This window comes from Nothobranchius furzeri, chromosome 2, assembly GCF_043380555.1.
Source record: "Nothobranchius furzeri strain GRZ-AD chromosome 2, NfurGRZ-RIMD1, whole genome shotgun sequence".
Lineage (NCBI taxonomy): Eukaryota > Metazoa > Chordata > Actinopteri > Cyprinodontiformes > Nothobranchiidae > Nothobranchius > Nothobranchius furzeri.
In genome coordinates this window covers 89,710,067-89,831,962 of record NC_091742.1, presented here as the reverse complement: position 1 = coordinate 89,831,962, position 121,896 = coordinate 89,710,067, and the positions used below count along the sequence as shown (strand labels likewise).

The 121,896-nt window shown below is 42.0% G+C and overlaps 4 protein-coding genes across 14 annotated transcripts in view; 2 read left to right on the top strand and 2 right to left on the bottom strand.

Moving 5' to 3' along the window:
• Positions 1 to 325: 325 nt before the first annotated feature.
• Positions 326 to 70,194, bottom strand: LOC107372775 (zinc finger protein 585A-like). The gene is made up of 13 exons (XM_070548750.1): positions 69,042 to 70,194; positions 68,808 to 68,910; positions 52,871 to 52,973; positions 36,546 to 36,648; positions 30,678 to 31,971; positions 30,371 to 30,492; positions 30,141 to 30,210; positions 22,830 to 22,860; positions 22,518 to 22,593; positions 21,294 to 21,383; positions 20,577 to 20,636; positions 565 to 19,182; positions 326 to 433 (listed from the first exon to the last, which is right to left on the bottom strand). Exons 4-12 carry the CDS (start codon positions 36,553 to 36,555, stop codon positions 17,924 to 17,926), a joined length of 3,012 nt encoding a protein of 1,003 aa, XP_070404851.1. The 5' UTR covers positions 36,556 to 36,648; positions 52,871 to 52,973; positions 68,808 to 68,910; positions 69,042 to 70,194; the 3' UTR covers positions 326 to 433; positions 565 to 17,923.
• Positions 70,195 to 74,707: 4,513 nt separating this feature from the next.
• On the top strand, positions 74,708 to 113,943 carry LOC107376849 (endophilin-A1). 2 transcript variants are annotated; one of them, XM_015946165.3, is made up of 9 exons: positions 74,708 to 74,986; positions 100,032 to 100,100; positions 100,818 to 100,890; positions 100,963 to 101,106; positions 101,296 to 101,429; positions 101,511 to 101,669; positions 105,082 to 105,185; positions 105,263 to 105,393; positions 106,638 to 113,943. In XM_015946165.3, exons 1-9 carry the CDS (start codon positions 74,942 to 74,944, stop codon positions 106,832 to 106,834), a joined length of 1,056 nt encoding a protein of 351 aa, XP_015801651.3. In that variant the 5' UTR covers positions 74,708 to 74,941; the 3' UTR covers positions 106,835 to 113,943. The 2 variants fall into 2 exon arrangements, with proteins under 2 accessions (XP_015801651.3, XP_015801652.3); XM_015946166.3 differs by lacking the exon at positions 74,708 to 74,986 and adding an exon at positions 100,612 to 100,743.
• Positions 113,944 to 118,964: 5,021 nt separating this feature from the next.
• The window catches only part of LOC107376860 (acidic leucine-rich nuclear phosphoprotein 32 family member D), a 4,730-nt gene continuing 1,798 nt past the window's right edge, over positions 118,965 to 121,896 (top strand). Inside the window, exons 1-5 of the mRNA XM_015946180.3 lie at positions 118,965 to 119,118; positions 120,609 to 120,758; positions 120,845 to 120,967; positions 121,053 to 121,239; positions 121,312 to 121,370. Of these exons, the coding sequence (XP_015801666.3) occupies positions 119,065 to 119,118; positions 120,609 to 120,758; positions 120,845 to 120,967; positions 121,053 to 121,239; positions 121,312 to 121,370 (573 nt within the window). The 5' untranslated portion in view covers positions 118,965 to 119,064. The remainder of the gene's footprint in view (positions 119,119 to 120,608; positions 120,759 to 120,844; positions 120,968 to 121,052; positions 121,240 to 121,311; positions 121,371 to 121,896) is intronic.
• LOC107376773 (coronin-2A) overlaps positions 121,418 to 121,896 on the bottom strand; it is a 29,641-nt gene continuing 29,162 nt past the window's right edge. For all 10 annotated transcript variants that reach the window (XM_070548241.1, XM_070548240.1, XM_070548238.1 and 7 more), the window contains one exon: positions 121,418 to 121,896. This exon is cut by the window's right edge and continues 3,092 nt beyond it. The gene's annotated coding sequence lies outside the window, so the exon portion shown is untranslated.

Genomic DNA, 121,896 nt, shown 5'->3' with positions numbered 1-121,896 from the left:
AAAGTGTCCACTGACTGGTCTATACATTAGTTTTCTGTATGATGTCATCATGTTTATGGTCAAAATCACAGAATTTATGTTTCCTGAAAAATTCATCTGTCCGGTTAAAATAAAAACATGTTAGCTTAGGTAAGTGGTCATGACTGAAGGAATGAGGTAACTGGTAGAACGCTGACAGAAAGAAGAGATGGAGCTGATTTCTGGTTTCAGGAGCCGATGTTGATGTTTTCTTGTGTTTGTGCATCACTGAAGTTTGTCTGCAGAGACCATCTGTACAGAGATGCTGGATTATGGATGTGGGAGTGCTGATGGTTTGGTGTGCACCAGTACCTGTGTCCATGCTGTCCAGGTCCAGGTGGTGAAGAACACACGATGAATCAGTCCCAGATCCTGAAGTGGTAGCAGGTTTTCTTTAGCCGTGTTTAGCTAACAGCTGCAATAGAAACAAAGCAGGAGAGCTGATTAAGATGCTGCTTCAGAACAACGCAGGAGATTAAAGATCCAACGCTTTGGTTCTGATCAGCTGAGGACAGATCCAGTCTGGAAAAGAGGACCTTTGCTCACCAGAGTTCACGGAGTAGAGCTAACCGCTTTTTCCTCCAGAGTCACATTCAGATTCGGGGCGTTTCCGTCGGAGAGTGTGAGCAGGATGGATCAGAGAGCGAGCAGCGATCCTGCATCATGACCAACTCAGATGAGCGAGTCTGATAGAGGGAACCTCTTCAATCTGATGAAAGCAGCAAAACGAGCGCGTTTCTCAGAGAGGCCAAAGGAACAGCAGCAGATCCAGAGGGCAGGAAGTCTAGAGAAAAGCTTTTCTCACCCACAACCTGATTCTGGAGCTCCGATTGTCACGAAGACCGCAGAATATCTTCTCCGGTTCTGGAAAGAACTCCACCAAGTTGTTGAGGAGGAGAAGAAAGTTTCCACAGCCTGGTGAGAAGATTTCTGCAGCAGCAGCAGTTAGTCGCTTTAGCTGATCAACTCTCCCAGAGACTGAAGTGAAGACATTTTTACTGCAGAGCCTCAAATATTCTCCTCACACACCAGAACAACAACAAGCTAGCTCTGCTGGCAGCTTCCGGTTTCTGCTTTTTCCGGTGGTCGGTGACCAGCGTAAAGGTGCAGTAGCGCCACCTGCTGGAGCAGAATAACACACACCTGTGTGTTCAGAATGGGACTAATAAAACACACATTTTTATTATTTTTTTAACAATTTTTTCAAAAGCCCTGACAAACGTAAGAGTAAATAAATGTTGTATTTGTGATGTTCTATCAACTCATTGTGACCAATTTTATTTTTCTCTTGATTTCTTGACGTATAAACAAACCGAGAAGTATTTGCAGAAAAATATTTTCTGTAAAGAATGTGGGAGAAACCTTTGATGTTTGGTTTGTTTTTCTGAAGCAGCTCTGAGAAGAAAACAAAAAGTGTTGTGAAGGTGCTGATTTAGAAATTGTCTCATGTAATGCTTGGTGCGGCCACCAGACGCTCTTGTTTTCTTCACTCAATGAGGTCTGATGGGCAAAAATACAGTTTACTAAATGTAATATTCTATGTATAATAGACATATATATACACTCACCTACAGGACTATTAGGAACACCATACTAATACGGTGTTTGAGCCCCTTTTACCTTCAGAACTGCCTTAAATCTACGTGGCATTGATTCAACAAGGTGCTGAAAGCATTCTTCAGAAATGTTGCCTCACATTGATAGGATAGCTTCTTGTAGTTGGAGATTTGTGGGATGGAGCCATGTGTGGTGTTGTGGGATTTGATCAGAGACTTAAAGAGAAAACACTTCTGCATTCAGCCAGCAAAGTTTAAGTTTTATTACAAGAAGAAGAAACAAATAATGAAGCATAAACATCATTGCTAAGATCTAGAACAACACTTAGTAGCAAAGTCAACTGTAATCTATGTGAAACAAACACATCTCATTAAAAAAAGGATAGAAAATAAAAATAGGTAAAATCAACGATTAAAAGAAATCTCCACCATCCTGTAACTGCTGCTTTACCCAGAAGGACAACAGAACACACTCATAGCACCTGAATGATGGAGGACACTAACAGGTCTGCAGAGAACATTTAATGTTCAAATGGTTCAAAAATAAAACCATCATAACAGCCCTAGACAGATGAAGACACGAGACATTCTGTATGAAAGACCATCATGTCTCCTGTCAAGTGTTGATGATCCAACAGCGGACTGAACCAGAACCGCTCTGAACTCTAGACTAGAACGTGTGTGTGTGCGTGTGTGTGTGTGTGTGTGTGTGTGTGTGTGTGTGTGTGAAGAAGCAGGGAAACGAGATGTGTCAGTTTATGTGAAACATCTTAAACTAATAAACAGCTTTTATACCATCCAGTAGCACGTGTTCACATAGACCAGTTACATGTATCACTGATCAGACACTATTAGTCTTAACAAGAGTGAATTATACACGGTGCAGTCAGCATGAAGCAACACTCAAACATATAAAACACAATGGAACTTCCTGCTTGACTCATAAAAGTACACAGGACAATAATAAAAGTTAGTCTGTCGTATTTCAGCAGGTTGCAGCGTAGGAGCACAGCTAGCGCTCCAGCGATGATGCCTTCAAGGATGCTCGGAAACAGCAGTTTACATTAAAGCTTTCAGACAGAATCGATTCAGAATCTTTCTAAATAAAAACTGAGATTCGTTTTTTTCACGCACCTCTAGAAATTCTTTGTTAGTTGAGGTGAAGCTAAACAGATTTCAGTCAGTAAATGTCCCTAAACTCCATTAAAGCTAAAAAGCATTAAAAACAGTCTTCACACATAAGAGTTCTCCAGGAACTGAAAAGGAAAAACTCAATACCTGGAGTCCTTAAATGATGTTATGGACGTAGCTTCTCCCTTAACCTAAGCCAAGGTGCTCCTGTGGACTATGGAGATGTCCCCAATGATCCGAAAACCTTCAAAATAAAAGTCATGTGCAGCTAAACGTATGTCATTTCCCCCATAGCCAATGTAAACAGAACAGAAAAAAACAGACCTGTTTGGACACATGCAGCTTTCCCACAGGGGACAACAAAGATGTATCCATCTGTCTGTCTACCCTGATCTGAACCTGACCATCTTGTAAAGCTAATGATGTGTCTGTTGCTGCTGCTTTTGGCCAAGATCATCATTGTACATGAGAATGGATTCTCAATCGACTCATCAGTTTAAATAAAGGTCAAATAAAGAAATAAAAAGAAATCTTTCTGGGAAGCTTGTGTCCTCTAAGCAGACAATCTTCACATATTGCAAACACTTCACCTCCATAGAGGGGCAAGTGACTCCAGGCTGTTGGTAAGTAGCCTTAAAGCAGAGGAAGTGTCAGAATTATATTAGCAGCCAAGTTACAGCCAAGTATCACCGGGACTAATGTAAAAATGATGACGTAAGCTTCAAGTGGAACTACCAAATTGTTGGTTTGGACCTTTACCGTTGTAAGAGGGTATAATATGTTGCTTTTAAGCTTAATATATTACCTTTACTTATGTTTTGTTGACAATATGTTATCCTGTGCAAACCTGCAGAGGCCTGGACTTCAGCTGATGGAATAGCAGAATCCAGCAGATTAAAGGCACTAGATGTAGACTTGTGTCTCCCTATGACCGGATACTGAAGTGGTCAAACTGTACATGAAAAACTGACCATTTCTGGATGCTACACCGTTCAGAAACGGAATAACAAACACTATTACTAAAATAATAACACACATATTAACTAATAAAAAACACAGCTTATAAAAAGACTTTTCACCTGAAAAACCAGCATGGTAACCTTTTCCGGCTTCAACAAAGGACGTTGAGGACCGACTGCTGAAAACCTGTTTCAATGAGCTTGTGGCACAGACACACGGTTACTTTGGGGCTAGTGGCGACATCTAGGGAAGTCTGGCTGCATATTTTCCACCAAAAAAGTGCGTTGTCGTCAGTTTTAATACCAAGGCTGCTACTTCTGCCCCAGCTCGCTCCTCTGCGGTGCAAACGGGGCGTGCATCTTTTGAGATTTTTTTGTTTGCGTCATTGTTAACTGGTTCCCATTTTAGGTTTGCTTTGAACCACAATTGGTCTCAAACTGAAGAAGTTGTGTTAATTTTTGGACATCATGTTCATAAACATTTCAGAACATCTCTAAAATTTGGACAAAAACATTTGAACTAGGGATGAGCCGGATACTGGTTTCAAACGAGTATCTGGTACAGATAAAGCATTTTTGACGAATACGAGCATGAAACGAGTAAAACTCGTAAATATCTGTAATCGTGCTGAAGGAAGATCCTCATTGGATAACTGACTGTCTTCACACGCTGTGATTGGCCAGTCACATAGAGCGCCCGCCCCTCCCTACACATAAAACTCTGCAGCCGTAAGCTCAGTTCGCGTCCGGCCCATGCATCCGCGCGCACACACACAGACAGTAACGGATCTCTGTGCTTGCTTCACTGTTGATCACGTTTCTTCAGTACTCCCTAGGTTTTCTTCAGCTCGCCTCTTTTTTAAGTTACCTTAAAGTTATTTAAAGTTACTTTTTTCATAACGTAGGTGGTGCATTTGACAAGACGGAGCCATCGCTTATTGGATTAATCCCACCCCCCTTAACCAATCATTGAAGAGCTTTTATGTACGCCAGTGTTTCCCTTACATAGGCGTAGCCATGGAGGCCCGCCACGGCTGAAATCCCAGCGCCACGCCTACAAGATCCCAAGTTTTGTTGATTTTTTAAAAAATTTTTTAATTTTTTGATTTTTTTTGCGCTGTTTCCCGAAGAAGCAGCAGGAACTACTCTTATGTTGCTTGTGATCACAGCCGGCAGACAGCAAGGAGGAAGAGGCAGGGCAGGGTGGTTACTGCTAGGGATGAGCCGGATACTCGTTTCAGACTAGTATCCGGTACGGATAAAGCATTTTTGACGAATAAAAGCGTGAAACGAGAAAAACTCGTAAATATCTGTAATCGTGCTGAAGGAAAATCCTCAGTGGGTAACTGTCTTCACGGCAGCACCTTACTCTGACAAGAGGGGAAGGAGAACCCCACTAGAAAAATGGTTCAGGACCTGAAAGAGTCTGTGATACTCTTTGAGGTAGAACACTGGGTTTGGGTCAGAGAACAGCTGTACACCCATCATTCCATTTCCTGAGACAAGATGGCAAGACAGCGAGAGGAGTTACAGTAGATCACTAATTCCTTCTTCTTTTTTATATAGCGCCAAATCACGACAAGAGTCGTCTCAAGGCACTTCACATAATAAACATTCCAATTCACAGTTCATTAAGCCAATCAGAAATAATGTTTCCTATATAAGGAACCCAGCAAATTGCATCAAGTCACTGACTAGTGTCAGTGACTATACAGCAATCCTCATACTAAGCAAGCATGCAGCGACAGTGGAGAGGAAAACTCCCTTTTAACGGGAAGAAACCACCAGAGAATCCTGGCTCAGTATAAGCAGCTATCCTCCACGACTCACTGGGGATGGAGAACACAGAACACACACACACACACACACACGCACACACGCACGCACACACACACACACACACACACACACACACACACACACACACACACACACACACACACACACACACACACACACACACACACACACACACACACACACACACACACACACACACACACACACACACACACACACACACACACACAAAGACAAGTAATGTGTCTATAGTTATATTGTGATGTCTTAGTAAATATTGTATTTGGTGAAAGATAAACTTTATTGTATTTATCCTAGTGGATCTATAATTAAACGGATAAACTAGTATTAGCACATCAAAAGTCAATGAAAACAAAAAGTTATTATCAGGAGAGAGAGAATGTATTAGTGGTTAGCAGCAGTGTGCTAGTCGATGGCCCCCTCCATGAGGCCACCACAGCTCAGCAGAACGTCATTGTAGCTTCTTCTGGGGAGAAAAACACTTACAGAGAAAATAAAGTTAACAGCTGAAATTGCACAAAATAGTACACTTAAAGAGCAGACTGTAGAATAAAGCAGTAGAGTGTGAAAAGTGGTCAGTGTGTCCTCCAGCAGTCTAAGCCTATAGCAGCATAACTACAGAGTTAATCCTGGATAATCTATCCTATTTAGATGTAGGCATGTTGGAGGCAGGGCAAGGGAGAGCCGTCTTTACCGACTGTACACTCCACCTCCCTGTAATCCCCCACTTGTCCAGATTTAGGCTAACATCAGATTTTAACTATAGGCCCTATCAAATAAAAATGTTTTAAGCCTATTCTTAAAAGTAGACAAGGTGTCTGCCTCACGGACTAAAGCTGGGAGCTGGTTCCACAGGAGAGGAGCCTGATAACTAAAATATCTGCCTCCCATCCTAAGTTTAGATATTCTTGGAACCACCAGTAGACCTGCAGTCTGAGAGCGAAGTGCTCGGTTAGGAACATATGGAACAATCAGATTACTGATGTATGATGGACCTTGATTATTAAGAGCTTTATATGTGAGAAGAAGGATCTTAAAATCTATTCTGAATTTAACAGGTAGCCAATGTAGGGAAGCTAAGACAGGAGAGATATGATCTCTCTTTTTAATTCTCATCAGAACTCTAGCTGCAGCATTTTGGACAAGCTGAAGACTTTTAACTACATTCTGTGGACTTCCTGAGAGTAATGAATTACAGTAATCCAGTCTTGATGTAATAAATGCATGAACTAGTTTTTCAGCATCACTCCTGGAAAGTATGCTTCTAATCTTAGCAATATTCCGAAGGTGGAAAAAGGAAATCCGACAAACTTGTGAAACCTGGGATTTGAATGACATGTCCTGGTCAAAGATAACACCAAGGTTCCTTGCTTTGTTCTCGGAGATCAATGCAATGCCATTAAGGTCAGGCGATTGGCCAAGCAATTTCCTTTTCTGGATTTCTGGTCCAAAGATGAGAACTTCCGTCTTGTCTTGATTTAAAAGCAAGAAGTTAAGAGTCATCCAATTTTTTATGTCCTCAAGACAAGCCTGTAATCTACCCAACCGATTAGGTTCATCAGGGTTAATGGATAAATATAACTGAGTATCGTCAGCATAACAGTGGAAGTTTATCCCATGCTGTCTAATGATTTTACCAATTGGGAGCATATATATAGTAAAAAGAATTGGTCCAAGCACTGAACCCTGTGGTACTCCGCAAGTAACCCTGGAGTATGAAGAAGATTTGTCATGTACAATTACAAAATGAAATCTGTCAGACAGGTAGGATTTAAACCAGCCTAACGCTGTTCCTTTGATCCCTACAACATGTTCAAATCTTTCTAAAAGAACATTGTGATCAACTGTGTCAAAGGCAGCACTGAGATCTAACAAGACTAGAACAGACACAAGATTCTTATCTGAGGCCATGAGAATATCATTTGTAACTCTCACTAATGCAGTTTCAGTGCTGTGATACTCTCTAAAACCAGACTGAAATTCCTCAAACAGAGCATTAGTGTTTAAAAGCTGACATACTTGGATGGCCACTATTTTCTCCAGGACTTTGGATAATTCTCTCAAATGACGTCAAATCCAGCAACAATTTGGTTTTGAGGAACAAAACCTTTATTGGAACCTGGTCCAAAGGTTCAAAGAAAGCCTAGGACAGCCTGCACAGAACCACAGCCAGATCTCAGTGCAGAGTCACACATTCGTGTGTCAGCATCTGTACGAAAGACAGAATGCTGGCTAATGTGCAGGAGAGGAGATCAAGTACACTCCTCACAAAAGCGCAGAAACGCAGCCCATTTAGCAGAATATGAGACCACTGTGGATGACGCGCGAGCATTCTGAATGGTCTGGATCATGTTGGACGATAGACCAAGAGACACTGTAACCATTTAGCAATCAAACCCACAAATGTAGATTCAGGATTCGTGGGTGTCTGACGGCTCCGCCTGCTTGCAGGAGCGCATCCCTCCTCCAAACCAGGCGCCACAGGTGCGCTGTCACCAACAGCTGCAGTTCTGAAGACCAAGGAGCTGCGCTGCGTTGAGGGCTACCAGAACAATTGATAGCTGTACCTGCCTAATTCATACCAAGAGGCTGGGAATTAGCGGAACGGGGGGAAAATGTAAAGTAGGAGCCTGAGCCATGATTAGAAGGCTAAAAATTCCATACCAAATGGGAGACAATCTTGTGAGCTTAAAGAGAACCACAGTCTGCAGAGTGTGTTCTCGCAAGACCAAGCAGATTCACAGCCGCATCCCCGAAACTCTCCCAAAATGAGACACAAGATTGGGGTGGTGACGCCACCCCAAATGATGTGGGCCACATCTGGACACGATGTCTGCTTTAACATTCAAAATGCCCAGGCTGCAGACCGCTTTTATTGACAGGTGTGTCTGAGCCCAGCACAGAAGCGTTCTGGCTACCCACAGAAGGATGGGAGAGTGAACCCCGCCTTAGCGGTTCACAATTGCGACTTGGTTGTTCGAGTGACCAACAACATTGTGGATTGGAGCAGAGATGCAAAGAGGAGAATCGCATTGTGGATCATCAGGACTTCTAACACATTTAGGCACACATGAATTAATGGAGGCCAGCTGTCGCCCACTGAATGGGACAAACGTGTAGTCCCACCCATCCTGACACAATGAGACTGTAAATATTGAGACATGGGAGGCCACGCAGCCAGGCGGGACTCCTCTTCTCAGGGTCTGGGAACTACCTGATGTTGCAAATCCCTCCTCACCGAGGAAGGAGCGGACAAGATGTAATGCTTGTGGTGGATCTGAGCCAACGTTGAATGCGTCTCATCATGTTCATCAATTTAAGACTGTCAGTGAAGTCACAGAGTGACGTGTGCGCATGTGCCTGAGCATCGCAGTTAAGTCCATAATCCCGGACTGTGACAAGTGCTCTTCCATGATCCCGGAGTTCAGTTCCACTCCCAAGAATCACCTGAGGAGGAGTCATCAAACTCTCCTGGAAAACCCGAACTTGAAGTTCTGCCAACGCGAGTCTACATTAGACTTGGAGCAGATCAGAAGCAGGAGATCATCTAGAAAGACGATTTTCATGCCCTTGGTGCATATTGGTTGGAGCGCCACCTTGAGGCACCCGGTGCAAGGGAGTACCCGAGAGGAAGTATGTTGCACTGAAACTGAGCTCCAATGAGGGAAAAGCACAGGAATTTCCTGTGCTTTGGGATCACCGGAATGTGAAAATCGGCATCTCTCAGGTTGATGCAGGTGAACTGATCGCCTGGATACACATAACTCAGAACCTGTCAGATGGTCAACAGGCATAAGTGTCTTACTGCCTCGAAGCGGAAAGATCGAGAATAGGCTTGATTCCTCCCGGCTTTCCCAGTAGTTCTGAACTGAGAGTGAGACTGAGCTGATGTCAGTTTGGTCACCACTGTCCCAGCAAATGGAGAAGGGCAATACCGATACTGGAGCCTGACCATGTAGATATTGTGTATCCATGCGCCCATGCCTGGGCATGATGAGAGAGGAGCCGCTTGGGCAGAGGCTGGGTTACAGCACCTGGTATTCCCAAGCGGACCAAGCCCTACCCTGGATTGCTACAAATATCAGACGAGATTTGTTTTTTCAGAATGGTAAGGCTGTAAGCTCTGACGCACGCACACGAGACATCATCAGCCCTTACTGTAGACTGCCACCTCAACAGAAGGGAGGGGCGACCCAAGGGGTTGTCCGTGGAGGGCGGGATGCCCATGTCATCTGCAAAAATGGATGGGCCATAAGCTCGGGTGGCTGATTGGCGCGCTCGGCTGTAGTGCGTGAGCGCAAGAATCAGCGATGCAGGAAGGAACATAGCAGCCTTCTTAGTGAGTGTAGGAGCATGAGAGGTCGCCTCTCTGACGAATGATCACTGCCTCATCAGCAGACCACATTGCTTGCTACCGAGCTCTTGTTTAATATCATGTTCACACATAAGATTTGTGTGTGGAGGGTTTGACAGCTAAGCGAAGAAAGTGTGTTCCTTGTTAGCGTGTCGTCCCTCAGCCTTAAAGCAGTTAGCAGATGTAGCTAACCCATGGTGAACCTCAGCTGAATGGTCACCAGAAGTGGGTTCTTTAGGCATGGGAGACGTGTGGGAGACCCCTACAGAGTGCTCAAAAGAACCATCTGATGAAAACACTGTTTCAAAATCCTGTACTTATGATTTGAACATGAAGATAACCACTCACACCTCCCCAACGATTCATGTTGCTGGGCAGGGAGTGCGAGACAGCACAACCATACAGGCTGTAGCACATTCCTCAGAGAAAAATCTTGTTGGGGAGCAGAGCACGCGCATGAGCGATGGGGTGTGCAGCCGTGACCCGAAAGCTCAAAAATGGCCGCGAAGTGAAATGAGCATTCCCTCTGCGCATCTCAACCATGGGGTGGGGGCGAGGTAGGCAGAGCCGCAGCTAGCGGGTAACTGGGCTGTGGCAGGCAGAGACCCAAGCAAACCCATAATCATGCAGGCTCACACCACATCCCGTCGGGAAAAAAACTCCGTCAGGAGCAGAGCCCGAAGGACCAAAACGGTGGCGCTGTGAGGAGAGATGGTTGGGCTTGGTGAGGGAAAACATGTGTAAGAGGACAGCAGAAGGATCGTACGAACCATCTGTAGCTGTGGACCGTAACAGTAATTTGTGGTCAGGGAACGTTTTTTTTAAATAACATTCATGAGCAGTCATAGTCACACACATTTCCTGCATCAAGTCACCAAGCTTGAGCTGGAAGAATGGAGACAGCAGTCGAGTGCTGGTTCTGAGCAGAACTTGGGCCAGCTAGACACCTGAATGCTGGATAGCCCTGCCGGTTACTGTGGTCTCAATAGCGCTGCAATACTGCAGTTCACACAGCACGTCCGAGCTGACTGAACCAGTGTCTGCTAGCCGGGGTCCGGGAAGCATAGACAAAGCAGCAGAGCACAGATTTGAGTCACATGCTTCAGCAGTCCTGCTGTCAGCGGAGACAGCTGCAGAACATGGGCACAGCAAAGAGCTGCGTCACCATCCGTGTTTGGAGGTGGAAGTAGCACACCAAACAACCAGCTTCAGAAAAAGGCTAAGTTAAGTAAGGCTCCTAATGTTGTTCCAGTAAGCCAGAGCTGCTGGGAGCCGAGTAATAACTGGATAGGAGCAGCGAAACTGGACAGCGCCGTGTTGGCCAATAAGACATTCGACTTATGCAGCATGGGCGCGGGAACAGAAAGCCTAGCAACTAGCTAACAAAGTAGCGCTCTTATGGCCGGAATGGCGTAGAAGAGCGTGAGAGTCCAGGCCTTGGTCCTGCCAGGGAGCGTGGAGGCCTGCTTCCACAATTAAGTAAATAAACAGTACCTGTCCGGTGGAGAAGATGAACGACACCGCTGGACATGACACTTTTCAGTAGGTTGTTCTTGTCGTGTAAATCCTGGGGAGCACAAACTGACCGAATTGTCGGACATGTGCTTGAAGAACAGGATAGTTTAAGCTCATTCAAATGATTTAGTTGTTTGAAGATGACAAAGGAGACGAGCTATGCTCGCTGGGCCCTTTTATGGGGCCAGGACCCGCCTAGGAGGCGGGTACATAAAAGCTCTTCAATGATTGGTTAAGGGGGATGGGATTAATCCAATAGGCGATGGCTTAAAGAGCGGAGTTATACGAAATAGAATGGCTCGTGCTGTCGGTCACTGCCTCCGCTCTGTTCGGGTCTATTTATTTCCTCTTTCTCTCCTCTTCCTCAGGATCCACTGATTTCCCTCTTTCCTATTCACTCTCTCATTCTTTACATTTTTTACTCACAATTGTCTATTTTTTTTGCTCATTTTAAATATTTTAATCATTTTCTAAATTCTTTTCTTGTATTTTTAAATTTTTTGTTTTTGTGAAGCGCCTCGTGATTGTTATCTTAAGAGGGGCTATAGAAAAGAGCTTCTCTCTCTCTCTCTCTCTCTCTCTCTCTCTCTCTCTCTCTCTCTCTCTCTCTCCCTCTCTCTGATCGAGCGAGCGGAGCGCGCCGCACGACAACCCGCTCAATTAACTTAATTCACGGCCCAAATCCAACAGAACCGGTCGGGCTGATTCGGTTCCGGTTCAGTCTCAGGTTACAACTCTAGGCTCAGCCCTGCAGTACCACATTAAGGCGGAACCACTTGGTAAATGTGGAGAACGCTCACTCTGACAGATTTGGATGCAGCGCTGGTACTGCCGTTAAAAAAACAAAACTACATTCCACTATAATCGATTATGGCATACTCTTCTACGACGCAGAATCGTTTATGTCCGCATCCCGATGCATCGATTATTTGATTATTTTCCTCAGCTCTATCTGACATGTGGGGTGCCTCAGGGCTCCATTTTGGGTCCAGCACTTTTTTCTTTGTATATGCTCCCCTTAGGCTCTATTTTTGAGAAGTACAAAATTACTTTTCACTGTTTCGCTGATGATCTTCAGATCTATTTGCCACTTAGTGATGCCAGGTCAATTGGCTCATTACTGGAATGCTTAAAAAGCGTCAAACAATGGATGTCCATGAATTTTCTTAAGCTCAACAATCAAAAAACTGAAATTTTACTATTTGGCAGTTCTAATCTTTTAAACAACACTGTTAGTCCTCTTGGTCCTTGTTCTGGTTTTCTAAATCCATGTTAAAAACCTTGGTGTGTTTTTAGACGGTTCTTTTAATCTTCACAGACAGGTGAGTGCAGTGGTCCAATCAGGTTTTTATCATTTAAGGCAAAGGTGAAAGCCATACCTTCCTGCTAATTTCCTCGAACATGTCCTCCATCTGTTTGTGTCCGGCTGATTGGACTACTGCAACTCCCTGTATTCTGGCCTGGACCAGTCCTCCCCACACCGACTTCAGCTGGTCCAAAATGCAGCGGCCCGCTTGCGGACTGGAACCAGCAAGCGGGTTCACATAACCCCGGTTCTGAACCCCTCTCCATTGGCTTCCTGTCTCTTACAGGATCCATTTTAAAATTTTACTTTTTGTTTTTTAATCCCTTCATGGCCTGGACCCATTTTATATCTCTGAGCTGCTGTCCGCTTATGTCCCTGCCAGAACTATGAAGTCCAGCTCCCAAGCTCTTTTAACAGTGCCAAAAACCCGCCACAGGACTCGCAGCGACAGAGCTTTCTCTGTGGTTGGTCCCAAACTGTGGAACAAGCTACCTCTCAACATCAGGACCACACAGAATCTAGAACATTTTAAATCCCTTCTTAAGACACATTTTTTTGATTTGGCTTTTAATGCAGGCTGACTTGAGCATCTTAATAGTTTTTAACAGTTTTTATTACAGATTGTGACTTGTGTGCTCATCTTATTTTAGGTTTTTATTGTTGATCTGTTGTATCTTGTTTTGTTTTATCTTGTACAGCGCTTTGGTGTAGCTTTGCTGCTGTAAATGCGCTCTATAAATAAAATTGTCCTTGACCTTGATCTGTAAACAACAGGAAACCATCTAAATTTGCAGAATGTGTTAAAAGTAATGGAAATGTTGGACTGTCATCTGATCACACTGGGCCCAATCCTGGAACCACTGGATGAACACCTAAAGAGATCTGTAGATTAGGGCTGCACGATATTAGGAAAACCTGCGATATTCGATAACAGTGCTTAATATTGCGCTATCGATATTAAAGTCAAAGTCGTCTTTATTGTTATTTCTACCACATGTGCAGGACATACAGAGAAACGAAATTGAGTTTCAGTAAGCTGCAACTAACGATTATTTTCATAATAGATTAATCTGTCGATTATTTTTTCAATTAATCGATTAACCGGTGTGTTATTGTTTATCTATTTAACCTATACAAGTGATGAATAAATTTCAGTTAAGAAAAAGAAAAACATAGGAGAATTGTGCAGTTGACTGCAATCTATTTTATTGCACATGAACACAGTCAGCGGTGTAAAATGAGCTACACAGTCCAGAATAATTTTTTGGCATCAAAATATAAGAGGTAAATTCCATGAAAAATGATGTAGAATCTAGAATAGAGTTTGTAAGTGGTATGCATTGCTGGGGGGTGAGTGCCTTGTTCCCCATGTAGTTGTCCATCGTTGCTTGTTTTTTTCTGCATAAGAAACACAAATTGACTGACATAAGTACACATATAAAATAAAGCAGCACACACACTACAACACTAAATCAATATTATATTATTTGAATTAATTAACAATATACAGTGATCATTTATTTTGATAAAAATGCGTTGTGATGCGTTTTACAGATAGTAAAAAAGCCTTTTAATAGTAAAAAATGACGTCTTCTGAATTTCTCCTGTATTCAAAAATTGAAAGCGTACAACTATGCCGCGTTATATTCACCTGGACACAGCTCGTCTGTATATTTTTCTCCGCGGAGTTGTCCTTTTTTGAATGAGGAACATAACATTCTTATAAACAGACGTGCTAAATTTGGCAAGCGCATGATTCACAACACGGAGATTCGCGATTGCATCTAGTCAATCAGAAGTAGAACACCGTAGACTGACGTGGCAAAAAAAAACATGTTTAACATTCACTATAACGAACTCAGCTAAAACATTAAGTCCCAAATTTGATCTGCGTGTAGTGATGGACCACTATATGTAGCTTATTTTCTGTTACTTACCGGGCTGGCGCTTCCTCTGCTGCATTTGCCCCCACGTTTTCGTCTCAAATGTTCACTTAGGGACGTCGTGCTTCCGTGCCACGCTAGATGGTTTTTGCATATTTTGCAGGTCACCCGTCTTTTCATGACATCTAGGGTGAAGTGCCCCCATACTCGTGAGGTTTTTGTCCGGGGTTTCTCTTCAGTTTTGTTGCTTCTATTTTTCTTCCGTATTTCTTCTTGTTCCGCCATCTCTCACAGCAAGATGAGCGTCAGTAACGTGATACGTCATGAAAACCGAGGGCACTTATTGGCTTGTTTCTTCTTCTACGGCTCCACTGGTAGATCAGTGGCTCATTACTGCCACACACTGGTGGCAAATTTAACAGATTGTAACCAATGTCAGATTGTGGTAAAAATAGACTTTATGCGGTAAAATGTGATTATTAAACAACTAATCGATGACTAAAAAAGTTGTTAACTATTTTAATAATCGATTGTAATCGATTAAATCGATTAGTTGTTTCAGCTGTAGTTTCAGTGCACACAATTCAGAGATCAGACATACATGGGTAAGACAAGAGACAAGAATTGGTGACTGCGGTCATTCGCAACATGAGTTGCGCTACCTTAATAGATAGATGAAAAGGGTGTTACATGAGGATAATTGGGGGTATGGTAAAAAAAAGACATAGCAGAGTTAGACCCAGCGGGGAGTAACTCTATTATACAAAAAAAACTCCTTGACATAGAAGCACAAACAGCACACACACAAACATCAGAGTCCAATGGGGAGGCAGGGATGGGCGGGGATCCTGAAGCCTCCAATGGGAGCTGCCGGTACGGCGCATCAACCAGCTGCAGACCAACAGGTGGGAGGGAGAGAAAAGGAACAGAGAGCACATTGAGTTTCCCGCAGACATCTCAATCTGAAGGAAGAGGGTGAAGGTCGGGACACAGCATCTGTCGGCATTCCTCCTTTCGTGGGGGTGTGTTGAAGCAGCCTTGAGAGGCTGCTATGGCGTCAGATAAGGATAAACATGACTTTGTTTGGGGCAGGCAGAGATAATTTTCCTCTCTTCCTTGGAGTCTATTAAGTGGTCATTCATGTCCAACGTGAAGCCAATTGTATGTGTTCTAAACATCTCCACATCGTCCGGTGACCCTCTCCGAGATGACATCCATCTTGCGTACTAAAACAGGCAATGCCGCGAGGAAATGATCCAGCTTACGGTTCACCTCGAGTAACGTCCCAATCTGTGAGGTCACCGCCCGAGCCGCACATTCCATGGGCACGGGTCGCACTCCAATCGCTCCCATCTTCCCAAATTTCCAGAAAACCAGATATCCTCCCACTCCAATCAGAAGAAATACAGTGACCATCAGGCCGAACATCCACAAATCTTCCACGTCCTCGATGGACAACTGAGAGAGGCACACGATCCGCCAGACCTCCCAAGAATCGAGTGCATATCCCGCTGCGAATGTCCCCTTGGGACAGGTGGGAGCCCCCTTCTCCGTTCTCATCGTAGAAAAAATTTTGTCAATCGCGTTGAATGACCAGTTAATTAGGTCCATATTTCCAAAAGAGTAGTGGTTTCCGGAGAAATGCAGAGAAGTGCTCTGTAGGCAGACGGGACAAGAGCCTTGGGGAAGCCGATAAGGGAACTGAGAAAAAAGCGTCTGTACTCTCTGAAGGCTGAGAATACAGAATAAATGAACAAATACTAAAGTATGCAGTGTTGATGTCGTCTGGCGTGTGACGTCTGCTCTGGGTTCAAAGCAAACAAAAACTAATGCATGAATTCCATTACAACATAAATTTTTATTGCAAAAACATGCAGCTGCACCTGCTACTGTATTAGCAGCAAAACAACAAACTGCATGCATGCAGTTTCTCAGTGACTTTAAAACATCACCTCCACCATAAAACTTTTTCTGTGCTCCAAATACAGAAAAACATCCCTTACCAGGGTTTTTTGAATAAAAAAATACATAAGTTTAAATGTTAAATAATAGTTAACATCACTTAAATGCAACAGCAAATTCTCTCATTGCTACTGAACATTTTCTCCACTTATGTGGTTATGATATAAGGCTGTTGCTGTAATTGGGAAGTGAACTGTGCTGGGCCAAACTAGGAGAATATTAAGATTTTCTGAGGGAAAGAGAAAAACAATTGTCTACCTTTCAGAAGAGGAACTGGCAAAAAACTACATGGAAAATATGTGAAAATGTTTGTTTTTAACCCCAAATTGAACAAGTTTACCTAGATCTTAAAAAGCAGCTCAAATGATGAAACTGCAACTATGACTCTGATAACAAGCTAACAAATTGAACTAGCTCCTCTTAAGATAACCGGCTAGCAGAGCTTCTGACTGACAGGTTATGTGCAGCAGCAAATCAACTATCCTGAATAACAAGGTTATAAAAGCTCATAAATGAAAATCACTTTGATGTGTGGGGGAACTTTTCCAGGCCCTCTTTAGCAGGGTGGGACTGGGAGGAGAGTGCTGTAGCCTTTTAGCTGGAAGCTAACCGGAGCCTGGGGCTAACGGTTGGTTGGTTCACCGGCACGTGTCGAAGTCAGCCCGGTAATTATCAGCTGCTTAACGACAACGAGCGGACTCACGTTCACATTTGAAAGCAGCGCTGATTCCAGAAACCTTAGCACAAAGTGCGTTTGTTGCTCTGAGCCAGCATGACGAACAAGGGAAGCGAGCGGCAGCGGAAAGCGGGGGCGGAGCGGAGATAGTGAAATTTTGGGGTAAGGGTCTACGTAGGGGGCGGGCGTATTACGTGAACGGACCCATCTGATTGGCCGCATATCAGAAGGGCTACATTTGATTGGTCAAATAATACTTCAGCGTAAAAAACAGAGCTGGTTTACAAAAAGTTGATGTATGACACGGATGGAAATGTTTGAACCAAACATTTATCGCCGTTTTTGACGTGCTTTGCGATGGGCCTATCTCACGTCCTGTTATCCCGATGACGAAAAATTTTCGATATATTGTGCAGCCCTACTGTAGTGATATTTATGCAACTCACAAAGTACAAACCACTGGTAAAAGACATTTGTACACTACAATAACGATTTAAAAGCAGAGTAGACACGCCATGCTACTCTCTCTACTGCAACGCTCCAAAACTCTGATCTAGCTGCTCATCATTGTGTAACGATACTGTGCTACATCACAGTGAAAACAGAGATTTAGTGAAATAAAAACAGCTTAGTGACCACAAAATGTGGCTTGCAGGACAGGGAGATGTGGCTCATGGGCTGGAAACAACTCTGATCCAGGACAACAACCAGGGGTGCAACACATGGAACTAGGATGTACAAACTACAATAATTTTTGGACTTGTGTTATTACATTAGTTCCTCGTGACCTTGTGTGGTCTCCCATGTGTCTGGTTAAACTTGTCTTTTGGGAAAACATTTGGTCACAGAGCTCACAGACAAAAGGCTTCTGTCCTGTGTGGACTCTCATGTGATTATTTAAATTTGTCTGTTGGCTAAATCTTTTTCCACAGAGCTCACATGGAAATGGCTTCTCTCCTGTGTGGACTCTCATGTGTCTGTCTAAAGTTGACTTACGGCTAAATCTTTTTCCACAAAGCTCACAGACAAAAGGTTTTTGTTCTGTGTGGTCTCTCATGTGTGTGGTTAAATTTGACTTCAGGCTAAATCTTTTTCCACAGACTTCACAGACAAAATGTTTCTGTCCTGTGTGAACTCTTATGTGTTTGTTTAAATCTCCCTTCAATCTAAAGCTTTTTCCACAAAGCTCACAGACAAAAGGCTTCTGTCCTGTGTGGCGTTTCAAGTGAAGGTTCAATCTTGACTTCAGGCTAAATCTTTGTGGACAGAGCTCACAAGCAAAAGGCTTCTGTCCTGTGTGGACTGTCATGTGACTGTTTAAATTTGACTTCAGGCCAAATCTTTTTCCACAGAGCTCACAGACAAAAGGTTTCTGTCCTGTGTGGACTCTTATGTGTTTGTTTAAATCTCCCTTCAATCTAAAGCTTTTTCCACAGAGCTCACAGACAAAAGGTTTCTGTCCTGTGTGGACTCTTATGTGTTTGGTTAAATCTCCCTTCAATCTAAAGCTTTTTCCACAGAGCTCACAGACAAAAGATTTCTGTCCTGTGTGGACTCTCATGTGATCGCTTAAATTTCCCTTCCATCTAAAGCTTTGTCCACAGAGCTCACAGGAGAAAGGTTTCTGTCCTGTGTGCACTCTCATGTGTTTGTTTAATTGGAATTTTACATTAAATATTTTTCCACAGTCGTCACATCTAAATGATTTTAGAGATTTCTGAACTTTTCCAATTTCAGACCCAGAGTTTGGCAGTTCAGAGTCTAGATTCACATCATCATCATCATCATTATCATCATCATCTCCACTAACTTCAGTCTCTGAAGAATCAGATGTTTGTTCTTGAGGGTTCAGATCTGGGTTCCTGCTAGTTTCTGCTCCTCCACCAGTTTCTGCTTTAATCTGGTCAGCTGAGCGGCTGGATGGAACATCTCTGTCTTCTATTTGCTGCTGATGAAGTTGTGAGAACAGAGGCTTCTCTTCATCTTCACTTTTTATAGGAACTGCAGTGAAAATAATAGAAGTATATAAAATAAAACAGACAGTAAAGAACAGTGTAACGTACAAAAAGGTCTATTTTTCACCATCTAATTGACACAACATAACCTTTCATGCACCTTTCATGGCAACACCATCTGGAGTCCCAAAACAACCCTTTGCTCACTTATTGTTCCTCAAAGCAGACATAAACACTCTCACCCAAAGTCTGATGCAGGAGCCTGGCTGCTGCATTCCTCACACTAAATAAAAAGTGAACCTTATTATTATTATTAATAATAATAATATGCTTTTTTTTTTGCACTTCCTTCCAAGACCTCTTGGCCATGTCATGTTTGTAAATGAGAACATGTTCTTAAACATTTTACCTGGTAAAATAAAGGTTGGAAAAAAAAAGGTGGGGGAGGCACTGCCTCATTTGTCATCATGACAAGTAATATACTAATAATGACTAATATCAAGTAAAAGTGTCCACTGACTGGTCTATACATTAGTTTTCTGTATGATGTCATCATGTTTATGGTCAAAATCACAGAATTTACATGTTTCCTGAAAAATTAATCTGCCCTCTTCCCAAAAAGAAATAAATAATCCAAATTGACCTTTTATTAAATATCTTGTTTTTCATGATACTGTTGAACAGAAGAGAATCGACCATTTTAAGCGTTACAATCAAAGGTTCTAATTAATGTTTAAATAAAAATGCTAGCTCTCGTCTGGGCTAATATATTTGTACATATGAGACGTGCAGGTGCCTCCCCAGTCATGAGCCTGACCGCACATCACTGAGGAGGAACTAGTTTGTTGTGAAGGCTGCTCATCATGCAGCCGTCTCTTCCAGCATTCTGAATGCCCAGTTTGCACACATTACAAGTGTCTGTTATCACTGTCCGGTTAAAATAAAACATAAAAACATGTTAGCTTTCCTGTGGAGACACGTTAGCCTCCTAGCTAACAGCTGCTGATCAACCTTCTGATTAAGGGACAGACACCTAACTCCTCCGCCACCATAACCCTAGTGATTTATACTGGAACTGTAGATAAATGTCGTAGTGAATCACCGCTGTAGACCTCTGTGTCTATTAGAAATGCTCTTAGTGGTTTATTAGAGTCCAGTAGTCACTGAGCAGAAAAACAACCATCTCTGTGAAAACAAATGGAAGCAAGCAGAGAGAAAAGCAGGAAGTGGTTTAACTGGTAAAGTGGTCATGACTGAAGGAATGAGGTAACTGGTAGAACGCTGACAGAAAGAAGAGATGGAGCCGATTTCTGGTTTCAGGAGCCGATGTTGATGTTTTCTTGTGTTTGTGCATCACTGAAGTCTGTCTGCAGAGACCATCTGTACAGAGATGCTGGATTATGGATGTGGGAGTGCTGATGGTTTGGTGTGCACCAGTACCTGTGTCCATGCTGTCCAGGTCCAGGTGGTGAAGAACACACGATGAATCAGTCCCAGATCCTGAAGTGGTAGCAGGTTTTCTTTAGCCGTGTTTAGCTAACAGCTGCAATAGAAACAAAGCAGGAGAGCTGATTAAGATGCTGCTTCAGAACAACGCAGGAGATTAAAGATCCAACGCTTTGGTTCTGATCAGCTGAGGACAGATCCAGTCTGGAAAAGAGGACCTTTGCTCACCAGAGTTCACGGAGTAGAGCTAACCGCTTTTTCCTCCAGAGTCACATTCAGATTCGGGGCTTTTCCGTCGGAGAGTGTGAGCAGGATGGACCAGAGAGCGAGCAGCGATCCTGCATCATGACCAACTCAGATGAGCGAGTCTGATAGAGGGAACCTCTTCAATCTGATGAAAGCAGCAAAACGAGCGCGTTTCTCAGAGAGGCCAAAGGAACAGCAGCAGATCCAGAGGGCAGGAAGTCTAGAGAAAAGCTTTTCTCACCCACAACCTGATTCTGGAGCTCCGATTGTCACGAAGACCGCAGAATATCTTCTCCGGTTCTGGAAAGAACTCCACCAAGTTGTTGAGGAGGAGAAGAAAGTTTCCACAGCCTGGTGAGAAGATTTCTGCAGCAGCAGCAGTTAGTCGCTTTAGCTGATCAACTCTCCCAGAGACTGAAGTGAAGACATTTTTACTGCAGAGCCTCAAATATTCTCCTCACACACCAGAACAACAACAAGCTAGCTCTGCTAGCAGCTTCCGGTTTCTGGTTTCTCGGGCGGTCGGTGACCAGCGTAAAGGTGCACTAGCGCCACCTGCTGGAGCAGAATAAAACACACATTTTTATTATTTTTTTTAAGTTTCTTCAAAAGCCCTGACAAACGTAAGAGTAAATAAATGTATTTGTGATGTTCTATCAACTCATTTTGACCTATTTTATTTTTCTCTTGATTTCTTGACCTATAAACAAACAGAGAAGTGATAGGTAATTTAATGCTATCCCATATTACCTTAAAGGACGACACACCCAGAGAGAGAGAGAGAGAGAGAGAGAGAGAGAGAGAGAGAGAGAGAGAGAGAGAGAGAGAGAGAGAGAGAGAGAGAGAGTAAAATCATTTGTAATGTCCATGTGTGTGGCTCAACCAGCCCCCACTCTGCTCCAGCCTCAAAGCTTTCTCCTCACCTGCTCTGTATACCTGCATTCTCCAATTATCTGGTAGATAATATTTAACCTCCATAACCCTGGAACCTGAAATAAACACACATGACAACAAGGAAGACATTTTACACTGAATTAGCCAAATGAGGGGGAGATCACCGACATGGCACATAACTCTCTCCAGAGCTATGGTGCCAGGCGACTCCCCCAGTCCTCAGAGTCTTCAGTGGTTTTATTCAAGCAAAGGGTGGGGGGAGAAGGCGGGCCTTCTCAAGTTACAGAGGTACAGAGTTTTCTCAATTAACATCCTTGCTCAACCTTTTTATGAACAGCCAACACAGAGATTCATGATGTGTAATGGGCATCTTTTAGGTCTCAAAAAGGTACATTTATAAAAATACCCAACAAGAAGTATTTTCAGAAAAATAATTTCTGTAAAGAATGTGGGAGAAAACTTTGATGTTTGTTTTGTTTTTTTCTGAAGCCGCTCTGAGAAGAAAACAAAAAGTGTTGTGAAGGTGCTGATTTAGAAATTGTCTCATGTAATGCTTGGTGCGGCCACCAGACGCTCTTGTTTTCTTCACTCAATGAGGTCTGATGGGCAAAAATACAGTTTACTAAATGTAATATTCTATGTATAATAGACATATATATACACTCACCTACAGGACTATTAGGAACACCATACTAATACAGTGTTTGAGCCCCTTTTACCTTCAGAACTGCCTTAAATCTACGTGGCATTGATTCAACAAGGTGCTGAAAGCATTCTTCAGAAATGTTGCCTCACATTGATAGGATAGCTTCTTGTAGTTGGAGATTTGTGGGATGGAGCCATGTGTGGTGTTGTGGGATTTGATCAGAGACTTAAAGAGAAAACACTTCTGGATTCAGCCAGCAAAGTTTAAGTTTTATTACAAGAAGAAGAAACAAATAATGAAGCATAACCATCATTGCTAAGATCTAGAACAACACTTAGTAGCAAAGTCAACTGTAATCTATGTGAAACAAACACATCTCATTAAAATAAAGGATAGAAAATAAAAATAGGTAAAATCAACGATTAAAAGAAATCTCCACCATCCTGTAACTGCTGCTTTACCCAGAAGGACAACAGAACACACTCATAGCACCTGAATGATGGAGGACACTAACAGGTCTGCAGAGAACATTTAATGTTCAAATGGTTCAAAAATAAAACCATCATAACAGCCCTAGACAGATGAAGACACGAGACATTCTGTATGAAAGACCATCATGTCTCCTGTCAAGTGTTGATGATCCAACAGCGGACTGAACCAGAACCGCTCTGAACTCTGTCATTTACCATCTAAACACACTTCCATCTCTTCCACTTTCACAGACACTTTTTAGAGATGTGAATCTTACAACAACTCACAATTCAATTCTGAATCGATTCTCCAAGTGTCAGTGTAGACTAGAACGTGTGTGTGTGTGCGTGTGTGTGTGTGTGTGTGTGTGTGTGTGTGTGTGTGTGTGTGTGTGTGTGGTGGATTAGAGCCCTGCACGGGCCTGAAATCTGAGCCCGTGTCCGGCCCGGCCCGAGGGGGTGGAGCCCCAGCCTGACCCGGCCCGAAAAGGTTTTCAGGATTTTCTGGCCCGACCCAAGCCCGAGCCCGACTTTTTTTTAACCAACTAAATGAAAACAAAGTGCGTCAATCCTGACCAATGTGTTAAAAGACGTGCAGGATCCGATCAATTTGTTTTTCCCTCATTTACCGTCACGGAGATGACGGCGCACTGGCTCTGGTGGTAATCAAGTTAAATTTGATCTCTTTCCAACAATTTTCACAAGAAAACAGAACAGTTGAAAGCAGGGCTTGTGTTGTGTTGACCGTATAGTTCCCGTATTTGACCGTTTATTTTGACAGAGAAAGAATAGAAAGAATTACCCCGACGCATGCAGACGAACTGACATTTTATTCGTTATGTAAATCGCCGATGTAGCTAAATCACCCAAGAAAAGATTCCCATCTGAACATCTGAGCTGCTCAGCGCAGCTCGCTGTCAGCGCATATGTACACAGGGAGCTGAAGTTGTGGAGATTGGCTTGGAGCGTGTCGCAGAACCAGAGCGCGTGCGGGAAGATTCCTCCCACTGAAGCGAGTGTTTTCCAAACCCGGTCTCTCAGAGAGACTTGTCACTTAGAAAATGTTTCCTGATTATTAAACTTTGGCTGAATAGTGCTTGTTCCAGTCTCCAATGTGGCGACACATCCAGGAGCTTTCTGAGGAGAATCCCAGAATCTCACATCCTCTTCAGCTCAGAAAGTGCATATGATTACGCACAAGCGTGACGCGTCAACCCGGTCTCACAGTCAGACCGGGTTGGACCTGTTCAGGTTTACGCAGACAATCTTTACATAGAATTGACTTACAGATATAAAATTAATTCAGTAAAATATAAAGCATTTTATTTAAATATCCATTCATTATTTTACCAGCACAGAGAGCCGCATCAGATGGATGGAAGTGCCATGTTTTCTCCAGGACCAGAGAGGACGCAAACTCAATACATCTCTTTTATTGTGAGGTAATAATTTCTCCGAGTTTTGCGGTTGCGGGCGGGAGTAGACATGCACGCTGCAGGTGCGGGCGCGAGTGTAACACACATGTTGCGGTTGCGGGCGGTAATGGTCAGAAATTCAGCGGGAGCGGGCAGGAGCGGGATGAAGAAAACAGTCCCGCGCAGGGCTCTACTGCTGCGTTTGTGTTTCAATTTTTTTTAATGAATTCAATTAAAAATAAAGGCGCCCGGCCCATGTCAGAGGTAATTACACAGTCGTTAGCCCGAAGCCCGGCCCGAGGGCCGTCGGGCCGGGCCGACCCGAGGGCCTAGGGCTTCAGTGCAGGGCTCTAGTGGGGGTGGGTGGGGTCATTTTGCCTTGGCCCCCAAAATGTCTTGAAACGGCCCTGGGTGTGTGACTGAGTTTTGAAGGTGATCTGAATTGTATCAGATGTATAAATATGTGTATAACTTATTGTTTTATACAGGTAAAAACGTGTAGTGGAGATAAATCTACCTACATTTTACTTTTCATAACTTTGTTTTGTTTTCTTGTTTTTATTGAACTATTTTCCTGTCCTGTCTGTCTCTCATCTTCCTGCATCTCCTCTAAACTCTCCAGAAAACCTGTTGCCTGGATTCATACTTTTTCACCTCAGCAGTTACTTCTGAGCAGATCAAAGGGATCTCCTGACCGCAAAGCGGAGAGCGCGTTTCAATGCTGCGTCAGTGAGGTGAAATCACCACAGCACAGGTGATGAGCTCCGCAGTATGACACGTCTCTAAATAAAGTAAAATTTTCTAGTGCAGAGAGGAGACAGCCCATAGAAGCACTGATTTGATCTCATTTCAGACAAAAATAGAACAGGTTAGATGCACCTAATAAATAAAATTACTAACAAGCTCAGGAATCTGTTTCTTTGCTTCACCGTTCTGGTGCTGAAAATATCACTAATGCGGATCAAAGGAGATACACAGATGAATGCACCTCTTATTTATTATTTGGAGACTACATTTACTGCAGCTGGCAGAGGCAGAGATTGTTTCTATTGATACACGGAATTTACAGAATCATTTTAAATGTTAATAGGGGAAGACTGCAGGAGGGAGCGGTAAAATACAGGGGGTCCCCAGCAAAAACAAGAAACTTTACGAGTCTGATGAAACCCGCTGGTTTTCCATCAGGCAGTCACAGGGCAGCTCCAACGACCCAGTGGCTGTGCTGGGTCAATGTTATCGAGCTCAGTCCGGCTCGACCGTGAACGAGCCGAGGCGACGTCGTGCTCTGCTTAAGAAGAGGTGTTATTTTCCCGCTTCAGAAGAAGCGTCCAACGTGTTTTTACGCTTTCTCCGAGACATGTCACGTCGCTAAGTTGTTAGCGCCGCGCGCTAACGCGTCAATAGTGCAGCGTAGCCTGCTGGAGGTTTTAAGGGTTCAGATGAAAACACCCAACCTCTCACGCTGCTCACACATCGATCTTAAGTTGTCGATGTTGCGCTCACGCCATAATACAGTATTAGATGCAGTTAAAGTCAAACATGAAAAAATAAATAAATTTTACATGAATAAGTGATGCTTAGCCTGGTGGGGGAGGAGAACCTGGCCTAATAAGCACTGGAGGAAACCCTGTCAAGATCATCAACACTCGTTTATCTTAATGCTATTGAAACATGTAAACCAAAAAGCATTATATCCACTGCTACCTTTCTAATTTTAAACTCAGTAACTTATGCTGTAACTTCACCTTGCCCTGCCTGCTCCTCCTTGCTGCCCGCCGGCTGTGATCACAAGCGACAACATAGTAGGGAAACAGCGCAAAAAAAGTAAAAATAAAAAAAAAATACTTGGGATCTTGTGGGATTTCAGCCGAGGCGGGCTGCCACGGCTACGCCTATGTAAGGGAAACCCTGAATTGGTTAAAGTTACGAGATTCTGTATTGTGTAAGTAAACAGCTAGCAAGGGTCCGTCCGTGGACCGAGCGTGGCAGGAGAGGCAGTTAGCTAAAATTGTAACGCAAAAAGTTCCTTTGCCAAATTTATAGTCTACATACCTCTGCTTTGGGCCCGTTTTTTTTCTTCCTCCTTCCCTCGCTTTCGGAATGCTGATCCCGATGGCTTAGGTGTTCTTTTCATCGTAAAAGATATCAAAAGTTTAAACGCAACGACAACAGGATGTCCTTCTGTGCTACCCACGCACGTGATCTACGGCACCCTTAACGGTCAAATGCATCGGAGCGGTGGTCCAAGCGGGAGCTCGTCATGCAGCCAGATCATTAGAATTTAAATATTGATGTTTTAATTTCATGTCATTTCAGAGGGGAATTTCGAGTATGTAGAGAGTGAATTTCATATTACAAACATAAATTTAAAAAAATTATTATTTTTTTGCGCCCTATCCATCAGATGGCGCCCCAGGCGGCCGCCTGTGTCGCCTGTCGGCAAAGCCGGCCCTGAGCAGGAAAATGATGAAGAAGGTGAGACAGGCAGCACCAGACCTGCTGAGGTGCAGGTAGGTGCTACAATGGAGAGAGGTTTTAGATGGTTCATGATGAGAGGAAGATTCGAGCATGATAACAAGTGAACACGACTAAATAATACCATAACAACCAATTTTAATATTGCACTAGTCGTTCAACAGTATTTTTTACTCCTTATTCCTGTCCACTGTTTTTATATTAGAGATCAGATGAAGTTCAGCAGGAACCAGCTGAGGGTGAGACAGAGAGAGCCAGACCTGCTGAGGTGCTACAATGAAGAATGAGATGGTTTTAGGTTGCTGATGAGAGGAAGATTTGAATGTAATAATAAGTGAACACAGTTAAATATATGCAATCCCATAACAAGTAGGGCTGGGCAGTACGGTTTAAGAATAAATTACATTCTGTATATGCTTCCTTAGAAATATTAGAAAAATAAGTGTTAAACTCTGCTTTCTGGTGCATTTAGACTGCAGTTTTGGCCACTGTTTTTTTCTTTTGTCCATCTGAAAAATAATGTAGTTCCAGCTGTTGTTGTAAGTGAATTATTTCTTTTTTTCATTCTGTCAGAAGCAAACAGATTTTTCTGATTGTTGGTCAGCATTGTTGGCTGATGTAGTTTAAAATATTCTGATGAGAGTCAGATCAATTCAGACTGAATATTCACAGCTTTAGTCTTGTATTAAATCTGTTTACACATCTCTACCCATATGAATAAGATAATATATCCTACATTCATATTATTAAATAAAAATAAAACAGTACTGACACATAAACAGCTTTTTATAATTAAAACATCCACGTTGGCCGGTAATCACCTGGATCTGGCTAATGGGGAGCCTAAGTCTCCTCCCCTTCCGGCTGGCTCATGGGTCCCCGATAAAAAAAAAAAAAAAAAAAAAAACAGAATGTTAGTGAACTGGGCTATAAAAGTTATTTTCTTGTCTTTCTGGGCTTTGCCTTACGCCCAGAGTCACATCTGTCAGACTTTTCTAATCCTAGAGTTTCACCGTCTATCTGAAGCTAATGCAGGAGATAGCGGTAGGAGACTATGTTCATGTTCAGCCTGCATGAAACACTCACTGACACATTAGAATCAGAAATAATCATTAAATGTATTTTTTTCAGTGAAGTTGACCCATAGAGCTCCAGGAGTTGACGTCACTTCTCCCGGCATGCAACAGTTCAAATCGAAATGGCGCCATATTGGCAGGTAGAAGCCCGCAGCTGGACTATTTGTTATTGTCAGAAAACTCAATCAGACAGGAAATATGGTAGATTCCTGTTGTGCCCCAGGATGCAGAACAGACGCGGACGACATAAGGAATGAGCCTTCTACAGGATTCCCCAAGATCCGGAGCGCCGCAAACATTGGATCACTTGGACGCTAGTGACCGGGCTAAAATGAAGCTGTGGGATCCCGAGAGTAAAGGTTTTCGCTTATGCAGCGACCGCTTCATATCAAGTACTTAAACCAACGTTTCCTCAACTGTGTGTGGTATTTATTTTAAATGCTTTTATTACGATTCTTAGTGGGCTTCCTAAACTTATTTTGGCGTGGCTTTTTCTGTCTTATTACTCATAGCAGCAAGTAAACATCACGTAAAACGTTGCCTCGTGAGTTCTGCATGCTGCCGTTTACGTGTTTTATGATCACAGCAATTAACCGGCTAAGATGTCTTTAATTTTTAAGCAATGGTTGATCAATTGTCAGATCACACATAAAAAGCACTTTGGATTGCTATTACCTGTCTCACCGAGACAGATCTCAGACAGATCCTGAGACGCTCCTGCCTGACATATTTATTTTATTCATGGAAGAAAATCAAACTAGTGATTTCTCTTGGCGTTCAGTTTATACATTCAAACAACACAGCACTCTAATTAAAACTACTTACATGTAAATCTATGTTATTTGTCCATCCATTTTCATCCGCATATCCGGAGTCGGGTTGCGGGGGCAGTAGCGTCGAGAGGCCCAGACTTCCCTCTCCCCAGCCGCCTAGCCAGCTCCTCCGGGGGAATCCCAAGGGGTTCCCCGGCCAGGTCCAGTAAGAAGTCCGCTCCGACAGCTTCTGGCATTTTTAAAAAGTATCCCAGGGGCACGGTAAGGGTCGGAGATGTTTAGTCTATTTAATTTCTGACTATATAAAACGATTTCTTCGGTTTTAAAGTGTGAAGTAAACTCCGACGAAGTAAAATCCAAGCCGATCCCGTTCACGTTTACGATCTGTGTTTGTTTAGCTTCTTTTACCTGCCAATTTGGCATCTACTAACTGAGAGTCACGTGGGGTCCGGAGCTCTATGTATTGACCTACAACAGATTTGTTAGATTTCCAAAATGTGTCCCCCCAATATTAAACTCATTCCTACACCCTTGCGCATAGCAACTTTGGATCAATCCATATCAATTTCAGACTTAAAATAATGTATTGATGTAAACCACACCCACTTCCGGGTTAGGCCACGCCCACTCCGAGTACAGATAAAGATAATTTAGATGGTTGAACAGATACAGATACAGGTGTACTCGCTCATCCCTAATTTGAACTATTTGAGTAAAACTGACAATTGAACCATGCTTCCGTTTTATACATTAGGTTACTTTTATTTTTTTATGTTTTTAATCCTCGTCTCCTACGTGCATCATTTTTTTCATGACAGTAATGGAACTAACACCGTTGCTATTTTTTAAACACTGGCTGTATACGGTAATGCGGTAATCCTTCCCAAGCCTACTCCTAACACCATTTTTTAGAAGGAATTAATCCTGATTTCATCAGAAAGACAGACAGTGTTCTTCACTTTTGTTTGATTGACAGCCCTCACTTGTTTTGCTTCACAATCTTAGTTTCTAAATGCTAGGTTCAAACACAAGACGCACGTCTGTAAACAACAGGAAACTGTCTAAATTTGCTGAATGTGTGAAAAGTTATGAAAACGTTGGACTGTCATCTGATCACACTAGCAGGGCCCAATCCTGGAACTACTTGATGAACACCTGAAGAGATCTGTAGTTATATTTATGCAACTCACAAAGTACAAACCACTGGTAAAAGACAATTATTTGTACACTACACAAACTATTTAAAAGCAGAGTAGACACGCCATGCTACACTCTCTACTGCAACGCTCCAAAACTCTGATCTAGCTGCTCATCATTGTGTAGCGATACAATCAACCAATCAATTAATCAATCAATCATTCAATCAATCAATCAATCAATCCTTTATTAATCCCAGAGGGAAATTAGAGTTTCAGTACACACAATTCTGAGATTAGACATACATGGGCAAGACACATGATAAAAATTGGTGACTGTGGTCATTCGCAACCTGAGTCGTGCTACCTTAATAGAGATGCATTGCGCTGCATCACAATGGAAACAGAGATATAGTGAAATAATTACAGCTTAGTGGCCACAAACTGTGACTTGCAGGACAGGGAGAGGTGGCTCATGGGCTGGAAAAAACTCTGATCTAGGACAAAAACCAGGAGTGCAACACATGGAACTAGGATGTACAAACTACAATCATTTTTGGACTTGTGTTATTACATTAGTTCCTTGTGTCCTTGTGTGGTCTCCCATGTGTCTGGTTAAACTTGTCTTTTGGGAAAACATTTGGTCACAGAGCTCACAGACAAAAGGCTTCTGTCCTGTGTGGACTCTCATGTGATTATTTAAATTTGTCTGCTGGCTAAATCTTTTTCCACAGAGCTCACAGGGAAAAGGCTTCTGTCCTGTGTGGACTCTCGTGTGACTGTTTAAAGTTGACTTACGGCAAAATCTTTTTCCACAAAGCTCACAGACAAAAGGCTTCTGTCCTGTGTGGACTCTCGTGTGACTGTTTAAAGTTGACCTTTGGCTAAATCTTTTTCCACAGAGCTCACAGAGAAAGGGTTTATGTCCTGTGTGGACTCTAATGTGTTTATATAAATCTCCTTTCATTCTAAAGCTTTTTCCACAGAGCTCACAGGGAAAAGTCCTGTGTGGACTCTCATGTGTCTGGTTAAACTTGACGTTTGAGAAAACATTTGGCCACAGAACCCACAGACATAAGGCTTCTGTCCTGTGTGGAATGTCATGTGACTGTTTAAAGATGACTTACAGCTAAATCTTTTTCCACAAAGCTCACAGACAAAAAGCTTCTGTCCTGTGTGGACTCTCGTGTGACTGTTTAAATGTGACTTCATGCTAAATCTTTGACCACAGAGCTCACATGGAAATGGCTTCTCTCCTGTGTGGACTCTCATGTGATAATTTGAAGCTGACTTTTGGCTAAATCTTTTTCCACAGAGCTCACAGACAAAAGGTTTCTGTCCTGTGTGGACTCTTATGTGTTTGTTTAAATCTCCCTTCAATCTAAATCTTTTTCCACAGAGCTCACAGGGAAAAGGCTTCTGTCCTGTGTGGACTTTAATGTGTCTGTTTAAAGTTACCTTACGGCTAAATCTTTTTCCACAAAGCTCACAGACAAACGGTTTCTGTCCTGTGTGGCCTCTCGTGTGACTGTTTAAAGATGACTTCAGGCTAAATCTTTGACCACAGAGCTCACATGGAAATGGCTTCTCACCTGTGTGGACTCTCATGTGATCATTTAAAGTTGACTTACGGCTAAATCTTTTTCCACAGAACTCACAGACAAAAGGTTTCTGTCCTGTGTGGACTCTTATGTGTTTGTTTAATTGGGATTTTACACTAAATATTTTTCCACAGTCGTCACATCTAAATGATTTTAGATCTTTCTGAACTTTCCTATCTGAGTCTAGATGTTGCTTCACTCTAACACTTTTATTATTAATCAAAAAGCCTGAAGAGCATATTGCTGAATGACTTGTAACTCTCACATGTTTCTGGAGAGACCACTTATGGGGAAATAATTTACCACACTCAGGGCAGCTAAAGGATTTGTTGACTGTCTTAACTTCTGACTGAAAAGACCTGCTCTCATTCCAGTCATTGTTGTTGTCTCCAATTTCAGACCCTGAGTTTGGCAGTTCAGAGTCTAGATTCACATCATCATCATCATCATCATCATCTCCACTAACTTCAGTCTCTGAAGAATCAGATGTTTGTTCATGAGGGTTCAGATCTGGGTTCCTGCTAGTTTCTGCTCCTCCACCAGCTTCTGCTTTAATCTGGTCAGCTGAGCAGCAGGTTGGAACATCTCTGTCTTCTATTTGCTGCTGATGAAGTTGTGAGAACAGAGGCTTCTCTTCATCTTCACTTTTTATAGGAACTGCAGTGAAAATAATAGAAGTATATAAAATAAAACAGGCAGTAAAGAACAGTGTAACGTACAAAAAGGTCTATTTTTCACCATCTAATTGACACAACATAACCTTTCATGCACCTTTCATGGCAACACCATCTGGAGTCCCAAAACAACCCTTTGCTCACTTATTGTTCCTCACAGCAGACATAAACACTCTCACCCAAAGTCTGATGCAGGAGCCTGGCTGCTGCATTCCTCACACTAAATAAAAAGTGAACCTTATTATTATTATTAATATACTTTTTTCTGCACTTCCTTCGAAGACCTCTTGGCCAGGTCATGTTTGTAAATAAGAACATGTTCTTAAACATTTTACCTGGTAAAATAAAGGTTGGAAAACAAGGATGGGGGGAGGCACTGCCTCATCTGTCATCATGACAAGTAAAATACTAATAATGATTAATATTAAGTAAAAGTGTCCACTGACTGGTCTATACATTAGTTTTCTGTATGATGTCATCATGTTTATGGTCAAAATCGCAGAATTTATGTTTCCTGAAAAATAAATCTGTCCTCTTCCCAAAAAGACATAAATAATCAAAATTGAACTTTTATTAAATATTTTGTTGTTTTTCATGATATTGTTGAACAGAAGAGAATCGACCATTTTAAGCTTTACAATCAAAGGTTCTAATTAATGTTTAAATAAAAATGCTAGCTCTCGTCTGGGCTAATATATTTGTACATATGAGACGTGCAGGTGCCTCCCCAGTCATGAGCCTGAACGCACGTCACTGAGGAGAAACTAGTTTGTTGTGAAGGCCGCTCATCATGCAGCTGTCTCTTCCAGCATTCTGAATGCCCAGTTTGCACACATTACAAGTGTCTGTTATCACTGTCCGGTTAAAATAAAACATAAAAACATGTTAGCTTTCCTGTGGAGACACGTTAGCCTCCTCGCTAACAGCTGCTGATCAACCTTCTGATTAAGGGACAGACACCTAACTCCTCTGCCACCATAACCCTAGTGATTTATACTGGAACTGTAGATAAATGTCGTAGTGAATCACCGCTGTAGACCTCTGTGTCTATTAGAAAAGCTCTCAGTGGTTATTAGAGTCCAGTAGTCACTGAGCAGAAAAAAACATCTCTGTGAAAACAAATGGAAGCAAGCAGAGAGAAAAACAGGAAGTGGTTTAACTGGTAAAGTGGTCCTGACTGAAGGAATGAGGTAACTGGTAGAACGGTGACAGAAAGAAGAGATGGAGCTGATTTCTGGTTTCAGGAGCCGATGTTGATGTTTTCTTGTGTTTGTGCAACACTGAAGTAGGGCTGCAACAACGAATCGATAAATTCGATGAAAATCGATTACTAAAAGCGTTGGCAACGAATTGCGTCATCGATTTGTTGTGTCGCACAACTCTTCCAAAAGCGCCCCCCCCCTTCCCGCCCGCAGACAGATCAGCGCGAGGGAGAGCCGGCAGTTGTTTGGAAGAGGAACATGGCAGACGCAGCGAGAGTCAAAAAAGTAAAAGCTTTTTAAGTTTGGGAGCATTTTCAGTTAAATCAGGCGAAGACATGCGTTACCTGCAACGTTTAGGTCAGACTTAGCATGGCACGGGATGATGCAGCGTCTTAAACGCAAGCATGTCGGGATCATCAGCGAGGAAGGAGAGAACTCTGTGTCCGGGTAAATTAAAAACTTTTCAAAAGTGATTCATCCAAGTCCCGGATTATTACACTGGCTAGACATGCCCTAAGCTCGTAAAAAAAGTCTAAAGTCGTGAGCGCGACGCTTATTAGATGAGCGGGGGGACTCGCGCTGCTGCGAACCGGTTCCGCCCAAGGCCGGATTAACTGGGCAATTGCCCAGGGCCCACGAACTATAAAGGGCCCAGGGCACGAGCAAAATACTGTATCTATTAGGGCTGCTCAATTAATCGAATTTTAATCATGATTACGATCTGAGTTTTGAACGATTATAAAAAACAAAACAAGCCGATTATTTGCTCCTCCCACTTGCGCTGCCCTGAGTTGCAAATGAAGCACTCCTCCAACTTGGCGACTTTGACGCTATTTCTAACAGCTTTTCAGATCCCCTTCTTGACTTTTTAAATCTTAAAAGTACCCAGCGAACACCTCAGAAACATCTCTGGTAACCCTTAGCTACTTTCTGGATAACTGTCGTCGACGTTTCCTGCAGGTTAGCTAAACACTCCGCCTGAGCTCCGGACCGTTCTTCAGGACATTAGGAAAGGGAATGATGTAGTGATGTGTCGGTCGCTAAAGAAACAGCTCTCGGAGCCGGCTCCTTGTTGGATTAACCAGAGTGAGTGACACACACACCGCACCTGCGGACTCCTGAGCAGCTAAAAACGGCTAAATGTGTGCGTGCGGCGTGCTAAACATACGTGCAGCTTGCCCTGATTGCTGTGAGACCGGGGTGGGGGGTGCAGCTGTGGTTGGGACAATTATTACATTAACTGATGGACCTGTAAATAAATAGTTTATAAATAAGGTAGAAATAAGTTCCTCACGCTGATAACTAATAACTAATCTCTCTGAGGACACGGTGCTAGTGCACTCTCCTACAGCACCTTGACACGACTTCAATAAATGTTATGCAACATTTTGTGAACATCAATTTATTTGCGTTTATTTGTTATAAATGCCACTGTATAATTCTCGCTGTCAGTATTTGGGTCTGTACTGGTTAGACTTAAATGAGATAAACCAAGGTCTATAGCCCTTGGGTCATAGACTATGAGCTATAAGTATATTGGTCTTTTTATACTGGGAATCAGGAGTTATTTTAGTGATCATCTTGTTTCTTATTTCTTTTTGTCCTGATTGTACCCTGAGCAATTTTATGACTGAATAAAAACAAATAAGATCAACATAAATAGAAAAATCGTCCTAAATAATCGTGATCTCAATTTCAGTCACCATAATCGTGATTATTATTTTTGCCATAATCGAGCAGCCCTAGTATCTATAATTTCCCGCTTTATGAGGACTATGGTGACCGTACGTTCCGTTTTCCCCGGACGTGTCCACTTTTCACTCTCTGTCCGGGGCGTCCGGACTGCGGGTTCTTGTATTGATGAAAATGTCCGGCTTCTCATCCAGGAGCAGGGATCGAATTATGGGGGAGCTGTATATCCTACTCATCCAGGGGAGCCGGAAAAAAGTTTTCTATATTATATCATTTTTGGACTCTTTTGAGCAGAGAGCGGCACAGCGTATTGTTGCGCAGCGCTCCAGGCAGCTGCTTCCAGCGAACGGTCCATTCTCAAAGTGGCGCAACCAAAAAACTATAATTGGCACATGATCGTTCACGTCTGCACATGTTGTCTATTTTCTGTCTTATTTGTGCCTGCAGCGCTCTGCTACTGCTCTGCTCTGCTCATCACCTGTGCTGCGTGGTGCTGCGGTGATTTCACCTCACTGACGCAGCACTGAAATGCGCTCTCCGCTTTGTGGTCAAGAGATCCCTTTGATCTGCACAGAAGTAACTGATGAGGTGTAAAAGTAAGAATCCAGGCAACAGTTTTTCTGGAGAGTTGAGAGGAGATGCAGGAAGATGAGAGACAGACAGGACAGGAAATAGTTAAATAAAAACAAGAAAACAAAACAAAGTGTTGAAAAGTAAAATGTAGGTAGATTTATCTCCACTACACGTTTTTACCTATAAAACAATAAGTTACACACATGTAGTATTTATAAATTTGATACTATTCAGGTCACCTTCAACACTCAGTCGCACACCCAGGGCCGTTTCAAGACATTTTGGGGGCCAAGGCAAAATGCCCCCCCCCCCCCCCCCCCACACACACACACACATAACTGGGCTCCCCAGAAGCCTCTGTGTAATCCATACCCTCTCCAGTAGTGTTAGTTATACAGTGTTTATAAAAGACCCTCAGACATTACTGACATGTTCTAATATTATCAGATGAAAAACTAAATTATCAGACATGCTGTCTCATCTGCTTCTTTTCTAAACTTGCAGAAAGTAACAAAACCATTTGAAAGCCACTATTTGTGGATTCTCTGAAAGTTTCCATGGAGTGTGTGACAACTTATTTTTTCAGTCATTTTTGGAAATAGTAATCAATTTTGATTAATTCACAGCCTATGTTTAATTACATTTAAAAATTAGTTGTTTGACATCCCCAGTTATAATAAAAGTCTACAGATGAGATCAAACAAAACAGATGAGAATTGCCCTTGAGCTGTTTAACTTGGACCAAGCATTTTAGGTCACAGATAAATGTAGCTTAGGGTCTCTGTCTATACACCTTATAAGACAATTTAGGTGATGGCATGTTGTTTTTCTGCTATTGAACTGTTTTCTAATAATGTTGTGTTAAATAAAGTGAAGGAAGGAGAGAAATAACGTTTCTCTAGCAGTTTTTAAAAATTTCCCCATGTAATCCGATTAATCGATTAATCGTGTCGAGACCCCATCCGATTCATCGATTATCCAAATAATCGTTTGTTGCAGCCCTACACTGAAGTCTGTCTGCAGAGACCATCTGTACAGAGATGCTTGATTATGGATGTGGGAGTGCTGATGGTTTGGTGTGCACCAGTACCTGTGTCCATGCTGTCCAGGTCCAGGTGGTGAAGAACACACGATGAATCAGTCCCAGATCCTGAAGTGGTAGCAGGTTTTCTTTAGCCGTGTTTAGCTAACAGCTGCAATAGAAACAAAGCAGGAGAGCTGATTAGGATTCGGGGCTTTTCCGTCGGAGAGTGTGAGCAGGATGGATCAGAGAGCGAGCAGCGATCCTGCATCATGACCAACTCAGATGAGCGAGTCTGATAGAGGGAACCTCTTCAATCTGATGAAAGCAGCAAAACGAGCGCGTTTCTCAGAGAGGCCAAAGGAACAGCAGCAGATCCAGAGGGCAGGAAGTCTAGAGAAAAGCTTTTCTCACCCACAACCTGATTCTGGAGCTCCGATTGTCACGAAGACCGCAGAATATCTTCTCCGGTTCTGGAAAGAACTCCACCAAGTTGTTGAGGAGGAGAAGAAAGTTTCCACAGCCTGGTGAGAAGATTTCTGCAGCAGCAGCAGTTAGTCGCTTTAGCTGATCAACTCTCCCAGAGACTGAAGTGAAGACATTTTTACTGCAGAGCCTCAAATATTCTCCTCACACACCAGAACAACAACAAGCTAGCTCTGCTAGCAGCTTCCGGTTTCTGCTTCTTCTGGTGGTCGGTGACCAGCGTAAAGGTACACTAGCGCCACCTGCTGGAGCAGAATAAAACACCTGTGTGTTCAGAATGGGACTAATAAAACACACATTTTTATTATTGTTTAACAGTTTCTTCAAAAGCCCTGACAAGCGTAAGAGTAAATAAATGTTGTGTTTGTGATGTTCTATCAACTCATTGTGACCAATTTTATTTTTCTCTTGATTTCTTGACCTATAAACAAACTGAGAAGTATTTTCAGAAAAATAATTTCTGTAAAGAATGTGGGAGAAACCTTTGATGTTTGTATTTCTGAAGCAGCTCTGAGAAGAAAACAAAAAGTGTTGTGAAGGTGCTGATTTAGAAATTGTCTCATGTAATGCTTGGTGCGGCCACCAGACGCTCTTGTTTTCTTCACTCAATGAGGTCTGATGGGCAAAAATACAGTTTACTAAATGTAATATTCTATGTATAATAGACGTATATATACACTCACCTACAGGACTATTAGGAACACCATACTAATACAGTGTTTGAGCCCCTTTTACCTTTAGAACTGCCTTAAATCTACGTGGCATTGATTCAACAAGGTGCTGAAAGCATTCTTCAGAAATGTTGCCTCACATTGATAGGATAGCTTCTTGTAGTTGGAGATTTGTGGGATGGAGCCATGTGTGGTGTTGTGGGATTTTATCAGAGACTTAAAGAGAAAACACTTCTGGATTCAGCCAGCAAAGTTTAAGTTTTATTACAAGAAGAAGAAACAAATAATGAAGCATAAACATCATTGCTAAGATCTAGAACAACACTTAGTAGCAAAGTCAACTGTAATCTATGTGAAACAAACACATCTCATTAAAATAAAGGATAGAAAATAAAAATAGGTAAAATCAATGATTAAAAGAAATCTCCACCATCCTGTAACTGCTGCTTTACCCAGAAGGACAACAGAACACACTCATAACACCTGAATGATGGAGGACACCAACAGGTCTGCAGAGAACACTTAATGTTCAAATGATTCAAAAATGAAACCATCATAACAGCCCTAGACAGATGAAGACACGAGACATTCTGTATGAAAGACCATCATGTCTTCAAGCAACTCAAAGAAGTCCAGACGCTTTTCTTTCAAAGCTCATTAGACTACAATGACCTGGATGACTGAGAACCTTCACAGACATTTCACACATAAGAGTTCTCCAGGAACTGAAAAGGAAAAACTCAATACCTGGAGTCCTTAAATGATGTTATGGACGTAGCTTCTCCCTTAACCTAAGCCAAGGTGCTCCTGTGGACTATGGAGATGTCCCAATGATCCGAAAATTAAATTATGACACATCTCACCTTTATGTTAATATTGTTTTATTTGATGCACTCCACTTTGAACTGCACCAGTCCAGCAACTGCTGCATTTTAATAACTAGTATTAAAGGTGAATACACCAATATTTGCACAAGAATAATTTTTGTTTTAAACTCTCAGTGACACACGTTGCAGGGGGGATTTGGCATTTCATTTGTCTTGGCGTCTGGAAAAACATCTCCTTCTGCCCCCCTTTATTTGACTTTCTGCCCCCTTTATTTTGGTCCAAGGTCATTACTGGGCTGGCCCTATTAAACACGTTCTACACCCCTGCTTAGTAGACTTAATGAAGTATTTTTAAGCCAGAATAAAAATGACTGAACAACACAAATTTACATATTTGGCATTATTGACCAATATCTTTGATTTTTATTGTTAAGAACATCAAGATGCATTACAGTGAACATTATAATAAAGTACATTTTTCTAGTGTAGAGGGGAGACAACCCATAGAAGCACTGATTTGATCTCTTTTCAGAGAAAAATAGAACAGGTCAGATGCACCTAATAAATAAAATTACTAACAAACTCAGGAATCTTTCTTTGCTTCATGGTTCTGGTGCTGAAAATATCACTAATGTGGATCAAAGGAGAAACACAGATGAATGCACCTTATTATTAGGAAATTAGTGGGTGTGGTTTACATCAATACATTATTTTAAATCTGAAATTGATATGGATTGATCAGAAGTTGCCATTTGTATTGTTTATTTGAAAACTATTTATAGAGCAGCCTCAGAATTGAGATTGAATATTTTTGATTACAATAGTAAAGGAACTATTACAGAACAAGTTTTTCAGTAAAATCAGAACATTATTATTTAATTGCATGAATTAATACATCTGAACTAGGAAATATGAAATACTAGAACCATTTTATTTTATTTATTTATTTTTTTTATTATCTTTATTTCATTCAATAAAAAAATAACACAACAGACACTAAACAATATTCATGAAAAAACAATATATATTTGAATGAAAGGGAGCAGATAGAAGAAAAATCTTATTATTTCTGCCCCCTTTTTAAACTTAAATATCAATTTATATTTGTGCAGTCCCTCACCAGTTCTTTCAGTCCCGTAACTGTTCACATTTGTTAATTATTATGTCCACATCAATTGTCCGTTGTCATATCCACTCAACACACGTGATTTAATGTGTAGACTGAACACTTTTAGAGTTCTTGACTCTTTCCATTCTCTGTCCAGGCAATTCCACAACTTCACACCATTCACAGATATACTCATTTCCTTCATTCTTGTTCTAAATCTAGGTTTTTTGAAGATTTCAAATCCCTTCAACGAATAACTGCTATCTCTCTTTTCAAATATATGCTGAATATTCTTTGGCAATGTACCTTTATTTGCTTTATACATTATATGCAATATTCTCCAGTTGACCAAATCATGAAATTTAATTACTTTATATTTTATAAATAATGGATTAGATGGAGCTGTACTATGAGTGTTGTCTATAATTCTCATTGCTCTTTTCTGCTAAACAAACAAAGGTTGTGTATACGTTCTATATGCAGTTCCCCAGATTTCTACACAGTAATTTAAGTATGGCAGAATCAGTGCATTGTATAGTAATAACAATCCTTCACTATTTAGTAAAAACTTTACGCTATATAATACTGCAATGGCTTTGGCCACTTTACCTTTTATATAGCCTATATGTGATTTCCAGCTTAGAGCTTCATCAATCATTACTCCCAAAAATTTGATTTATTTTACCCTTTGAATTTCCATGTTATCTATTTCTAATATTACGTCTATATTTTCTTTGTCATTAAATAGAATGAAATTAGTTTTTTTAAGATTAAGTGTTAATTTATTTATATCAAACCAATTTTTAACTTTTATCAGTTCAATATTTATCACATGAGTTACTTCATTTATATCAGACCCTGAATAAAACAATGTTGTATCATCTGCAAACAAAACAGAACCTAGTTTGTCAGACACATTTACCAAATCATTGATATACAGGTTGAACAATTTTGGTCCAAGGACTGACCCTTGTGGCACTCCATAAGCAATATTTCGTAGCTCTGATGTAATGCCATTTATCTGAACATATTGCTTTCTGTTATCTAAATAACTTCTAACCCATTGATGAGCAACCCCTCGTATTCCATACTGATATAATTTTTGCAGTAACCTTGAATGATCGATAACGTCAAAAGCTTTCTTTAAGTCAATAAAAACACTAATAAAGTATTCTCTATTGTCTATTGCTTCAGATATTTTCTCTGTTAAATCCATTATTGCCATTGTTGTTGAATGTTGGGTCCTGAATCCATACTGTTCATTATGTAAAATCATATTTTTTCAATAAATTTATCCAACCGTGATGCAAAGACTTTTTCTAGTATTTTGGAAAACTGTGGAAGTAGTGACACTGGCCTATAATTTGTGAAATTATGTTTATCACCATTATTAAACAGTGGAACCACTTTTGCTATTTTCATTGCATCAGGGAAGACTATTGCAATCACACTTAATTTATTTTCGAGTTTACTGAAATAATCTTGTATTATTTGTAATTTACCAAACAAACTTCTACTGTTGATGTGGATAATTGATAGCCTATCTCCTGTGATTATCTCACTGTTCAATTTTTCATCTTCATAATAATCACAATTTATGTTTAAATCAAAAAAGCTTTCATCTATCTTATTATCAATGTCATATATTTTTTCCTCTGTGTCCATGTAAACTAATTTATTTCCTAATTTTTTACTATTCAGTAGCCCTACTGGTAGCCTGCAAGTTCTTCATAATTTTTATTTTCTTTAATTTATCAGTATTTCTTATCCATATTATTCACTTGTATCTTTCTAGTTCTGCCATTTCTTTGATAACCAAAATCTTTGCCTGCTTTGATTAAACTGATTTTTTCCTAACGTTGTTGGCATTTTTCCCACACACAGTTAAACAAAACAATGTTGATTGAGGTGTGTGTGTGTGTGTGTGTGTGTGTGTGAGAGTGAGTGAGAGAGAGAGAGAGAGAGAGAGAGAGAGAGAAAGAGAGGGGGGGGGGAGAGAGTTAAAATAATAATAATAATAAAAAAAAAAACAGACCGGAGTGGAAGCAGTGACCGACGCATGCACGAGCCGCTTTCAGCTCTGTCTTGTCAAATGCACCACGTACGTTACGAAAAAAGTAACTTTAAATATTAAACCGAAAAAGAAGCGAGCTGAAGAAAACCTAGGGAGTACTGAAGAAACGTGAGCAACAGTGAAGCAAGCACAGAGAGATCCGTTCCTGTCTGTGTGTGTGTGCGTGGATGGGCCGGACGCGAACTGAGCTCCCGGCTGCGGTTCTGTGTGTAGGGAGGGGCGGGCGCTCTATGTGACTGGCCAATCACAGAGCGTGAAGACAGTCAGTTACCCAATGAGGATTTTCCTTCAGCACGATTACAGATATTTACGAGTTTTACTCGTTTCATGCTCGTATTCGTCAAAAATGCTTTATCTGTACCGGATAGGCGCCTGAAATGAGTACCCGGCTCATCCCTAGCGGTAACCACCCTACCCTGCCTCCTCCTCCTTGCTGCCTGCCGGCTGTGATCATGAGCAACAAAAGAGTAGTTCCCGCTGCTTCTTTGGGAAACGGTGTAAGAAAAAAACATCAATAAAACTTGGGATCTTGTAGGCGTGGTGCTGGGATTTCAGCCGTGGCGGGCCGCCACGGCTACGCCTATGTAAGGGAAACACTGAGTGACTCCAGGCTGTTGTAAGTAGCCTTAAAGCAGAGGAAGTGTCAGAATTATATTAGCAGCCAAATTACAGCCAAGTATCACTGGGACTAATTTAAAAATGATGACGTAAGCAACAAGTGGAACTACCAAATTGTTGGTTTGGACCTTTACCGTTGTAAGAGGGATGTTGGTTTTAAGCTTAATATATTACCTTTACTTGTGTTTTGTTGACAGTATGTTATCCTGTGCAAACCTGCAGAGGCCTGGACTTCAGCTGATAGAATAGCAGAATCCAGCAGATTAAAGGCACTAGATGTAGACTTGTGTCTCCCCATGATCGGATACTGAAGAGGTCAAACTGTACATGAAAAACTGACCATTTCTGGACGCTACACCATTAAAAAACGGAATAACAAACACTATTACTAAAATAATAACACACATATTAACTAATAAAAACACAGGTTATAAAAAGACTTTTCACCTGAAAAACCAGCATGGTAACCTTTTCTGGCAACAACATAGGATGTTGAGGACAGACTGCTGAAACCCCATTTCAATGAGCTTGTGGCACAGACACACTGTTACTTTAGGGCTAGTGGCGACCATCGACATATATACTGGACAATTCATTTCCATAGGCTCCAATAACATGTTTCTGTGCCAAAATGGGAGGTGGCCACCACCGCCATTTTGACCGTATCACAGGTTCCGTCAAGCCCAGACAATTCCACAAAAGGGAAAAGAGGTGGAGCAGAGGGTGGGGCTGTAAGGCTGGGATTAACTGACGAAACCCGGTCGAACTAGCTACAAGCTAACCTGAAGCTAACCCAAAGCTAACGCGGAGGTGGGAGCTAAGCTAACGGAGGTAGCAACCTAGCTACAACCGGAGATAACTGTGCACAACACTAGAGCTTCTGAGTCAGAGATACGCCGGGCTGACCGCTGGGGAGAACCGGGTGATGGCTTATAGAGCGGAGCTATATGAAATAGGCTCGGCTCGTTTTTTTTTCCTCTTTCTCTCCTCTTCCTCAGGATCTGCTGATTTCCCACTTTCCTTTTCACTCTCTCTCATTCTTTACATTTTTTACTCACAATTGTCTAATTTTTGCTCATTTTAAATATATTTGAATCATTTTCTAAATTCTTTTTTATATTTTGACATTTTTTGTTATTGTGAAGCACCTCGTGATTATAGAAAAGATCTTGTCCTCCCTCTCTCTCTCTCTCTCTCTGTCTATGTATTAATTCATGCACTTGAATATTAATGTTCTGATTTTATTGAAAAACTTGTTCTGTAATAGTTCATTTACTATTGTGATCAAAAACATTTAATCTCAACTCTTGAGGCTGCTCTGTAAATAGTTTTCAAATAAACATTACACATAGCAACTTCGGATCAATCCATATCAATTTCAGACTTAAAATAATGTATTGATGTAAACCACACCCACTTCGATCTTAGGCCACGCCCACTCCGAGTAAAGATAAAGATAATTTAGATGGTTGAACAGATACAGATACAGGTGTACTCGCTCATCCCTAATTTGAACTATTTGAGTAAAACTGACAATTGAACCATGCATCCGTTTTATACATTAGGTTATTTTTAATTTTTTATTATTTTAATCCTCGTCTCCTACGTGCATCATTTTTTTCATGAAAGTATTGGAACTAACACTGTTGCTATTTTTTAACACTGGCCGTATACGGTAATTCGGTAATCCTGCCCAAGCCTACTCCTAACACCATTTTTTAGAAGGAATTAATCCTGATTTCATCAGAAAGACAGACAGTGTTCTTCACTTTTGTTTGACTGACAGCCCTCACTTCTTTTGCTTCACAATCATAGTTTCTAAATGCTAGGCTCAAACACAAGACCCACGTCTGTAAACAACAGGAAACTGTCTAAATTTGCAGAATGTGTGAAAAGTAATGGAAATGTTGGACTGTCATCTGATCACACTAGCAGGGCCCAATCCTGGAACACTGGATGAACACCTGAAGAGATCTGTAGTTATATTTTTGCAACTCACAAAGTGCAAACCACTGGTAAAAGACAATTATTTGTACACTACACAAACTATTTAAAAGCAGAGTAGACACGCCATGCTACTCTCTACTGCAACGCTCCAAAACTCTGATCTAGCTGCTCATCATTGTGTAACGATACTGTGCTGCATCACAATGGAAACAGAGATTTAGTGAAATAATTACAGCTTAGTGGCCACAAAATGTGGCTTGCAGGACAGGGAGAGGTGGCTCATGGGCTGGAAGAAACTCTGATCTAGGACAACTTGGGGTGCAACACATGGAAATAGGATGTACAAACTACAATCATTTTTAGACTTGTGTTATTACATTTGTTCCTTGTGACCTTGTGTGGTCTCCCATGTGTCTGGTTAAACTTGTCTTTTGGGAAAACATTTGGTCACAGAGCTCACAGGGAAAAGGCTTCTGTCCTGTGTGGACTCTAATGTGATTATTTAAACTTGTCAGTTGGCTAAATCTTTTTCCACAGAGCTCACAGGGAAAAGGCTTCTGTCCTGTGTGGACTCTCATGTGACTGTTTAAAGTTGACTTCAGGCTAAATCTTTGACCACAGAGCTCACATGGAAATGGCTTCTCTCCTGTGTGGACTCTCAGGTGTCTGTCTAAAGTTGACTTACGGCTAAATCTTTTCTCACAAAGCTCACAGACAAAAGGCTTTTGTTCTGTGTGGACTCTTAAGTGTTTGTTTAAATCTCCCTTCAATCTAAAGCTTTTTCCACAGAGCTCACAGACAAAAGGCTTCTCTCCTGTGTGGCGTTTCAAGTGAATGTTCAATCTTGACTTCAGGCAAAATCTTTGTGCACAGAGCTCACAAGCAAATGGCTTCTCTCCTGTGTGGATGCTCATGTGATCATTTAAAGTTGACTTACGGCTAAATCTTTTTCCACAGAGCTCGCAGACAAAAGGTTTCTGTCCTGTGTGGCGTTTCAAGTGAATGTTCAATCTTGACTTCAGGCAAAAACTTTGTGCACAGAGCTCACAAGCAAAAGGCTTCTGTCCTGTGTGGACTGTCATGTGACTGTTTAAAGTTGACTTAAAGCTAAATCTTTTCCCACAGAGCTCACAGACAAAAGGTTTCTGTCCTGTGTGGGCTCTTTTGTGTTTGTTTAAATCTCCCTTCAATCCAAAGCTTTTTCCACAGAGCTCACAGACGAAAGGCTTCTGTCCTGTGTGGCGTTTCAAGTGAATGTTCAATCTTGACTTCAGGCAAAATCTTTGTGCACAGAGCTCACATGCAAAAGGCTTCTCTCCTGTGTGGACGCTCATGTGATCATTTAAAGTTGACTTACGGCTAAATCTTTTTCCACAGAGCTCACAGACAAAAGGTTTCTGTCCTGTGTGGACTCTTATGTGTTTGTTTAAATCTCTCTTCAATCTAAAGATTTTTCCACAGAACTCACAGGCAAAAGGTTTCTGTCCTGTGTGGACTTTCATGTGTCCTCTTAAATTTCCCTTCCATCTAAAGCTTTTTCCACAGATCTCACAGGCAAAAGGTTTCTGTCCTGTGTGCACTCTCATGTGTTTGTTTAATTGGGATTTTACACTAAATATTTTTCCACAGTCGTCACATCTAAATGATTTTAGATCTTTCTGAACTTTCCTATCTGAGTCTAGATGTTGCTTCACTCTAACACTTTTATTATTAATCAAAAAACCTGAAGAGCATATTGCTGAATGACTTGTCACTCGCACATGTTTCTGGAGAGACCGCTTATGGGGAAATAATTTACCACACTCAGGGCAGCTAAAGGATTTGTTGACTGTCTTAACTTCTGACTGAAAAGACCTGCTCTCATTCCAGTCATTGTTTTTGTCTCCAATTTCAGACCCTGAGTTTGGCAGTTCAGAGTCTAGATTCACATCATCACCATCACCATCATCATCATCATCACTAACTTCAGTCTCTGAAGAATCAGATGTTTGTTCATGAGGGTTCAGATCTGGGTTCCTGCTAGTTTCTTCTCCTCCACCAGTTTCTGCTTTAATCTGGTCAGCTGAGCAGCAGGTTGGAACATCTCTGTCTTCTATTTGCTGCTGATGAAGTTGTGAGAACAGAGGCTTCTCTTCATCTTCACTTTTTATAGGAACTGCAGTGAAAATAATAGAAGTATATAAAATAAAACAGGCAGTAAAGAACAGTGTAATGTACAAAAAGGTCTATTTTTCACCATCTAATTGACACAACATAACCTTTCATGCACCTTTCATGGCAACACCATCTGGAGTCCCAAAACAACCCTTTGCTCACTTATTGTTCCTCAAAGCAGACATAAACACTCTCACCCAAAGAACATTATTATTATTAGTAGTATTATTATTAATATACTTTTTTTGCACTTCCTTCTAAGACCTCTTGGCCAGGTCATGTTTGAAAATAAGAACATGTTTTAAACATTTTACCTGGTAAAATAAAGGTTGGAAAAAAGACGGGGGAGGCACCGCCTCCTCTGTCGTCATGACAGGTAAAATACTAATAATGACTAATATCAAGTAAAAGTGTCCACTGACTGGTCTATACATTAGTTTTCTGTATGATGTCATCATGTTTATGGTCAAAATCGCAGAATTTATGCTTCCTGAAAAATAAATCTGCCCTCTTCCCAAAAAGAAATAATCAAAATTTACTTTTATTAAATATTTTTTTTGTTTTCCATGATATTGAAGAGAAGAGAATCGACCATTTTAAGCGTTACAATCAAAGGTTCTAATTAATGTCTAAATAAAAATGCTAGCTCTCGTCTGGGCTAATACATTTGTACATATGAGACGTGCAGGTGCCTCCCCAGTCATGAGCCTGACCGCACGCCACTGAGGAGAAACTAGTTTGTTGTGAAGGCTGCTCATCATGCAGCTGTCTCTTCCAGCATTCTGAATGCCCAGTTTGCACACATTACAAGTGTCTGTTATCACTGTCCGGTTAAAATAAAACATAAAAACATGTTAGCTTTCCTGTGGAGACACGTTAGCCTCCTCGCTAACAGCTGCTGATCAGCCTTCTGATTAAGGGACAGACACCTAACTCCTCTGCCGCCATAACCCTAGTGATTTATACTGGAACTGCAGATAAATGTCGTAGTGAATCACCGCTGTAGACCTCTGTGTCTATTAGAAACACTCTCAGTGGTTTATTAGAGTCCAGCAGTCACTGAGCAGAAAAACAACCATCCCTGTGAAAACAAATGGAAGCAAGCAGAGAGAAAAGCAGGAAGTGGTTTAACTGGTAAAGTGGTCATGACTGAAGGAATGAGGTAACTGGTAGAACGCTGACAGAAAGAAGAGATGGAGCCGATTTCTGGTTTCAGGAGCCGATGTTGATGTTTTCTTGTGTTTGTGCAACACTGAAGTATTGTATTGTATTTATTTTTCCATCATAACAAATACATATAAAACACATGAAAATAAAAATAATTATCTAATAAAGAACATAATATTAATTATCACAGGTACAAATTCCTCTTGTAAATTAAACAGTTGCTTTAGATATAATTTATGAACAAAAAGGTATAGGCTGAAGTTAAAGTTATTTAAGCCTACCCATTAATTCATTACAAAAAATCAACATTGTCATAAATATCAAAAGTAAATAAACATATAAACAATACAGTTATTACATGCATCATCCTAATTTCAACAAAATCAGTCAAGAGGTATAAACGTGTGACAAAACTAATTTTGGTGCACTTGGTCATTGCGTAAGGCGTTATTTTTTAAACTCTTTGAATATTTTCAACGAGCATGATTTTTTTAATATATCCTCGAGGCTATTCCATAAACTCACTCCTCTTACTGAAATACATCTTTGTTTTTTATTGGTTCTAATATTCTTTTTTTTTAAATCCCAATTCCTCTTAGACTATATCCTCCTTCCCTTTGTTCAAACATCCTTTGGAGATAAGGTGGAAGTTGAGCCTGATATGCCTGATATAGACCCTTTTACTGTTTGTAAACAATATGACGTCAGCGAGAATGCGCGCGCAGCTTGGCAACAGAGAATGGTGTTGTTTCAGGCTTTATCAAGCTACGCTGCAGGGTTATCACCGGCAAATCTTGAATGTTATATTATTAAACTCACTTTAACGAATGGCAACAGACTCCCGGATCCCTGTGGCATTACGGAATGGGTGGAAGATGTAGGTGCGTGGCCAGATAACCAGTGGCCCGATATATATACGTTTTTAGTGGAGAGGCCCAGTAAGTACACACGTGAGAAGCTACGGGCATACAAATACATCTGTGATGGGAAGGTGTAAACACTACCTGTCCATCTTTGCATGGGGGTTTGGACTTCGCTTTGTGTACGTAAACACAGAAGGCACAAAATCAGGACTCGAGGAGACCAATGACACCTCGCCTGTAAATAGACAGCCTAAAAGCAAACCAGCAAACGCAACTTACTTTATTTAATAGAAAACACGTTAACCAGCTTTCTGGTGTAATCTTAGTACATAATTACCCTACCTGAATATAAAATGGGCGCTACAAAGTCGAGCATTTCGGATCGTGTTTTCAGTCCAGTTTTCATCAACCCTTTTGATGGCCTGCAGCCACAGACGACTCCGATTTTGTTGAAATGGATGTGCTCCCTTCGGAATTCTGTAACGTTTCAGTCCACTGCTTGAAGAGAAGCGATTCTGGCATCCATACACGCAACAACCCGACATTTTTATGTGCTCAGAACTTCAAAACAAAGGGTTTAAAACGCTGTTTTAGTGTTGAGTGTGAATGAGGAAGCCTTCACTCTCGTTGCCAGGCTGCGAGCGCAACTTTTGATGACGTAGGTAGTAAAAGGGTCTATACTACAGCCAGTGTATGCAGGTCAATAATTTTGTAAAATTTTGAAATTTTTAAAAGGATAAAGATAGGATTTGTTGGAGCAAAATAGTTAGCATGGGAAATTATTCAAGCCCAGCCCTAGTGTAACCTATTATAAATAATTTTGTCTCGTTACCATCTTTTCATTTTCTGTTCATGTAACATGTTCAAAAACATCTAATAAAACTGGTGATAAAATCAATGACCAGAAAGAGTTATCAGTTAGTATTTGTTTTAATAAATGTGTTCAAATATCAAACAGCTAAATAACATCAACATGATGACAGTAGAAGGCCTCTCTCCCAGGATGACCAACAGGTAAAGCCTCTCCTGACCCTGGACACCTGCAGTCCTACAGAGAAAATCAGAGACCACAGGTGACAAAAAGGCAATAAACACATTTTTACATTTATCCACATGAGAAGATAAAAATTATATTCTTCACACAAACACTTTTTACTTCATTAAAACGTGTCAGCTGTGTAAATCCCTGAATGTAAAACTACTTTTCACAGAAGAACTTCTGTGGTTGTGTGTAAACAGCTTCACTCTTCACCTCTAAGCTTAATAAAAACGCTTCTTTGCTCCGTTGTCCTTAAAACAAATGACAGTTTAATTTGCCACACACACACACACACACACACACACACACACACACACACACACACACACACACACACACGGGAATAACTGGGACCCGCGAAACAAACGCGTTCTGGCTGATTTCTGCCTAAAATGTATTTTAAAAACAAATATACAAACGAAAAATGTCTATAAACTGCACCGCTTTAAGCTTTTTAGGTTTCTACGGCTAGTTTTTAACAAACTTACGTTTAGAACTTCGTAGCTCTCCCCATTTTCTCTTCCTGTTGAAAATCCACAGCCGGAGCGAGGACGCGATTGAGGACGCGAGAATGAGTATTCTTGGTACTCAGACAGTACTCGTCGCTGCGCTGTGATGTCATCGATCTCAAAATGCACTCTTACAAGCATCCTTCCTGTGGATTCGCAACGTGTGGATCACTGGTAATGTTCATGTTTGTAAAAATGCGTTACGCAGAACAACTTCCGGTTCAAAAGGCTAACGGATCCATCATCCAATCAGTGATGCCTGTTGTTGCAGCATTGGTACCTACCTCTTCCGGTTTCTTTTTTGTTTTTGCGCTTTTCAATTTGTTGTTGCGTTTTAGTGATTTGTTTTTGTGGTTTGCACTTCAGGGCCACCGTAATGGAGACACCCAAGGTATATTTATTTTCTTCCACTGCAGTTGTGATATCTTCAGTTAAGGCCATTACTGCCACCAGAGTGGATCTGTTTGATCGAAAACCAAACTGTTGCTCATTCAACAAATTGAACTTTTTAACAAAATCATCAAGTCTAGTGACAAACAATTTTTCTAAAATTTTAGAAAATTGTGAGAGAAGCGAAATCGGTCTATAATTTATGAATAAGTGTTTACTTGCATTTTTATAAATAGGGATTACTTTTTCTGTTTTCATTTTACTTGGAAAAACCAGTACAGAATGACAGATTGCAGATATATGTAAGGGGTGTGACAATGTGATTGATAATTTCCTTTACTAACCTCATATCTAAATTACTGCAATCAGTTGAACTTTTGTTTTCAAATTTATTGACAATATTTATTATTTTAGTGTCTTCTACACCCCTTAAAAATAGCGAACTGGGGTTACAATTAGATATGGACTCAGTAATATTTTTTTCATTTTTACTTATAGGTGCTTTGATAGCACCAGCTAATAATGGTCCAACCTCAACAAAATAACGATTGAAAGCATTGGCAATTTCCTTGATATCAGTTATTTCATGATCTTCTTTGATGAAATAGCTTGGGAGTGCTATTTCATTTTTTTCCATTCCTAATTATACCGTTTAATATTTTCCACATTCCTCGTGTATTATTCTGGTGTTGTTCTAATAATTTATGATAATCTTTTTTTATTCATGCGTATTATATTTATTAATTTATTTTTATATGTCTTATCTTTCGTCAGCACTTTTAGTTCTTTGTTTTAAACATATTCTGTAAAGATGATTTTTCTTCTTACAAGCCTTAACTATGCCATATGTTATCCAGGGCTTTTTTATTTTAATTTTATTTTCAGTAATATATAGCTTCAATGGGCAGAGTTTATCATAGAGTTTGGTTACTTTGGATAAGAAGGCATCATATGCTAGGTTGGGGTCCTCAGTACAAAAAACATCATCCCACGTCTGAGCAGAAAGATCTGCCTTGTATGCAGCCAGGGCTTCGGGTGTTCTATGTCGAACCAATTTCTGTGTAATCGTTTCAGGATTTTGAGCATAATGTACTATTTGATGAAAAACACTAAATACCGGTAGATGGTCACTTATATCATTAACTAGTAATCCCGCTGTAATTTGTCTAGATATCTCATTAGTGAATACATTGTCGATCAAAGTTAGCCTAGTGAACTAGACCAAATTCTTGCTTTGCAAAGTTTGGTCTAGGCATGCTCCATTGGAACCTCAGCAGCTCCTACCAGGACTCTGGCTAGCCAATCACAGCTCTCTAGAGGGGTTTCAAACACATAAAGAGCTGTGATTGGTCCATAATGGTGGGCCAATCATAGTGCTCTATCTGCTTAGTGAACAAATCACAGAGCTTTATCCGCTTTGTGGGCCAATCAGGGCACTCTATATGCCTGGTGGGTGGGATGATGCAACAGAGTGAAACAAGAGTAAAGCCTGATTTATGCTTCTCCGTCTGCGTCAGTGCGGAGACACGCAACGCCACTATCCGTCGTTGCGTAGGGCTCCGGCAGGCACGCAAGTACGTACGGAGTCGAGCCCACTTTTTTAAACATCCGTCGAACGAGACGGATTACGCAAGCTCATGATTGGTCAGGATGCCGCTGTTGTCTACAGCGCCGCCAATGCAAAGAGAGCCGAGGATAACTAGCGGCAGACACGGAGAAGCTTGAAGAATACCTCGCGAAAAAACTCTAAAAATATGAACGTTTCATCCTGCCGTGACTGGGGGAGTGAAAAGATGCACAGCAAGCGTTTTATTTGTGGACGGAAATGACAGGAAACGTGGATTTAGAGGTGGGGAGCGCATGAAGAGGTGGGAGAATGAGAGACAAATTTGTCCGTGTTAAAAGTCTCTTGAATACACAAAAAACATAATATAAACACACGATCTTGGACCGATACATGACAGGATACCACAGAACAGCGCTACGCCCTCTGTTGTTCTGCCGGGCAATTGCTTTGCAACACTCTCCAGGAGACGGAGAAGTACGAGAGCAAAACGCTTCCGTCAATCCGTGCGTGTCTGTCCCTGGCAGAGCTGACGGAGAAGCATAAACCAGGCTTAAGTCACATTCTTTGTCCAGTGGAATGTGGAGATCATTTGAAAGACAACGGTAGAACCCGCCCCACAACCGAGAGCCGTCAATGGAGCGTGGCCAGACTAAATAATACATCTATTTAGTCTGGCTTGCCAGCAGTTGTAGTTGTAATTCGAGTAGGTTTAAGGATAAGTGGGAGCAGGTTATTACTGTACATTGTAATAAAATTACATATTTGTAAGTTATCATGAGGGTTAAGAAGGTCAATGTTAAAGTCACCACATACAATATGAACCTTGTTTAAATTTACAAACAAGCTACCGACTTCCTGATTAAAAGTATTTAGACAGGATCCAGGTGTTCTATAAGTCTGTCTGCAGAGACCATCTGTACAGAGATGCTGGATTATGGATGTGGGAGTGCTGATGGTTTGGTGTGCACCAGTACCTGTGTCCATGCTGTCCAGGTCCAGGTGGTGAAGAACACACGATGAATCAGTCCCAGATCCTGAAGTGGTAGCAGGTTTTCTTTAGCCGTGTTTAGCTAACAGCTGCAATAGAAACAAAGCAGGAGAGCTGATTAGGATTCGGGGCTTTTCCGTCGGAGAGTGTGAGCAGGATGGATCAGAGAGCGAGCAGCGATCCTGCATCATGACCAACTCAGATGAGCGAGTCTGAAAGAGGGAACCTCTTCAATCTGATGAAAGCAGCAAAACGAGCGCGTTTCTCAGAGAGGCCAAAGGAACAGCAGCAGATCCAGAGGGCAGGAAGTCTAGAGAAAAGCTTTTCTCACCCACAACCTGATTCTGGAGCTCCGATTGTTACGAAGACCGCAGAATATCTTCTCCGGTTCTGGAAAGAACTCCACCAAGTTGTTGAGGAGGAGAAGAAAGTTTCCACAGCCTGGTGAGAAGATTTCTGCAGCAGCAGCAGTTAGTCGCTTTAGCTGATCAACTCTCCCAGAGACTGAAGTGAAGACATTTTTACTGCAGAGCCTCAAATATTCTCCTCACACACCAGAACAACAACAAGCTAGCTCTGCTAGCAACTTTCGGTTTCTGCTTCTTCTGCTGGTCAGTGCCCAGCGTAAAGGTGCACTATCGCCACCTGCTGGAGCAGAATAAAACACTATTGGTGGTATGTGTGCCTGAAGAAGCGTTTCAGCACATTACCAGCGTTGGGCAAGTTACTTCAAAACTGTAATGCATTATTTATTACTTGTTACCCTCATTTTAAAGTAATTAATTACATTACAATATTACTGATTTTAAAATGTAAGGTATTACACTACTTTTGCATTACTTGAAGTAACTTTCACCAAAACAACTTCAATATGAATCTGGTAACCTGATGCTCAGTGAGCTCATGACATATATGTGGAAGGTGATGTGGTGTCTGAGCTAGGATTGCTGTTAAAACAGTCATATATAATAACAGTGCTTTAAAATGATTGTTTATTAAATTAAAGCAACAACAATCTGTACTCTCAGCACGCTGCCATCTTATATTAACTGAGCAGAGAGTGAGGTGGTTGGGGCTCCAAGCCTATATTTGCCTTGACTTCTGGGGTGATCTGATTGTATTTTTTTTTTTTTTTTTTAAATGTGATCGGTGCTTTTTCAAAAAAATTTTACTTCCATTCTGCTTCACCAGCTCTTCTATTTTTACTGCTGATGTAATTTCCTGCTGCGTTATAATCAATCAGCATGAGTTAACCGGAGGTTCTGCTCAGCTACTCCGCCGGGCCGTTCTGAGTACCTACTCCAGAGCAGGTACTCAGAAGTTTCCTGAAATCGGCCTGAAAAACGGCCATTTGGTCATGCAGGAGATGCGTCTCCTGCACATCCCCGTGAGGCAATGCGAGAAACATAAATATTGACGTCACAAAAGATCCTCCTATTCTATGAAAGTGCCCAAAGCTGACCAAGGCAGCCCAGAAAGTGAATTTTTAGTAAATAAATGCAACAAGAAACTGTATGCTTACTCCACTGTTACAGCCCTTCTGTAGGCTCAGCTGGGTAGGTAAGGAGGAGGTAACATAAAAAAAGGATGAGTGTTAGCATCCCCTCTGGCATCTAGGAGCGGTGAGGGGAGCGCACAGTAAAAAAAATAAAGAAAAATAAAAAGGGAATGAATCCTAGGGATGGTGTCAGTTGGGATGTTAAGTGATCAAATGGAAGGAGGGGAGAGAATGGTAGGTTTAAAAAGGTTTATTAACAAAAGGTTGGATAAAAGATATTCAATAGTTAAACTAAAATAGACTCCCTCTTCTAAAATAGGGAGCAGAGAAACAACTACTAACTTAAAGCGCTCCGAGAGAGGAAACCAAATGGGTAACAACCTCCTAATTTAAAGCGGACTTTTGAATTGTTATGCTGGCGATTGCCCCCTCAGGCCAGAAGCGTAACGGCAGCTTCAATAGTAGGCTTGTGCACGAGACGCGCATGCTGTACGTGCACACTCCTTAGACAGTTTCGTGTGTGTGCATGCATGCACGTGCGTGTGTGTGTGTGTGTCCCAGAGGACAGGAGAACGAGCAGCTAATTAAATAATTTGGTTCTGTACCTTTCTCTTCGGCACAGCCGACAAAGGTTTATGATGGGCAGTAGCGGTTTTAGGCAGGGGCAGACAGGGCAGTTGCCCAGAGCGGCATTTTTTCATGACACAAAAGGGGCGCACAAGCGCTGAGTAAAAGAATAAAAAAAGAAATCTGCGCCGCACCGAGGTTTACATTCAATCTGTCATGTCACAGTGTCTGGATTGGAAACAGCAAGTTGGCGCCCCCTGCAGCTGCAGGCGCTCCTGCTGACTGAGAGGGTTCATGTGCACCGTGTGTCTATGAAGAAGAGGAAGGGGAGGGGTGCGGCGGGGGAATTCACCTCTGGGTCTTTCCCAAATGAAATGAGTGGGTAGGGGCTGAATCAGCTGTATTAACATGGCTAAAGTCAATCACATCTTAACGTTCTTCCATTTTTCATTCATAATATCATAAACACAGGCCTATCATTCTTTCAGGCTTTTCTGAATTGTGTGAAATGGCCGAATAAAAAAAGGAAAAACAAAACGATTTTGTGGTCACCCCCCCATCAAGGTCAAATAGTTTAGTCCTGACTAAAGGAAACTTACTGAGTCAAGAGCCAAACAGAAGAGATGAACATAAAAAGGCTAAAGCCACCAGTTGCCCCATTCAGGAAAAAAAAAAGAAAAAAAGAAGAGAAAGATAAAGGTATGCACTCATGATGCATGTTTAACGGTTAAATTCGGTCAACTAATTGCTAACAGAGCTAATAGGGCTGAAATATTGAAACGAATATTCAAATGGTTCGAAAAAAGTCCTTGAATCGTTTTTTACTGATTCAAACTAGGATTTGTTAAATGCTCCTGCAGCCTGTGGCCTGCCTGAACAACAACAAACACATGTTGATCATGTTCACATAATAATAAATAAAACAACTCTACAAGCAGAAGAAAACACCCCAGTCACCACTAACTATCCTGTTTATTTATTGCAGATGGCTGCACGGATTATTTTTTACCTGGTTTGTTCTGTAAAAGTTGGCATTTTTGGTAGTCTACAGTTTTTTATGTCAGTTTAAATTACAATTTCAGAGGCAATTCTAAAATATTATGGATCATGATGAAGATCTATTGGAGATCTACCCCAACTTTTGGACTGCTCTGCCAGTCACTGTGGCTCAAGCTGAGAGGAGCTTTTCAAAACTTGATCAAGTCATACCTGAGGTCACCTATGTTTCAGGGGCGGCTCACTAACCTGGCTCTGATTAGTATCAATCACTCAGTAGGGGAGCAGATTTCATATGATGACATTATTGATGACGTTGCATCAAGGTTAGGTTTTAATTTTAGTTTGTGTTTTCTGTTCTAAGTGCAATGCTGTAGTGATTATCTTTAGTTTGTTATGTGTGAAATATTTTTGCTATTTAGAATATTTATTATCTATTATGTTCATATATTCTTAATATTTAGTTATTGTTTGTTTTTGTATATTTGATTCTATATATTTTGATACAGTATATAATGTATAGTGCTTTACATTCTGACAACTTCATAGTAATTAATGTAAATATGTGCAACTTAGGAAAAATGAATGTTCAACAGTCGTTCTAATAAACATGCCTGTTTGTAGAAAAAATGCGTGTGTTCGTGCAGGTGGGGTGGTGTGGTGGTGGGGGGCGGTTGGGGGGGGGGGGGGGGGGCGATCAAAGGGGGCCTCGCCCGGGGAGTAATTCGATGTAGAACCGCCACTGGTAACAACCTCCTAATTTAAAGGGACTTTACAGACTTTTGAATTTTTATGCTCGCGATTGCCCCCTCAGGCCAAAAGCGTAATGGCAGCTTCAATAGTAGGCTTGTGCACGAGGCGCACATGCTGTACGTGCACACTCCTTAGACAGTTTCGTGTGTGTGCGTGCGCGTGTGTGTGTCCCGGAGGACAGAGGACAGGAGAACGTGCAGCTAATTAAATAATTAGGTTCTGTACCTTTCTCTTCAGCACAGCCGACAAAGGTTTAAGATGGGTCAGTCCTCCTGCATGCTCAGATCATTCCCTTCCCTTGCTTGAAAAATTGTTCCAAAATGAAAGTTGAACCCACATCTTTTTTATCTGTGAATTCAATGCCGTTCGGCGAGTCTCAAATAAAAATTTGGGCATCTTACTGTAAAAAAATTATCATTAATGTAAAAAAGAAACTAAACAAACTATGTTCACATCCAGAATTGAACCCAGGTCTTCTGCATGAGAGTCTTACAAGATGAGCTACACACCAGTAACATTCACAGTATCTGTAACTTTTAAATCCTTGACAGCTGAAACAACGTCAAACCAAAGAACGGTTCAGAGCGAAAATGGCTATTTTGTAGCTAATTTGCAGGAAATATCTAGAAGAAAGTTCTACAGAAAGTAGCTAAGGGTCCTCAGAAATGTAGCTAGCTTTGTCACTAGGCGTTAGGAACAGCAACAAAGTCGCTGAGTTGGCACTGCCTCTCTCTCTGCTGCTAAAGCTACAGATAGCAAATGCTACGGGCGATGCCTGAGCGTGAACGCGCATGAAGCAGCCTGCTCGACCCGAGCATCTCTCTTTTTCTGTGATTTTACAGAAAAACAGGCAATCACAGTAAAAATACCAGGGCTCATTCTACAGGACCAGGGCCTTGCAGGAGAATGTATGAAGAAGACATTTATTATTTCTATACATGTTTTGGCTGTCAAACTTCCATAATGCCCCTTTAACCAAATAACCACAAAATGGGGTTTCTAAGAATAAACCAAAAACCATTACCATATAAACAACACAAAAACCCACAACTATCAAACTAGAAATCTCCTTTAACTAAAAATCATCAAAGGCAAACAACTAAAGCCAGACTAAACTGAGGTTTGGGAGATTCTAACAAAACACAAAACGGGTGGTACAAGGGCACTAAACAAAAACCAAAAACCCCAGGAATGGAGAGCACAGTTTGCAAAGTATCAAAACAGAGTAGTTCAGAGACAGTTTTAACACCAAGTCTCTGTCACTGTGTCTCCATGACTGAAGACCAAGGGAGGCTTAAAAAGACTTCAGGGGCAGCTGATTGATGATTAGTGACAGCTGCTCCTCATCACTCTGCTGGTCTTCTAGGTCTTGAGGCCTGCAGCAGGGTGTCACCAGGTGTACAGCAGGGCAGAAACCTCTGGGTTCGTCACAATCAGTCGGGTAATTAATTAATAAAAAAGTTTATTTGAAGGTTTTGAACCTAAAACAGAGATCTGAACAAAAGGTGAGACGTTTCTAAAAAGCCTGAACTAAACCTAATTGTAATAACCATAGGCGTCATTTTAACCGGGGACGCTGGGGACATGTCCCCGGCAAAATTTGTGATTGGCAGCTGTGTCCCCGCCACTATCAAAAAAGCCTGCTGATGAGGATTTTTGTTTTACCAGCTCAGATCTTATACCAGGGGTCGGTAACCTGTTCCCATCAAAGAGCCATTATTACCCGTTTCCCACAGTAAAGAAAACACCGCAGCAGCCGCGGCGTTGTGGGCGGGGCCTACCCTCAGACAGCAGAGAGCTGCTCACAACAGGTGACAGCAGCCGGTACAGGTCGCTCGCATGGGCGTCGCACCCGTGGGGGATTCAACACCCACACTTTTCCAGCTGTTTTGCTCACCTCCACACCAGTCTGGTTTCTTTACGTCGCACTCACTCTGTTTGCCTCATCTCCTTCTTCACCTCCCGCTTCTGACAGCTGATGTCGGGTTTCCAGGAGAGCAGGAGAGGGAGGGACGGAAGAGCTCGACTGAATAATTTTACATCTTGACATTAGCTGTACAAAGTCTGAGTTTGATAAAGTGAAGAACAACGATTTGCAGAGGTTTATAACAGGCGCGGCACCAGGTTTTCATTTTTGGGTGGGCCACGGTAATTTTGGACGGACCTTAATAAGCAGTGACTTAAGTGAAGCAGGCAGGTCGCTCTAGAAAATTTTGTTTAAAAAGACGTCATAAATGTGTTCCCCCATCATTTTTATTTCTAAAATATGAAGTAAAACTCCCAGTTTAATTTTCATTCATTTGTCATTAATATGTAGTCTACACCCGTGCGTTAAGTGGACCAACTTCCAGTAAACGCAAAGCATCCAGCCCATCTCTCCAAATGCGTAAAATGTGCATCAGCCGCTTGTTAGGCGCGCCGCGCGCACCGTCAGCTACGTCAGCCCAGACAAGAGCAGAGCAACTAGAGAAAGAATAGAGGATAATTCTGTCCGGATGTGGATGGAGATTACATTTTACAGCAGCCTGATCATCATTTAAACACGTAAACCATCACCTGTCTTCTAGTCCATGCTATCAACATTATTTTAATTGGTGTGTGTGTGTGTGTGTGTTTTCCACATCAAACACTGGTCTAACCAACCAGACCAGCGTGTCCAGTAACACATTAATGTTACAATTAAACAGTTTCACTTCATGTAGGCTAGGAACGTTTCACCTGCCGTGGCCCGACCGCTTCTGCTCCACATAAACTTTGTGCGTGATCAAATGTCTCTACAGGTGCTTTCTGAGCTGAAGAGGCTATTCTGCCTCAGACTGGATGCGTCATGCGTCTCCATATTAGAGACGGGAACAAGCGCTGTTCAGCCAAAGTTTCATAATTTCACAAAAAGAACATTTTTCCAAGTGACACATCCCTCAGAGAGACCGGCTTTCCAGACTGCTTCAGTGGGAGGAAATCTTACCGCATGCACCGTGGTTCTGCACTGCGCTGCGAACCCCTCTACAGATCTTCAGCCCACTGTCCACCGGCGCTCCGAGCCGCGCTGAACACAGTGTCCAGTATAAAGCTCTGATGTTCTGATGGGAATCATTTTTTGATTGATTTTAGTTACCTCTGCGATGTGTGTAAGGATTTAAATGTCAGCTCATCCATGCGCATCAGTGCGCGTCGGGGTAATTCTTTCAAAACAACCAACATCCTTGAGTTTATCTGTCAAAATAAACAGTCAAATGGAAGTATCTGTAACCTGCCATTTAACTGTTTTGCCTTCTTGTGAAGATTGTTGCAAAGAGAAACAATTAAACTTGATTAACCCCAGAGCCATGCGCACTGCGCTGTACGTCGTGACTGTAAATGAGGGGGAAATGATTTAATCGGGTTCTTTTCTTTTCAACATGGTTTAATGTAAAGTTTCATTCAGTACAAACTTTAGTTACACCAATCTAACGAGACAGAGCCTGGATTTGTATTCTGAACAGTTTAAACATGTTTAAAACGGAGACATGCGTGACACGTCTAAAATTCGCATCTGCTCCGCTATTATGGAAATTAAACTAACAAGATGAATAACATGAACTTATTTTAGGCACATACAACATCCCCCACACTTTTGAAAAGCTTGCAACGCGCCCGGTCGCTCGTGTACATCAAAGTTATCTTTCATAAGAAGATAATCAATAAAACGATTTATATAAAGTGGATCCAGAAGTTGTAGCCCCTCTCTGCCAACAATATTTCGATATTTTTCACCCTGTTGGTGGTTTTACTGAGCAGGTGCCACTTTTGTCATACGTTTCTTTTTAAAACATGTTTAGACCGTTCAGAATACAAATCCAGGCTCTGTCACGTTTGATTGTTGTAATTAAACCTTGTAGGTGGGGAAGGTCAGAAAGCAGCTCAGAACACGCATATGATTACGCACAAGCGTGACACGTCAACCCGGTCTCACAGTAAAACCGGGTTGGAACTGTTCAGGTTTACGCAGACAATCTTTACATTTAGAATTGGCATACAGATGTAAAATTAATGCAGTAAAATATAAAGCATTTTATTTAAATATCCATTCATTATTTTACAAGCACAGAGAGCCGCATCAGATGGATGGAAGAGCCGCATGCGGCTCCAGGGCCGCGGGTTGCCGACCCCTGTGCTAGCCTACTTTATTGTCCCCAGCGATTTTTAAACCCCACTCAAGTGTATGGTTATTGTCCCCAGCAATTCTGAAAACAAACTGACGCCCTTGGGCTCGGGTCACACAGACAGATAGAACCAAGCGTCTTAAAAATATCTCTGAAGGTGTTTTGAGTCAGCTTAGTACTGCAGGAAAACTATCTGGTTGTTCAGCTTCGCAGGTGCGGAAAGTTTTAAGGTTTTGACGTGTCAAAAATCCTTATGGTCAAAGAGGTGCTAAAGATGGCCAGTCTAAAGCTTCTCTTCAACTGTCGAACTGTTGGATGTTCGAACTGAAGAGGAAGCAGAGCGGGCTGGTTTTTATGGCTGATGTTATCTCTTTGAGAATGTTACCAAGAATCTCAGACACCCACGTCTACTTGATACAGAGGCTCTGAATGTAGGTAAAAGGTTACTTATGTGTCATGCGTCACTTATCTTAACCTTACTCTGTCTGGTATGAGCGAGTCTGGTGTGGTGTCTGTGTGGTGATGACCTCATCCAGTAAACATACTAAAACAACCATTGGATACAGATTCATGAACATTCTATTGCAATCATTATTTTACTTATACAATCTTCTTTTCTTCTGGGAATAAAGAGTTCATCTAAAAGTTATGTGCAGAACCTTGGAGGAAAGAATGCTACTGTTCATCTTTTATTATCTGTTGAAGGCTCTGATTAAAGAGACTACGTGCAGACTTCAGACAAGGGAAAATACAGTAGTACGTGTCAAAGCCAGGGTAAGATGACCTCCCTGTGTATCTGACACGTGGAATCTCAAAATCAGGTCATTTGGTGACGTTACACAGACGAAATAACTAAACTCTCTCTGAAGCAGACAAATACGCTGTTCTAAAAGGTACCAGAAAGAAGGCTGCTCTAAAAGCTGTAATGGTGAGGATTAGCTACATTTATTAAATGACCAATAGGCTGTGATATTCCATTTAAATATGAATCACCATTCTGATTGGTGAATAAAGCTCATCTTTCTTGTCCTTAATGACCTTTTTTTTTAATATATTTTTCCTGTAATGATTAATTTCAGATCTTAAAATACACCAGATCAGTACTTGTTGATTCTTGTAATTTGGTCTATCAATATGAACACAATAATATATTATTATTAATGTTTAACATTTTCACTTCACACTGGGAGTTAACCTCGAAGTATCTGAGTGAGGGAGTGATTCTGTGAGGGCTTTGGTAACACCTTTAAACTCGTCAAAGTCTGATTTGTCTAAATTTATCAACAATAAAGTTGATATATACAGGAATCACGTCGTGATCTAGTCAGTTCTCCAGCTGCCTCCTGGTTTGGCCGACCGGTGAGCAAGCATTCGCAACCATCCTCTCTTTTGACCCCAAGGTCAAATTCTCTCTGCAACGCTTGCGAGTGATATCAGACGCTACAACACCTCAGACGTGGAACGTCTAACCTGCAGACCCTGGTTGCATCTCATGGCCTGACTGGGATTCCTGTGGCCACGACGTCCGGCGAACTCACCACTCTGGCTGCCTTTCCTCTGGACCGCCGTTGAGCAACAGTCACACAAGGGTTCGTAGACTCTGCACGATTGTGTCGGATGGTTTTATGAATAATCTCTAGCTTATTAAACCATACAGTCACACTGATTTTACAACCCAGACATCACAAGATTTCTCAGATACTTACAAGGTTTTGATGTAAACATCTAGCTTACATTACATCATTTTATTCATTATCTGTTATCTGTACAACCATCAGAACAGACAAAGCTCCTCGCATGAGAAGCAAAAATGTCTTAAAGAAGCCAAAGAAGTTCAGTTGCCTTCATTCGAACCTCTTTGGATTACCATGATCTGGATGACCGAGAACCATCACAGCATATTTGGTAATGCAGTTGTGGAATCAATTCACCTAAAATAATCATGATAATTGTGAAACTGTGATTATTTCTCAGACTATAATCATACTACAAAAATTTATAATCATTGAAATGACCACTCTTGATTTCAGCAGTTCATGAAGCAACAAGCAAGGAGAATGAAGGCATGTACGCAAAATGGTTTGTGTTTATTTTTCTGTTCCGTTTTCCTCAGTCAAGGAAATTTCACAGGTAATGAATTTTACTAATTAGGTAACTGCAGATCTGCACGTGACTTTTAGGTTAAAAGTTTCTGGATGATGGACACTGCTGCTGGCCTATCTGAACTAAGGAGATTCTAGAAAAACAACATTTTGTGGTCAATGGAAACCCACCTATCCACTATAACAGCAGCTAATTGCTGCATACTAGGTTTTGCAATGCTTCTGAATCTAGTGGAAAAGCCCAGAAATAATTAGTGACATCAACAATTCTGCATCACCTCTTGATGCAAACAGGGATTTAGTAAAACATTTTCCACTTCCAGGGGCCACAATATGTAGATCACAGAGCAGAAAGAAGTGGGCCAGAGATGTGGCCCTGATCTACACTAAAGGACATCTAGGGGTACCAGACTGACATCTAGGATGTATAATCTACAATGGTCCCTTTCGGTTAACTAGTTAGTTACTAGTAGGTAAATTAGTTCTTTGTGTTCTCTGTGGATTCTCATATGTTTCTTTAAATGTTTTTTTGTTTTGTTTTTAATCTTTGTCAAAAGAGTTTCCTGGCAAAAGGCTTATTTCCTATGTGGACTCTAAAATGTTTAGACATGTCTTATGGTTGCATCTTTGTTCAAAGAGCTCACAAGCAAAAAGGCTTTTGTCCTGTGTGGACTATTGTGTGCCGGTTTAAATTTGTCTTTCGATTAAATCTTTGTCCACTGAGTTCCAAAAAAAAGATTCTGTCTTGTGTGGACTCTCACGTGTCTGTTTAAACTCGTCTTTTGAGTAAGTCTTTGTCCACTGAATTTACAGGGAAAAGGTTTCTGTCCTGTGTGAACTCTCATGTGAATGTTTAAATGGGTCTTTTGAGTAAATCTTTGTTCACAGAGATTCACAGGCAAAAGGATTCTATCGTGTGTGGACGCTCATGTGTCCATTTAAAGTTTTCTTACGAGTAAATCTATGTCCACAAAGCTCACGGGTAAAAGGTTTCTGTCCTGTGTGGACTCTAAAAGATTTAAACATGTCTTATGGTAGCATCTTTGTTCAAAGAGCTCACAAGCAAAAAGGCTTTTGTCCTGTGTGGACTCTTGTGTGCCGGTTTAAATTTGTCTTTCGATTAAATCTTTGTCTACTGAGTTCAAACAAAAAGATTCTGTCCTGTGTGGACACTCGTGTTTTTCTAAAATTTGCTTTGCAGTAAATCTTCCTCCACAGAGTTCACAGGCAAATAGTTTCTGTCTTGTGTGGACTCTCAAGTGTCTGTTTAAAGTTGTCTTTTGAGTAAATCTTTGTCCACAGAGTGTACAGGGAAAAGGTTTCTGTCCTGTGTGGACGCTCATATGTCTGTTTAAATTTTGCTTTTCAGTAAATCTTCGTCCACAGAGTTCACAGGCAAACGTTTGCTGTCCTGTGTGGACTCTCATGTGAATGTTTAAACGTGCCTTTCGATCACATTTTTGTCCACAGAGTTTACAGACAAACGGTTTTTGTCCTGTGTGGACTTTCATGTGAGTGTTTAAATGTGTCTTTAGATTAAATCTTTGTTCACAGAGATTCACAGGCAAAAGGATTCTATCGTGTGTGGACGCTCATGTGTCCATTTAAAGTTTTCTTACGAGTAAATCTATGTCCACAAAGCTCACGGGTAAAAGGTTTCTGTCCTGTGTGGACTCTAAAAGATTTAAACATGTCTTATGGTAGCATCTTTGTTCAAAGAGCTCACAAGCAAAAAGGCTTTTGTCCTGTGCGGACTCTTGTGTGCCGGTTTAAATTTGTCTTTCGATTAAATCTTTGTCTACTGAGTTCAAACAAAAAGATTCTGTCCTGTGTGGACACTCGTGTTTTTCTAAAATTTGCTTTGCAGTAAATCTTCCTCCACAGAGTTCACAGGCAAATAGTTTCTGTCTTGTGTGGACTCTCAAGTGTCTGTTTAAAGTTGTCTTTTGAGTAAATCTTTGTCCACAGAGTGTACAGGGAAAAGGTTTCTGTCCTGTGTGGACGCTCATATGTCTGTTTAAATTTTGCTTTTCAGTAAATCTTCGTCCACAGAGTTCACAGGCAAACGGTTGCTGTCCTGTGTGGACTCTCATGTGAATGTTTAAACGTGCCTTTCGATCACATTTTTGTCCACAGAGTTTACAGACAAACGGTTTTTGTCCTGTGTGGACTTTCATGTGAGTGTTTAAATGTGTCTTTAGATTAAATCTTTGTCCACAGAGTTCACAGGCAAACGGTTGCTGTCCTGTGTGGACTCGCATGTGAATGTTTAAATGGGTCTTTTGAATAAAACTTTGTTCACAGAGCTCACAGGCAAAAGGTTTCTGCCCTGTGTGGACGCTCATGTGTCTGTTTAAATTTGTCTTTTGTCTAAATCTTTGTTCACAGAGCTCACAGGGAAATGGTTTCTGCCCTGTGTGGACGCTCATGTGTCTGTTTAAATTTTTCTTTTGTCTAAATCTTTGTCCACAGACTTCACATGTAAAAGGCATCTGTCCTGTGTGGATGCTCATGTGTCCATTTAAAGTTTTCTTACTAGTAAATCTATGTCCACAATGCTCACAGCTAAAAGGTTTCTGTCCTGTGTGGAATCTCACATGAATGTTTAGATTTCTTTTATAACTAAATATTTTTCCACAGTCGTCACAACTAAATAATTTTGGTTGTTTTTTAACTTTCCTGCACGAGTCTACATGTGTCTTCACTTCAACACATTTCATATTAACCAAACAGCCTGAAGACCTTATTGCTGAATGACCTTTCACTCTCATGTGTTTCTGGAGAGACCACTTGTGGAGAAATCGTTTACCACACTCAAGGCAGCTAAAGGATTTGTTGACAGAATTAACGCCTGACTCATTCCTGTCATTGTCTTTGTCTCCAGTTTCAGACCCAGAGTCTGATAGCTCAGATCCTGGATTCACGTCATCATACTCTTTTTCATCATCTCCACTAACTTCAGTCTCTGATGTATCAGTCTGTTCACATGGGTTCAGATATGAGTTCCTGCTAGTTTCTGCTGTCATCTGGTCAGCTAAGCTGCTGGTTGGGACATTTCTGTCATCTATTTGTTGCTGATGAAGCTGTGAGAACAGAGGTTTCTCTTCATCATCTTCACTCTTTATAGAAACTGCAGTTATTGGAAACCTGACACCATTGGTCTCCTCCTTCAAATGAAGCTGCTCTCCCTCCAGACTGGTCCAGAGTTCCTCCTGTTCCTCCTTTATGTGGAGGTGTTCTGGGTCCTGTTGGTCCACACCAGCACTCTTCTCTTCAGGAGCTTCTTCTTTAACCAGAACCACCTGTTGAACATCTGTAGGAAACACGCGATGAGAATAACTGACTGGTGTAATTTTATATTCACACAGTTACCAGTTATTTTATTCCTCATGGGTTGGTGAGATCAGAACTGACTCAAAAAACAAGAAATTATTGTGGGGTGAATACACAGATATTTAAATTATGTGGGATTAACCAGATTTTTCTAACACACACACACACACACACTAGATTTGGGAAATTGGACAAATTATTCGCCCATCGATGACAGGCTGAGCCTTTCGATGGTGATTTTCAAATGGACGATTTGTTTATTTATTTGCCCATTATTAAAATGGTTAATGATTCATGCAGGTGCCCAGATGTTTTAAACGTTACACACAGAGAACATCATTGAGGTAACATATTCAGTCAAGAAAAGATTCCCATCAGAGCGTCTACACATTATCGCACACTTGTACATTCTCCGTGTCTCGCTGATGACAGTGCGCACAAGGAGTGCTTCTGTGGCAAACCAGTGCAGAAGAGTGCAATGTCAAGTGTTTCCAGATCTGGAAAGTGGAAACCATTCTTTCAGAGTCTTGTTAACATCTGGCCGTTTCATTTGGAGAAATGCTTCCTGACTACGAAAGTAGCTTTTGTTATTCAGTCTGTAGTATTCAGTCTGGCCGGCAAATATATTGAAAATGAAAGTGAAAAATGGCCAGTAAGTTTGACTTTTGTAAACAGAACCAGCTGAAATGTTAAACTGAAGCGATGCAGGGCTCCAGAGACTGCACAGGGACTGTGGAGGACAGACACCTTTAGGAGCAGCTTGTTAAAAAAAACTTCATGAGAGCAGCTTCGATCGCAATAAAACGTAAGTTACGTGCAAGATAAACAGAAGTGCGTGGCAATGCAGAGACCGCCCTCATACCCCCTTCATGCCCCCACCACGTAATGTTTTGCAAAAAGGAGACGGTTGTGTAACATTACCGCCATGGTCTGACCATTTATAAACAACCTAAAGCTCCCTGATGCCGCAATGCTGTTGTGGCAAATTTGGCATTATTTTGTAAACATGGCTCTTAAGACTCTCATGTGTCTATCCGGTGCAAAAGTCCATAACCTCATGATTATGGACCCCTTGAATTTTATTATTTACATCCGGGTAATCTTACGCACAGCGATGGGGGCAAGAACACCATCTCCAGCTATTATCCAGAGCTGTATCTCGACAATTTAAGCTAACAAAAATAAATAAATAACGTATGGATCACCTATGTTCACACAGGGGGGTGGGCTTCCTGCATGCGCGATTCATTTTCATGCTGGATGCTGTTAATTAAACTTTTGTCTGTAGCACGGAGCTGCCGATCAGAAGCACGGAGCTGCCGATCAGTGTGAGAACGGGAGAAGAGAGTGAGCTCTGTGCATGTGTGCCTGTTCTCTGCATCGGAGCTCCTGTCTGGCGAGGGGTCGACCGATTTATTGGTAGGCCGATATTTTGCATTTTTCATTATCGGCATCAGTTTTTACCATTAATACCTGGAAAAAAACCATCAAACTGTTGTTGAAAAGGAATGAAATGATGCCCAGTTGTTGAAAAATATTGGCGGCTTCGTAACATAAAGCCATAAAAATCATGTCTAAAGTACATGGGAGCGGGTCCAAGTTTCATGGCGATGCCATATTAGATGCTATGTTTCCTTCTACGGGAGCCCACGAGGACAAAATGCATTTTCTGATTTGTAACAAACGGTTACAAATCATTGGTCATTCTTAAATGTTGTTTTACACATTTACCTCTTCACTCATCGGCAGTGATGAAAGGGAGTCTGACGTGTTTGTTATTTTTACTAAAGTTTCCACTCCCTGGGGATTTTTGACCCTAATGGGCATCCATTGGTAAGGTCTTAATCCAAATCAAAAATACAGCTTGCTTGCAGAGATTTAGGTATACTGCCCTCTATTGAGAGGAAAAATACACACTGTCACTTTAAACTCTTAGCTGCTTTTTTGCTTAACATGTTAGCTCCAGTTTTATGAATCAAATTCTTTTCTGAATGAGAGTCAAAGAATTTCACTCTGAGCGATAGAGAGGAGAGTCCTGCAGCAGCAGCGTCTAAACCCCCTGTGGAGACACATTAGCCTCCTAGCTAACAGCTGCTGATCAACCTTCTGATTAAGGGACAGACACCTAACTCCTCCGCCACCATAACCCTAGTGATTTATACTGGAACTGTAGATAAATGTCGTAGTGAATCACCGCTGTAGACCTCTGTGTCTATTAGAAACACTCTCAGTGGTTTATTAGAGTCCAGTAGTCACTGAGCAGAAAAACAACCATCTCTGTGAAAACAAATGGAAGCAAGCAGAGAGAAAAGCAGGAAGTGGTTTAACTGGTAAAGTGGTCATGACTGAAGGAATGAGGTAACTGGTAGAACGCTGACAGAAAGAAGAGATGGAGCTGATTTCTGGTTTCAGGAGCCGATGTTGATGTTTTCTTGTGTTTGTGCATCACTGAAGTCTGTCTGCAGAGACCATCTGTACAGAGATGCTGGATTATGGATGTGGGAGTGCTGATGGTTTGGTGTGCACCAGTACCTGTGTCCATGCTGTCCAGGTCCAGGTGGTGAAGAACACACGATGAATCAGTCCCAGATCCTGAAGTGGTAGCAGGTTTTCTTTAGCCGTGTTTAGCTAACAGCTGCAATAGAAACAAAGCAGGAGAGCTGATTAAGACGCTGCTTCAGAACAACGCAGGAGATTAAAGATCCAACGCTTTGGTTCTGATCAGCTGAGGACAGATCCAGTCTGGAAAAGAGGACCTTTGCTCACCAGAGTTCACGGAGTAGAGCTGACCGCTTTTTCCTCCAGAGTCACATTCAGATTCGGGGCTTTTCCGTCGGAGAGTGTGAGCAGGATGGATCAGAGAGCGAGCAGCGATCCTGCATCATGACCAACTCAGATGAGCGAGTCTGATAGAGGGAACCTCTTCAATCTGATGAAAGCAGCAAAACGAGCGCGTTTCTCAGAGAGGCCAAAGGAACAGCAGCAGATCCAGAGGGCAGGAAGTCTAGAGAAAAGCTTTTCTCACCCACAACCTGATTCTGGAGCTCCGATTGTCACGAAGACCGCAGAATATCTTCTCCGGTTCTGGAAAGAACTCCACCAAGTTGTTGAGGAGGAGAAGAAAGTTTCCACAGCCTGGTGAGAAGATTTCTGCAGCAGCAGCAGTTAGTCGCTTTAGCTGATCAACTCTCCCAGAGACTGAAGTGAAGACATTTTTACTGCAGAGCCTCAAATATTCTCCTCACACACCAGAACAACAACAAGCTAGCTCTGCTAGCAGCTTCCGGTTTCTGCTTCTTCTGGTGGTCAGTGACCAGCATAAAGGTGCACTAGCGCCACCTGCTGGAACAGAATAAAACACTATTGGTGATATGTGTGCCTGGAGAAGCGTTTCAGTAGCCTGGCAAGCCAGACTAAATAAATGTATTAGTCTGGCCATGCTCCATTGACAGCTCTCGGTTGTGGGGCGGGTTCTACCGTTGTCTTTCAAATGATCTCCGCATTCTACTGGACAATGAATGTGACATACTCTTGTTTCACTCTGTTGAGTCTAGCTGCAGACGCAGCCCCGGCCAAACACGCCCCTATGTACAAAACACGCGTTCATGTTATTGACATATATACGTGCACGTACGAAGACGAGAACTCGCATGCGTGTTGCAACAGATGGAAATGACGGTTCAGGTAAAGACATATTTATATTTTTACAACTTGCGAAGATTTTGTACTTTAAATTTGAACGTTTAAGACATAGTTTGATAGATAGCGCATTCGTAATTTTTTTCTGAAACACTTTTATATAAAATTAAGCATTATTGGCAGTGGGGGAAGACGTCATGGACGCAAATTTTTTTAATATAATTTTTAATGGGCTGCATGCAAGCCTTTTGGCCAAAATAAACATAACAATAGGCTATTTATTTGACTGTTTATGACTCCTCATCTAATAAACAGCAAACTCACGACGGCAATGTGGTAGCCCGGAGTATTCTACAAACACAAGAACAGTGCTAATGCCTCTATGTATTGTTTTCACATTGTTTATGACAGCCTCTAGGTGTAAATGTCATTTTTACTAATTGCTATTTATCTTTGTCTCATTAGTGAGAGGCAGCTGATGTCCTATGCCATGGAACTGCTCATATAGTCGGAGAAATTCAGAAAAGCTCTGGACTCATCTGAATTTTTGAAGAGGCTGTAGCATTGTGTGTACACTTATTTATTTATTTATTTTGGAAGGTTTTTGTAAGGCCAATAAAAGTTGTTGCTAGGTGTTTCATTTGTCAGAACTTTTTTTCTAAAGCCAAACTTTTCTGCTTTTGTGTTTACAGCATATTCTTTACAGATTAGTGTATGGTCAATATCAGTTTACTAGTCTTGTGAATTGTATACTTAATGCAAAATATTTTAGTAATTTCTAAATCAATACATTTTGTGTCAAAGGGCCAGCAATTATTCCTGTTAACAGTATTTATGATGAAATGCATATATACACATGTAAATATGCCTAAAATTCGGACAGTCTAGCCTTCACCTCTACGGTGGCCCATAGGTCCCGTCACAGCCATGGCGGCAGCTACATGCAAAGGAAAAATGCTAATGTAACCGCGCCTTCCAGAAAGAGACAGGAAAAGATATAGGATTGTGGTTGCTCAAGAAAAGGTTGATAACCGTGAACTCTCAGGGTCGCTTTATTTAAACAACACCATTAACAACTCAGCTCCAACTTCTGTTGTTTTTCTCTCTTTTTAAACATCACATCCTGTCAGCGCCACCTTCAAAATAAAAGTCCCGTAAAAGTGGGTTACATGTCTCCCCCCACACAAAAGAAAACATCCACGTTTTCAAATAACAAAAAAAAAAACATGAAAAGAGAGAGGAGAGAACAAAAAAATTATTAACAATAATAACAAGTCAAAACAACATCATAAAAAACGACCCCCATCAACTGCAATAAAACATAACAACTCACAACAAAACATCATACACAAATCCCCCAACAAGGGCCCATCACCAGAAAAAAAAAACCTCAGAACCCAAGGTTTCTTCTTCCCCCCCCCCCCACAACAGTCAATAATACGAGACAAAGTTCTTAAACCAACCCGGTGGTCGAACAGCCCTTCCCGCACGTGAAACAGTCCGAGATGACCCAGCCTCCATCACCTCGGTCACCTCGTCCCCGAGCCGTGAGGATGCGTCCAACGTGGGACACCGACAGACCCCTGAGGGTGGGACAGGAATCAAACCCAAGGTGTATGGTTTCAACCGATTGTAATGGACCACTTGGGGGGGGGGGGGGGGGGGGGGTGCTCCATCACTGAGGAGGTCACCGATGCAATACACATGACCCGTTACCCCTTCTGAGTCCAACACAGCTAAGACCTTGAAGGGACCCCTCCAATGGGGAGCCAGTTTCTTCCTATCCTCCCGAGGGTTATGAAGCCACACGAGATCCCCCGTCGAGTATGGCTGATGGCGGGTACTGGTGTTGTGATAAAGTTTTTGTTTCTCATGAGCCACTGCTGCATTCTGCCTCGTGTTGGCAAAGGCCACCTCCAACCGATCCCTCATAGCCGACACAAAGTCCGCATGTGACAGGGGAAGATCAGAGGGAGTGCCCTCTTCGGAACCAGCACATCCACTGGAACACGAGCCTCCCTGCCGTGGATCAGATAGTAAGGAGTGTACTCCGTGCTTGCATGCACGGTCGTGTTGTATGCAAAAGCTACTTGCTTCAAATAATTGTCCTGGTGCTCTGTCCTGGAGGAGGTACCAGCAGACCACCATTATTGTTAACAGGCAAGTCATTCACAGAGACGTAACAGCCGTCATTTGAGCCAGCCCAGCAGTCCCTGTAGATGGACGATGGAGTGGACAGTGAGAGGAAGCGTCCCAAAGCTCTCTCTGCAGACCGTCCTGTATGATGTTCCTCTGACCAGAAACGTCCAGCCACGGGTCTGCTCCAGCCCTCCATCCACGTCTGGATCCTCCTGCAGCAGATCCAGCTGCTCTCGCGTGTTGGTTTATTTGGATTTTGGACCTTGGACAGTTATTTGGATTACGATTTTGAACTTGCTCCTGAAACCTGGTTCTGTTTGCCTTCCTAGGATTTTCACCACACCTTCACTATTCAGCTAAAGAACTACGGATCTTTATTCCACGTCCCATCCTCCTCCTCAGCTCCTGGATCTCCCCTCTCTGCTGCCTCACCTCACGCCCGGCTGGGTCTCCACTCTCATCCACCTCTGCTCCCCACTACCCCACTGCTCGCTGAGCTAGATCTTTGGACTTATCGCCCACGGCATTACTCGCTGGTTTTCCAGTGCTCCTTTAGTTCTCGTTTGTGAATAAAATACTTTTATTTCTTACCTTCTGACTCCCGTGCTGATTCTGCATGTCTTGGGTTAAACACCTTCCCCCAGTCATGACAAGACTGTGAGCTTCATCTAAAACATATTCACTATGGTGTTTTCAGCTTGTTTATAGAAGTTTTAAAACTATCGACATTACGTAAATCCCAAGGAGTAATGTTCCAGAACTGAACTACTCTGTCTGAGAAGACCCACTGACTAAAGGCCCTTTTTCTGAGAGGGAGAAATAATTCAAGGTGGCAGTTCCAGGTAGTCCAGCTAAAGCTGTGAAGTCTAGATTAGCCAGGAGGGGGCAGCACAGGCACGTTCTAACTCCTTCTGGACAGCTGAGCTCAGATTGTTAATGATGAAATAATCAAAACTCAACTATTGTGTTTTTTCTCTCTATGAAGGTGTAAAACATACAATAAAGAGATGCTTTCTAACGTTTATTGATTTATGGTCTTTAAAACCTGAAACGTTTCACACAAACACTGATTTAAGGTCATGATAATAAACTTACATTTAGATGAATCATAATGAAAGGTGTTGAAGTTTAACTTTTTATTCAAACACATTTGCTTGTTTTTCAGTTAGATTCGTTCATATTTTCCATTAACCGGTTAAAATGTTCACTAAAGGTTGAGAATAAAACACGTTAACCAAATGTTTCAATTTATTTATACTTTTCTTTAAATATGCAGAAAACATAAATGTACAGAAATTCAAACATAAATAAAGAATTTCCTCCAGTGATTAAGATAACACTGTTGTATAAAATCTCGTGACAATTCCCAGCTACTCGTGAACGTCCCATCGGACCCCTGATGCGCTGTCCGTGGTGCTGAAACCTCAAACGTCTTCTCTCCTGATATTTTAAAGCTTTTTTCTGCACGTGAAGGCGTAACCTTCGGTCACGTGACCACATAGATCTGGGTTTTTGTGTTTGTTTGTTTGTTTGTGTATAAAAGCAGCGGCAGACACGAACGCGTCGCGCGTGGGGTTGCTCGTGGATGCTGGAGGGTGGAGAGACCACGTGACAGAAGAACGCAGCCAGTTCCCGCCCTGCGGAAGATCGTGTGTGAGGGAAAGATGGAGGCTCTAAATCAAAGATAGATTTTAAAGACTGAATAAATACTTTTGAGAAAAAAAGAGTAAACATAGTCTGTCATTTTTAAATGTAAAAGGAGAAAATTACAGCTAACAAAGTTTTATATGAGATATCTGTGGTCTGGTGGGAACACCTTGGAACATCAGAGGAAGAGCTGGAAGGTGTCATCAATCAATCAGATTTTATTTATAAAGTGCTTTTCAAGCAAAGTGCGACTCAAAGTGCTTTACAGAATAAAAATGACCCCAAATTTCCAGTTTAAAAACATTAACAGGCACACACACACACACACACACACACACACACACACACACACACACACACACACACACACACACATCAGTAAAAATTCATATTTGGCTGAGTCCAGATGAGCCAAGTAAGGTAAGGCAAGGAAACGCCATCAGTCATCATCAGTAACAGGTTTTCCACACTAAAAGGGCGCTCAGAGGAGGGGGAGCACAGACCCCCACCTCCACCTCAGCTTTACCTGTAGAGCGCTCACGAAGCAACAGTCGACCACCGCCCCGGGGCAGAGGGCCCCTACAGAGAAAACACAGGATTAAAATGAGTAAAAATATGAAAATAAAAGAGCTAATAAAAATGACAAAAGTAAGAAAATAAATAATAAATAAAAATTATAATATTATTAAATAATAAAACTGTGCTAAATATAATCATATAAAACACGCAAAGCCATTAATAACACATAATCAACTAGAAATAAAACTATAGTAAATAATTAAATAAAATTCATCTCAGTACTCTACAATGACAGAAAATAATAAAGCACTCTACTTAAAATTATATTTTGTGGTAAATAAACTTGTAGTTAATTCAGGGAAAAATAAAAAAGATTTTTTACTTTTAGGTGAACACAGCAGGCTTCCGTACACAGCTGATCATGTTTCTGATCCTTCATAAATACAATTTTCAGGTTTCTGTACTTTCTGTTCCCGTTGCCATGACTCCCGCCCGCGTGAGCCATCTGCCAGTTGGAGGATCTGCGTGCAGCTCTTTTCTCTCCGCTCCGAGGACGCGTCCAGCTGGGTCTGGTTCCGCTCTTTTCCTCTCCTCTTCCACACCGATAAACGGACTCTGTCCGCCGTAAACGGGAGGGTCGGCCGGCTCCAGGACTCCGGTTCGGTCCAGATTAAACCAGCTGTTTATCCGAAGCGTGTTGGTTGTTTTTCACCGGAGAGGAGATGTCTGTCGCGGGCTTGAAGAAGCAGTTCCATAAAGCCACCCAGGTGAGACCCGGGGCTTCAGCTGTTGCCCCTTTGCTCTTTGTTTGTGGTTGTTTTGAACAAAAACAAAACATGCGGGGAGAGTGAATAAATGCATGTAAATCGGAGCTTCTCTGAGGATAAACATCGTGTTTTCTGTGCTTCGTTAGCACCAACACGTCTGAAAATGTTACCGGGTCGTTTTTATTTGGACTGTTTGGTGAATTCTCAGCTCCAGGCTGTTTTTTGTGATACTTCACGTTGATATTTTTGGTTTTACTGATTTATTTTGGCTGGTTTTGGACATTTCGAGTCTAATTGGTTGAAGAGATGAAATATTTGGACTTCGTGTTTTTTCTCGCGATATTTGGAGATACAATCGGGGTGAACCTCTAAAGTGATGTTATGTAACACTTCATCAGCTGATTGGCTGCTGCTGTGAGCAACAGGGAATTCCCTCCATCCCTCAGACAACAGGCTCTGATCATCTCCATCCTCCTCCACAACCCGTCCTGCATCCCTCCATCCTTATTATGGCTCTTTTCATGCATCCCTCCTTCATTCATTCATCGTTCATCCATACCTCTATTGTTCATCACCCCCTCTACTCCAAGACTCATCCCTCCATCGTCACACCATTATGATCTTCTTTCCAACCAATCCTCTTTCTGTCCCTTTTATTCATGCATTTGTTCATCCCTCCATCGCCTTCATCCTCTTCTTGTTTACCCTCCACCCCTCCGTAGCATCATTTCATCTTGTGGTCATTTGCAGAATATTAATAAACTCTATCCCTCTCATCTGCTTCCATCCAACTCTTAATTATCGTCATCCTGCTCATTTTTTCCTCTCATCCTCCCGTTTCTAAACATTAAATTCTTCAAGCTGCTTGTTTTATCTTCATCCTCTCATCTCTCCACCCCTTTCACCTTTTCTTGTTTTTAAAGCTCTCCGTTCATTAGTGCATCTCGTCCTCCTTCCATCATCCCTCCTTCATCCAGACTGGACCTTCTATTCCTTTTCTCTAAACAAACCATCTGCTTGTTGTGGTTTTACAAACAGGCATGAACACCGAACCTGACTAGACCTCATTGGTTCTTTTTGTTTTGCTGATGATGACGATGGAGACAAACATAACGTCTTCTTCACTCAGAATCATCTAGTCTCATCCTTTCTTCTGGTTGTGCTGCTCCAGACCCGTAGGAGAATAACATTCCTCCTGTTTGGATCCGGGTTTCCAGGATAAGTTGGAACGGATAAACTTGTCATTCCTCATACCTTCCTGTAGTCCGTCAGCTTCAGACACCTGGATGCTCATAGAACCTCCTCCTCCTTCTTCTTCTTCTTACATTTTATTTTATTTATTTAGGACAGTGCATGTTAATGAACATCAATGTAAAAGCAGCGTACGTGAATGTAAACATGCCAGATTATAGCCAAAGGCTAAGTTCCATCTGTTGTCCTCAGACAGAAAAAGACATAATAATTCATAAAAATTCATCATTCATTCATAATAAAAACTCCATCACCAAACTTACACATACACACCATTCTATTCACAAATAAAACATTAAAACTATACAACTCATACATGATCACACACTTGATTTGTCCATAACCAGTTTTTAATCTTTGCCTTACACAAACTGAAAGTCGAGCATTCTCTAACGGGTTGAGGAAGACTGTTCCACAGACGGCCACCCTTGACAGAGAGGACGTTCTGCCCAAAAGCTGTCCGTCTATGTGGTATAAACAATTCTCCTCGAATTGTTGCTCGTGTGGTCCTGTTTGAGCTTTCTTTATGCCTAATGAACTGCTTTAGTGGTGGTGGAGCAAGGGAGTGTTAAACAGACTCTTTTAAGTTTCATTAAGTTATTGAAGTTGTCATTTATGTTTTTTTAACACATGACAATGGTGGTGGGAAGTCGGTTTTTTGTCAAGTAATTTTAAACTTCTTTTATAAATGTTTTCAATAGTTTTAAGTGTTGTTGGACAAGCGAGTGACCAGGAAAGGGTATCCGCGGGTCCTTAAAAAGTCTTAAATTTGCTTTTTCAAACTTAAGGCCTTAAAAATCCTTAAAAATGACAAATAATCCTTAAATACAGTTTCCAAAGGTCTTAAATTACCAAAGACCCAATAAACAAGATTCTTTTATTTCTATAAAATTTTCGTGAATTTCTAGTTAGTGTTCAGCAAGTTTTGTGTACGATGTTGGCGTAAGCGGAACCGTACACATTCAGTTGGTTGTGAAAGGGGGCTATTTTTAGATGAGCACGCTAGTGGGAGTTTGCGTCATGGGGAAGTGCAACATTAATGGTAACTGGATGGCTAATCCCACGTTCGTGACGTGGTTAGCACCGGTTCCAGGCAATAGCTGGAAATTATAGCTTAAATTTAATTTTAAAAATAGCTTAAATTTGGTCCAAGTGGCCTTAAAAAAGGTCTTAAAAAGTCTTAAATTTGGCTCCCTTAAACCTGCAGATACCCTGCAGGATGTCAAACAGTGGTCCATATGAGAGATGATCATTGAGTAAAAATAAGTTTTTGCAACATTCGTATTTAGATTATTACATATATGAGTAAAATTTCGATTATTAAATTTAAGTACCTGGGACACTTTCTTCTTCTTCTTCTTCTTCTAATAATAATAATCATAATAATCATAATACATGATCATAAAGAAAATAAGATAAAAGAAAGACCTGATGATGATAAAAGTTTCAGTGTGGCGTTTGGGTTCCGAAGGTTCTTGAAGTTACTTGAACGTTCTGCATTGGACGAACTTATCGACCATATGCAATATATTGAGATTTATTCTGTGTTCGCAAATCAGTCTGTGCATCATTACGTCTATCTACGTTTATTTAAGAGTCACATGCACGAATGTATCGCCCATGGCCATTTATTGGACTGACGATTGGCCAAATTATTTAAATCGCCCAACCTTATTATACATTAGCTCTGTTGCAAGTGTAGAAATGTCTATTTCTGGCCACGAACCTGGCATTAAAGAGTATTAAAGAATGCAGTTTATCAGCAATCTAAAACTGCTTTGAATCTCTTAAGAAGCAGAAGAACTTTTCTTTTGGCTTTCGTCTGTCCCAGGAGCTCTGTTACAGGCCAGTCCAACCCCCTAAATCAGCCTCGCCCCTCCCACTTGGCCAGGACATGAATATGCTAATGAGCTGCTTGCTGATTGGTTGGTTTAAACCAGAAGGCCTGCTGATTGGAGGAGGAAGGGCTCCGCATTGTGACATTTTCATGAGAGGTTTTTCAGAGTAAAAGTTTTTCTCTGGTAGTTTTAAACATTTTAATTTACATAAAAAGTAGGTCACGCACAGCTTAGACTTTTTGGCATGCTACTTTTGACCACCCAGGCTGTCTGCATTCACAAACAAGAAAATGTTGGTTTAGATTCCCTTTTAAATGTCTTTACTTCTAACCTGTTGATCAAATACATTGCCCCCATCAGTACCTTCTGACTGTTTATTCTTGGGCAGGAGAAGATAAATGATTATTTCTCATCTTCGTGTAAACAGAGGTTTTTGAGCTAAGAGGACTTCCAGCTGGAGGACTTCAGCTGATGCTACATCACAGCCAGCGTTCTCCTGGTCTGGACTGAGCTGAAATAACAACCGTTCCTAGAGAACGTGTCTACCTTCTGAGCAGAACCCTGATCCAAACTGAGACGCGCCGAACAAATCTCCTCCGTCTGTTTTCTGTCATCGGGACAAATTCCCGCATGTCTGTCGGCCGACGGCGTGCTGATAGAGAGGAGATGATTATTGATCCCTGAGGGCCAAACTGGGTCGCTGCAGCAGAGCAGGAAATAAATAAATAAGTAAAAATATTAATAAATACAGACAACAGCAGCGGTTCAGGCAGATCCAGAACTTAAAGTCAGCCTGTGCCTGCTCTGGTCAATGGGTCGGGTGTGTGTGTGTGTGTAAATGTTTAGTTTGGGTTAAGTCGGTCAAAAATCAGCAAAGTTAAAACGTTCTCTCGTGCATGTGGATGATTTATTTATTAGACTCGTACCAAAGAGCTGCTCCAGCAGACGGTTCTGTCAGAACTCTGATTCAACCAACATGTGAACATCAAGGCTTCATGGTACGTGTGATAAACGTAAACACTAACAACGTGCTTGTTTACACGTGAGGCATGTTTATGAACGGTTCTGTGGTGTGTTCTCCATAAACGGTCCTGCTGCTGCTCTTGGTCACATTATAGTTCCACCTTGTTATGTTCAGACTTTAACTCCTCCTGATGACCTGTCAGTTACTCATAAACCTAAAATCTTCCTGTCGCTGCATTCATGTGGAACCGTTCCCCAGTGAGTCGTGGAGGATGGCTGCTTATACTGAGCCAGGAACCTCTGGAGGTTTCTTCCTGTTAAAAGGGAGTTTTCCTCTCCACTGTCGCTTTATGCTTGCTTGGTATGAGGATTGCTGTATTGTCACTGACACTAGTCAGTGACTTGATGCAATTTGCTGGGTTCCTTATATAGGAAACATTATTTCTGATTGGCTTAATGAACTGACCTGAATTGAAATGTTTATTATGTGAAGTGCATTGAGACGACTCTTGTCGTGATTTGGCGCTATATAAATAAAGTTGAATTGAATTGAAATTGAATTCCTCTCCAGGACCCTGGCTGACCCGCAGAACTGATCCAGGATCTGTTTGTGTGTCTGATGGAGAGACCGGGAGTCACGTGGGTGTGATGTGAGGTGTGATGTCACCAATAGGGGGAGGGGGGTGGGGGGGGGGTCACCACAAATAGATCTGTGAACCAAGAGCAGACGTTGTCAGAAGAAAGGTGTGGGTGGCATGAGATGTCACAGACGGTCGCCATGGCAACGGCCGAGACAAACTCCCATGTTCTGTGTGTGTGTGTGTGTGTGTGTGTGTGTGTGTGTGTGTGTGTGTGTGTGTGTGTGTGTGTGTGTGTGTGTGTGTGTGTGTGTGAGAGAGAGATTCTCATGCATACCTCATAATAAATGTGATGTATGCAAGCAGACAGACAGGTGTTTCTCACTGACAGTCTGTCTCGGGGACGTTTTTATGTGTTTGTTGGTCAGAATCTGAGTCTGTCCTGTTGCTGGACAGGCTGAGACAAACGTCCCGTCCTGCAGATGAAAGACAGGAACTGGGAGACGAGTTCTGTGGGGTTCAGGTCTGACAGGTCGGTGACCGTGGGACATGGACTATTAAACAGCATTCCTGAAACGTTCCCCGTGCTGCTGTGGGAGTCGCTGATGTTTCAAACACACCCAGAAGGCTTACAGGATATTTTGTTTCTGAAAAGAGTTGTTGTGGTCAACTGGGACACATCTCACTTCTGTCTCAGAGACACCTTTAGGATGAGCAGTCATTCATACGATGTTCCTAACTTCTGGAGATGGAAGGTTAGTCCGGGAATGTGTCTGGGAACAGCGTTCCTCAGTGAAAGACTGGACGACGTTCCCAGTTTGGACCATTTTCTCCCATCGGTGTTTGACCCCGACTCTGTTTTAACAGTGGTTCCACACGCTGGAGGGAAACGGTCTCACGAGGAACAAACCAGTGTTTTACTGAGAGGAGCTCATCGGAGGTAGGCCAGTGGCCCTGTTGAACCTGATCTGAGAACCAGGCTGGAGCTAACGGGAGCCAACATGGCCGCCAGCAGGGACAGGAAACGTGACACTTGGGGACGACCGTCTGAATAAAAGATGAGAACGGATCGATGCCCAGGTGTGCAAACATTAGGCTGAGGGAAGAGGAGGAACTTATGAGTGGAACTAGATTTTTATATTAGAATATTTCTCCCATTTTTTTACATTTTTATTATCATTTTAAATCAGATGGGCCTGATTTGTTCTGGTTCTGATGTCAGAAGTGTGGCGATTGAAGGCCATCATCGAGTTTCTCGAACTCATTTAGTCTTTGTGTGCAGAGTTTTTAAATCACAAGGCAACAGAAGTATTTACCGCATCAAAACGAACATAAAATAAAAGCAGACTAACAAAGAAAGAGAAAACTAGTTCTAAAATGTATTAAAGTAGGAGTCAAACGTATCTTTCAAAATCCAGTAAAAGCTCGATTTAAATGGAATATGTTAGGAGTAGCCAACACAAATAAAGATAATTCTGAGTCAACTCTACTTTTATTGTGAAAATATTCAGAATAAATACTAAAACTGAATCACATGTTTACATTTTATCATCTGTCGTTATCACCTGAGCCCCTGGTTTCCTGTAGACAAGGTCTGCTCAGGGTTTCCCCCAGAAAATGAGTTAGCTTGGTTGATGCTTGACGCATTCACTTTTCGCGTGGTGATGCGGCTCGCGGATGGAACGCGCTTCACAACTCGCAGCGTTTATGGTTCGTGCAGCTCGTCTCTGCGGTGAGCCAATATTCTCCCAAACTGTAGGGGGCAGCATGGAGCTCTACGGCATGCATCCAACACTACACCATAGTAGAAGTAAAAATTACTGTTCTTAGGTGTGTTCTTGCTGTGTCTTTCTAAATCCATGCTTTCGTTCTTTTTTAAACACAGAAACATGGTAAATGGTAAATGGCCTGTATTTGATGTAGCGCCTTCTAGAGTCCTGGAACCCCCCAAGGCGCTTTACAACACAATCAGTCATTCACCCATTCACACACACATTCACACACTGGTGGTGATGAGCTACAATGTAGCCACAGCTGCCCTGGGGCGCACTGACAGAGGCGAGGCTGTCGAGCATTGGCGCCACCGGTCCCTCCGACCACCACCAGCAGGCAATGTGGGTTAAGTGTCTTGCCCAAGGACACAACGAAAGTGGCAGACTGAGCGGGGCTCGAACCTGCGACCTTCCGATTGCGGGGCGAGCGTTTAACTCCTGTGCCACCGTCGCCAACATTACTGTTGTTTACAACACGGCATTTCAGCATTTTTAACAGCGTTCTCGTCTTTTCCGACAGTGCGAGCTATTTCTCTCCAAGAATTATTAACAACATGTTGATCACGGTGATCTCTGAGAGCTGAATCATACAAATGTCTGTATTTACGAACCTCTGCCATAGTAGTTCTTGCCAGTCCGCCATGTTTTTCCGTGTCCGACCATCCGCGTGGTTAGAAAATTTTCTAGGTGCGCGGTGCGGAAAGTTTGGGCCGTGAGGAGGCGTGGCGGAGGGGCGTGGTTGTTAAAATGACGCAACTTTGCCGAGTGGAACCGTGCGGACCTCGCAGACGTGTCAAGCATAAACCAAACTTAAACCAAGCTTCAAGCCTGGCGGCTTTGGCTGTCGGGTGGGGCTGTTCGTGTCAGCGGACACAGTAGGTTCGTGGATGGGGGCGGGGCATGACGCTTAGCCTGGCGGGTGGGCAAGCACAGCCAGGCGGGCCGCCAGACTTATAAAGCGCTGGGGGAAACCCTGCTGCTGTAGCATGAATTCATTAAGTTAAAGAGCAAGTAACCCCCTACCAGGTTCTTACTCCACTCCCACTTCCTGTTTGAAAAATGCACTACAAGGAGGCATTGCCTAGCAGACCAAGAGGGCAGAGTGGCTAACAAATACACACACAGGCTCACCGCAGCATTGTGACATCATATGGTACCAGCTAACGTCATAGAAGAAGAAAATATCTTTTCTATAGCGCCTCTCAAGATTAAAATCATGAAGCGCTTCACTAAAACACAAAATGTAAAATGTATAAAAAAGAATTTTGAAAGTGATTAAAATATGTTTTAAATGAGCAAAAATTGACAGTTGTGATTAAAAAATGTAAGGAGAGGGAGAGATAAAATGAATAGGAAAGAGGGAAATCAGTGGATCCTGGGAAAGTCGGAATAAGAGTGATGAGGGTCACACCAAAACCAGCTTGAACAAGTGAGTCTTCAGCTGCTTTTTAAAGGAGACCACTGAGTCCACTGATCTCAGGCTCAGGGGGAGAGAGTTCCAGAGTCTGGGGGCTACAGCAGCAAATGATCTGTCACCTTTGACCTTTAGCCTGGTGCTGCACAACCAGTAGGCTTTGATCACTGGACCTCAGGGACCTGCTGGGGGTGTAGGGACTAAGAAGATCACCAATGTAAGATGGTGCTTGTCCATGTAAGCCCACAGGGTACCTTTTAGCCAATAGTGATGTTAGTGCTGAGTTTTTACCTGAAGATGGCGCAACACTGACCTTTTCAGGCAAAATATTTAAACTTTAAGATGCACTAAAGTGCCTAATTATTGACTACACGTGTCTACAACGCGATTAGACACTCATTTATGTACTTTGTCATGATAAAAAAGTTGATTTGAGGGGGACTTGCTCTTTACAGGAGGATTCCCTCACATGTGTCCTGTTGTAGAGTAAATCTGTTCTACGACTGTCTGAACGGGTCAGAACAGAACAAACTAAGATAAAAACGTCACTAACTTCTTCTAACAATTCATCTTTATCATTTTTATCTGAAGATTCTTTATAGAAGCTTGAGTTTAATGCAAAATAAACAAAATAAAGATATGCCTTTATTGCTGTAGTTCTAGCTTTGTTGGTGGATGTGTGCAGACCTGAAGTCTAGTAAGGTCATTATAGTGAAAAATGATCGACTTTTCTCAGATTAATCATTAGCACAAATAGCAGCAACGAGAAACAATAATTATTTGAATATTTATTTTGTATTTTTTTATGTTGTTATGATTAGAATAGAAAGAATGAAGGAAACCGACGTTAACCTTTTTGTTTCTCCATGCACCTCTCCTGGTTCAAGGGACAGTGTTGTCATGGCAACCAGAAACCAGGCCTGATGCCAACTTCACACACACACACACACACACACACACACACACACACACACACACACACACACAGCTCTCGGGTTGACTCCCTCTGTAACTCAATAATTAATCATCCCCGAGGACCTAAAACGTGACGCGGAAGAGGAACTGTCTGTTTGAGTCACCTACTTCTGGTTTCAGGTGACCTTTGACCTTGTTTCTGTGTGATGTTTATGCAGGGGAAAAAAATCACACAGCAGGAAACCTCCAAATCAATTCAGCCTATAAATGTAACATGATGTAGTATCTCAGCTGAGCTCATCTCCAACCTTTATACTTGATTAAATCTAAAGGCCGAGAAGCTGCTCAAAACCAAAATTACAACAAAATGTCTTAGTTGGACTCCTGGATCAACGCCATCGAACACCTGAGTGAAAACGGCTAATCACAACCAAGAAGAAAGAGTTGTCTACATAAATAAAGCAGTCGTGTTACTAACAAGCATTCGTGCAGGGGGCGGGGCTTCAGATGCTGTAGGGCAGGAGCACAGCAGAGAGGGACAGGGTGGAGCCTAAACCAGTTTTATTCAGCTAAAGCTAATGTTCTTTAATCAGTATGATGGGAACTTCCTCCCTTTCAAAATAAAAGCATTGTGTGTGCGTGTGTGTGTGAGAGAGAGAGAGAGAGTGAGAGAGAGAGAGAGAGAGAGAGAGAGAGAGAGAGAGAGAGAGAGATCTATTCATCCTCTGGGGTGAGAAAATCGATCCCCACTCTTGGCGTTGCATCGCACCGACTGATTTACGGTTGTGGCGCGGCGCGGCTCCACGCTGCTGCTCTCACAGAGCTAAATGTTTACAAGCAGAAAATGAGTCTGAGCTGTTACGAGCCTCTACGAGAGGTAATGGTGTCCGATGTGGCGTTTCCTCACTCGGGGCAGATAAATCTCCTGCTTTTATTGATGGGCCTACACGGAGCAGAACCACCTCGAATCCCATCCTGCTCAACATAATTCTGTCCTGGGAGTCGTTTAGTGCCGTTGTCGCTTTTATGGTTGTTGGTAGATGAGCGTTTGAGGCGACCAGTGTGTCAGTGGGAGATTTAGTTCTGACTCTAGCCACCATTAGTCTTGTTTTCTGTTACTGTGGCAACAGCAGCCTTTTTACTGATGTCTACAGGACGTTTGGGCACGTTTAAGGTGGAAAAGCTGTAGAGCCCAGATCTGAAAGGTCACAAACGTGTCCTGGGACGGATTAATTTATGTCAGCGACCCTTTTAAAGGATCTATTTTAGTATTTAACTTTGGGTCCTCTGTACAGAACAGCTGTGTGTTTTCTGAATGGATTCATCCATTCGTGGCTGTTTTCATCAGTGACTCATTCAGATGATTCAAGAAGGAAAAGTCTCGTTATAGCAGCCTGAGCTAACAGGTGCTGCTTCTGCTGGGAACAGGCTGGATTCAGTCAGAGGTTGGATCCTGTTTTAGACTAATGTTGGTTTTGTTTTCTAATCTAAACCTTTTCAAGACCATAAATAATACAATTCTTAATGTTTCGTTTTTAAATTTCATAAAAGAAGTTCAATAAATACATGAATTGAGACGATGTCTGGATTATAATTGATTATAAGTTATAATAACCGCATAACTAGATCTGGTGTGTTTTCTGCTGGTGTTGGGTCGGTGTCGGTTCTGTTGGTACCAGATCGTTGTTCCACAGGCTAGATGAAGAGTCGTGACTCTTCCTCTCAGGGTGTTTTATGCTTTAATGCTGGATGTTTGTAGATATAATCAGAGATTATCTTGGTTATAATCTTAGTTGGGAACGTCAGATGTTTCAGTTTCACCTGCAGGGTCTGGATTTCCTGTTCTGATCAATATGTTCATAAACAGATAAGTTCTTCATGCTACTCTTCAATAAAAAGCAGTTTTATAAAACCATTTTTCTTCTGCTAATCCAGGATTATAGAGATTACAGGTCCAGACATTCCCCAGATCCCTCTAGGGAATCTCCTGGCACCCCTCCTAATCCTATTTGAGGGCCACCTCAGCGGACTCCTTTTGATGAGGAGGAACAGCAGCTCCAGATAAGCTCCTCCTCTTTACTCCGAGGCTGAGCCTGACCTCCCTGTGGACGAAGGTTCTGGTTATCTCTGGGATGACCCACTTCTCATGAGGGGTGGTCTGAAGATGGACCAGTGCTCCTCCTCACCAGGTAGACCAGACCAACCCCCGATCAGTACCTTTCTCCGTATGTTCTCTCTGCTCTGGTTTGTGAGGATCGATCCGGTTTCTGACCAGCAGTGTTTATGGATCTGTGCTGCTGGAGCCATCGGACCAGTTGATGGATGGAACACCCAGAGGAACATCTGACGGGGAAATAAGAGCTCTCAGTCTGGTGCTCAAGTCTAGTGTTTCTAACCAAATCCATGGATTTCGTCACCTACTGCAGCTTTAGACTCTCAGACTCACCTGGCTGCTGCAGCTACAGACTCACCTGCTGCAGCTTCGGAATCACCTGCTGCAGCTTTAGACTCTCAGACTCACCTGGCTGCTGCAGCTACAGACTCACCTGCTGCAGCTTCGGAATCACCTGCTGCAGCTTTAGACTCTCAGACTCACCTGGCTGCTGCAGCTACAGACTCACCTGCTGCAGCTTCGGAATCACCTGCTGTAGCTTTAGACTCTCAGACTCACCTGGCTGCTGCAGCTACAGACTCACCTGCTGCAGCTTCGGAATCACCTGCTGTAGCTTTAGACTCTCAGACTCACTTGGCTGCAGCTTTAGACACTCGGGCTCACCTGCTGCAGCTTTAACCCTCCCACTGTCTTTATGGGTGACCCCACGAGGAAAGTTGACCATTGAGCAGGATTGATGGTTAGTCCCTTGAGGTCCATGTGGCAGGGGTGAGGTGGTGCTCACTCCTCACCCCTGCCACATAGACCCAAGTGATAAACCATCAACCTGGCTGCAGCTTTAGACTCTCAGACTCACTTGGCTGCAGCTTTAGACTCTCATACTCACCTGCTGCTGCTTTAGACTTTCAGACTCACCTGGCTGCTGCAGTTTCAGACTCACCTGCTGCAGCTTTAGACTCTCGACATCTGGCTGCTGCAGTTTCTGACTCACCTGCTGAAGCTTCAGACTCACCTGCTGCAGCTTTAGACTCTCATACTCACCTGGCTGCTGCAGCTACAGACTCACCTGCTGCAGCTTTAGACTCTCATACTCACCTGGCTGCTGCAGCTACAGACTCACCTGCTGTAGCTTTAGACTCTCATACTCACCTGCTGCATCTTAAAGCCTGGTTCATGCTTCTCCGTCAGCTCCGCAAGGGACAGACACGCACGGATTGACGGAAGCGTTTTGCTCTTTTACTTCTCCGTCTCCTGGAGAGTGTTGCAAAGCAATTCCCCCACAGGACAACAGAGGGCGTAGCGCTGTTCTGTGGTATCCTGTCATGTATCGGTCCAAGATAGTGTGTTTATATTGTGTTTTTTGTGTATATAAGAGACTTTTAACACGGACATATTTGTCTCTCATTCTCCTCCACCTCTTCATGCGCTCCCCACCTCTAAACCCATGTTTCCTGTCATTTCCGTCCACAAATAAAACGCTTGCTGCACATCTTTTCACTCCTCCAGTCACGGGAGAATTAAACGTTCATATTTTTAGAGTTTTTTCGCGAGGTATTCTTCAAGCTTCTCCGTGTCTGCCGCTAGTTATCCTCGGCTCTCTTTGCAATGGCGGCGCTGTAAACAACAGCGGCATCCTGACCAATCATGAGCTTGCGTAATCCGTCTCGTTCGACGGATGTTTAAAAAAGTGGGCTCGACTCCGTACATACTTGCTTGCCTGCCGGAGCCCTACGCAACGACGGATAATGGCATTGCGTGTCTCCGCACTGACGCAGACGGAGAAGCATAAATCAGGCTTTAGGCTTTCTTACTCACCTGCTGCAGCTTTAGACTCTCAGACTCCCCTGGCTGCTGCAGCTACAGACTCACCTGCTGCAGCTTCGGAATCACCTGCTGTAGCTTTAGACTCTCAGACTCCCCTGGCTGCTGCAGTTTCAGACTCACCTGCTGCAGCTGTAGACTCTCAGACTCCCCTGGCTGCTGCAGTTTCAGACTCACCTGCTGCAGCTGTAGACTCTCAGACTCCCCTGGCTGCTGCAGTTTCAGACTCACCTGCTGCAGCTGTAGACTCTCAGACTCACCTGAACATGAATAAATTCAGATTTTTGCAGCTAGTAATTCAACCAGCTCAGTGTCCTAGTGGTGTGAGTGTCCACCCTGAGACTGGAAGGTCATGGGTTCAAATCCACAGTCGGGTCATACCAAAGACTTTAAAAGTGGGACCCAATGCCTCGGCTTAAGAGGTTGGATTGGCGGGTTAAACCACCAAATAGTTCTCAAGCACAGCTGTGTCTGCAGCTCACCGCTCCCCCAGGATATGGGTCGGATGTGGAGAACAAATTTCACACACCAGTGTGTGATGATGACCAGTGGGACTTCTATAATCAGGGGTGCACATAATATTTAGCGGTTGGTACTCAGGGGAGAACCTATGGTTGCTGCTTGGTCCTCACAGTTTTAATGCACTTAATTCTTAACCCAACTCACAATAGGAACACAATGGAGTAACGCGTTGATGATGCAACATATTTTAATTTTGACTGAAAACAACAAGTACAACAGGTACATATAGCCAGCTTAACTTAAACCTTCTAATTTTCAAATAACATGACTGAATTGTCTGAATGTAAAACACAATGTGTAAACAGCTGCTTTTGTGATAACAAAAATCAAATAAAATGAATTTTAAAGCACTTAACAAAATCACTATTTCAGAGCACTGAAGTTTTTAAAATGGCATAAATGCCGTTTTTATTTCTACAGACTCTCATCATCATCATCATCATCATCATCATCATCATCATCCTCCTCCTCCTCCTCACTATCCTGACTGGCTTCCTCCAGTTCACACACGGCAGAGGACAACTTTCTGATGTTCTCTGCTGTTAGCATGTTTATCAAACGCTGGGCGATTGAAGTTTTCAGTGCCTATGTAAAAGGCGCTGTTTTTGTCTGCCAGGGAGGGATTTTCACGGCATGATCTGCACCACATCTCTGTGCGTTCATCATTTGTTTGAAGCCAGCCGACCTCTTGCAGCCACTTCTCAGCGAATACTCTTTTCTTTTGCGGTTCCGACTCAGTCTGACGTTTTTTTGGAGGCGGAGGAAAACCAAAATAATTACTTAATGGAGCTTGCTTCTTGGACATCTTTAAAATGCTCCAGAAATGTCTTCCTTCCTCCACAAAATCTTAGGTGCGCAAATGTGTGCTGGAACTTTTTTCAGGTGCGCATTGTTTATTTTGACAGCGCGTGCACACCTGCGAACCACTTATGTGCACACCTGTCTATAATGTACATCCACACTATGGCTACTGCTTTTGTTTGTTTTCGTGAGTTGTGGGAGTGCGGGAGGAGTCGTAGGAGCTGCAGCTGGCTGAATCCCACCAGGATCTCTGAGGAATAGGAAGAAGTCTGTAGAGAGCAGAGACCTGCAGGAACCATGTCACCTGGAGTTGTTTACTACAAACTCCTGGTGTCCTCCTGCTGCTTCCCAGAGTCCTGACACCTCCATCCCATCTAGATAACATCAGTTACGTATGCCTGAGCTTCAGGCTCTGATTGTTGCTCAGGGAGGTTTCAGGAGGAGTTAAGTCACAGATAACAGAGACAAAGAGGAGTAGACCCCCCCCCCCCCCCCTCCAGTGACTGACATTGATTTGGTCTCATCTCCAGACTTTGTTGCTTCACAGAGGAGAAACTAGAGCTTCCGTTCTTCTGTCATTCCTCCTGTCAGCCTCGCTTCCTGCTCCTCTCTGAGGAGATCCTGGACGGAGATCCTGCAGCGATCAGCTAAAGTGTTGAACTCCTAAAGGGAATAATCCTCCAGACAGACGTTACGTGTTTGTTCCGTCGGCGAGCCGCGCTCATCGTAGCGGTAGGTTGTACCGTATCGCCACAAAACCCCCAAGTGTAACGTGGCTGGGAGAAAACATAATGATATGCTAATTAGATGACATCAGCGTCCGGCAGTCTGGTTTACATTTATTGAGCTCCAGAGGTAAACAAACAGATGAATAATAACCGCGTGTTCTGTTCCACAAACATAGACAACTCAGACCTTTTACAGGTTCTGTCAAACACTAAACGTTCTCCAGAACCACAGAACTTTGTTAAAGTTGTGAAAGTTACATAACACTGCTATATTTTGTGTCTACTGATATGTTTTATTATTATTCAGTCACTTTACTCTGACACGTGTTCTAGGTTCATAAATGTGTTTAAAAAAAGCAGAATCCAGAAACGTCAGAAAGAGGATTGGGTTACCACCACCAGCAGCAGCAGCAGCAGCTAAAATAATGACTTTCTGATCATTTAAAGGTGTCCTGACCTGTCAGACGTTAGCTAATAAAAACACATCTATCATATAAAACGATACCTGACCTTATATGTAATAAACTTGGATTACTCTGATGAAAAACTCTTTTAACGTCATTTAATGTTCAAAAAACACAGATTTAATCACCTTAGTTAAATGTTACTTCACTTTATTTGTGTGTGTGTGTGTGTGTGGTGGTGGTGGTGGGGGGGGGCAACTATTAGATAGTTTTAATTTGAATAGTTAAAACTTTATTAGTCCTCCATATAAAATTAGCACTTGTTAGGTGTAGAAATGTGGTCACAATAAAACAACGTCAATCATAAACATGGAAAAGACAAAGGAAAGCTGAAGACCTGAGTCTTATTCTGGACTCTGGTGCCATTTAAACCACTTTTCTACCAAATGAAAATGTTACTTTATTCCACCTCATCAGGCACTAACAGCTTCCAGCAGACTCAGGTTTAATAAGAGCAGATTATAATCCAGAACAGGTCGTAGCTGTAATCTAAAGCGTGGTGTCTGCTGGTTTTCTCTCTGTGGTGACTTTATTCAGCCTGACGTGTCATAAAATATAAAAATAAAAACCTTTCTGTCCTCCTCAAACTCTCAAGCCTTCAGTCTGATTTCCTGCAGCGTCCACCAGCTGAACCTTCTCCTCCTTGCGTTTTCCCTGGTTGTCGAGCAGCCTGAATAATTCCTCCTGAACGTGCGATGATGCAGCCATCGTGCTGCCTCTGACACAACCCAACCCAAAGCTGGAGAGAGTAGCGTAAGCCCCCTCAGGCTGTTCACGTGGTTAAAGCTGGAGTCTGATGGGTGCATCTCGTTAGCGTTTTAGCTACAGACCAAACCTGTTCCTGATGCTTTTCTACGTGGTTCTGCTCGTTTTCTCGAGCTTTTAGCTTCAGAAGACCGATGGTGTGGTGACCACGGCTCCTTTAGACTCAAGGATTGCATTAAAAACGTCATAAAATACGACAGGATGAAGGAGAAAAAACAGGCTGGAGATGACAATAAAACTTATTTTAACAGATTAAATATGAGTTGAAGATTAAAACCAGAGATTTTAATAGATTTACACCACAAGACTCCTGTTTAAAACAAAAGCAAACACACTGGTGGCCGTACTCGTAGGGCTGAGATGAAACGGCTTTCTCAAAAGGGCCACTAAAGCCTGATTCATGCGTCTGCGTCAGCGCGGAGACACGCAACGCCGTTATCCGTCATTGCGGGCCTGCTGTAGAGCCCCGCAAGGACGGACGGAGTCGAGCTCTCTTTTCTAAACATCCGTCCATCGAGACGGAGAACGCAAGCTTGTGATTGGTCAGGGCACCGCTGTCGTCTACAGCGCTGCCATTGCGCCTTCAAAAACGTAAAAAGAGCCGAGGATAACTAGTGGCCAAGGGCGTCAGTTTGTTTTCAGAATTGCTGGGGACAATAACCATACACTTGTGTGGGGTTTAAAAATTGCTGGGGACAATAAAGTAGGCTAGCACAGGGGTCGGCACCCCGCGGCTCTGGAGCCGCATGCGGCTCTCTGTGCTTGTAAAATAATGAATGGATTTTTAAATAAAATGCTTTATATTTCACTGCATAAATTTTACATCTGTATGTCAATTCTAAATGTAAAGATTGTCTGCGTAAACCTGAACAGTTCTAACCCGGTCTTACTGTGAGACCGGGTTGACGCGTCACGCTTGTGTGTAATCATATCGGCGCATTCTGAGCTGACGAGGATGTGAGATTCTGGGATTCTCCTCAGATGGCTCCTGGATGTGTCGTCACATTGGAGACAGGAACAAGTGCTATTCAGCCAAAGTTTCATAATCAGGGAACATTTTCTAAGTGACAAGTCTCGCTTCAGTCGGAGGAATCTTCCCGCATGCGCTCTGGTTCTGCGACGTGCTCCAAGCCCCTCTCCACATCTTCAGCTCGCTGTGGACCTTATGTAGTACACACTGACGGCGAGCTGCGCTGAGCAATGTCCAGCTCAGATGTTCAGATGGGAATCTTTTCTTGAGTGATTTCGCTACATCTGCGATTTAAGTGGAATAAAATGTCAGTTCGTCTGCATGCGTCGGGGTAATTCTTTCTATTCTTTCTCCGTCAAAATAAACGGTCAAACGGCCAAAACTGGAACTATCCGGTCAACACAAGCCCTGCTTTTAACTGTTCTGTTTTCTTGTGAAAATTGTTGCAAAGAGATAAAATTAAACTTGATTAACACCAGAGCCAGGCGTACTCCATTATCTCCGTCACTGTAAATGAGGGAAAAACAAATTGATCGGATCCTTTTCTGACCTTCCCCAGTTTAAACTGTTCAGAATACAAATCCAGGCTCTGTCTCGTTAGATTGGTGCAACTACTGAATTAAACTACATTAAACCATGTTGAAAAGAAAATGATCTGATTAAATCGTTTCCCCCTCATTTACAGTCACGAAGTACAGCTTATACGCGTGGCTCTAGGGTTAATCAAGTTTAGTTGTTTCTCTTTGCAACAATCTTCACAAGAAGGCAAAACAGTTAAATGGCAGGTTACAGATATTTCCATTTGACTGTTTATTTTGACGGATAAACTCAAGGATGTTGGTTGTTTTGAAAGAATTACCCCGACGCGCACTGATGCACACAAAGATGAGCTGCTTTAATCGTTACGCACATCTCGGAGGTAACTAAATCAAGAAATGATTCCCATCAGAACATCAGAGCTTTATACTGGACACTGTGTTCAGCGCGGCTCGGAGCGCCCACGGTGGACAGTGGGCTGAAGATCTGTAGAGGGATTGGCAGCGCAGTGCAGAACCACGGTTCATGCGATAAGATTTCCTCCCACTGAAGCGGTCTGGAAACCCGGTCTCTCTGAGGATTGTGTCACTTGGAAAAATGTTCTTTTTATGAAATTATGAAACTTTGGCTGAACAGCGCTTGTTCCCGTCTCTAATATGGAGACGCATGACGCATCCAGTCTGAGGCAGAATAGCCTCTTCAGCTCAGAAAGCACCTGTAGAGACATTTGATCACGCACAAAGTTTATGTGGAGCAGAAGCGGTCGGGCCACTGCAGGTGAAACGTTCCTAGCCTACATGAAGTGTAACTGTTTAATTGTAACATTAATGTGTTACTGGACACACTGGTCTGGTTGGTTAGACCAGTGTTTGAAGTGGAAAACACACACACACACACACACACACACACACACACACACACACACACACACACACACACACACACACACACCAATTAAAATAATGCTGATAGCGTGGACTAGAAGACAGGTGATGGTTTACGTATTTAAATGATGATCAGGCTGCTGTAAAATGTAATCTCCATCCACATCCAGACAGAATTATCCTCTATTCTTTCTCTAGTTGCTCTGCTCTTGTCTGGGCTGATGTAGCTGACGGTGCGCGCGGCGCGCCTAACTAGCGGCTGATGCACATTTTACGCATTTGGAGAGATGGGCTGGATGCTGTGCGTTTACTGGAAGATGGTCCACTTAACGCACGGGTGTAGACTACATATTAATGACAAATGAATGAAAATTAAATTGTGAGTTTTTACTTCATATTTTATAAATAAAAATGACAGGGGAAAACATTTATGACGTCTTTTTAAACGAAATTGTAGCGCGACCTGCCTGCTTCACTTAAGTCACTGCTTATTAAGGTCCGTCCAGAATTACTGTGGGAAACGGGTAATAATGGCTCTTTGATGGGAACAGGTTGCCGACCCCTGGTATAAGATCTGAGCTGGTAAAACAAAAATCCTCATCAGCAGGCGTTTTTGAAAGTGGGGGGGACACAGCTGCCAATCACAAATTTTGCCGGGGACATGTCCCCGGTGTCCCCGGTTAAACTGACGCCTATGCTAGTGGCAGACACGGAGAAGCTTGAAGAATACCTCGCAAAAAAACTCTAAAAATATGAACGTTTAAAGCCTGGTTCATGCTTCTCCGTCAGCTCCAAAAGGGAGAGACACGCACGGATGGAGACATTTTGCCCTCATACTTCTCCGTCTCCTGGGGAGTGTTGCAAAGCAATTCCCTGCCAGGACAGCAGAGGGCGTAGCACTGTTCTGTGGTATCCTGTCATGTATCCGGTCCAAGACAGTGTGTTTATATTGCGTTTTTTTGTATATAAGAGACTTTTTAACACAAATTTGTCTCTCATTCTCCTCCACCTCTTGATGCGCTCGCCACCTCTAAACCCACGTTTCCTGTCATTTCCGTCCACAAAAAAAAAACCGCTTGCTGCACATCTTTTCACTCTTCCAGTCACGAAGGAATTAAACTTTCATGTTTTTAGAGTTTTTTTTGCGAGGTATTCTTCAAGCTTCTCCGTGTTTGTCATTAGTTATTCTCGGCTCTCTTTATGTTTTTGAGGGCGCAATGGCAGCGGTGTTCGACAGCGGTGCCCTGACCAATCACTTGCTTCGGTTCTCCACAGATGTGACAATCAGCTGGTTTTCTCAGAACTTCCTGTCTGTAGTCACCTCGGCCCGGTGAGGTCTGCGGGGTTTTAGAAGATGATAACTAACCGATGGTGTGTTTGGTCCAGCTTTTATCAAAACCCACACGGATATAAATAAAACATAACTAGATCAGCGGCTGTTTCTAGTCCCACTAACTCACCCACACACAAACTAAAACCAATCATGAGACGTTATCAGACTCCATCTGTTCTCTCCTCCTCTTTATCGTTTGTTTCTGAATCCTTCCTTTTGTTGCTCTCTCCTCCTTTTGTTTCTCCTCTTTTTGTTTTTGCTGAGTCACTCCCGTCAAGGCCCAAAGAAAAATAGGTTTAGTTACGAGTCTGTCGCTGCCAGTGGCTGAAGGAGAATGAGTAGAATGTCAGAGGTCGAGGCCCCCGGTAGCTGATGTAGGAGAGGACCTCGCCGTAAGGCTGATGTTAATCTTCTGAGAGTTCAATGAGGCTGTTGGGCTGAGCAGCATCAGGCAGCCAGAGGGGCTTCATCAGTGTGAGAAAACCTCCAGCTGCAAGATCAGATAGACGGAGTCAGCACGTTTAACCTGAGAACTGTCTGCTGTAGGAGAAATGTTCTTGATTCACCAGAGTCTGTAGGTTCTAGCCTTCGGGTTCATCTTCAAGCCCGACACCATCCTTAGACCTGTTTCACAGGCCGGATTTAATAATGGTCCGAAGATTTTCAAAACAAGAGACCCTCACGTCGATAAGAAAATCACTGATATACCAGTTCTGTCCAACTGTGTGAGACTACAAATGAACCGATTTCACTCACAAACCTTCCACGGCCTGAAGCTGAAACATGTCAACAACAGAGGTAAAAACAAGCTCTTTTCACTCTGTTTATAGTGAAGAACTGGAAAACGTGTAACCAAAACAGAACGAACTTAAGAAAGATGTTCAAAGAAGAATAGGAGCTGTTTTTGTCTAAATCAGGGATTCCCAAAGTCTGGTGCGCGAGCTGTCTCTAGGGGGTGTGCGAGGTGAAAAGTGTAATGGCTGCGGAGCTCAGAGAAGTCTGTCATATGTCACCGTTAGCGTAGAAACTCATTTGTGGGTGGGCCAAAGAAACAGTAAGTGGGCCCAATAAATGTAATTGAAAACAAGTATATTTTTGCGCATGTGTCCTCCACATGTACCCTAGCTTCATAATAACAATGCGCCGAGCTTCAGCACTCTGGCCTGCGCACGCCGATATGTTCCGTATTTGATCATTTTTAACGGTGTTGGAGAAATCTGAAGGTGGCGAGTCATTCTGGCAGATTGTAATTAACACCTGTCTCATGCAGGTGTTCTGACGTTGTAAACCTCACACACAGAACATTGTGGATGTAACAAAATAACAAGAAATGATTCCCATTCAGGCTATTGACAGCGCGCTGAAGATCTGAAGTTCAGAGTGCGTCTGTCAGAGGTCAGATACGTTTCGGCTGAACCACGGCTCACGGGTGCACATGTGAGCACATCTGGGCTGGGCAGAAGTAATTTTACAACATTGGTTTAAATAGCGCGAGACGCGGTGACTGGAGCGGCTGTGCCGCGCGCGCACACACACACACACAGATTCAATAAGCGCACACGCTGCTTTAACTCCGGCGCGCCGTCAGACTGAAGGCAGAAATGAATGCTGCCTCCACCGTGATAAAAACTTTTAAGAGGTTATTTTTCATTCAAGGTCAAATTAAGATATTAGCTTCTGGGATGAGTCGGGTCCGCTCCAGCCAGTGACTCCTCATGAACCTGACCACATCTCATGTTACTGCAGCATTTGTTATTCCAGTCAGCGTGGCAGCGGATCGCAGATTCAGCCACACCATAAAACAGCAATAAGTCGGTCTGAGGTAAAAGTGAACATCATGGCTCTATCTTGTCCCCTATTGACATTTGATTACGCACAAGTAGGTGATCAGCTCAGGTTTACGCAGAGCAGAAGGAAGGAGAGCGCTCTGGCCGCACAGCTTAAACGTTCCTACTTTAAGAAAACCGTTAAATAGCATTGTTGATGTGCTACCTGGGCACTCTAAATATTTATTTAAAATGAAATCAAAGGAAATTGTAATGTATCGAATGTTTATTAATTACTATTTAAAAAATGAAAGTGATGGGGATTTTTTTTAACCCTGTCTGTTTAGCTTGACATCTGATATATATATATATATATATATATATATATATATATATATATATATATATATATATATATATATAGAGCCATGCCCCGATCTGGGGGGGGGGTGGTGCGTCGACATGGTCGGGACATAGAAGGGGGTGCGCGGCTAAATAAGTTTGGGAACCACTGGTCTAAATGAATACGATATTTTTGCCTTTTTTTTTCAAGATCGTGTAGTCTTTAGCACTTATAACTAGACTATACAGCACTCTTGGAGCTCGGTGTCAGTGATCGGCAGAAAAATCCTGATTGGAGCATCCCCAGCCAAGACAATCCAATACATCCATGATTTATGATCCGAGCGGTCCCAACGTGCTTCTCAGCAGACCAGAGCACTCTTAACACACCACACATGGCAGGAATATCTGATAAGATTATCTTTAGAGTCATTATGGTAATAAGTTGGCCCTTTACATTGTTGAAAAGAGAGAATCGGGTAAAAAATCTGCGTAGTCACCTTGTGAATTGGGCCCAACCTAATGATAGGCCAGGGTCTCACTGGGATCGGGACTGCTGGAGACAAGTTGGAGACGCAAAAATGTAGTTACTGTAACAGGTTTTATTATCCGGCCAGGTTGCGTATGTAATGAGAATATGTTTTTCTTTGAACCGTTGGGAACCCTGGCAGATGTTGAAGAACATTTTGGAAACTTTCTTGTGAATCCTGCAGGTAGAAGTCCCATCTCAGAGAGATGCTGACCAACCAAGGACATGCAAACATATTTTATCACTGCTCTTTTTAACCCTCCCACTGTCTTCATGGGTGACCCTGCAAAGAAAGTTGAACATTGAGCAGGATCGATGGTTTATCCCTTGAGGTCCACGTGGCAGGGGTGAGGTGGTGCTCACCCCTGCCACGTGGTCAACTTTCTTTGCGGGGTCACCCATGAAGACAGCGGGAGGGTTAAAGAAACTCACAGGAAAAGAACCCGACGCTCCCGTTTAACGTGAGCAGGCAGTAAAATCAGGTCAGATATAAATAGATTTCACACAAAGTGTTAAAAACAGTAGAAGAAGAAAACAGCTGAGAGAGGCGGAGTTATGTAAGAGAGAACAGACCTGCCTGAAACCAACGGGACCACTGCCTCTGTGTGTGTGTGCGTGTGTGTGTGTGTGTGTGTGTGTGTGTGTGTGTGCGTGTGTGCGTGTGTGTGTGTGTGCGTGTGTGTATGTGTGTGTGTGTGTGCGTGTGTGTGTGTGTGTGTGCGTGTGTGTGTGTGTGTGTGTGTGTGTGTGTGTGTGTGTGTGTGTGTGTGTGTGTAGGATGCCATTACATCCTCGTCTCCATGGTAACTGCATTGTCCTCCCATCTGTCTGCCCCTCACACGTTTCCTTCCTGCTGTGGTTTTGTGTTGTTTTAAATCTCCTTGTTTGTTTCTAACGTCACCTCCTCCGTTCAACTCAAATCTGTTCATTCTTCATCATTTGGTGTGTTCCTTCCATCAGACTGACAATCCTCAGTAACACACACACACACACACACACACACACACACACACACTCACACACACACAGGTGTGTAAACGGTTAAATGAACACATGTTCCTGTTTGTGTTTGCACCGCTTGTTACTCTGAGCATGTAAACATTCTCTGCTGTCGTGATTCAGGAGCACATCTAGAAGTTCAGATGTTCATTTTTAATGAAGCAGCTGAAGGACGACATTGTTTTCATACACACATGTGTCTCCTTCTCTCCCTCCTGAGGTGGCGTTGGGTCTGTAGACGTTTCACCTGTAGGATGATGATGATGATGATGATGATGGCGTATGTGTGCAGCTGTTTCCTGTAGCCTTTATGTGTTTGTTTACTGGAGTGTTCTGCGTGAGAGAATAAAGGATGGCTCGCTGGTGGCCCATCTCCTCCTTCATCACTGCACCCTGAGGCTATTAGAGATGGAGCAGCATCCCTGATCAGCACTTGCTGCTCCCTTTGTGGCCAGCTAAGCAGAAATAATTATTTCCGAGGAGAATCGGAACTTAAAACTAATAAACCTGCAGTCAGCCAAGCTGAACACATGATGTTTATTGTGTTTATTACAGGTTTCATGAACTCTTGAGTAGAAATTACGAGGAACCAGTTCAATGCAGGAGCTTCACTCAGGAAAACCAGCATCATCTTTTCATTTGTCGTTTCTAAAGGATGTTGATGTGTTTGACATATTTTAACGGTGTTTCTGTGTAAATTAGTAATGTTGTAATGACCGCAGAGAAACATCGTTTAATTAATAAGAATTTTAGTCAAAAGACTGAAACTAAATGAAAAAAGATTTTAACACTGGTTTCAAGTTAGAAGTTTTATTTCTGCTGTTTACATAAAAATGGGTGCTTTTTTATCAGATCGTTAGTTTGTGTTTTTAATTTTGACTCTTTTCTGAATGTGGATCTGGGTGAAAAAAGAACCGTTTAAAAAAAAAGTCATTCATTCCTAAAAGCAAGAGCGGCTTTTATTCGACACGAACACGGGGAAAACGAGAATTCACCCAGTGAAAACATTAAAGAAAAGTCACTCGTGGCTTTTGTGCAACAAACACAAGTTAGACCGTTTGTGTGTGGAAACAAGATCAGAAACCACCTGCTCTTGAACATTTTACGTGTTCAAAGCTTTAACTTGTTGTTTTAATACTTTTATTCTTGTTTTCTGACTCGGATTGATTTTTTATTTGTTTATTTTGTTTATTCATTTAGCAGACGCTTTTATCCAAAGCGACTTACAATTTATAACCTATAGGGCGTGTTGTGATCTGTGGGGGAAACCCGGGGGAAACCCACGCATGCATGGGAAGAACACGCAACTCCACGCAGAAAGGCCACAGCTGAGTTTCGAACCTGCAACCTCCGTGCTGCGAGGCAACAATGCTAACCACTGCGCCACCATGATTTCTAGATTTTTACTTGTCATCTAATTATCATTCCTTTATTTATTTTAACCTGTTGAATTAAATAATTTTAATGAAGTCTTAGTGAGCTTGAGTCTATTATTTAGCCTGTTTGTTACCCTCTGTACCTTATTATGATCTATTAACTACACCCGTATGAACCCGTGGGTTTGATCTCACACCCGAGTTCTGTAGAGGATTCGACACACTTTCATCTCCCAGCAGCACTGTGGTTTCTCTCCATCATCGCCCCGAATGCAAACAGATGGGTATTTTATAGACCTAAAGAGTCAAACGGGACAGTTTTAACCCTCGTTCCTTCTGTGTGTACGTGGGTTTCTCTCTGCAGAAAGTCAGCGAGAAGGTTGGAGGAGCGGAAGGAACCAAACTCGACGATGACTTCAAAGAAATGGAAAAGGTAATTAGCTTTGTTTAAATGTGACCTGAAGCATAGGGGCAGTGGAAGAAGTGAGCAGAAGTGTTAAAGCTACTGTCAGTGGCCCATTAGGGTCCCCATGGCAACCAAAATCAACTGAAAGGTGCCTAAACTGTGAGCAGCAGAAGGATCAGGTGGGTGTGCATGTGTTTGATCTTTCACCACATGAGGAGGTAAAAAGACTCGTCACTTCCTGGTTTAGAGAGAAAACAAGTGTTTGTACTAAAATGGTTTCACGTCGCAAAATTTAAGAGTGGATTTGGGAGTTTTTTTAAAGCTGCAGGAGGAAATTCCTAACGGAGATAACAGTAACTACACATTTGATCATTAATTATAATAATTCATAGAAATATTCATGTTCTTGTTATTACTGAAGTAAAACTTGAACAGGTTTTTATTTAGGTTAAACGGTGCTTTTAAAAATCTAACATTAAAGGAGCGGTTTTACAGATGAGATGTAAAACATCCTATTAATTTTGGTGTTTGGTTTCAGCTACCGTTTGTTTTTAACATCATTTAGCGGTGAAGCAGCAGTGGATGACGGGATCCAACATGAAATGGCTCCTCTAACTCTGCACACGGTCCAGATAAATCCAGCGGTTTTATTTAAAACTCCCGACAGCTGGTGAGATGTTTACGTTTAACCTGTGAACAGCGGGGGGTAAACGGGGATGTTTCTACCAAACGTGTCCTCCGCAGAAGGTGGACGTCACCAGCAGAGCGGTTCTGGACATCATGACCAAAACCACAGAGTACCTTCAGCCCAACCCAGGTAAGAAGCATGCCAAGCTGCCCTCAGCAGCTTCCTGTGACCTCCACTCACCGCTCTGATCCCTCCTCCCAGCGTCCAGAGCCAAGCTGAGCATGATCAACACTATGTCCAAGATCCGTGGCCAGGAGAAGGGGCCCGGGTACCCGCAGGCCGAGACCATCCTGGGGGACGCCATGCTGAAGTTTGGACGAGAGCTGGGAGAAGAGTCCTGTTTCGGTGAGTCCCGACATGGAGATGTAGTTTTTACTGGCTGTTGGCCTCGACTCCGCCTCCAGTCTAGTGTTGTATTATGACTCAAGAGACCGTAAGTCAACAATAGAGAACATCTGTTCCAGGACCAGAGATCTTCCACCCAGAACCAGAAGAACTCTAACAGTAACTCAGATTCTCTCCTCGTGATTCCAGGAACGGCGCTGATAGACGCCGGTGAGGCCATGAAGGAGCTCGGGGAGGTGAAGGATGCTCTGGACATGGAGGTCAAACAGAACTTCATCGACCCTCTGCAGAACCTCCATGACAAGGACTTGAAGGAGATACAGGTGCATAAACTATTCAGACCCGGTGGATGGTCCGATCTGTCAGCCGGATCAGATGGTTACTGGTTTCCTCTCGCCTCGCAGCATCATCTGAAGAAGATGGAGGGCCGTCGTTTGGACTTCGACTACAAGAAGAAGCGTCAAGGGAAAGTCCAGGACGAGGAGATCAAACAGGCGCTAGAGAAGTTCGACGAGAGCAAAGAGATAGCCGAGCAGAGCATGTTCAACCTGCTGGAGAGCGATGTAAGTGACCCAGTCCTTGAAGAACTGGTTAGACACGCAGCTGTGGCGGGAAAATACATTCCCTCATATCCAACATAACACATGAAATCCTAATTTATACTAAAAAGTCAAACAAGTACATAATATTTACAAAAATTTAAAAAGGTTTCATGTATTAAAATTAAATATTTAGATTTAAATGTCACGGTCAGACCTAGTGACGATCAGCCGGATCCAACAACAGCCAAACACAGAGAAAGATTTAAAGATTTTATTAAAGGACTTGTTCAAGTGAGCGGGACCAGCAGGAGTCGGTTCCGGGTGGCGTGGCCCGGGACACAGAAAACAGTCAGCGAGGGAGATAATTCAGATGTCTTCATCTGAAGAGTGACTGACCTTCTGAAAACAGCAGCGGTGAGGAATGCTGATGAAGGTGAGTGCTCAGATTCAGGCTGGAGCTGAGGCAATAGACGGGTTCCTTGGTTAGGCAGGCAGAGGTCAGTAAAGAACAGGGAGGCAGGTTCAAACTCTCGAAGGACTGGCAGGACAGCAGACGATCTCGCACTGAGCAGCAGGAGCCAGGTGCTTAAATAGGGAGCAGCACAGGTGGAATTAATCAGCTAGATGACTGCTGCTGCAGGGAGACAGGAAAACACAGAGGTCAGGGCATGATCATGACATTAAATGTTAAATGATGACAAGATAAAAAATAAATAAAGTCGCTTCACTTTTTTAAAAGCATGCGTTAAGCAGTGCGGTATGTTGAAGCCGTCATCAGCTGATTGGAAGCTAAAGAGGCGGATGTTTTCATCCAAGCGAATCACGGCTCGTAAAGAACGAGGAAGACGTGATGAATAGTTACAGCTGCAGACCTGCAGATTCGCTGCTGCAATTGTGGATCTGCAGCCGTGCCCTCCTTAGCGTGACAGCGGGACGTCCCTGTAGGGTTTGGCAAATGGAGTGCTTTAAGAGCTCAATAGATATTTTACCTCTACTTATGACCAATAAGCTGTGATACTCTATTTAAATATAGAATATCAACCCTGCTTGGTCTCTACGGTGTTTAATCAGAAGATCTAGGATTCTTTGTTTATTAAGGGATTGTAAACACTTTATTTTGATTCAGAAAACAGTCAGGTTTATAAAAGTAAGAATTTATTTTACCAACAATTAAAACATGACAAGTTAATTAAGCATTTACTGTGATGTGTGAAACCTATGTGTGAATGCAATGTTAGTCAGAACTTCCGGATCTAGGAGAGCTGAGTTCTGGATGTTAAAGATTTGTGTTAAGCTATGAAGTTGGTTGTTATCAAAAGCACATCACATGCTATCTGTGTGTCTGCTTCACCCATTTTCGGAGACCCTCTTGGTGGATCCGAAGGTCAGAGAGGTCGGCTGACCTCTGGCACCAAAGGGCTGTAGAATACCGTGGCACCGACTCTTCAGTCCAGAGTTGTCTCCAGGTCACGACAGATGGATGGAACTGCGCGTCTGGCAGGCTCTTAAGGAGTCTATACAATACCAGCTTGTTCTACAGGAACTGTTGCGGTATCAGCTTCGCAGGTGCAAAAAGATTTTGACGACGTGTCAAAAGCTTTGATGGGTTAAAGAGGGTTTTGCTTCAGATGGCCGATCTGAAACACCCAGAGTGATCCAGATTTAATGTTCTTATGTTATGATTTGTGTAGCCAACCAGAGGTTGACAAGTTTGAGGAATATTACCAAAACAATTCAGAAACACACGCCTCCCTTGATACCGGATGCTCTGATCTGGGGTAAAGGACAATTTATGTGTCATGAGTTTAACTTAACCTTACTTTGTTCTTGTGTGAGTGAAAATGGTGATGACCTTGTCATATTAACATGCTGAAACATATTTCAATCAATGTAGTCATAGCATAACATTCATTTCAAACTTCAATCATTGAGCACAGATTAATGAAACATTTCATTATAATTATTATAAGTAGCAATAAACAAACATTTATTTAATGATAATCTAGTTTATAAGTTTTAGAAGTTCATTTTTAATTTAGGAAATCATTCTTTGATTTAGCAACTGATCCGGACTGCGAGTGTTCCTTGTATGGGGGCATGAAGACATGAAAGATGGGACCTTGAGGAGAGAACATTATTGTTGACATTTCATTATCTGTGTTCAGAGCTGCAGGCTCTGAGCTCCAGCTGGTGGGATGAGGCAAGCAGATTTAAAGGGAACACATGCAGTCTCGTGTCTCCATTTTGACCAGATGTTGAATGGTCAAACAGTACCTAAAAACTGACCATTGCTGGACATTACGTCCCGAAGGTCCGCTCACCTGTTCACCGCTCAGATGTCACGATCTTCTACCTTCCTAGATCTTCCAGCTGTACTCTTTTGGGTGGAATGATGGGCCAAATATGGCCCAAATAAGGCACGCCAAAATAGAATTATGGATTGTCAAAAGGTTGCCAGAATTCTTCCAAAATAAATTGTGGAATTCCAAAGCACAACCATAACTATACCTGTTTCTGATCATGTCTTTAGCCCCGCTGTAACACTGATGCATCAGTATCAGACGTCATGGAGCTCAGGTGTTATTAGAACTACCTGTGTGTGTTTACCACCCAGCTTCAGCTCTTCTGTGGTTGGGTCTGACCCAAGTTAGTAAATGTAAGTCCTCCATCAGGCTTGTGCCTCTTCTAGTGTCATTTTAAAGGATTTTATTTATTTAGCCTTTACTAGATTACCATCAACAGAAATGCTGCTAAAAACACACAATTATGTGAAGCTGGAAAAATTAAAATACTGTGCAAAATTACATTCATTTCATTAATTTAACTAGACTGAGAGACCATTTAAAGGCACAGGAACCTTTACAGGTGTTTCTATTTGCAATTATACATTTTAGCTGATTGGGGTCTTGTTAAATATCACACAGTGACCTTTTAATAGTCTAGATTAGTGTAATGCTCCTGTTAGTAGTTCCTCCTGTTAAGTACTCATTTATTTAAATTATTCAGTTTCATAAAAAAAACATTGGGACATTTTATTACATTCCAGTCATTATGTCAGTATTGGAATAATTTATTGTACATTAAGTAGGTTTAATTTAGAGGAGAACCCATTTTTCTTACATTCTTTAACGAAAAAAAGTAACAAAACTGTTATTTTTCTTGATAATTAGTTACTTTTATAATTTTGTAACTCGGTAAGTAACTGAGTTACTTTTTTGACAAAGTAATCAGTAACTGTAACTAATTACTTTTTTAAATTAACGTTCCCAACACTGCCATCCTTCCATCCAATTTTGAATTAAAGATTAAAACCAAAAAAGATCCGTGAAGATAAACCACCAACTTCATGATAAGAGTCATCCGAACTATTTCCACTGGCTCGTGGTTCAGAGGCTTCTCCTGTTGTCATGGTTACATTGTGTTTGTACTGCAGATCGAGCAGGTGAGCCAGCTGGCGGCGCTGGTCCAAGCCCAGCTGGAATATCACAGCCGCTCCTCTGAAATCCTCCAGCAGCTGTCCAGCAAGATGGAGGACAGGTATGTATCCATCCTCCCAGCTGGGCTCCGGAATAAGTTCCACACACTTCACTGTTCTGCTTTCTTTTCTCCTCCAGGATAAAGGAGGTGTCCAGTAAACCTAGGAAGGAGTACACCCCCAAACCCAGGATGACCCTGGAGCTCCTCCCTCCCAGCGAGAGCCACAATGGTGGGATTCACTCAGCCAAATCCCCTGGAAGATCACCAGGTAGATGAAGGGAAGGTTTCCCTACTTCAGCTTCTTCTGGGCTTTGTTTGGCCTCTCGTTTGTGTTTACGCTAACGGGACACACGGACTGGGCTCCGGTTTTCAGGGTCGTTTCCAGGATGTGGAAAGCAGAGTCAAACCATAAAAATAGGTTTAACTCTGAAATAATCAGATTATTTGCGTGGATGGGTGTGGTTTTCACACTTTCTAATCATGTTCATGTCAGCGGCATGTTCTCCTGGAGGAGAGGTCTGCTGCAGGAGAACGTGTTCAACAGAAACAATACGAGACCAATCGAACTAGCTAGTCAGAACCGGAGGAAGTGAGCTGGCGTTAGCTTCACTTCCTGTCATGTGCTCTACATAACTGGTTCCGCCCCCTCACTTATTACTGTTGAATCAACTCCAAACATTTGAAATGATGCATCGACACGTCAGCGAACGGGTTTTAGTAACCCCGTCTGGACTAATGTGACAGATTTTTATATGTGATGATTTTTGTTCAATAATTTTTCAACCTTTATGAATTCTGTAAGTTTTAGTTAAAATTTTAAAGATCCACATATAATAAAATAATTTTTAAACAGAAAAATATAAAGAGAATTTGGGAAAATAGAAATATTTCATAGGGTTTTTTTGTCTAGATCATTTACACTTTTAACAAAGCAACTCAAATATTTGTATGACTTCATGATGCAGTTTTTCACAGCCAATGAAAATGAAAGTTAAAGGTATGGCGGAGGAATGCACAGGAAGTGAAAACTAACGACGGCCTTGCGTGAAAGCTTCACCAGAATGATTGACAGTTATGCGGACCAATGGTTAAAATGATCCACCCAAACAAACAAGATCCTCCGCTATACCTTTAACCTTTGATTCTATAATATGTTCCAATTACCTCTAGCTCTTTACTCATTGGTTTCTCGTTAGTAGGCATTCCGTCATGTTTAGAAAATATTTCACTGATTATTTTTGACAACATTCAATCCAAACCATGTTTATTATGTAACTAAACTATAGGCTTTCAGAACTGGTCCTCCAGGGCCACCATTCAGCATGTTCTAGAGGTTTCTCTGCTCCAACACACCTGGTTCTAGTTAATAGATGATTAACAGGTTTCTGCAGAGCTTGATGACCTCCTGAACCGTAAAACCAGAACAGCTAGAACATGCAGTATGGTGGCCCTAAAGGGCCATGGTTGGACACTGTAAAGACTCTGATGTTCCTGACTTCCTGTCCTTTCCAGCACCGATGGACCAGCCGTGTTGTCGAGCACTCTACGACTTTGAGCCAGAGAATGAAGGTGAGCTCGGTTTCAAGGAGGGTGACATCATCACCCTGACCAATCAGATCGATGAAAACTGGTACGAGGGCATGATCAACGGCCAGTCAGGTTTTTTCCCCATCAACTATGTGGATATCCTGGTGCCGCTCCCGCATTAGTCCCTGCCAGCGGTCCTTACCTCTCCACCAATCCAGACAACCGGACAACAGCTGAAACAACAAACCACGCCCTCTTTCTACTTCTTCTTCTTCTGTGCTTCTGTGCGATTCTGCTTTCACAAAATGAACCATAAAGAGATAGAGAGGGGCGCTGGACGACCCCAGAGATTTAGGGGTAGAGGAGGATCGTCCCGTTGGAGATGCAGCGCAGATAAAGGTGGTCAGTGGGGCAACGCTGGACACGATTAAGCTTTGGAGACTTGCAATAGGGGCCCAGTGTTCGTGTATGTGCATGTATGTACGTGTGTTTCAGCCTGATTGTACTGTGTCGCCATGACGCCAGAACACACTCCCAAGTCCTTTTTACCATGACCTGCCTACTTTTGCCTTTATACCCTAAACTTTTCGGCCATCTTTTTTTCAACCACCGTCAGCTAGCACTGCCTTCTAGCATGGCACCATATTTTTTTTAGAGACAACCTGCAGCTGGTCATTGGACCACACAACCTGGTTTTCACCCTTCGCCTTTCTGAAAATCTCTGTAAGACTTAAGTCTCCAGGATTAGAGGTGGTTGAGCTGCTCGATGACCTCCCTGATTTTGCTGATGAGGCTGATTTATGGAATGCGAAAGATCACTGCCTGGATCAAGGACAAGTACTTAGCTGTTAGTAAAACAAAACCAGTTTACAGAGAAGTTATTAGCCTGTAAATCATCTCCTCTTGGACCAGCTGTCAGTGTTTAATGAGCTTCAGAATATCTAGGAAAAGGTTTCCTGGAGATAAAACATCACCGCAGTCAAAATGTTTGCAGACTCTTTTTTTATAACCATCACAAAGTTGGAAGGATGTTGGATTTCCCATGTTTTTTTCAGTTCTTCTGGGCTCGATTTAATGGTCTGGAATTTCTGAACACTTTTCTCTCCACATCAACAAAAAACTCTAAAATAACTTTTAAGAGTTGGGTAGTTCATACTATTCAATTCTATTTAATTCAAGTTCATTTATATAGCGCCAAACATTCCAATACAGGTCAGTTCCTTAAGCCAATCAGAAAAACGTTTCCTACTATGAAGCTTCAGCTTGATTAACCCTCCCACTGTCTTTATGGGTGTGACCCCGCGAGGAAAGTTGACCATTGAGCAGGGTTGATGGTTTATCCCTTGATGTTCACGTGCCAGGGGTGAGGTGGTGCTCACTCCTCACCCCTGGCACGTGGACCCAAGGGATAAACCATCAATCCTGCTCAATGGTCAACTTTCCTCGCGGGGTCACACCCATTAGGACAGTGGGAGGGTTACAACAAACCAAACCAGAATCTACCTGGGACGCAACTGTTTTAAAAACTAATCTCCAGTAACTAAGTCCACTGGCTGCCAACTTGTTCCAAATTTACCTTACATTCCTGAAATAGAATTGAAAAGGATTCAGACACCTGCAATAAGTCAGCAAACTATTTTCAGAAAACATTTGTATCTTGAGACTTACACAAGAGTCCTGGTGAACGTTTTAGACATTTTGGAAACTCCATGAATGTCACATCCCAGTGAGATTATCGCAATTTGTTCTGTCGTATGACCTGTCGAGTCCACTGATCAAACTTTGGTCCAAGCTTGTTATGCTCTGATGCAGCCAGCTGTTTTTATACGTTTTTGACATTTTGCACTGATAAACGTCTCACCGGACAGACGTAGGCCTGACTTAAAGCTGTTGAAGCTGTCCCATCACATTCCTTAATTATGTCTGACGTAACAATTCAAGTATTTACGACAAAGAGAACCAGAGATACTTTTTTTACTTTTACACCTGTTGACACAAAAAAATTAGATTTTTATAAAAACTGATTTTTTCATTAAGAAGTGATGACATAGTGATGTGTTTCGGAAGGTACCCTGCATTACTTTTAACAGTAAAAACAACTTTGGTCATGTGACTGCTTTTGCCACCAGGTGGTGCTATGAAGTTGTTTCAGCATCTAGGTTAGAAGGTACCCATGACCCTGCGTGGATAAGTGGGTAAAGAAAGTGGATAGATAGAAAGTAATGAACAGAAAATATTTTCACAAACCAAAAAAAAAAAATTTTGGTGGAAAAAATATTTGTAGAAGTGAAGACGTAACCTCGGATCTTCTCAGATCCAAAAATTCTGATATTGGAACTCTCTTTCATTCTGGAATGTTACTCAAACACTTTACAAGTTGGAACTTGTCCCAATCTGGGACTCGAGAACTTTCAAATTACCCAGAGATATCCTCCATGCTGTCTGTAGTTGGAATGTTTTTCATAGACACAACAGGGGGATAGGTATCATTCATAAAACCCTTGTAGGTGCTGCCTACCCATCACTTGTCTTTGTGTCAGCAGTATTCTCCTTGAGGTGGTATTAAAGAGTTAGAAATGTATGAAATGTTGTTTTATGCGCTTTTGTAAAGCCGCTGTTTATCAATGTTAAGCTGTACAGGTAGCGATAACTACATTTTCATGAAAATGTGAAATCGGAGATTAGATATCACGGTAGCTACTTATTACTTACAGACAGAGGTTTAACATTAGCATTATACAAACTGTTTCGAGAAACAGATTTTCATTCATGAAGCACTCTTTAAAAGTTGGAATCACCTTTAAATTACTGAAAAGAGAGACCTTAATTTTGCATTATGACCTGCCGTCGTAAAGTGTATGGATTGAAATAACTGTATGTTAAAAATTGTTTCAAAGTAAAAAAATATATAAGTTTATTTCATTTTTTAAATGAAAAAGTTACACAAATTTAGCACAGATATTTTATTGTTATTATTTCATACAACATACAGATATCTGAGATAACATGGCTAATGCTATTGTACCAAACATTGCTAACTAGCCTGTCACATCCATCGACATATATACATCACATCCCTGTATTTGTGCTTTTAAAATGCAGCATTAAGCTGAGTACTGTTTGTACTGAATGCACAGAACATCAGATATAAAACAGATAAAAAATTAATCAATTGGCTCATACTGTCAATTTTTAAGCACTGCAAGCTTTTTGTCAAAATTTTTCTAATGTTTTCTTTTTTATAAACTGGTAACATAGTGTCATTTCTAACAAATTAAAATAAATTCATGGCTAATTTCTATTAGCAGAAGATTCTAGACACGGAATGAACCACGTGAAAACTTAAAACCAAAAATAGGAAGGACATAAACAACTTGGAAATTTTAATCATCCTTGAGTCGACAATACATTTTTGCTGCCACAGATGCTTTATTTCATCTGAATCTAAACCATCTTTAACAGTTAAACTATTCTTTATAGAGTTTCTAAAGTACCTGCTGGTTAAAAGTAATTGTCATGATTAATTTAATATTTGTCCTCAGAATATTTGAATTTGTGTTTCATTCGAAGGTGTTATGGTACCTCAGAGGATAATGAGAGTTGGCTGAATTTAATATTGGGTTGCAGCAAAGTCAGTTTTGAAGCTTTAATATTTGTATCACAAACAGTAATAATACAAAACTGCAGTTTTAAGCTAATCATAAAACAATAAATGACATGGCAATAAATCATCATGTAACAAAACATGTTTTAATTAAGAGAATATCTATCTATCTATCTATCATCTAGCTAGCTAGCTAGCTAAATGCATTAGCTCACCAACTAAAATGTTTCTAGCCTAAATCTTTTCCAGCTAAATATTATAGCTAAAGGTTTTCTATTGGAAAGTACATAACTAAAAGTTCACTAGCTTAAAGGCTTCTAGCTAAAAATATCTTGAGCTAAAAGTGTAAAAGCTCTTTAACTAGCTAATTAGCTTGCTAGCAAACAGTCAAAGCACATGTGTGACAGTGATACAATCTCTAACTGTAATCTTCTGCCATCTCCTTGCTTCTCTATAACTGGATGTTGTTGTGAAAACTGGGGGTCTGGAGCACAACTAAGTTCAGTGTTGACTTTTTATTTATTATTATTATTTATTTATTTTTGTGACTGAAGTTTCTGAAAATTGGATTTCCAGAGCATTTGACTGAAGTGCTTCATGTGTGTCATTGAAAAGATGTAAAAAAACAAAGCTAGATTTGATCTACCAGGAGTTTCAGTGAGCAGTTAGCCAGGGCTGCCAACGTTTGAACAAATGAATGCATGAGAGCCGGGGGTTGCGCTGACCGTTTCACCCTGTTCACTTACAGTCGGAGCGGAGGGTGGGGTGCGCGGACCGTTGCACCCTGTTCACTGGGGGGGGGGGGGGTTAATCAGCGTGACATATTGGAGGTGTGGCGTGAGAGCGTGTGCAGAGGGTCAAAAGTGAGAGTTGGAAACCCTGGTTAGCTTATTTTACCTCTGCGTTAGTTTGATTGATCAGCGCCTTGGGCTTCCTGACAGGGTTGCGGAAGGCACTTTATAAATAAAGCTTTGATTGATTGATTGATTTCATTTGTGAACAAACGTAAGCTATGTTCATACAGCATTCTTCTTCAAAAAACAAAGTGCTTTAAGAATTTTTTAAATTTTGTTAAATATTTTAATGTATTTTTCCCCAATTTTTTTTTTCTTGCTGATTTGCCCTCTATGGCGACATGTATTTTAACCTCAATGAGGGACTCAATGTACAGTGTTACTCTTCATTTTCACTATGAGAGTCAGACCTCGGCCATCTTGTTGCCTCAGCCTCATTTTAACACAAATGCTTGGACTGAATGAACTTATGTAGAATAAAATAAACCAAAGCTGCAAACTGAAGCTTTGGTCTTTACTCTGTTGGACAGCAGCTCATTGGTTGGGTTAACATTAGGGTAAAATAATTCTTGCCTTTGCACCTACATACAATCGTTTTAAGTATCACATTGCTAAGTAGTTAAATGCCTTATTTGTTCAAATACAAGGAGCAGAGCTTAAAATTCAAACTTTAATTAACCAATAAGCTGCGATGGACTGGCACTCTGTCCAGGGTGTACCCCGCCTGATTGCCCATTGACCGCTGGAGATAGGCACCAGTCCCCCCGTGACCCTACATGGACAAGCGGGTTCAGACAGTGGATGTATGGAATTAACCAATAAGGTACTTTTTAATTTCTTTTAACTTAACGTTCAACTTCCAATCCTCTTTCTGGCTTCTCTACATGCTGATGGGTCCTGCAGCTTTGAGGCACTCCACCATTATTATTACTAACCATCCGTTAACCAGTCAGAGTCGACTAGGCCTCACCTGCACTGTTTCTCAATTTCAAGCCGCCTGGCGCCTTGCTTACAAGGACACTGTCCTTCCTTGGTCAAAGAAAACGACTGAATGGAACAGACTTGCATAACATGACTGTGGCTTCCACGGCGGTCACGTAACGTCATGTGGCATGGGAGATAAAGTTATATTTTATACATGTTAGTTTCAATTTAAATATATAACGAGCCTTTCACTTTTTAAATTGTGTAAATGTTTATTAAATAAAATCTATAAGTGAGTTACTACCCGCTAGCCACCGAAGCTGCAACTACTAAGCAACTAGCCAACCATAGATAACTTCTTTGGATCTAAAAAAAAACATTTTAAATTTGTTGACTTACTTTTAAACTTGAAAATTGTCCCCGAAGTAGCTGCCAGCTTCTGATCCATCGTCCTTTTGAAAATACCGCGGTGTACTCTGGGTCATTTTTGATCAAGGCTAGGCTACAAGACACCTCCTGTGTATCCTTGCTCAGCTAGCTAAACGGCTAACAAACGGAGAACACATGCCTTGGTAGAACATGAACATTGGAACATGTCTTGGCAGCTTCTGATGACGTATCTCCCAGGCAACCGGGGGAGGCCAAGACATCAAGGCGAGGTTCCTTGGCATTGAGAAACACCCAATTTGTTTATGTGTACATCGACCAGCCACTAGAGGGCACCGTTGTGCAAAATAGTCCGCTCGGCAAGGCGAGGCTGGGACTGTGTAAAATAGTGGACTTGACAAGTCAAACAGCTGATTCTGAGCCCAGATGTTCTGACGGTAAATACTATTGTAAAATAAATTATAGAGATTAGTCCTTATCCTGTACAATTTGTCTCTGAACATGGTGCTGGAACATGTCAGCAGTGAACCAACATCCCAACGGCTGGAAAATTAGTCATGTTGTTGCAATACAATACCACCTCTGAACACCAGTGTTCGTCAGAGTGTTTGCCAGTGTCCGTGTTCCATATTCAACCTTTAAGTATAGTAAAATAACAAGAATTGCTGAACTTTTTAAAGAAATTTCTTTAAATCAGTTAAATGATATACAGGCAACAGCACTAGTGGTTCCAAAGATTGGAAAAGAAGCGAGCCAAACTACGTTTTATGTTGGACAGAATGCACACGGCATTGTAGTCAGACGGCACCAGACGGCACATACATAGCAGCAGCACAAGGAGGAATACCCACATGTTTTGTTTTGTAGTCCCTAACAAATTAATTTGAATAAAACTGTCATTCATGAATCCAAAAAAGATGAACAATAGTCGACTCCTGAAATTAAAAACATTTTTAATAAAACTATAAAAGCACAGGTATATGATAGCTTCAGGTTTAATGTTTTATTTTATTTAACATAAATAAAGCACTGCCCACTGGGGAATAACAATCAGTCAGCCTTTTGCACGACAAAACCCAAAGTTTTTTTTCACTCATTGCCTTTATTTACAGTTTTTAGAGGCATATTTTTGGCCATGGTCTGACTTGTGGCTGTTTTACATCTTGTCTGTAAAAATATAAAACATAAAAACATCTTGATGCCCGTGTAACTCGCAGTCCTTTGGTGAGCTGCTTGTGTTCATGTAGATATTGACACAACTTGTTGCTATTTATTTGACTGTTGTACATATTCATTTTGTTATTTATTTATTTATTTATTCCATTGTCCTATTTATTGGTGTTTGAGCACCTGTGACACATTTGATGGTTGTCAACAAATTGGTGTGTGATGTAAAGGAGCAGAGAGGAGGTGGTGTGTGGACTGGGTTTGTATTTGGGGTAAAAAACAAAACCTTAGCTGTGATACTAACTGTTGCTCTCTTCGTATTGGACAATGATATACTCTAAGACCACTGTATGTATAACTACTCGTTGTGAAGATGATCTACAATGTTATGACAATAAAGAATTAACACACTGCTGAGGGCACCACTCAAGTATGTTTGTTATAAATAAAAATGTCAACACTTTGGAAAATATTCAGCAGTTCAGTGATAAAGTTCCATAGTCATCATCACACACTGGTGAAATTACATCTCCGCATTTGACCCTTCTCTGTGGGGGATGGTGAGCTTCAGCTGTAGCTGCACTCTGGAGCTATTTGGTGGTACAACCCCACAATCCAACCCCCCTTAAAGTTGAGTTTCAATCAGGGAGGCTTTGGGCCCCATTTTTCAAGTCTCTTGAATGACCAGAATGAGATTTAAACCCTGATCTCCCAGTTCCTGAGTGGACACTCTACCACTAAGGTTAAGACATTTAAATGTGATTCAGTCTAAAAAAGATATTTTTCTTTTTTGATTTATTGACAAATCGGTATAAAACATTTTAAATGTAAATCAGATGAATGGTTTGTATTTTATAGTATAAATAGATACATAAAACAACGTTTTTAAAGTGTTTGTCCAAAAAATGTTTTGTTTTCTTTTTTCTTCTTTTTTGTGGTTTCTTCAAAAAAATCATTACAGCTGAAGCGGCTTTGTTATTAGTATTATAAACAGGCATTTATCAGGTTCCAGTTAAAAATAACCCACTGATTTAACGTCAACATGCCACAGCTAGAGGCACCAAGAAGCATTGCTGTCTTCAATCGGATGTTCACTCCATGGGGAGCCTAAGTCACGCCCCTCTACTTCTGGACCATGGGTCCCCAGAACAGGGGCGGATTTAGGACTGAAGAAGATCCGGGGCTTAACACACACGCGCACGCACGCACACACGTGACACGTACTAGTCAACATCATATATATGTATATGTATATATATATATATATATATATATATATATATATATATATATATATATATATATATATATGTCTGGTACCACATAATTTTTAATCTGAAGCTACATATTCAGCATTTTCAGGGCAGAGTAATGTTCCTGTTAGTGTTTAGTGTGAGATGATAGTAAATATTCCCTTTCTTTCTCCAACAACTTTACCTGATAGTAAGCTAACTTTAGGCAAACCAGCAGCACAACAAATATTTTCAAATAAGACTCACAAACCTGAGTCAGCACCAGTCTCATCAAAGCTGGGGTTCTGTCGTTGTACTTTTTGTCTAAAAAACGTCCTTATGTCCATCTTCACTCGTGTGTTTCAGGCAGAGAGTGTAGAAGAAGCCGGCTGCTGAAGGGCTTCTTCTTCAGTGGTGGAGGCTCAGGCAGGCTGTATACAAACTACTGCCAGCTGCTCCCTCTCTGTTGGACTTTGGTACTGCATGTTACTTCCGCGATTTAGATCCGGGTCTTATCATGAAACATCCGGGGCTTCAGCCCAAGTAGCCGGGCCTAACGCCACCCCTGCCCCAGAAGAACAAAAAATGAATGCGAGTCAATAGGGCTAAAACCACTATTTTCTATTTCCGCTTGTTATGTGCCATGGATTTCACATAAGATGTCTGTGAATTTTAAAGACGCATTTTGATACCAAGAAAGCGCTTCTTTTTCGAACGGGGCCGTGTTCGAGACGAGCCAGTTCTGCGCAGATTCAATCACCGGTGATCGGCGCGCAGTGCATGACGGGGTGCCATTTGTAAAGTCAAACAGTCATAATCTAACAGCATTATTTTTGGTTATTTAGCATAAGAGAAAAAATTGGGAGTTCACTTTTTCGAAGTCATATTTTCACCATGTTATTCATACATTTATAAATGTTAAAGTTTCCAAATAAATATTTAGTTAGCAAGCTAAATATTTAATTTCTAGTTAAATATTTATTTTGCTAACTGTTTGACTTTACAAATGGCACCCCTTAGTGCATGCCGGTTAGATTTGTGTCTGACTTAACACCGACTTCCTCTGGCATCATGCCTACGTAGGCAATGATAATGTCGTGGGATCAAGGTGGCAGCGGATTTTGGAGCAAAGCGCTGCAGTTGCTCCCCACCGGCTGCAAAACCTAGGGCATGACGGGAAACGCCTGGCTCTCGCCTGATCTAAGCTCTTATTGGTTCCCATTTTGATCCAAACATCCGATGGTAGAATGTGAAATTTTAGTTGGTCACATGTATTCTGTAAATCATGTTAAGTTGATGATGACAACTATATAGGTCATGAAAAGAAATGTGATTTGTTTTCTTTTGTCACGTTTCCTAATAGCACACTAAAAACTCTACAGCTGCTAACCTTTACTTATTACTACAGTCATGTCTTCATATGCACATGTCTACAATATATGATATCCACAAGCATGTGAGGATGTGTTTCAGCTGCTAACAGGCACCAGAATGAAAATTAAAGAGTAACTAAACCCAAAAATAACATTTTTTTGCTAATTAACTGTATAATCGGGTCTTTACAAAAGCAATCTGTGGATTTTTTGATATGTTTGTGTAAACTTGATTAAATCTAGAATCTAGGTCTAAAACCGTCTGAGTGCTGCCCCCTGTGACAGAACAGCAGCCACTGCATGTTAAACTTGTGATTGTCTGGGGCTGGAACAATTTCATGTCATAGGTACAGTCTCCTCCCAGTCCCCCTGCCTCCCAGGATGGAAATTCCCCACACTTGGCCATGCTACTTTGTGCCTCCTGGCAACGCCCACTTTCATGGCATTTTTCAAATCTTGACTAGTTTGTGGAGTTACATTTTCTGATGGAGTGCATTCCCTCTTTAAACAAGTATAAAGGCTAACGCGATATCATCAGCCATCGTCACCCGCAAGCTACATGTAGGGAAATCTGTCCCACCAGCCACTCCCACTGCTGTGTGTGTCTGCTCTCGTCTGTTTTCCAGGTGAGGCGCTGCTCATCTTGAACAAGGCCGTTCTTTTAGGTTTTGTGTGAAAATAAGTCCAGGACTACAAATGTGCTTCATGAAAGTGACATCATCGAACCAGACACGGAGAAAAACTGAGGGAAGATGGCTGTAAGTTCAGCGAACTTCAAATCCTTCCTTCAGGAGGACACTGGGTTTTTTCTGCGTTCAAATTTGCGTGGCGGCGTCCAGGAGCAGGGATCAAATTATGGGGGGCTAGATATCTGTCAGGGAAAGACCCAGTTTCTGCCTATATTAAAATACTGATGGACTCTCAACGTAGCGGGATTTGTGGAGCAGAGAGGACGCAGAGCACGGATCGTTGGTGCGCCCGCTGCGTCTGGCGCACTACGTTCTCAAGGTGGCGCAACAAAACATTATTATTAACACATGATCATTTGATATGATTGATTTGATTTGATTTTGATGATCATTCATATCTATTTAAATCCTCTGGTGCTCTGTCTTTTAATCATTCCTGACGTGCTCTGCTCATCACCTGCTGCAGTGATTTCACCTCACTGAAGCAGCTTCGAAACACGCACTCCGCTTTGTGGTCAGGAGATCCCTTTGATCTGCTCAAAAGTAACTGATGAGGTGAAAAAGTAAGAATCCAGGCAGCAGTTTTTCTGGAGAGTTTAGAGGAGATGCAGGAAGATGAGAGACAGACAGGACAGGAAAATAGTTAAAGAAAAACAGGAAAACAAAGCTTGAAAGTCAAATGTAGGTAGATTTATCTCCACTATACGTTTTTACCTGTATAAAACAATAAGTTATACACATGTCATATTTATACATCTGATACAATTCAGATCACCTTCAAAAGTCAGTCACACACCCAGGGCCGTTTCAAGGCATTTTGGGTGCCTAACCCAAATATAACCCCCTAACATAATAGACATGCCACCATTACATTGTTAGCAGCACAAATTAAATGTTATTACCGTTTCCAATACAAATGCATGTTGATGAAATGCATTATATTTTACTGGATATGTTTATGTGTTATTTTGACTAAGATGAGTGTTAATGCAAACCTAAAATGTTACTGAAATGTAGGTCAAATATTAAAAAACATTTTAAACTATAAGTATCAGATGGGAAAAAGGGAACTAAACACCAATCTAATGCATATTATTGAGCCTTTTATAATATTTTGCCTTTAAAAAAGTGAGGCAGTTAAATGCACAGAGTATGCATGTGCTGGCGCATGGTCAGGATGCTACCACCTCTGCCTCAGTTTGAGCCAGGAAAACCCTGAGGAAAGAACCACCGTAAATCTGACCATGTGGTAAGTAGCAGAGAAACTAGGGGAGAGAAGTATGTGGTGACGTCATCTATGCGATGTGCCGATGTCTGGTTTGTAGTAGTGCTATTTACGAACTTTGACAAACTGATAAATCTCAATGTACGTGACAGGCATGGTCGAAATACCCATCATTAGTTTTCATTTAAATTGCAGTACAACATATGTGCGATCCAGGGCGTAAGGCAAAGCGGATTATAAAATAGCTCTTTTAGCCTCATTGACTCGCATTCATTTTTTCGTTCTTCCGGGGACCCATGAGCCGACCGGAAAGGGAGGAGACTGCTCCACATTTGTATTCGTGATGTCTTCAAAAACCTCGGAATTTGTGCTGTCCCATCAAAAAGACAGACTTTTTTATGTTAGGTAAACTGAGACCTTTTTAATCATTCAATTCTGAGTAAAAGAAACACAGAGGACTAACAATGGAGTAATTTATTAACCATTTTTGTCTGCGTGGTCTATGTTAAATTACATGACTTAAATTTTGAGTTTAACACGCAGCCTTTACAATTAGAAATTGAAAATTGCTTCATTTCTGAGGGCATATAAAAGCAGCAGCCAACTTGACCCACTTTCACGGACGTTACGGTAACGTTGATCTGTGGCTTGTGTCAAGTTGGACAAGAAGACACGGAAAAAGTATTTTCCATATTTGCCTTTCAAAATAAATGTAAATCTAAAAGTAACATATTTTATTTGAAGTATTAAGCTCTATGAGAGAGTCGATGATCGTACATGTATTTATTTAAGTGAAATTTAATTTAAAAAATACGAACACAAATGGCAACCTAACAGCAAAGCTCTTCCACTGAGGGGCGTGTGAGTTTTATATTTGTAGTCTCAACCGGAAGTCGTCTATGCTAAAGCTAATTAACTTAACGTTCGGTCCGCGTGTTGATGTAGGAGAGAGGACTTGGGGAGAAAACACGTTTTTCAGACCACACAGAGACAATCTCAGGAGCAGACTAGAAGAACATGGACATGAAGAAAAGGGTCTCTTTAGAGCTGAGGCACCGGTCGCCAGCAGAGGTGAGAAATCCGGTTCGGTACTGCTGCGGCGTAAACTGGACCGGCGAAGGTAGGAAGGGGTGGTGGTGAGCACATGGTGGCTGCAGCTCAGCTAAAGTACCAACGTGTTTGTTTGCTGGTTAAAACTAAACTCCCAGACCACCTGTAGTAAAGGTCAACTGCGTGTTCATGGAAGTTTATGGAACTCATATTTACGCCACTTTAGTTATTGTTCTTTGATCACTACAAAGTTGTTTACTAGTTACTTATTTACTACGTTGTGCTTACTTATTCTTAGTCGTAAATGGTCAGAAGTCACATCTATGATTTTTGTTTAGTCAGGATTTTTATTCCAATTTTTTAAGTAAATAACTCAAAAAATCAGTTTGAGCTGTACTCAGGAAGAGCTAACACTTAATATCCGCTGTCTTGGGCCTGACTAATACCTGGAATGAAAACATTGCAAAGCTCAAGTTCCCTGCGCAATGTTTGCTGTTCGTACTTTTGAAATAAAGTCATATAGTTAGTTCATATAATATGTAAAGACTCCTATAAACATGTATTACATTTAGTGGTGTTTCGTTTTCATGAATCCTTGTTGTAAAGTTAGCAGGAAATGCTAGTGCTATCATTTGATTACACTAAGTTCTGTTTTTTTTTATTTTATTTTACCTGGTAAGTTATTTTTGTAGAGTTCAGCTTTCATTTTTATCATGTAACTTAGTGAAAAAATAATTACAACGCGAAACCGCATCTGTACTGTTTTAATACGAAGGCCTCCCAGAAATTAGTTGGATCCTACCTCCACAGCGTGCTAAGTGTGCCTGCTGTTGCTAGCTTGTTTTGAAAAAGCGAAACGGGGGGGGTGGGGTCCTGCCTCATTTATATTGTAAACCCATCTAGTATTTGTAAATTCTTATTCTGGGTAGTTTTATCGTATTCTGGGAGGCAGCCATGAGTCAGTTTATAGATATCAGGCTGCCCACGTGACCCAGGTGGGTAGTTTACAAACAGCCGCGAACGGCACCGTTCCGATATAAAGCTGTTGGGGGTGGGTTCACTGGGCCCGTACCATTTCGTAGAAACTACCAATAACACCACATGTGTTTTTGATTTCTTCTGGTTCAGAAATTAGTTATCACCCGATTTTCCCTGGCAGGTTAATATTTTGAGATGTTTGTAGAGGAAAAACACTTTAAAGGTGCATTACTGCATAAATTAATGTCACTTTTAAACTCAAAATCGTGAACAAATCTCGTCTCAACTTCTTTCGTCTATCTGGGTCGTGGGGGCAGCATCCCAACTAGGGAGTTCCAGACCGTCCTGTCCCCGCACGAACAAATATCTAGAAAACTCCAGCCATAACAAAATTAGCTCTGTTTTTACTGTTTAGTCAAAGATTAATCACAATAAAATACATTAGTCACAGGAGCAAACTCGGTTTCATTTAGAAACTGAGACCTAGTGCTGACATAATCCGACGTAGCTGCTCACTGGATTCTTCTGCTCAGGTCCAGGAGCTGGTTCTGGACAACTGTCGCTCTGATGAGGGGAAGATCGAAGGAATCACAGAGGAGTTCTCCAACCTGGAGCTGCTCAGCCTCACCAACGTGGGTCTGACCAGTGTCGCAGACATCCCCAAGTTGGACAAACTCAAAAAGGTAGAGCTGAATTGGTTCTTTTTGGTTTCTGTTCTAAAGTTAACCAGAACATGTGAGTTCTGAGTACTCTTCTGGTTTGTGTCCAGCTGGAGCTCAGTGACAACAGGATATCTGGAGGTCTGGAGGTTCTGGCGGAGCGGCTGGTCAACCTGACGCACCTGAACCTGAGTGGCAACAAGTTTAAGGACCTCAGCACGCTGGAGCCACTGGTGGGTGGAGATTATCTAAAGATCTTTGTTTATGTCCAGAATCTGGTCCCTCGTCTCCTGACCAGATTAGTCTTTTCTGCTCTAGAAAAAGCTGCCCCAGCTGAAGAGTCTAGACCTGTTTAACTGTGAGGTGACCAACCTGGGAGCCTACAGGGACTCCATCTTCACGCTCCTCCCTCAGCTCACCTACCTGGACGGCTACGACGTCGACAACTGTGAGGCGTCCGACTTTGACGATGATGGAGACAGCATTGATGAACTGGATGGCGAAGGTGAGATGTGAGCTCAGAGGGACGCGAGCGTAAGACTGTTTTCAGAAGCGTAACATTGGTGTTTCTCCTCAGGGGGGGAGTCGGACGACTTGGAGGAGGAAGATGAGGAAGAAGAAGACAGTGGTGACGAGGTAAGTGTGAGCTTAATGGTGTGTTCACAAACCACATAAGAATCCGATTCTTCATTTTCTGTAGCTCTGATTCAGTTTATGTATGTAGCGCCAAACCGTTACAAGAGTCGTTTCAAGGCACTTCACAAAAAACCGTTTGCTACACCGCTAAAAAAACGATAGGGTTCTGTTTTTGCCACAACCCGCTCCTGGAACACAAACATTTTCACCGTTAACATAGGACTAGACATGAAATCGTATATGGTTTCAGTGTAAAAACTCCAGTAATTTTCAAAATAAAAGACTATTGCAGCGATCCAATTTTATATCTATGTAGATTACATCAATACCGGCTTATTTACTCTCAGCATCCTCCCAGAAGTGCAACAGTGTGTTTTTCGTGGCTTTAAACCTGGCAGTGGAGAAGAACAACATCAAAATATTACATCAAACAGCAACATCAAACGTGATTTCCTTCTTTTTGGTGAAGGATGTTGTGGTCTCGCGAGTCAAGTGAGGAAGCTGTTTTCGCGGCCAATACTCCCCC

What these genes read in the sequence shown, in the direction of transcription:
- LOC107372775 (XM_070548750.1), bottom strand. An exon ending in AGGACAGAAGCCTTTTGTCT is followed by an intron (nt 30,211 to 30,370) that starts GTGAGCTCTGTG and finishes TTTTTGTCCTAG; the next exon opens with ATCAGAGTTTTTTCCAGCCC. An exon ending in CCTGGACAGCATGGACACAG is followed by an intron (nt 19,183 to 20,576) that starts GTACTGGTGCAC and finishes TTTTCACTGCAG; the next exon opens with TTCCTATAAAAAGTGAAGAT.
- LOC107376849 (XM_015946165.3), top strand. Translation starts at nt 74,942, where the DNA reads ATGTCTGTCGCGGGCTTGAAGAAGCAGTTCCATAAAGCCACCCAG. An exon ending in GTACCTTCAGCCCAACCCAG is followed by an intron (nt 100,891 to 100,962) that starts GTAAGAAGCATG and finishes CCCTCCTCCCAG; the next exon opens with CGTCCAGAGCCAAGCTGAGC. An exon ending in TCCAGCAAGATGGAGGACAG is followed by an intron (nt 105,186 to 105,262) that starts GTATGTATCCAT and finishes TTTCTCCTCCAG; the next exon opens with GATAAAGGAGGTGTCCAGTA.